The following is a 130,000-nucleotide window of genomic DNA, read 5'->3' as shown; positions in this document are numbered from 1 at the left end:
CATTCAAAACAAACCGTCTGTTAAACACAGAACATGACCAGTTTACATAACAAGCCAATAATCTGCTGGCGACCAGCTGCTGAGGAAGCTGTACAGAATATTTGTTAAAATTGATCTGGAACAGCTCATAAAACAGCTGCGAGTCGTGGTGTTGATCAGGCGACGTCCAGTTTGTTGTAACTGGAAACGAGAGGCTATGAGACGGACAACGGCGAGTGGAAACCATTAGACTGAGAAGAGCTGCGGTTTCCATCGGGTTCTGATAACAACAGATTTTATTGATCTAAAAACCTTCGTTTCAACATTTTAAAGTGACTTTGTTGTAAACAGAAGTTTGCTGTTGGTGTTAGCGACAGTCGAACCGGTTTTATCTGGTTGATCAGCAGCATCACGGGAAAACGCCTCCAAGATTTAATCAAAGAAATAAACAAATTAAAGCTTGATTTGTATCAAAAATAAAAATCCTAGAGCAGAAAAGTCACATCCGATCGAGTCACAGCAGACATCAATCTGGCTGGATGGAGGACGTTTCCACATCGCGAGAGATCCGGCGCGAACTCTTCGTCTTCTTTGACTGCTGCTTACATGAAGAACTGAGCGGCCAGGTTGGCGACGCCCAGTACGATGAGGACGCTGTGGAAGCCAGCTGACAGCCAGCTCAGCCTCCCTTGCCGTTTCAGAGAGATCATGTGGACTAAAGCCGGAAAGACGAACACCAGAGCCAGTCCGCACGTAGCCCCAGAAAATCTGCAAAGCGACACAGAAAGTGGAGATTAGTTACAGCATCACTGCTGAAACACAAACATCTTCATCCAGGTTTCCACTCAGACCAGTTTAAAAGAGCTCTGGTCCAGAGAACACGGCATGTTTCTGGATTTCAGGGTTAACTGGGTTCACAGACAGTGATTTCTGGGATCATCCTGAGTCTATGCACTGGTTTCCAGTAGAGAATCATATCTGCTTACAACGCAGAGGGTCACCAGCATCCAGCCTTGTCCTAGACATACAGAGATTCCTCAAGAATCTTCTGATACTACACACTTAGATGGTGGATCTTCAAAATCAGAGGAACATTTTCCCGAAACTTTTCGATCCAGTTTGTCTCAGATTGATGAAGCGTTGTCGATCTTTCCATCTGAGAGACTCTGCCTCTCTGACGTGCTCCTTACACTACACCTTCATGCTATCTGCTCATTTCCTCACTGCTAGCAGCTGTAGAAAAACACGCTTCACTGCACATTGTACTGTGGATAACTGTGCATGTGTCAAATAAAGCTTATCTAATCTTTTCCAGCCTTTTGTTGTTTCTGTTCCAACATTTTACAGACGTCTTGCTGCTGTCAGATTCTCAGTTTGAACATCTGATTTGTTGTTTATCTTCTACTGGGAACAAAATACGACTTCATGAGATCTGGAAACGATTTAATTCTGGTTTTACTTACATTTTACAAAGAGACCCGACTCTTTTGGAGTTGACGTTCTCATTTAAACTTAAGCAGATTGTTTTTAAAACCTTATTTAAATAAGAAGTTTGGAACATTTCAGAACTAAATGTTTCCGTATCTGCTTCAACGTGCCTCGTACACCAGTCCTGGCTATAAAGTCGTGTATGTAGCGTGTATGAATTATTTTGGTTAAAATAGCTAAATTTCAAACCAAGCCTAGAAAGACAACAACATAAAAAAGCCATGATTTGAGCACAGAGTGAGTTGAACTACTTGTTTATTTAAATGTATGATGCAAAAGTGAATGGAAAATTCGTATAGACATACCGTATGATGGATCCGATGTTGGGATAAAACCTGGCCATGAGAATACCTCCTCCAACGATGAAGATGTTCAGAACAAGAATGTGAATTAAACTGTAGAGAGACAAGAACATTGTGTTTAAATATTACCTGAGAAATATTAGAGGGTGTCAAAAGGTGACAACAGATGCACAAGCACCCCAAACCCCCCCTTTTTCCTATCCTACCCATAACCCTAACTCCAACTCCCACAAAAAAATTTATTTAAAAATTAAATTAAAAATAAAGATAATAAACATCTAGCTTGACGCTGATGTGAGGAAACAACATTTTGGGGATCCACCCACACCAGGAACCACCCATGACCATGCAGGCGCCACTACAGGGACCGCCGATCACAGCAGGCTAAGGTTCCCACCGCAGCCATAGGGCTGCAGTGCAGGACCCCCAGCCACCCAGTCAAAACGATCGCTGCAACAGCAACCCTGCAGACCAAGCAGGTAGAATCCCTGGTGTGGTGGGTCCCCATAAGGAAAACACTGGAGTTAAATAAAAAAAAAAACAGAAGATCAAATAAATATAAAAGATGCAATAAAGATTTAGTGGAAAAAGGTCTTGAGACTCTTAAAAACAAGAGTCTCTGCAGCCCTGTAGGCTCTCTGTAGGTTGTTCCAGAGTGGAGCGACGTAGTGGTGGAACGAGGCCTCACCATCAGTTTTAGTCCTAACTTCGGATCAATCAGGGGGCCGACCAGAGGACCTGGGGGTCTGCGAGTGCCGATAATCTAAACTCAGGTCAGATAAATAACAAAGGCCCAAGACCATTAAGACATTTAGAAACTAGAAAAGCACTCGTGGAGCGCAGACCTCCGCCAAGCATATTGTGATCAACACCCAACATAACTTCAAAGTGATCCAGAATCCAGGATCTCCACCAAAATGTGATCATTTGTTCCTTGTGAGACCTCCAACATATCCTGAAAATTTAATCAAAATCCATCCATAACTTTTTTGAGTAATGTTGCTAACAGACAACCAAACAAACTCTGATGAAAACACAACCTCCTTGGCGGAGGTAATTAAAAGACCAAGTAAACAAAGTCTGCAAAAATACGTAAACATAAATATTGGACCCTGGTGTCCACCCAGCGGCATGGAAACAAACAAACAGCACCTCTACTGAGAGCACACATCCCACAGATTCCAGTCATACCAGATTAATGTTGCTGTGACCAAGATTCACTCAACCAGAGTTGAAAGAAGCTGAATTTATGCATCACTACATATTCTGTCTTATCTTTGCTGTTTTGCCTCCAAAACTTTAATCCACCGACATAAAACTGCATTCAGTAAAGCGACTACGTTTCCCATGGTGCTTCGGGAGTAGTCAGGCGGACAAAATCACCATTTTCTGCCCGGCAACATCCGTTTGATTGGACGACAACAGGTGTCGGTTATTGAGCATCACAAACATTTCCTGCTTTGTCGGTGCGGATTGGTCACATTTATGTAAACATGATGACATCAGCGTGATTCTACCATATCACATGATTAGAAAGAGGTGTCGGTCATACCAATCGGCCATACCACTACATACGATGACGTGGTCGTCAGTGGCGCGCCGTCTGCTTCTTTAAAAACCAGAATCCAGGATCTCTTACGGATCTCCACCAAAATTTCATCATTTGTTCCTCGTGACACCCCCAACATATCCCGACACCCTCATTACAATCCATCCATAACTTTGTCAGTAATGTTGCTAACAGACAAACAAACTCTGACGAAAACACAACCTCCTTGGCAGAGGTAATGGTTAAAAGAACCTTAAAATCATCGGACGGACTTAAAGTCAACGCAGCGACTATAAAACTGGTGTGACGATTTCACAAGGAAGCAAAAATACATGAAACTTATGAACAGTTTTAGTTTATACTCAGGATAAACTGATCAAAAAAAAGTAACGAAACGAGCACTTTCACGTCTATCATCAGGAGTGTCCCAGGAACGGTAGTCTGCATCTCTGTGAGGTAAATACTGATGGATAGTTTAACTTCTAGGTGGTCTACGGAGGTTTTCCAGCATTTCTATCCGTCCAGGAGGTTTACAATCCTGACACAACATGTAGTGTTTATTCAGAGACTCTACATGATAAATGATCCATGTTAACCCCATTATTTATCTTCATCAATATCACTACCATGTTGTTAAGAGACCTCTATTTCCACCTGGACATGATGATGAAGACACTTCCTGTCAGACTTTCCACCAATCAGAGAGCTTAAACTGACGGTAACGTCCAATCAGGAGCAGCCAAAGATCAACAAGTGATGAGAAAAGCAGGAAAATAATGATCCTCTATGGCTGGAATAAAGCCAAGAAGACGTTTGGGATGCAGCTGAGGTGAAGGTGCTGCAGTGAGGACAGCAGGTAGATAGTAGCAGGAAGACGTGTGGAAATATGGAAACAGTGTGTGTTTGATTTAATGGCAGTAAAAATGTTTACTTTTTGCTACCTGGGGTAATGGTTTCCAAAGAGCTGTCCCATAATCTGGACGCGCACCAGGTATCCCAGCAGGGGGTAGACGGTGATCATCTGGAACAGCAAGAAGGTCCGAGCCACAAACACCAAGACGTCGCTGCTGGGGAAGTTATCCAGAAAGTTCTGGAAGGCAGAGGACAGAAGAGTGAAGCGGTAAACAACCACCTGTCATGTCAGGATTCAAGTAAAACTGATGGATTTATTGATGGATAAGATGTAAGGCAGCTGTCCAGTCATATAGAATCCAGTTTAATCCAGTTTTAGTCCAAACCAAACCAGGATTAATAACTGGTTGTTCAGATGCAGCTTTTCCAAACAGGCCATACTGGTTTGTCTTTTTCTAACTGGACTGTTATGAACTTTTACAATGCACCTCCTAACTGGAGGCCGGAGGAGTCTGGGAGGAACCAGAATTCCTGGATCACTAAGTGAAGTGATGAGCAGCATCTTCAGGAAGATGAAGCTGCGCTCTTCCTCTTCCTCTGAAGTCTGGGTTTGTTCCGGTCCGGTACAAACAGTTCAGCTTAACCTATTAAAATTCCATCTCAATGTCTTTTAATTTAATTAAATTAATAAATGAACTGAACTGTTTCTCCTGTGAACTGCATGGAAGCGGATAGAAGGAGGAAGATGATGATGATGATGATGATGATGTCGTCGGTCAGAAACTCAGAGCACCGCAGATTAAACAGATTCATGTCTTTGTTCACGACGGCAGCAAAAAGTTCCCACAGCAGCAGGACCCCCAACAGAACCAGAACCAGGTAAGAAATTCTGCAGCAGAACCAGAACCAGGCGGGAGAACCTCAAGCAGAACACGATAGAAACACCTCCAACAGAACCAGAACCAGGTAAGAAATTCTGCAGCAGAACCAGAACCAGGCGGGAGAACCTCAAGCAGAACACGATAGAAACACCTCCAACAGAACCAGAACCAGGTAAGAAATTCTGCAGCAGAACCAGAACCGTGTAGGAAAACCTCCAGCAGATCTTGGGTCATGTGACATATCTCCGCTTTCCTTCCTTCAGAACGGCTTCATGACATGCACGTTTCCATGGAGACAGTTAGTTTGTCCAGTTTCTGCCGTTGTTCTGAGAAATGCTGCTGTTCTCTGTCGGATCTTTGCTGTTTGTCGCAGACGAAACAACAGAAATGGAAGAAGAGACGCGTCTTTGCGACGGGCTGCTGCTGACAAACAGCTTTGCTAAGTTCCTCCTGCCGTTAGGAGCCTCCTCTGTCTGAAGGAAAATCTTCTGATCAGTAAAACTTTGAACGTCTCTGAGAAATGATCAGAAGCTCTTCAGGTCGTTTTCTCTCACCTCTGTCAGGATTTATCATAAAACACAGACATATCTGCAAACATGTCGTATTCTTACGGGCTCAATGCAGTCTTTGGAGAGAGGAGGTGATGGGAAGGCAGCAAAGATCAAAACCCCCACGTAGAGATACGTCAGCCCCACCAGGAGGTAGGCCACAGACAGGTCCCGCACCTGGAGAATAAACACAGAATACCAGTAAACACCAGCAGGGGGCAGCGGAGAGCCAGAATAAAGACACGTATCGTCTGGACTCACGTTGTTCTCTTGGTCTCGGTTGCTCTTCATCAGGGTGATGATGCAGTTGTGGATGAAGAAGGCCAGAGTGAGGACACCAGTCAGCTGTGGGAACAGGAGCCTGAACTCTGGAGGAGGACACGGATCACATGTCACTGGAAAACCAAAACCCAGCCCGGTTGGGCTCCAGGAACCAGAACCCTCAGCTGTCGGACCCCTCTCTGTAGAACCGGGTCCTAGTCTGGCTCCAGGAACCAGAACCCTCAGCTGTCGGACCCCTCTCTGTAGAACCGGGTCCCAGTCTGGCTCCAGGAACCAGAACCCTCAGCTGTCGGACTCCTCTCTGTAGAACCGGGTCCTAGTCTGGCTCCAGGAACCAGAACCCTCAGCTGTCGGACCCCTCTCTGTAGAACCGGGTCCCAGTCTGGCTCCAGGAACCAGAACCCTCAGCTGTCGGACCCCTCTCTGTAGAACCGGGTCCCAGTTTGGCTCCAGGAACCAGAACCCTCAGCTGTCGGACCCCTCTCTGTAGAACCGGGTCCTAGTCTGCCTCCAGGAACCAGAACCCTCAGCTGTCGGACCCCTCTCTGTAGAACCGGCTCCCAGTCTGGCTCCAGGAACCAGAACCCTCAGCTGTCGGACCCCTCTCTGTGGAACCGGGTCCCAGTCTGGCTCCAGGAACCAGAACCCTCAGCTGTCGGACCCCCCCTCTTTCTAGAACCGGCTCCCAGTCTGGCTCCAGGAACCAGAACCCTCAGCTGTCGGACCCCTCTCTGTAGAACCGGGTCCCAGTCTGGCTCCAGGAACCAGAACCCTTAGCTGTCGGACCCCTCTCTGTAGAACCGGGTCCCAGTTTGGCTCCAGGAACCAGAACCCTCAGCTGTCGGACCCCTCTCTGTAGAACCGGCTCCCAGTCTGGCTCCAGGAACCAGAACCCTCAGCTGTCGGACCCCTCTCTGTAGAACCGGGTCCCAGTCTGGCTCCAGGAACCAGAACCCTCAGCTGTCGGACCCCTCTCTGTGGAACCGGGTCCCAGTCTGGCTCCAGGAACCAGAACCCTCAGCTGTCGGACCCCCCCTCTTTCTAGAACCGGCTCCCAGTCTGGCTCCAGGAACCAGAACCCTCAGCTGTCGGACCCCTCTCTGTAGAACCGGGTCCCAGTCTGGCTCCAGGAACCAGAACCCTCAGCTGTCGGACCCCTCTCTGTAGAACCGGGTCCCAGTCTGGCTCCAGGAACCAGAACCCTCAGCTGTCGGACCCCTCTCTGTAGAACCGGGTCCCAGTCTGGCTCCAGGAACCAGAACCCTCAGCTGTCGGACCCCTCTCTGTAGAACCGGGTCCTAGTTTGGCTCCAGGAACCAGAACCCTCAGCTGTCGGACCCCTCTCTGTAGAACCGGGTCCCAGTCTGGCTCCAGGAACCAGAACCCTCAGCTGTCGGACCCCTCTCTGTAGAACCGGGTCCCAGTCTGGCTCCAGGAACCAGAACCCTCAGCTGTCGGACCCCTCTCTGTAGAACCGGGTCCCAGTCTGGCTCCAGGAACCAGAACCCTCAGCTGTCGGACCCCTCTCTGTAGAACCGGGTCCCAGTTTGGCTCCAGGAACCAGAACCCTCAGCTGTCGGACCCCTCTCTGTAGAACCGGGTCCCAGTCTGGCTCCAGGAACCAGAACCCTCAGCTGTCGGACCCCTCTCTGTAGAACCGGGTCCCAGTCTGGCTCCAGGAACCAGAACCCTCAGCTGTCGGACCCCTCTCTGTAGAACCGGGTCCTAGTTTGGCTCCAGGAACCAGAACCCTCAGCTGTCGGACTCCTCTCTGTAGAACCGGGTCCTAGTCTGGCTCCAGGAACCAGAACCCTCAGCTGTCGGACTCCTCTCTGTAGAACCGGGTCCCAGTCTGGCTCCAGGAACCAGAACCCTCAGCTGTCGGACCCCTCTCTGTAGAACCGGGTCCCAGTCTGGCTCCAGGAACCAGAACCCTCAGCTGTCGGACCCCTCTCTGTAGAACCGGGTCCCAGTCTGGCTCCAGGAACCAGAACCCTCAGCTGTCGGACCCCTCTCTGTAGAACCGGGTCCCAGTCTGGCTCCAGGAACCAGAACCCTCAGCTGTCGGACTCCTCTCTGTAGAACCGGGTCCTAGTCTGGCTCCAGGAACCAGAACCCTCAGCTGTCGGACCCGTCTCTGTAGAACCGGGTCCTAGTCTGGCTCCAGGAACCAGAACCCTCAGCTGTCGGACCCCTCTCTGTAGAACCGGCTCCCAGTCTGGCTCCAGGAACCAGAACCCTCAGCTGTCGGACCCGTCTCTGTAGAACCGGGTCCTAGTCTGGCTCCAGGAACCAGAACCCTCAGCTGTCGGACCCCTCTCTGTAGAACCGGGTCCTAGTTTGGCTCCAGGAACCAGAACCCTCAGCTGTCGGACTCCTCTCTGTACTAATGTGGATCACATGATGGATCTGTTTTAACTGCATTTTTACTATAAACTATAAAACGTGAATAAGGTGCAAATCCTGTTTCACAGCTAAATCGCTGCTTTTATGTCGTTTTATATTCCTAATCAGTCTTTCTAAGTAATAACGAGCTGCACTACTAACTTTTAAATATGAGATAAGAATGATTTATTCAAGCTAACGAGGCAGCTTTTGCTTTATATGTGGTGATAAAAGCAAACCTTTCATAAGAGTGCAACGTAAGTGCTAGAAACAGCACTTTTATGTCCATCCATTCATTTTCTGCTGCCTTTCTGGAACAGAGTCTCCCTCCGCTGACTGCTTTCCAAGATCTCCTTCACATAAACCCTCATTTCCACCACTTGACCTTCCTTTGAGTTGGATGTTCCAGCTGAATTCCCAGTAAAGCTGCTCTCATTCCCATATTTTCCTGTTTCTTTAGTCAGAAACTGGGACTGAAACGCAGCTCATGACCTCTGTGTGGCAGTGTGTCAAAGTGTCTCCAGGTCTGACGAGATGAGATGAGCAAAAAAATCTTTTAGGTTTACCTGGAACGTAGAACTGTGTAGCATCAAACCAGTGAAACTCCAGATGGAAGCCGAGCCGGACAGCTTTGAAGGTGACCAGAAAAATCAGGTAGACAACAGAAATAGTGCCTGGAAGAGACAGAGTAACATGAGGGATGAAGAGGAGGGTCGGAGGGCAACAAGCCAGATAAACAACCTCCATTTTCCACAACGTTGGGACTCTCTAAACTGTGAGTAAAACCAGAATATGATGCTCTGTAAATCTCATCGGGTCATATTTTATTCCCAGCAGAAGATAAACAACATATCAGATGATGAAACAGACGTTTTATCATCTGATGGAAAATAAGAGGTTGTTAATCTGATGCAGCAACACATCTGTAAACAGCTGGAACCGCAACAAAATGCTGGAAAAGTAAAAAACTGAAGGAGCGTTTGGCAACTAAGAAGGTTAAATGGCAACATAACGGGCATGAAAGCCGCATTTCAGAGTCTCCCAGATGGAAAGACGGACAGAACTTCACCAGTCTGAGACAAACTGGACCCAAATACTCTGGAACAATTTCAGAAAAATGCTCTTCAGACTTTGACGACCCCAACATCTACGGGGTGTAACGTCATCAAACGGTTCAGAGAATCAGGAGGAATCCTTGAGAAAAATGGGAAAAACGGGTTTTTAAGGGACACATTCACACAACTTTTTTTATTCACATCTGAGTCCGTTTGCTCGGAAAGTCCGCTTCGTTCGGGGAAATGTGAACGCGCCAAATGAATTCTGATTCGGATTAAAGAAGCAGACTCGGTTTGTAGAGACCCAGTTGGTGAAGTGGAGTTACTGGATCCTTTTATTCCTTTTAACTTTTTATCTGTTGCAGTATGTACCGTGTCGCCTTCTTGCTTTGCTTTTTTATCATTTCTTTTAGCTCCAGAATGCGGCTGATCGCGTCACTGGCGTGTTTTACCTCCATCAGCCCTGGTGTTCACAAACACAAGTCAGGTCTGAAGCTTTATGGCAGGTTGACCTGTGGCTGACCTTTACGCTTGAATATTTTTAAAGACCAGATTGTTTTTTCTGAGCTCAGAAAGAAAATTAGTAGGGATGCACCGATCCACTGTTTGGGAGTTCCGATCCGATACTGATATCTGAAATTTGAATATCTGGCAATACTGATATTTGCCGATACCAGATGTGTTAATGTGAACATTATTGTGACTATGGTTATTATTGCTGTTATAACTGTGTCAGATTTCATCAGGTTGTAATAAATGACCCATCCTTTCTGAAGTTACCTCACCAATACAAATATAACAACATTAGAGATCTAACAATTTCAACAAGTTTTATTTTGATTTGACACATTTTACATAAAAACACCGATACTGGTGGAAAACCAAATCGAAAAATTGAAAATCTGGATTTTTTACTTCACAATTTAAAAAATTTTTTTTTGTTAAAAAATCAAGTTCTTTTTCCAAATAAATAAAAATAACTCATTACAAATTTTTGTCATTTTTATTGTTTTTACTGATCTTTTTACTTGTCTTCTTGGGCATTATAGCAGCAGAATGATTGTCTGGCTACTGGGTTGTTTTGTCCTCACTGAAATCAAGAAAAATAACGATATAAAAAAAAAAGTTTTCTACATTTTTTTTGTTTTTAATTTACAAAAATAAGCAATATCAAAGAATTGTGAGAATCGCAATTTAAATCGAATTGGCACCCAAAAAATCGGAATCAAATCAATTAAAGACAAAAGCGTATCGTCACAGCCCGAAACGACACGTGTGGTTTTGAAACAAAGATCTAGTTTTTAGTGAAACAAAAAATGTCACATTTATTTATTTTAAAACACGTCCGAAGCATGTCATCAAACACATCTGAACTGGCTTGACTAGTGTGGTATCGGTACATTTTAATTAATACCCAGTACGAGTACACACACATGGTATTGAGCCGATACTGATTCTGATATCGGTATCGGTGCATCCCTAAAAATTAGATTTATTTTAGCTGTGGTTTTTTTGTTTTTTGTTTTTTTTTTGCGTTAACATCAAACTGTTGTACAGTTTTTTTTTAAAATTTATCTAGTTATCCATCCATGTTCCACCCGAGTAGACACCGAATTCAGAGGGAATATAAATATAAAAAGTGCAGAATTCACTTTAGTGTTTGTTAAAACCTCCACGTTACACTGTAGGAACATTTCATGTATTATTAATTAATATTAACGAATGTGAAAGATCAATCACATTATATTTTGTATTCACTGATGAATTTCACATAAAATGTTTTTCAAAATCCTTGAAGAACGTTTCAGTCGTTCCTCATTCTGTAAAAATGAGAAACTACGATGAATCAACGTCTTACCCCGGTGCCGACAGCTTGTTCAGACAGATCGACCAATAAGAAATCAAAGTATTGAGCGTATCTATCTACTAAACACTAGTCTGAAACAGCATCAATCCAGGTTTGTGTATTTCTGGTGGTCTCATCTTACCGAGGAAGGTGAACCTCGCGAAAAAGGAAGCTGATCGGAAGCAGAGCAGCGGCAGCAGGATGATGAGGTACAAGGGGACGGTGTTGTTTTTACTCCAGTAGCGCTCAAAAGAGTCGACGTCGGAGGCGTTACTTCCACTGCTGCTGAGGCACGATGAGGCGGTGGAGTGGTTCCCGCCAGGGTTCGTGTTCGGGTACGGACAGATAACTGAGGAACGAATGAACAAAAAATGACCACACAGCCTGATAACACAGTTGTTGTTTTCAGTACAGCTGTTCCCAAGCTGGGGCCCAGGACCCCCAGAGGCTTTTACCATTCAGAGCCATTAAGACCAGTCCACACTGAGACAAGTTAAAGCATTTATGCAGGAACATTTCGTTCACATGGAACTGGCATTTCAGGAGCCTAAAAACCCGAACTTTTTAAACCAGATACCAAAGTAAATAAAAGAGGTTTGTCAAAATCTGATAAACAATATATCAACACATTTGCCCTTATAATGCTGTTACTTGTGCATTCAGTCAATGATGGTCCATTTAGGGGCTTCAGGAGGTCTTAGCTTTAGCAGTGCAGCACCATCTCTGCCTTGGTACGTTGGGTTTCTCCTGCTACATTTCATTAATAAAACACGTCTGAGAAACACTACAGAGTAGATGATCAGTCTCTATTTTTAACTTTGGCTTCCTCACCAGGCAGGAATCAGTCAGAATTCAGCATTTATGCTGAAAGTCGGGCTAAAAGCTTAAACTAAGCAGTGTTTCAGGACGAGGAGGGACGGGGGTCCGATGCTTTTAGTATCTGCATGAAGGAGTCTTCAGGGAAAATATGTTGGAACGACTCATTTAGTACAAAGTTACAGAGGCGTCCTTAAAAACATTTTAGTGCATCGTTATTAAAAATCTAAACTTCAGAACCAGGGTGTAAAACTGGTCCTTCTCTGTGATCCAGCAGCTTCTAGAAGCTCCTCCAGCAGCAGGAAGCTGCAGTCACGGTTTCCTGGACGATGTTTTCAGTCTCTTTCATTGAATTATGCTCCACTCCACTTTCATTGTTGCTTCAGGTCATCCAGGATCAGGTCTGGACTCTAACTGGACCACACTGAGACCTGGTCCTCCTCCAGCCTGTCTGTTTCCTGCAGTCAGGTAAAGATTCAGCTGGAGACACTGGACCAGAACCAGACTGCTGGTCCAGATGGTTCCAGACCTGCTGGTGTGTTTAGGATCACCATCTTGCTGCATGAGACATTTCCAGACTTCTGTCAGACAGATGGACTCACATCTGTCTCCAGACGAGTCCATGGTCCTTCGAATGACTGCAAGGTGCCCAGATCATCATCCCTCCACCGCCGTGCTGACAGCTGCTCGGACGCGTTGAAGGACCAAACGTGTCAACTTTGTTCTGGTCCGTCCAGAGGACACTGGGACTCATTCAACAACCGTTCTTATGTAAAAAAAAGAGTTCTTAAATCTGAAATCTTTTACGAAGACCTGATGAAGACCAGATGATTTATGTCCTGAAGTGTGTAAGTTCTTCATCGCACAGCTGTATTTGTTACTTAGTCTGATCAAGTCAACCTTTATGACGTCCAGCTGTAACCAACCAAAAAATGCTGGTTTAACTGGTGGAAAGCCAGTTCCCAGGAGGTTACAACGTCCATCCTGCCAAAAACTCACACCATGATGCAGACGTCTTACCTCTGTCCGAACCGTTGGTCCCAAACTCGGAGTCGGACATGTTGACGTGATGAGCGTAGTCTGTGGGCAGAGGAAGCAGCTCAGTGATGCCAAACCACAGCTTCATGTCACACCTGCATGTCCTCGTTGACTTACTGTAGATAAACTGTCCAGTGTTGTAGAGGAAGTTGGACATGAGGACCCAGTAGACCACCATGGCTCCAATGAGGGACACCATGGAGAAGACCAAGCTGGACCACTGTCCAAACTTTCCGAAGTAGTACCTACAAACGTCAGGAAACTCCCAGTCGGACGTGTTCTCGAAGCCTGAAGCTAAACACAGAGAACATCATGTTGTATGGAAGAACAAGTCCAAACTAATGATTGATACGAGGCTGTGGGAAGAGGGACCTCAGCGCCGAGCAGGAGCACGTCTGCCGTGTATTATACGGTGTATAAAAATAGGGAGTGTGTGTGTGTCGGCATCATTTTTCCCTATTGTGTCTAATTGTGTCAGAAAAAATACAAGCAAACGATTCCTTATTGATAAAGTCACAAATAACTATGAAAATTTATTGTTCTGTTGTAATAGTTAAGTAAAGATGTGGTTAATTATCTATAAATGTTCATACATTCATAATTAAAATATTTTATTCAATTCAATATTCAATTTAAATGAATCCTTTAAAGCTCAGCCCATAAAAAACGGTAAGAAAAGTCCCATTTTTTCCATATGAGGTCTTTTTTTGCCTCTTTAACAATATATATTTTAAAAATGATCCATTTTGGAGGTTTAATTACCACTTATTAACATATAGTGTGACATTAATATGTGATATGCCAAAATATGTGCAGTCTGCTCCTCCTGGTATCTATTTGGGGCAGAAAATAAGAATCCAATTGTGTTTATTTTGACCAAAGTTTTAATCAAAATTATACAAAATGTCTCAGAAACTGTACATCTCAAGTATGTGACCATAAAAATAATAACTAATTTAAAGAGGAAGGATTTATGAAGTTTTTATCTCTTCCAACTTCTGTACTGGTATTTTGCTTTTTTTTTTTTTTTTTGTAATTCTTTCATTTCTGTCTTTTGTTTTGCTGTTTTATCTGATTTATTTTTTTATGTTTGAAATAAAGATATAATAACTTGTAATAAGATAAAAATGACAAGATAATGAGGAAGATAAATCTTCCATTTTTATTTCTTACAGAATCAACATCTATGTTTTGGAGAAGACGCTGCACATAAACTGCATCCTTACACAAAAATGATCATCTGAGGCAGAAATCGGCTTTGGACGCGGTGAAACGGGAACTTTAACGTGAGAAAACGACTCAATCCGACAGTTTACAAGCTGATATTCATGTCGGATCAGTGATTACGGTCGACCTTCTGAGAGATGCGATTGTTTCCATTCAGAAAAATCCTCATGCATCCAAAAAACGTTCTTCGTGTTTTAGTTTCATCTGTTCTTTTTTATCATGCCACACAGACATAACGTGTTTCCACGGTAACTCCTTTTAACAAGAATGATGAAGAAGATTGAAGGTAGAAAAGATAGAAAAGAAGCGGCCAACGAACGCCTCCATCATGTCCTCGCTACACGTAGCAGAAAACTCCAGGAGGTGAATACCAGCAGACGATCCGTAAAGCTTTCCAGCTTCGCGTACGTTCCTTCCAGACGAGCCTCGAGCTGGACTTCCCTACTGCTTCACGTTTATCACCAACAAGCTGCTACAAAACTGGCTTTTCTGATAAGTCTAGTCGGTTAAAGTAATGAAAATAAGTTGGTCTGATCTGGAGGAAGAGGAGAAGATGCAAAACGTACGTATTTGCTTCGGTGATTTGAGGACGATGTAACAACAGTACAGCATGAGCAGGCCGACGAAGACGAGGATGATGATGCCCAGAGTGAAACCTGCCTAAAAGGAGGAAAATAAAATCACTTCATTATCAGGTGTAAACTGCAACGAACACGCTGGGAGGAAAGGGAATCACCTGTTTGATCCCCCACGGGATGCTGAGGATGGACGTTCCCATCATTGTGTTCCAGATGGCGAAGCTGTGAGGAGAGAGAAGCAGCGTGATTCAGCGTGACGGACCGGCTCGACTGGCGCCGGGAGGAGGCGACGGGGCTTACATGGTGATTATACTGGGGTTTTTACTGGCGTGCTCACTGTCTGCGACCTTAAACGCAGTACCGAGTGGACTGTAGACGTAGATCTCCTCTGGCTGTGGGATCACATGGTTCGGAGGACTCTGGAGGGAAAACCAGCATCAGAACCAAATACGACTTCCAGCACTGCAGAAGAGTTTCCACAGATGCTCCTGAACGCAACATTTTTATCCACATTGACCTTCTGATGTGAAAGTATCGTTGTATCTTTATTTATTTTATCATTTTCAGTTCCAGTTGTTGAATGCCTGAAAAATAAACCTAAATAACACATTTATTGTATAAATAGTTTTTAACACAAAGTGGAGAACATTTTAGATAAAACTGGGACTTCTTCTATTTATTGCTAAACGAAGAGCAGGAAACTTCAGACAGAAAAACTGAGGAGTCCCACTAATCTACCGAGCGCCGCTGCAGCTAAAGGCGGCGTGACGTACCAGCTGCCTATCAGAGGAGCCCGTCAGCCGGCCGTAGTAATGCAGTCTGCTGTTGAGGATGGCCGCTTCGGCTGAGACTCGCTCCTGTGGGTCATCGTCTACGATGTTCCTGGGCTCCACGTGGAAAGGCCTGCCAAAACACAAAACCAACCAATTCCAGCAACAACCAGGATCGGATCAGAACCTTCCAGACTAGACCAGTACCAGTCACTTTCTTCTCCTCTTACAACAACAGGTTTATGTGTTTAAAGGCTGAGACCTGAATCTAATCCTTCAGGAACCTGACTGTGTAAGTGTGGACACCCATAGGCTCAAACTTCATCTTCTAGCTTTCTTCCATCCGTTAAAGCGACTGATTAACTCCAGATAAAGTCCAGCTGTCCTCTGTGGACTTCCCAGACATTCCTATGTGTCCTGCTGCAGCAGACATCCTGGTTCTACCAGATCACCATGACATGAGTCGGTCAGGAGAAACATCTCGTCAGCTTTGGATCCACCGTGGAGAAGAGTGAATCGTCAGCAGGTGGAGACAACAGGGACGTTATGAAGACCTGGACTACAGACTATGGTTGGAGACGGAAGACTGGACTGATGAAGAAAAACATTTCAGCCAGAATTATCATGAAGTCTCATAAAGTCAAGCTGGAGAAATGTTCTGTTGCATGACGAGACCGAGGCTGGACTTTCTGGACACAAGTCCAGGAAGAGAAACCAGCGTTCCCACAGTGAAGCACGGTGGTGGCAGTATCATGATGTGGGGCTTCCAACATGGTGGAGGAAGTTCTGAACAGGTCCCAGTTCCAGATTCACTGTTGGACCAAAAACTTTCAGACTGGAAACCATAGACATCATATCGGCACTGCGTTGCATCTCGCTGCCTATACAAGATGACGTCTCATCGCGCCGCCATCTTGGATGGGTCTCCCATTCACCTCCAATGGATTTATTTGCAAGGTGTAGGTCCAACCACAACAATAACTTCACTGATTTTTACCTGATTTTTCTCACGGTTTGGTTTGTTACAAAGGGCAGAGATATTGTTATGATACAGATCACTGTAAAACATTAAAAACAACGTGCTTTTATGCTAAAATACTTTTATATATATTATTTAACTAAGACATAAGGTAGCTGCAGTATAAATAAATGTATGAATGAATTTGATACTAACATGTTTGATTGATGCATTTGGATTTATCTTTCCATTTCTATCTGGTTAAATAAATTATTATTCAACCTTGTGAAATGTAATTCCACAAAATCTGCTTTCAGCATTTAGCTGGTTATTGCAACCATATGCTGAACAAAATACGGTAATAGTTGCTGCTTTCTTTTGACTACAGTCGACTCTTTCTTTTATTTACATGTATTAATTTATCAATATAGAGATATAGTTGTACAAAGTCTGAAAATAAAGTACTGTATCAAAACTTTGCAGTTCAGAAGTTATCCAGAAAAACACTTAGAGATTGTAAACTTCTGCCAAGGTCTGGATCCAAACGGTGATCCAGATCACCACCAAAAGCAGTTATTCCTTTTCACGTTTCTAACAAGTCTTGAGAATTTCATGAAAATCCATCCATAGCTTACACAAACAGATCAAGCCGGTAAAAACATAACTTCCTTGGTGGAGGTAATTATGCTACCATGTAAAACTCTCTTTGTGAAACATCAATATCATATTTTTCCATAAACACCTCATAAGATTTATCATTTGCATTTAGTACATTATTCACTGTGTTAACATTGTTTATAAACCAGTAATGTAGAAAATTGTTTTGTTTGTGTGTAATATATACGCGTTGTTCCACAGAAAACAGCAAGACTTGAAACCAGAGACCCATCCAATATGGCGGCGACGCTGGATCAGTCTGCAGCCTACAATGAGGCGTCTACGTTTAAATGATGTCTATGCGGGAAACAACTAAATCCAGATCAGCTGGAGAACAGAAGCTTCTGAACCAGAACCTACAACTTTAAAGAAGATGTGTTTGGTGACCTGGAGAGAGCTGAGACCCAGAAATGTCCTCCCAGTCTGACAGATCTGGAACCAGTTTGGAAAGACGAGTGATGGATGGAAGATGATGGAGTCTGAGTTTAGGGGTTGATACTGGACAGATACAATTATTCAGGTTATTAAAGGTCACATTAACCTCAGACTGACTAAAACCACTGGGGGGGTACACTGGGGGAGGAGCAATGCTAACGTGTAGCATAGCAACGAGACTTTTATTTGGACTCTATTTCAGTCAGAAGGAATAAAAATGGGCTTCAACAAGAAGGAGAGAAAATTCTGGAAATGATTTGTTGTGAAATCCCACAAAAAGCTGAAACTTCTTATGATGTGAACATTTTTTATATCCAGTCAAACCACAAGACTCTGATGTGGAGAAGACACAGCGTGGACAGGCTGCGACCTTCTACAACACACAAGCAGCTCATTTAAACACACACACACACGTGTGTGTGTGTGTGTGAGTGGCTGGAAGAAGGAGTGTTTGCACATTTTAATGTGCCAGAAAGATCGTTGGTCAACGTGAAATACCAAAGTGGATTAAAATTCACACAAACTGTTAATACAGCGGGGAATGATGCCAGGGTGGTGCCAAACTCCCACACACATCTTAGCGTTTCCTCTCTAAGTGGGTTCCAAGAAGCTCAAGCAGCACATTTATCAGCATGACAAACACAGTCAGCAGGAGGAGCCAGCCTGGCGGGGGAAACTGGAAAGGGTTCATGCACACGTCTTCTCTGTTGCACATGTTGACCCATGCAGAGCTCAGGCGCTTCCACACCTCCAGGTCTGAGTCACAGAAGCTGCTCTCATCATGAGCGGCGCTGTCACAGCGAAGGCATGCCGTCATTTACACGCCAATGAGACACGTCTGAGAGCGGACGAACAATATTTACAGCTCACACAAGCCTGAAAAGAACACGAGGTGACGGAGACGGAGTCGCTGCCTCCTGAAAGCAGCAGGTCGGGACATGGCTGGGGAGGGTGGAAGATGTCACCTCTTCCACCAGAACATGATCCCGCCGGGAATGTGATGTAAAAACACGCAACACTCAGACCGGATCTGCTGAGATCCCAGTTTGTGAGTGGGAATCTGTGTGTGCGATCCAGAACGTTTGAGGGACTGTGATTGGGCGGCAGGTAGAGGTGTGTTGAAAAGATCGATTCGCAATTCTGAATCCATTTTCATATTAAGTCCAAAGATCGATTTTTTTAAAGAAATTTTTACCCTTTGAACTTTAACCTTTTTGCCGCGTCATTGAATTAAAGAGGGGCAGGAAAATCGAATCAAAAAATCGAAAATCGAAAATCTGGATTTTTTGCTTCACAATTTTAAAATCGACTTTTTGTTTAAAAATCTTATATTTTTTTGTTAAAAAAATCTATTTTCTTTTTCAAATAATTAAATACAATCCATTACAATATTTTGTCTTAATTGTTTTTTATTGATCTTTTTACTTGTCTTCTTGGACATCATAGCAGCTGATTAATGGTCTGGCTACTGGGTCGTTTTTTCCAATTGAAATCAAGAAAAATGACGACCAAAAAGAAAGTTTTATACATTTTTTTTGCTTTTATTCTACAAAAATCGGCAATATCGAAGAATTGTGAGAATCGCAATTTAAATCAAATCGGCACCCAAAAAATCGGAATTGAATTGAATTGGGACAAAAGCATGTCGTCACTGCCCTACTAAAGATCAATCCATAAGTCCAAAAATCGATTTTTTTAAAGACATTTTTACCCCGGTCAATTTTAACCTTTTTGCCGCGTCATTGAATTTACGAGGGGCGGGGAAATCAAATCAACAAATGGATTATTGGGATTTTTTGATTCACAATTTTAAAATTGATTTTTTTGTTAAAAATATTTTTTTTTAATAAATAAAAAAAATCCATAATAAAATTTTTGCCTTTTTTATTGTTTTTATTAATGTTGTTGCATGTCTTCTTGGACATAATAGCAGCAGAATGATGTTTGGCAATTGTGTTGGTTTTTTTCTAATTAAAACCAACAAAAATGACGAGCAAAAAAAGTTTTGTACATTTGTTTTGTTTGTTTATTTTTAGGTTACAAGAGTCAACAATATTTAGAAATCATGAGAATTGCAATTTAAATTGAATTGGCACCCGAAGAAAATTGTACTAGAATCGAATCGGGACTAAAGCGTGTCGCCACAGCTCTAGAAAATACGCATGCATGCTTCATGTGAGGACTTTAAAACAGTGACTGAACATTGTGTCTGGCACTGGCGTTGTTAGCCAACCCCGGCTTTGAAAACAGCCGAAACGTTTAAGGCGAGATCTGGAAACATTTCAGACTCAGAAGAGACAAACAGAAAGACGAACTCGACAAAAGCAAAGCGATTTGCAAGACATGACAAACGGAGGTGAAGTTTTGCGGAAATACGACAAACCTGAGGAACCAAATGTTGAGACATCACCAAGATCCCATGTCTAAGCCGTCGACCGGGCCGCAACCGATGAAACTCAAGAAAACTTTACAACTACGAGCCAATTCTGCTTTTTCTCCGGGCTTCATTTGCAAGGACATGCACCTGTATTTTGTTGTTGAAAATGAGGGCTTCAGGCGGCTAATGAAAGTAGCAGAACCGCACGATGTATGGTGTCTCACAAACATCTCTCTGAAGAAGTCATTCCAAACATACCAGTCGGTGAAAATTAAGCTTCAGTCATTCTAGGAAGGGGAACTGCTCCTTACAGCCATCTTTAACCTCCAATACCTCATTAATTTGTTGTTGAATGTCAATATAATACTAGTATTAATACGTATATAACAACACAGTCATGTAAATTAAAATAAATAAATAAAATAATACCTGCCTAAAACCATATTAGATCAGAACAAATCAGATCCAATTGTGATAATCAATTCTAAATTTCAGAATTGAATCGATTCTTGAAATTTGACTTGATACCCAGTCATAACGGCAGCTAGGGGCTCTGTTTAAATAAGAGCTTTGTGGTTTGCAGGACGGCGAGTTTGGAGACAAAACATGAGAAACCTGACCGTATGGGAGCAGATTAATGGAAAGGTTCATGCTGTTGGTAAAACGCTGAGAAAGATTTGGTGTAAAGACACAAGAAGGTGAACGACAGAAAGATCGGAGTATAATAAAACGTCTGCTAATAAAGCAGATGGAGGTCAGCTTAAAAAAAACATGAATGAATATGACATATTTCTGGTGTCTATGATTTATTTTCACTCCTGACCAACAGGCCTGCCGTTTAGATACTCACCAGCTCGCAGCTTGGAGAACAGCAGATAGTTTTTCAAAATCAAAGCACCGACCCAAAATATTTTACACACGGGTGCAATCGCTTGCTCCTGTTACACTTAAAAACAAACAAACAAACTTGTTTGGTATCGGTTAATGACAGACTTTACAGCCTGACATCCATCAATTGGTTGAAAAGGGTTTTAGATAAAGATCTGTCTGTTTTAACTCTTCCACATGAAGAAACATCTGTAAACACACCAGAAGAGTGATGGGTTTGTGTTTTCCACCTTTTAGGCTTGACGTCCAGCGAGTCTGTGGAGCCTCGGTGTGAGTAACTTTCTCCGGTGTAGGCTGAGCTCAGGAGAGGCCGGCTGTCTTCCTCCATCATCTCGCCGATGTCCAGCTGTAGCTGCTCAACTCATCACCTGGCGGGAGGACGTGGAGGGAGGAGGGGGGCTTAATAGTTACTTTATAGAGACAAACACGTCAACATTATTACATAGATTCTAACGTTTAGTCAGAAACAGCAGCTCATTTCATTCGTCTGAGTTAAAAAGTACTTCCTTTATTTCCTCCAATCAGACTCTTCAACACAGTAAATAACCAGGTAATGTTTCATCTGCAGAGTTATTGACCTGTTTCTAATTATTCTGATTATATTGTTTATCCTGTTTTACTTTTATTTACTTCATTTTCTCCTGGAGCTGCTGAAAGATTCTTGGTTTTCACACCATGGGACAAACTAAACACATAAATAAAATTAAAAACAAAATGAAAGAAAACAAAAAAAAAACAAAAAAAAAACAAATTTAATTAAAAAATAAATAAATAAATAAAGGCAGAAAGAACAAATCAACAAACAATACAAAATTACTTTAAAAAATATTTAATAAAAATAAAAAATTAAATAGTTAATTTTAAATAAAAAATAAACAAATACATGAAATAAAAATAAATGTAATCAAAGAAAAGGGGGAAATTCAAAATATTTTAAAAAAAATCTCAGAAGAAAAATAAAAAAGAAAACAAATACATAAATGAAATTGTAAAAATAAAATAAAATACAAACTGAATAGATAAATAAATAAATGCACTAAATTTGTTCAGAAACACAAAAAAAATCACAAAAGAAAAAAAAACACTTATAAAAATGTTAAAACATGAATGAATGAGATCTTCTGAGTTTAGAGTTTTCTGCTGAGTCATCAGTTTAAAATGCGGACGTTTCAGTTTCCTTTTCCTTTCTCTCAGCAGCCGACTCATAAAATGACTCATGTTTGTCAGGAATTTTCCGTCTCCATGCTGCTTCATGTCGTGATGAACACAGATTTTATCTCCCTTCAGTCCCGACGTGACGTCCCCAGCCTGCGGCCATCACACCAACGCCTCTTATTTAACCCAAATAAAAACACGTGATGCAGAAATGATCCCACCTGAAACAACCCAGAACCGGATCGTTCTAAAGTTCAGGAAGAGGAGGATCAGCTGTGATGAAGAAGACTTCAGGATGTCTAAAAGTGCCCACCAAGCTGTCCAGAACCGTCTCCTCCTGAGACTTTTGCTCCAGGACAGCGAAGAAGATGAAGATGAAGATGAAGGACAAACTGCAGTGAAGTTTCTGTGTTAGAATCCGTTTCTGGATCCATGACCTGAAAACTTCCTAGAGCTAAAACCAGCTGAGAACAGGAACCAGAAACGGGGACCCTGCTTCAGATTTCTCTTTCCAGCCTTCATGAGCGAAGTTACTTCAACGTTACTGTCCGTCCGTCTGTCCTGCAGCGTTCAGGTTGTTCACGCCAAGGAAGAAAGACATCAGAAACATTCTCAGATTTCATCTGAGCCAGATCAACAGTTCTTCTGCTGAAAGCTGATCGGGGACGCAGAGATCAGCTGTAAAACCGCTGCACAGCAGAGCCGGTCTGGACATTCAGGACAGCGAGCGGAAAACTACTGAGACACGAGGGGACGAGAGAGGACAAGAAAAGATAAGGAAGGACGAGAGAGGACGAAGACTCGCTAAGCTGTTCAGACGACAAAACTGCTGCAGACCCGATAAGGACCCAATGCAGACCAGATCCAGACCTGATGAAGACCTGATCCAGACCTGATGAAGACCTGATAAGGAGCTGATGTGACCTGAAAAGGACCTGATGTGACCTGATAAGGACCTGATGAAGACCTGATAAGGACCTGATGAAGACCTGATAAGGACCTGATGAAGACCTGATGAGGAGCTGATGAAGACCTGATGTGACCTGATGTGACCTGATAAGGACCTGATGAAGACCTGATCCAGACCTGATGAAGACCTGATAAGGACCTGATGAAGACCTGATAAGGACCTGATGAAGACCTGATAAGGAGCTGATGAAGACCTGATAAGGACCTGATAAGGAGCTGATGAAGACCTGATGTGACCTGATGTGACCTGATGAAGACCTGATCCAGACCTGATGAAGACCTGATAAGGACCTGATGTGACCTGAAAAGGACCTGATGTGACCTGATAAGGACCTGATGTGACCTGATAAGGACCTGATGAAGACCTGATAAGGACCTGATGAAGACCTGATAAGGACCTGATGTGACCTGAAAAGGACCTGATGTGACCTGATAAGGACCTGATGTGACCTGATAAGGACCTGATCAAGACCTGATAAGGACCTGATGTGACCTGAAAAGGACCTGATGTGACCTGATAAGGACGTGATGAAGACCTGATAAGGACCTGATGAAGACCTGATAAGGAGCTGATGAAGACCCGATAAGGACCTGATGTGACCTGATAAGGACCTGATGAAGACCTGATGAGGAGCTGATGAAGACCTGATGAGGAGCTGATGAAGACCTGATGTGACCTGATGTGACCTGATAAGGACCTGATGAAGACCTGATCCAGACCTGATGACCTGATAAGGACCTGATGAAGACCTGATAAGGAGCTGATGACCTGATAAGGACCTGATGAAGACCTGATAAGGAGCTGATGAAGACCTGATAAGGACCTGATAAGGAGCTGATGAAGACCTGATGTGACCTGATGAAGACCTGATCCAGACCTGATGAAGACCTGATAAGGACCTGATGAAGACCAGATCCAGACCTGATGTGACCTGATAAGGACCTGATGAAGACCTGATAAGGACCTGATGAAGACCTGATCAAGACCTGATGAAGACCTGATAAGGACCTGATGAAGACCTGATAAGGAGCTGGTGTGACCTGATAAGGACCTGATGTGACCTGATAAGGACCTGATGAAGACCTGATAAGGACCTGATGTGACCTGATAAGGACCTGATGAAGACCCAATAAGGACCTGATGAAGACCTGATCCAGACCTGATGAAGACCAGATCCAGACCTGATGAAGACCTGATGAAGATCTGATGAAGACCTGATAAGGACCTGATGAAGACCTGATAAGGACCTGATGTGACCTGATAAGGACCTGATGAAGACCTGATAAGGACCTGATGAAGACCTGATGAAGACCTGATCCAGACCTGATGAAGACCTGATAAGGACCTGATGAAGACCTGATAAGGACCTGATGTGACCTGATAAGGACCTGATGAAGACCTGATAAGGACCTGATGAAGACCTGATAAGGAGCTGATGAAGACCTGATGTGACCTGATGTGACCTGATAAGGACCTGATGAAGACCTGATCCAGACCTGATGAAGACCTGATAAGGACCTGATGAAGACCTGATAAGGACCTGATGAAGACCTGATAAGGACCTGATAAAGAGCTGATGAAGACCTGATGTGACCTGATCCAGACCTGATGAAGACCTGATAAGGACCTGATGAAGACCTGATAAGGACCTGATGAAGACCAGATCCAGACCTGATGAAGACCTGATAAGGCCCTGATGTGACCTGATAAGGACCTGATGTGACCTGATCCAGACCTGATGTGACCTGATAAGGACCTGATGAAGAAGACCTGATAAGGACCTGATGAAGACCTGATAAGGAGCTGGTGTGACCTGATAAGGACCTGATGTGACCTGATAAGGACCTGATGAAGACCTGATAAGGAGCTGATGAAGACCTGATAAGGACCTGATGAAGACCTGATAAGGACCTGATGAAGACCTGATCCAGACCTGATGAAGACCAGATCCAGACCTGATGAAGACCTGATAAGGACCTGATGAAGACCTGATAAGGACCTGATGAAGACCAGATCCAGACCTGATGAAGACCTGATAAGGACCTGATGTGACCTGATAAGGACCTGATGTGACCTGATAAGGACCTGATGAAGACCTGATAAGGAGCTGGTGTGACCTGATAAGGACCTGATGAAGACCTGATAAGGACCTGATGAAGACCTGATGTGACCTGATGAAGACCTGATCCAGACCTGATGAAGACCTGATAAGGACCTGATGAAGACCAGATCCAGACCTGATGAAGACCTGATAAGGAGCTGGTGTGACCTGAAAAGGAGCTGGTGTGACCTGATAAGGACCTGATGTGACCTGATCCAGACCTGATGAAGACCAGATCCAGACCTGATGAAGACCTGATAAGGACCTGATGAAGACCTGATAAGGACCTGATGAAGACCAGATCCAGACCTGATGTGACCTGATAAGGACCTGATGAAGACCTGATCCAGACCTGATGAAGACCTGATCCAGACCTGATGAAGACCTGATAAGGACCTGATGTGACCTGATAAGGACCTGATGAAGACCTGATAAGGACCTGATGAAGACCTGATAAGGAGCTGATGAAGACCTGATGTGACCTGATGTGACCTGATAAGGACCTGATGAAGACCTGATCCAGACCTGATGAAGACCTGATAAGGACCTGATGAAGACCTGATAAGGACCTGATGAAGACCTGATCCAGACCTGATGAAGACCAGATCCAGACCTGATGAAGACCTGATAAGGACCTGATGAAGACCTGATAAGGACCTGATGAAGACCAGATCCAGACCTGATGAAGACCTGATAAGGACCTGATGTGACCTGATAAGGACCTGATGTGACCTGATCCAGACCTGATGTGACCTGATAAGGACCTGATGAAGACCTGATCCAGACCTGATGAAGACCTGATCCAGACCTGATGAAGACCTGATAAGGACCTGATGAAGACCTGATAAGGAGCTGGTGTGACCTGATAAGGACCTGATGAAGACCTGATAAGGACCTGATGAAGACCTGATCCAGACCTGATGAAGACCAGATCCAGACCTGATGAAGACCTGATAAGGACCTGATGAAGACCTGATAAGGACCTGATGAAGACCTGATAAGGACCTGATGAAGACCTGATAAGGTCCTGATGAAGACCTGATAAGGACCTGATGTGACCTGATAAGGACCTGATGAAGACCTGATAAGGACCTGATGTGACCTGATAAGGACCTGATGAAGACCTGATAAGGACCTGATGAAGACCTGATAAGGAGCTGATGAAGACCTGATAAGGAGCTGATGTGACCTGATAAGGAGCTGATGTGACCTGATAAGGACCTGATGAAGACCTGATAAGGACCTGATGAAGACATGATAAGGACCTGATGTGACCTGATAAGGACCTGATGAAGACCTGATAAGGACCTGATGAAGACCTGATAAGGACCTGATGAAGACCTGATAAGGAGCTGATGTGACCTGATCCAGACCTGATGAAGACCTGATAAGGAGCTGGTGTGACCTGATAAGGACCTGATGTGACCTGATAAGGACCTGATGAAGACCTGATAAGGACCTGATCCAGACCGGATGTGACCTGATAAGGACCTGATGAAGACCTGATAAGGACCTGATGTGACCTGATAAGGACCTGATGTGACCTGATAAGGACCTGATGAAGACCTGATAAGGACCTGATGAAGACCTGATAAGGACCTGATGTGACCTGATAAGGACCTGATAAGGACCTGATGAAGACCTGATAAGGACCTGATGTGACCTGATAAGGACCTGATGTGACCTGATAAGGACCTGATGAAGACCTGATCCAGACCTGATGAAGACCTGATAAGGAGCTGATGAAGACCTGATAAGGACCTGATGAAGACCAGATCCAGACCTGATGAAGACCTGATAAGGACCTGATGTGACCTGATAAGGACCTGATGTGACCTGATCCAGACCTGATGAAGACCTGATCCAGACCTGATGAAGACCTGATAAGGACCTGATGAAGACCTGATCCAGACCTGATGTGACCTGATCCAGACCTGATGTGACCTGATAAGGACCTGATGAAGACCTGAAAAGGACCTGATGAAGACCTGATAAGGACCTGATGAAGACCTGATAAGGAGCTGGTGTGACCTGATAAGGACCTGATGTGACCTGATAAGGACCTGATGTGACCTGATAAGGAGCTGATGTGACCTGATAAGGACCTGATGAAGACCTGATAAGGAGCTGGTGTGACCTGATAAGGACCTGATGTGACCTGATAAGGACCTGATGAAGACCTGATAAGGACCTGATGAAGACCTGATAAGGACCTGATGTGACCTGATAAGGACCTGATGTGACCTGATAAGGACCTGATGAAGACCTGATAAGGACCTGATGAAGACGTGATAAGGACCTGATGTGACCTGATAAGGACCTGATGTGACCTGATAAGGACCTGATGAAGACCTGATAAGGACCTGATGTGACCTGATAAGGACCTGATGAAGACCTGATAAGGACCTGATGTGGACCTGATAAGGACCTGATGAAGACCTGATAAGGACCTGATGTGACCTGATAAGGACCTGATGTGACCTGATAAGGACCTGATGAGACCTGATAAGGACCTGATGTGACCTGATAAGGACCTGATGTGACCTGATAAGGACCTGATGAAGACCTGATAAGGACCTGATGAAGACCTGATAAGGACCTGATGAAGACCTGATAAGGACCTGATGTGACCTTATAAGGACCTGATGAAGACCTGATAAGGACCTGATGAATACATGATGTGACCTGATAAGGACCTGATGTGACCTGATAAGGACCTGATGTGACCTGATAAGGACCTGATGAAGACCTGATAAGGACCTGATGAAGACCTGATAAGGACCTGATGTGACCTGATAAGGACCTGATGAAGACCTGATAAGGACCTGATGAAGACCTGATAAGGACCTGATGTGACCTGATAAGGACCTGATGAAGACCTGATAAGGACCTGATGAAGACCTGATAAGGACCTGATAAGGAGCTGATGAAGACCTGATGTGACCTGATGTGACCTGATAAGGACCTGATGAAGACCTGATCCAGACCTGAGGAAGACCTGATAAGGACCTGATGAAGACCTGATAAGGACCTGATGAAGACCTGATAAGGACCTGATAAGGAGCTGATGAAGACCTGATGTGACCTGATCCAGACCTGATGAAGACCTGATAAGGACCTGATGAAGACCTGATAAGGACGTGATGAAGACCAGATCCAGACCTGATGAAGACCTGATAAGGCCCTGATGTGACCTGATAAGGCCCTGATGTGACCTGATAAGGACCTGATGTGACCTGATAAGGACCTGATGAAGACCTGATAAGGAGCTGGTGTGACCTGATAAGGACCTGATGTGACCTGATAAGGACCTGATGAAGACCTGATAAGGAGCTGATGAAGACCTGATAAGGACCTGATGAAGACCTGATCCAGACCTGATGACCAGATCCAGACCTGATGAAGACCTGATAAGGACCTGATGAAGACCTGATAAGGACCTGATGAAGACCAGATCCAGACCTGATGAAGACCTGATAAGGACCTGATGTGACCTGATAAGGACCTGATGTGACCTGATAAGGACCTGATGAAGACCTGATAAGGAGCTGGTGTGACCTGATAAGGACCTGATGAAGACCTGATAAGGACCTGATGAAGACCTGATGTGACCTGATGAAGACCTGATCCAGACCTGATGAAGACCTGATAAGGACCTGATGAAGACCAGATCCAGACCTGATGAAGACCTGATCCAGACCTGATGAAGACCTGATAAGGACCTGATGAAGACCTGATAAGGAGCTGGTGTGACCTGATAAGGACCTGATGTGACCTGATAAGGACCTGATGAAGACCTGATAAGGACCTGATGAAGACCTGATCCAGACCTGATGAAGACCAGATCCAGACCTGATGAAGACCAGATCCAGACCTGATGAAGACCTGATAAGGACCTGATGAAGACCTGATAAGGACCTGATGAAGACCAGATCCAGACCTGATGAAGACCTGATAAGGACCTGATGTGACCTGATCCAGACCTGATGTGACCTGATAAGGACCTGATGTGACCTGATCCAGACCTGATGAAGACCTGATAAGGACCTGATGTGACCTGATAAGGACCTGATGTGACCTGATAAGGACCTGATGAAGACCTGATAAGGAGCTGATGAAGACCTGATAAGGAGCTGATGAAGACCTGATGTGACCTGATAAGGACCTGATGAAGACCTGATCCAGACCTGATGAAGACCTGATAAGGACTTGATGAAGACCTGATAAGGAGCTGATGAAGACCTGATAAGGACCTGATGAAGACCTGATAAGGACCTGATAAGGAGCTGATGAAGACCTGATGTGACCTGATGAAGACCTGATCCAGACCTGATGAAGACCTGATAAGGACCTGATGAAGACCTGATAAGGACCTGATGAAGACCAGATAAGGACCTGATGTGACCTGATAAGGACCTGATGTGACCTGATCCAGACCTGATGTGACCTGATAAGGACCTGATGAAGACCTGATAAGGACCTGATGAAGACCTGATCCAGACCTGATGAAGACCTGATCCAGACCTGATGAAGACCTGATCCAGACCTGATGAAGACCTGATAAGGAGCTGGTGTGACCTGATAAGGACCTGATGTGACCTGATAAGGACCTGATGAAGACCTGATAAGGACCTGATGTGACCTGATAAGGACCTGATGAAGACCCGATAAGGACCTGATGAAGACCTGATCCAGACCTGATGAAGACCTGATAAGGACCTGATGAAGACCTGATAAGGACCTGATGAAGACCAGATCCAGACCTGATGAAGACCTGATAAGGACCTGATGTGACCTGATAAGGACCTGATGTGACCTGATCCACACCTGATGTGACCAATAAGGACCTGATGAAGACCTGATAAGGACCTGATGAAGACCTGATCCAGACCTGATGAAGACCTGATAAGGACCTGATGTGACCTGATAAGGACCTGATGAAGACCTGATAAGGAGCTGGTGTGACCTGATAAGGACCTGATGAAGACCTGATAAGGACCTGATGAAGACCTGATAAGGACCTGATGAAGACCTGATAAGGACCTGATGTGACCTGATAAGGACCTGATGAAGACCTGATAAGGACCTGATGAAGACCTGATAAGGACCTGATGTGACCTGATAAGGACCTGATGTGACCTGATAAGGACCTGATGAAGACCTGATAAGGAGCTGATGTGACCTGATAAGGACCTGATGTGACCTGATAAGGACCTGATGAAGACCTGATAAGGACTTGATGTGACCTGATGAGGACCTGATGAAGACCTGATAAGGACCTGATGAAGACCTGATAAGGACCTGATGTGACCTGATAAGGACCTGATGAAGACCTGATCCAGACCTGATGAGGAGCTGGTGTGACCTGATAAGGACCTGATGTGACCTGATAAGGACCTGATGAAGACCTGATAAGGACCTGATCCAGACCGGATGTGACCTGATAAGGACCTGATGAAGACCTGATAAGGACCTGATAAGGACCTGATGTGACCTGATAAGGACCTGATGTGACCTGATAAGGACCTGATGTGACCTGATAAGGACCTGATGAAGACCTGATAAGGACCTGATGAAGACCTGATAAGGACCTGATGTGACCTGATCCAGACCTGATGTGACCTGATAAGGACCTGATGAAGACCTGATCCAGACCTGATGAAGACCTGATAAGGACCTGATGTGACCTGATAAGGACCTGATGTGACCTGATAAGGACCAGATGTGACCTGATAAGGACCTGATGAAGACCTGATAAGGAGCTGATGAAGACCTGATGTGACCTGATGTGACCTGATAAGGACCTGATGAAGACCTGATCCAGACCTGATGAAGACCTGATAAGGACCTGATGAAGACCTGATAAGGAGCTGATGAAGACCTGATAAGGACCTGATGAAGACCTGATAAGGACCTGATAAGGAGCTGATGAAGACCTGATGTGACCTGATGAAGACCTGATCCAGACCTGATGAAGACCTGATCCAGACCTGATGAAGACCTGATAAGGACCTGATGAAGACCTGATAAGGACCTGATGAAGACCAGATCCAGACCTGATGAAGACCTGATAAGGACCTGATGTGACCTGATAAGGACCTGATGTGACCTGATAAGGACCTGATGAAGACCTGATAAGGACCTGATGAAGACCTGATAAGGACCTGATGAAGACCTGATAAGGACCTGATGTGACCTTATAAGGACCTGATGAAGACCTGATAAGGACCTGATGAATACATGATGTGACCTGATAAGGACCTGATGTGACCTGATAAGGACCTGATGTGACCTGATAAGGACCTGATGAAGACCTGATAAGGACCTGATGAAGACCTGATAAGGACCTGATGTGACCTGATAAGGACCTGATGAAGACCTGATAAGGACCTGATGAAGACCTGATAAGGACCTGATGTGACCTGATAAGGACCTGATGAAGACCTGATAAGGACCTGATGAAGACCTGATAAGGACCTGATAAGGAGCTGATGAAGACCTGATGTGACCTGATGTGACCTGATAAGGACCTGATGAAGACCTGATCCAGACCTGATGAAGACCTGATAAGGACCTGATGAAGACCTGATAAGGACCTGATGAAGACCTGATAAGGACCTGATAAGGAGCTGATGAAGACCTGATGTGACCTGATCCAGACCTGATGAAGACCTGATAAGGACCTGATGAAGACCTGATAAGGACGTGATGAAGACCAGATCCAGACCTGATGAAGACCTGATAAGGCCCTGATGTGACCTGATAAGGCCCTGATGTGACCTGATAAGGACCTGATGTGACCTGATAAGGACCTGATGAAGACCTGATAAGGAGCTGGTGTGACCTGATAAGGACCTGATGTGACCTGATAAGGACCTGATGAAGACCTGATAAGGAGCTGATGAAGACCTGATAAGGACCTGATGAAGACCTGATCCAGACCTGATGAAGACCAGATCCAGACCTGATGAAGACCTGATAAGGACCTGATGAAGACCTGATAAGGACCTGATGAAGACCAGATCCAGACCTGATGAAGACCTGATAAGGACCTGATGTGACCTGATAAGGACCTGATGTGACCTGATAAGGACCTGATGAAGACCTGATAAGGAGCTGGTGTGACCTGATAAGGACCTGATGAAGACCTGATAAGGACCTGATGAAGACCTGATGTGACCTGATGAAGACCTGATCCAGACCTGATGAAGACCTGATAAGGACCTGATGAAGACCAGATCCAGACCTGATGAAGACCTGATCCAGACCTGATGAAGACCTGATAAGGACCTGATGAAGACCTGATAAGGAGCTGGTGTGACCTGATAAGGACCTGATGTGACCTGATAAGGACCTGATGAAGACCTGATAAGGACCTGATGAAGACCTGATCCAGACCTGATGAAGACCAGATCCAGACCTGATGAAGACCAGATCCAGACCTGATGAAGACCTGATAAGGACCTGATGAAGACCTGATAAGGACCTGATGAAGACCAGATCCAGACCTGATGAAGACCTGATAAGGACCTGATGTGACCTGATCCAGACCTGATGTGACCTGATAAGGACCTGATGTGACCTGATCCAGACCTGATGAAGACCTGATAAGGACCTGATGTGACCTGATAAGGACCTGATGTGACCTGATAAGGACCTGATGAAGACCTGATAAGGAGCTGATGAAGACCTGATAAGGAGCTGATGAAGACCTGATGTGACCTGATAAGGACCTGATGAAGACCTGATCCAGACCTGATGAAGACCTGATAAGGACCTGATGAAGACCTGATAAGGAGCTGATGAAGACCTGATAAGGACCTGATGAAGACCTGATAAGGACCTGATAAGGAGCTGATGAAGACCTGATGTGACCTGATGAAGACCTGATCCAGACCTGATGAAGACCTGATAAGGACCTGATGAAGACCTGATAAGGACCTGATGAAGACCAGATAAGGACCTGATGTGACCTGATAAGGACCTGATGTGACCTGATCCAGACCTGATGTGACCTGATAAGGACCTGATGAAGACCTGATAAGGACCTGATGAAGACCTGATCCAGACCTGATGAAGACCTGATCCAGACCTGATGAAGACCTGATAAGGAGCTGGTGTGACCTGATAAGGACCTGATGTGACCTGATAAGGACCTGATGAAGACCTGATAAGGACCTGATGTGACCTGATAAGGACCTGATGAAGACCTGATAAGGACCTGATGAAGACCTGATCCAGACCTGATGAAGACCTGATAAGGACCTGATGAAGACCAGATCCAGACCTGATGAAGACCTGATAAGGACCTGATGTGACCTGATAAGGACCTGATGTGACCTGATCCACACCTGATGTGACCTGATAAGGACCTGATGAAGACCTGATAAGGACCTGATGAAGACCTGATCCAGACCTGATGAAGACCTGATAAGGACCTGATGTGACCTGATAAGGACCTGATGAAGACCTGATAAGGAGCTGGTGTGACCTGATAAGGACCTGATGAAGACCTGATAAGGACCTGATGAAGACCTGATAAGGACCTGATGTGACCTGATAAGGACCTGATGAAGACCTGATAAGGACCTGATGAAGACCTGATAAGGACCTGATGTGACCTGATAAGGACTTGATGTGACCTGATAAGGACCTGATGAAGACCTGATAAGGAGCTGATGTGACCTGATAAGGACCTGATGTGACCTGATAAGGACCTGATGAAGACCTGATAAGGACTTGATGTGACCTGATAAGGACCTGATGAAGACCTGATAAGGACCTGATGAAGACCTGATAAGGACCTGATGAAGACCTGATAAGGACCTGATGTGACCTGATAAGGACCTGATGAAGACCTGATCCAGACCTGATGAGGAGCTGGTGTGACCTGATAAGGACCTGATGTGACCTGATAAGGACCTGATGAAGACCTGATAAGGACCTGATCCAGACCGGATGTGACCTGATAAGGACCTGATGAAGACCTGATAAGGACCTGATGTGACCTGATAAGGACCTGATGTGACCTGATAAGGACCTGATGTGACCTGATAAGGACCTGATGAAGACCTGATAAGGACCTGATGAAGACCTGATAAGGACCTGATGTGACCTGATCCAGACCTGATGTGACCTGATAAGGACCTGATGAAGACCTGATCCAGACCTGATGAAGACCTGATAAGGACCTGATGTGACCTGATAAGGACCTGATGTGACCTGATAAGGACCAGATGTGACCTGATAAGGACCTGATGAAGACCTGATAAGGACCTGATGAAGACCTGATAAGGAGCTGATGAAGACCTGATGTGACCTGATGTGACCTGATAAGGACCTGATGAAGACCTGATCCAGACCTGATGAAGACCTGATAAGGACCTGATGAAGACCTGATAAGGAGCTGATGAAGACCTGATAAGGACCTGATGAAGACCTGATAAGGACCTGATAAGGAGCTGATGAAGACCTGATGTGACCTGATGAAGACCTGATCCAGACCTGATGAAGACCTGATAAGGACCTGATGAAGACCAGATAAGGACCTGATGTGACCTGATAAGGACCTGATGTGACCTGATCCAGACCTGATGTGACCTGATAAGGACCTGATGAAGACCTGATAAGGACCTGATGAAGACCTGATCCAGACCTGATGAAGACCTGATCCAGACCTGATGAAGACCTGATAAGGAGCTGGTGTGACCTGATAAGGACCTGATGTGACCTGATAAGGACCTGATGAAGACCTGATAAGGACCTGATGTGACCTGATAAGGACCTGATGAAGACCCGATAAGGACCTGATGAAGACCTGATCCAGACCTGATGAAGACCAGATCCAGACCTGATGAAGACCTGATAAGGACCTGATGAAGACCAGATCCAGACCTGATGAAGACCTGATAAGGACCTGATGTGACCTGATAAGGACCTGATGTGACCTGATCCACACCTGATGTGACCTGATAAGGACCTGATGAAGACCTGATCCAGACCTGATGAAGACCTGATAAGGACCTGATGTGACCTGATAAGGACCTGATGTGACCTGATAAGGACCTGATGAAGACCTGATAAGGACCTGATCCAGACCTGATAAGGACCTGATGAAGACCTGATAAGGACCTGATGAAGACCTGATAAGGAGCTGATGAAGACCTGATAAGGACCTGATGAAGACCTGATAAGGACCTGATGAAGACCAGATCCAGACCTGATGAAGACCTGATAAGGACCTGATGTGACCTGATCCAGACCTGATGTGACCTGATAAGGACCTGATGAAGACCTGATCCAGACCTGATGAAGACCTGATAAGGACCTGATGAAGACCTGATAAGGACCTGATGTGACCTGATCCAGACCTGATGTGACCTGATAAGGACCTGATGAAGACCTGATAAGGACCTGATGAAGACCTGATAAGGAGCTGGTGTGACCTGATAAGGACCTGATGAAGACCTGATAAGGAGCTGATGAAGACCTGATAAGGACCTGATGTGACCTGATAAGGACCTGATGAAGACCTGATAAGGACCTGATGAAGACCTGATAAGGACCTGATGTGACCTGATAAGGACCTGATGAAGACCTGATAAGGACCTGATGTGACCTGATAAGGACCTGATGTGACCTGATAAGGACCTGATGAAGACCTGATAAGGACCTGATGAAGACCTGATAAGGACCTGATGTGACCTGATAAGGACCTGATGAAGACCTGATAAGGACCTGATGAAGACCTGATAAGGACCTGATGTGACCTGATAAGGACCTGATGAAGACCTGATCCAGACCTGATGAGGAGCTGGTGTGACCTGATAAGGACCTGATGTGACCTGATAAGGACCTGATGAAGACCTGATAAGGACCTGATCCAGACCGGATGTGACCTGATAAGGACCTGATGAAGACCTGATAAGGACCTGATAAGGACCTGATGTGACCTGATAAGGACCTGATGTGACCTGATAAGGACCTGATGAAGACCTGATAAGGACCTGATGAAGACCTGATAAGGACCTGATGTGACCTGATAAGGACCTGATGAAGACCTGATAAGGACCTGATGAAGACCTGATAAGGACCTGATGAAGACCTGATAAGGACCTGATGTGACCTGATAAGGACCTGATGAAGACCTGATAAGGACCTGATGTGACCTGATAAGGACCTGATGTGACCTGATAAGGACCTGATGAAGACCTGATAAGGACCTGATCCAGACCTGATAAGGAGCTGATGAAGACCTGATAAGGAGCTGATGAAGACCTGATAAGGACCTGATGAAGACCTGATAAGGACCTGATGAAGACCAGATCCAGACCTGATGAAGACCAGATCCAGACCTGATGAAGACCTGATAAGGACCTGATGTGACCTGATAAGGACCTGATGTGACCTGATCCAGACCTGATGTGACCTGATAAGGACCTGATGAAGACCTGATAAGGACCTGATGAAGACCTGATAAGGACCTGATGAAGACCTGATAAGGACCTGATGTGACCTGATCCAGACCTGATGTGACCTGATAAGGACCTGATGAAGACCTGATAAGGACCTGATGAAGACCTGATAAGGAGCTGGTGTGACCTGATAAGGACCTGATGAAGACCTGATAAGGAGCTGATGAAGACCTGATAAGGACCTGATGTGACCTGATAAGGACCTGAAGACCTGATAAGGACCTGATGAAGACCTGATAAGGACCTGATCCAGACCTGATGTGACCTGATAAGGACCTGATGTGACCTGATAAGGACCTGATGTGACCTGATAAGGACCTGATGAAGACCTGATAAGGACCTGATGAAGACCTGATAAGGACCTGTTGTGACCTGATAAGGACCTGATGTGACCTGATAAGGACCTGATGAAGACCTGATAAGGACCTGATGTGACCTGATAAGGACCTGATGTGACCTGATAAGGACCTGATGAAGACCTGATAAGGACCTGATGAAGACCTGATAAGGAGCTGGTGTGACCTGATAAGGACCTGATGTGACCTGATAAGGACCTGATGAAGACCTGATAAGGACCTGATGAAGACCTGATAAGGACCTGATCCAGACCTGATGTGACCTGATAAGGACCTGATGAAGACCTGATAAGGACCTGATGTGACCTGATAAGGACCTGATGTGACCTGATAAGGACCTGATGAAGACCTGATAAGGACCTGATGAAGACCTGATAAGGACCTGATGTGACCTGATAAGGACCTGATGAAGACCTGATAAGGACCTGATGTGACCTGATAAGGACCTGATGTGACCTGATAAGGACCTGATGAAGACCTGATAAGGACCTGATGTGACCTGATAAGGACCTGATGAAGACCTGATAAGGACCTGATGAAGACCTGATAAGGAGCTGGTGTGACCTGATAAGGACCTGATGTGACCTGATAAGGACCTGATCCAGACCTGATGTGACCTGATAAGGACCTGATGAAGACCTGATAAGGACCTGATGTGACCTGATAAGGACCTGATGTGACCTGATAAGGACCTGATGAAGACCTGATAAGGACCTGATGAAGACCTGATAAGGACCTGATGTGACCTGATAAGGACCTGATGAAGACCTGATAAGGACCTGATGTGACCTGATAAGGACCTGATGTGACCTGATAAGGACCTGATGAAGACCTGATAAGGACCTGATGTGACCTGATAAGGACCTGATGAAGACCTGATAAGGACCTGATGAAGACCTGATAAGGAGCTGGTGTGACCTGATAAGGACCTGATGAAGACCTGATAAGGACCTGATGAAGACCTGATAAGGACCTGATGAAGACCTGATAAGGACCTGATCCAGACCTGATGTGACCTGATAAGGACCTGATGTGACCTGATAAGGACCTGATGTGACCTGATAAGGACCTGATGAAGACCTGATAAGGACCTGATGAAGACCTGATAAGGAGCTGATGTGACCTGATAAGGACCTGATGTGACCTGATAAGGACCTGATGAAGACCTGATAAGGAGCTGATGTGACCTGATAAGGAGCTGATGTGACCTGATAAGGACCTGATGTGACCTGATAAGGACCTGATGTGACCTGATAAGGAGCTGATGTGACCTGATAAGGACCTGATGTGACCTGATAAGGACCTGATGAAGACCTGATAAGGACCTGATGAAGACCTGATAAGGACCTGATGTGACCTGATAAGGACCTGATGAAGACCTGATAAGGACCTGATGAAGACCTGATAAGGACCTGATGTGACCTGATAAGGACCTGATGTGACCTGATAAGGACCTGATGAAGACCTGATAAGGACCTGATGAAGACCTGATAAGGAGCTGATGTGACCTGATAAGGACCTGATGTGACCTGATAAGGACCTGATGTGACCTGACGCAGACATAAACAGACTGAAAGACATTCTGGTGCTGAATATGAACATTTCTACCTGCAGGCATGAAATCAGGATCATCAGACAGTTTAGAAAACAGAAACAATTCCACATAAAGAAGCTCTGACAGATGATTTATGCTCCATGATTTTAGGCTCAGACTGATGGATTATCCCACTCCTAGCTGGTACTTACCTTTTCTGACCTTCTTTAAAAACTGGGAATATTTACTAACTTATATAAAAGTACACAAACATCTTCTGTTCCGGACTGATTCATGTTTGATCAAAGAAATTAGGATATATTTTTATTTAATTAATTAAACATTCATATGATGATCAGAAAGTTTGTTTATTGTCATCTTTTGTTATTATTTACTATTGCTGCAATTAATAATGATAACTATTTGGTTATAAGAGTTAGTAGTAGTACTTTTCTTGAATACCTTTTTTAAATCTTATTTGAATATTCTCCATTTATTTTATTATATTTACTCGACTTATAATCATAATTAGCACAAGTTTTGTAGCAGTTTCTTTCAGTATTCTATTTGTATATAAAATTTCCATTTATTTCAGCTCTAAATTTAATAACCGTAACAAATTTGACCATAATTAGTACAGGTTTCTTTTACTACTATTATTCCATGAATTCATTATAATGATAATCAGTAGCAGTAATTATAGTTGTTTGTATATTTCCTTTTTTTCCCCTTAAACCCTGTTATCTGTCTTAAGGTTGCTTTTATAGATCTTCTTGCCGTACCTGTCACAAGATCTGGCAACCAACAGGTCCAACCTGGCAACACGTGACGCCCAGAGAGGGAAGATATCGATAAGCTGGAGCAGAAATCTGGAACCTTCTTATCTGCTTATCAAACCTTATTAAACCAGATTATTTCAGAGTCTGGCGCTCGTGCTGATGCTTTGCTTCATCTCGTGCAGGTTAACGTGAAAACATCCGTCTGAAAACCCCCCCAGCTGATCGATCATTGCCGTAAACGTCAACTTTACCGTCGCGACAAACTAATCAACAAGAACCTTGATGCTCGCGCACAGCGTTGATGAAAGCAGCGAGAAAACGTAAAAATTAAAAATAAAGGAGGAAACACGGTGGATGAATGAAAACAGAAGTGTTACTGACCTGAGAGAGGATTTAGAGGAAGTGAAGAAAATGCTGATTTTCTTGTTTTGCTCATGAGTCCAATCAGATCCCCTGCTGCGTTCAAGGACAGCAAGGAAATCAGACAGTCCAAAACCAATGACAACGATCACTTCAGTGAGAAATAAAGATTAATCAATTCGCATTTTATAGCACTCTCCACAGAAGGAATATGGTACAGAAAAAGGAAAGTATTCCTTGTAATTCACGAAATAAAAAAAACATAAAATGGCAAATTTATACATTTTCTATGAGTAGCTGATATTATTCACATCAACACCTACATGATTAATCTAATTTACTGGTATTGTAATTATTTTCCCTTGTATGTTTCAAAACGGAAGTCGTAAGCATAAATTCTGACGTGTGTGTGTGTGTGTGTGTGTGTGTGTGTGTGTGTGTGTGTCTTTTCCAGCATTTAGTCAAATCAAATCAAATCAAACTTTACTTGTATAGCACTTTTCGTGCTTAAAAACAATACAAAGTGTTTTACATTATAAAACAATTTACATCAATATAGATAAAAGACTAACACACATAGACATCCACTTTCACCCACCCACAACCACCCTCACCCATGACCTATTAGCCCTATGACAGTTAAAAGAAGATGAATGGCCAGGTGCATTTGTACCAGATGTGCACCAGATAAGGAAAACCATATTCTCAGGGAGCCTCTACACAAAGGGCTACCCCCAACCAAGACCACCCAGGCCATCACCATGGGGGGCGTGCAGAATGATGGTCTGGATGCTGTTTTCTGCTAAATTTACTTTGCCAAGGGAAGCTTTATAAATATAATGATCCCCTTGATATTCTGAATTTTTTATTTCTCTATTTATTTTGCGTTATTGTTTGCATTGTAGGGACAGAAGAGAGACAGAAAGAGAAAGAAAATAAAACACCTCATAGGGAAAGAGATAAAGGGGGGGGGGGGAACAAAACAAAAAAGTTCCGACTTTTGAAGTGCAGTGAACGCAGCACTACTTCTTTGCCTTCCTCTTCAGGCTGATGAACTACAGATGAGATGTCGCCCCCTGCAGGCGGAGAGTTGTCATCACTACCTCAGTCTGACAAACCTTTTAATAAAAATTCTTCCACATTTCTGTTCATCTTTCAGTGTTTGTCTTTTAAAATAGTCGAAGAAATCTAATATTTTAAGAAGAAAAAAAAAGAAAAAGCACATGTTCCCCGACTTTGAACATTTAACAGAATAAAGGGGAAAAAAACAACAATAACAAACTTCTGTAGACCTTTTGCCCTGTAAACACCTTCACTGACGCTGCAGCTGAGGATGCACATTGTCACATCTGTTTGGCAAGCGCTTTTGATTTAGAAGACGTAGAGTAGCTACTGGGTACAGTAGGTATTTTTAAAAGGCTTAAGTCTTCTGATAAGCGCAGTAATGTAGGCTGACCGTCCAGCACGCAGGCGTCGAGGCCAGGAGGCTGGGACCTGCGCAGATTTACCCTGAAAAGACACTTTTACTGGCTGTTGTATTTTCTGTGTTTTATTTTGTTTTGTTTTTTTAGATTATGTGTCGATGTGTGACCTACACGTGCAGGCTGTTGGAAAGTTATGAAAATACACAGGGTCGGAGTACAAGTGGACAAGTCCCTGGGCTCAGAGTGTTCCACGGCCCTCCTTCCCCACCGCAACATTGTGAAAATTGTGAATGAAACACTGTGAAATGACGTTTCTAACATCTTTCAGCCACTGGTACCAATAGCAACACATTAGACACTGTGGCGTAACTATCTGGCTTTTATGTACATTTTGTTTCATGTCCAAACTGCTGGTTTTTTCCCCGCTTAATGCCCATTGGATAATCTAGCCTTGGTTGGAAGGGACAAGCAAAGACGATTGTAAATTTTTCAACTTGCTGTTTTCCAATGAAATGGAGGACAATCCATACTAGATGTCCTCCCTCTAATCACACAATGACATTATTAGCAGTAGCTTGGCATCAAATACATGGAGGGCAGCTTGTAACGTATTAGCATCAATAATGAAACAGAATTATGTATTGTTCCGTACCTAATCACCTTACGATACACCCCAACTCATGCTAGATGTTGGCAGTTTCACATTTGTGACTCTCTGTGGCTTCAGTAGTGGTAACAACACACTTAAATCTGGGCTAGGTGAAGTTGGGGAGCTAGCAAGATGTGAAAGTATCTTGGCTCCTCCCTCTCTGGTTTTGCTCCTTGCGTGATCCAACACTTTTTTTCTTACCTCTGCCAAGAAGGTAATGTTTTTACCGACATTTATCTGTTTGTGTTCAAGAAAACTCAAAAAGTTATGGACGGATTTTAATTAAATGTTTACGAGTTGTTGGAAATGTAAAAAGGAAGAACTGATTTAATTTTAGTGTTGATCCGCATCACCGTTTGGATCCAGGAACTTTTTAAAGGCCTTGGCGGAGGTTTGCGCTCTCCATGCTTTTTTATTCGCAGCTTTTTCCACCAACGATTTTCTCTTTCTCGGCTGTTTAGCAGGAGGAGGCAAATAAACCGAGCCGGGTCGGGAAATCCTTCCTGCATTTTCTCAGCCATGTTTTCCTTCCGAGTTTCTTCTTCACTACTTTGTATTTTCATCCTAACACGCTTTTTATAAGCAGGGTGTGGCTATCAGGTATGTGCTGCTGGAGAGGGAGGAGGGGAGCCGGGAGAAGAAGCTTACAAAATATAAGAAATGAACAACTTCAATTTGGTCCGAACAAGTTTTTACAGATTTACAGTAAACTGAGGGGTCTAACTATATTTCTTATTGTTCATGATTACAGAATGTATAGACTACTATCAGGACGAGGAACCACTTCGCCCAGAGGAACATGTCTCTGAAAAAGACTACCTACCCCAGCTTTAAACAGCAACAGAGATCCTCTTTGTTGTTTGCATCCATTCAGCAACCCGCTAGATGGGAGTATTTTTCACAGAATGGAGCTTTAAAGACACTCTACAGAATTTTTCCATTTTCCCGTCACAAGCCTCCTATTGACGGCTAATCCTGCATCCTGCCTGACCTGTTAGCTCTCTTTAGCCAGCAGAAGACGATACGATAATTCTTGTCTCTTTCTCTTTTAATCTTCTTGCATTTCTTTGCTGAATCAGCAACGTTGCGTGTTCAGAACAGCCAGTTCCTATCATACCTTGCAGTGAAATGCCCAGTCCGTGGTGTAAACCTTGTGTCGGTTTCTCAGTAGAAATGCACATGATAGACATCACTGTGTCATCGAACAAGTCCAGGACGCGTGGAGATTTAAGGTAAAAAAGTTACATAATGCGTCTTTAAGACGGGTCATCTCGGTGCTATTTATCAGATTTTTCTGATAGAAGTGAAAGTCTGATTATCCAGAAAAACATTTAATGAAAAACAGAAAGAGAACTCGGATCAGTAGAACTGTCCAGGTTCTGTAAAAACCAGAACTGTCTGGAAATTTGCTTCTAATTAACTAAATCTGTGAGATAAAAAGTCCTGGTCCAGTTCCTGTTCCTGTTCCTCTTTCAGTTCCTGTTCCTGGTCCGGGTCTGGGTTCGGGTCCTGGTCCAGGTCCAGGTCCAGGTCCAGTTTTCTGTTCCTCTTTCTGTTCCTGGTCCAGGTCTGGGTTCGGGTTCGGGTTCGAGTCCTGGTCCTGGTCCTGGTCCAGTTCCTGTTCCTGTTCCTGTTTCTGTTCCTGGTCCTGGTTCTGTTTTTGTTCCTGTTCCTGTTCCTGTTTCTGTTTCTATTTCTATTTCTATTTCTGTTTCTGTTTCTGTTCCTGGTCCTGGTTCTGTTCCTGGTCTGGGTTCGGGTCCTGGTCCTGTTTATGTTCCTGGTCCTGGTTCTGTTTTTGTTCCTGTTCCTGTTCCTGTTTCTGTTTCTATTTCTATTTCTGTTTCTGGTCCTGGTCCTGGTTCTGTTCCTGTTCCAGAAAAAAAACTCATTTTTTGTTCCAGGTTGAAACATGAAGAACAAACATTGTGTTTGCTCTTTAAGTGGAACAAACATCCAGATTAAACTGGATTTTTCTGCATCTTTAGGAACGCTGCTGGCTGAGAAAAGCAGGACGCGAACATCATCTCTGTTTTAAATAAAGCGCCTTGCAGGCATTCATTGGGGTCCATAAAAGCACCTTTATTACATAGCACCATTTGTCATAGTTATCCTATTATACTGGCACCCAGTCAAGTACATGCATACACTCTAAACACTTTTTGTTCTCGGTTACCGTTTCCAAATGTCGCATTTTTTCAAACGTTACAAGGCAAGTAATTAATATTCATACAGTACTTTACATGTCGAATATGAACTGAATACAGTACACGTTAAAGAAAGTGCTCAAGTACAGCATTTCCATGTTTCATAAGTCATAGTTAACAGGACGATAGAACACACCAGTGTATCACACGGATCTAAATTTACAGTTTTCACACTTTCATTATTCACTTCAGTTCATTGTTAGAAGAAAACCTTTAAAACATTTATATCTCTACAGCGCCCAGTCCTGAAACTGAAGCGAAACACAACAGAACAAGCAGAAAGTCCTCTTCGGTACGCCGACACACATCACTCTACCTGCACAAGCACACGTCAACACACACATTTAGTCAGGTTCGCTTCAGACCTGACCTCTACCAACGCTTCTTTTAGTCCTGGATGGGAGTCGGATTTACTCGTTGATCTGGTCAGAACTAGTTTTCTGTGGGCTTTGGCTGATTTCTAACACTTCGGTCGCCTAACGGAGAAAAAAAAAGGGTCAAAATAAGCAAAGACTAACTTTAAAGGAGCTGGAAGGTTTGGAAACAGTTTAAGTTCAGGCTTTGGAAAACCTGCACAGACAGTTGGGTGAAGACGAGAAGCACCTGAAACAAGCCGGAAGACGTTCCGGAGCTTCGAGTCGAATCTCACCAGGCTGGTTTTATCGACTCGGACCAAACGTGTCTTCAGTTTTCTAAACAAATAAACTCTGAAGTGGAATCTGGACTTTATCTAGAAACCCAACGGCTTTGGTTGGGCCAGGTTTCTCTTCCTTTATCTGGTCTCAGCCTCAGTCTGTGCCGGTTCCTACAAGCTCCTTCCTGTTTTAGCTGCAGGAAATCCGTCACAGACATGATGGAACGGAAAAACAAAGAGCTGAGCTCATCTTGGTCTCATCAAATCCTCTGAAATCATCAGAAAGCTGTAACATGAATCAGCTGCAGCGCTCGGCACGTGCAGCCACGTCCTGGTGTCTTCCTGCAGCAGGAAAACCAAACTGACCCCACAGATGTGCAACAGCTGGGATTTATCATGCACCAACATTCATGATCGAGTTTCTTTGACTCGTGGAATTTTGATCCAGGATTGTCGCTTTGCACTCAAATCATGGATAAAAATCATATTTTCAATAAAACAGAAGTGCAGTTTTTCTTTAAAGTGCTTTTTGTGATATTTGGACTTTATAACTTTATTAACTATCACATCTGACTCATCATAAATACTCAGCCTTTATATTTATATCTTAGATTTGATTCTGGAAGTTGGCCTCTGATATTCCAGGATAAAACTCTGCATACGTTTGAAGTAAATTGTGCTTTGATCTGTCAACATGTGACATTTATCTTTTAGCATGAAACAAGTCAGCGTTTAGCACCCTCCGCCCCTCCAAGCCTGGCCTCCGTCGCCCCAGACCTCCCCTCCGAGCCTGGCCTCCTTCGCCCCAGACCTCCCCTCCGAGCCTGGCCTCCTTCGCCCCAGACCTCCCCTACGAGCCTGGCCTCCTTCGCCCCAGACCTCCCCTACGAGCCTGGCCTCCTTCGCCCCAGACCTCCCCTGCGAGCCTGGCCTCCTTCGCCCCAGACCTCCCCTCCGAGCCTGGCCTCCTTCGCCCCAGACCTCCCCTACGAGCCTGGCCTCCTTCGCCCCAGACCTCCCCTACGAGCCTGGCCTCCTTCGCCCCAGACCTCCCCTCCGAGCCTGGCCTCCTTCGCCCCAGACCTCCCCTGCGAGCCTGGCCTCCTTCGCCCCAGACCTCCCCTCCGATCCTGGCCTCCTTCGCCCCAGACCTCCCCTCCGAGCCTGGCCTCCTTCGCCCCAGACCTCCCCTCCGAGCCTGGCCTCCTTCGCCCCAGACCTCCCCTGCGAGCCTGGCCTCCTTCGCCCCAGACCTCCCCTACGAGCCTGGCCTCCTTCGCCCCAGACCTCCCCTACGAGCCTGGCCTCCTTCGCCCCAGACCTCCCCTACGAGCCTGGCCTCCTTCGCCCCAGACCTCCCCTACGAGCCTGGCCTCCTTCGCCCCAGACCTCCCCTACGAGCCTGGCCTCCTTCGCCCCAGACCTCCCCTCCGAGCCTGGCCTCCTTCGCCCCAGACCTCCCCTCCGAGCCTGGCCTCCTTCGCCCCAGACCTCCCCTACGAGCCTGGCCTCCTTCGCCCCAGACCTCCCCTCCGAGCCTGGCCTCCTTCGCCCCAGACCTCCCCTCCGAGCCTGGCCTCCTTCGCCCCAGACCTCCCCTCCGAGCCTGGCCTCCTTCGCCCCAGACCTCCCCTCCGAGCCTGGCCTCCTTCGCCCCAGACCTCCCCTCCGAGCCTGGCCTCCTTCGCCCCAGACCTCCCCTGCGAGCCTGGCCTCCTTCGCCCCAGACCTCCCCTCCGAACCTGGCCTCCTTCGCCCCAGACCTCCCCTCCGAGCCTGGCCTCCTTCGCCCCAGACCTCCCCTCCGAGCCTGGCCTCCTTCGCCCCAGACCTCCCCTCCGAGCCTGGCCTCCTTCGCCCCAGACCTCCCCTCCGTGCCTGGCCTCCTTCGCCCCAGACCTCCCCTCCGCGCCTGGCCTCCTTCGCCCCAGACCTCCCCTCCGCGCCTGGCCTCCTTCGCTCCAGACCTCCCCTCTGCGCCTGGCCTCCTTCGCTCCAGACCTCCCCTACAAGCCTGGCCTCCTTCGCCCCAGACCTCCCCTCTGCGCCTGGCCTCCTTCGCTCCAGACCTCCCCTACAAGCCTGGCCTCCTTCGCCCCAGACCTCCCCTCCGATCCTGGCCTCCTTCGCCCCAGACCTCCCCTACAAGCCTGGCCTCCTTCGCTCCAGACCTCCCCTCCGAGCCTGGCCTCCTTCGCCCCAGACCTCCCCTCCGAGCCTGGCCTCCTTCGCCCCAGACCTCCCCTGCGAGCCTGGCCTCCTTCGCCCCAGACCTCCCCTCCGAACCTGGCCTCCTTCGCCCCAGACCTCCCCTCCGAGCCTGGCCTCCTTCGCCCCAGACCTCCCCTCCGAGCCTGGCCTCCTTCGCCCCAGACCTCCCCTCCGAGCCTGGCCTCCTTCGCCCCAGACCTCCCCTCCGAGCCTGGCCTCCTTCGCCCCAGACCTCCCCTCTGCGCCTGGCCTCCTTCGCCCCAGACCTCCCCTCTGCGCCTGGCCTCCTTCGCTCCAGACCTCCCCTCTGCGCCTGGCCTCCTTCGCTCCAGACCTCCCCTACAAGCCTGGCCTCCTTCGCCCCAGACCTCCCCTCTGCGCCTGGCCTCCTTCGCTCCAGACCTCCCCTACAAGCCTGGCCTCCTTCGCCCCAGACCTCCCCTACAAGCCTGGCCTCCTTCGCCCCAGACCTCCCCTACAAGCCTGGCCTCCTTCGCTCCAGACCTCCCCTCTGCGCCTGGCCTCCTTCGCTCCAGACCTCCACAGTAAGAACTCCACAAACCTTCTGCGGTGAGTTTTACGCTGACAGCGTTATAAAATGGTTGTATCGTACCGTAAAGTGTTTTAGCCTCTTTACATTGTTTAGCGCGCCGGCTCTGCCATGTGTGGCCGACTGAGACAAAGTCTGGGGAAACTCTTCATCGTTGGAAGTAATTATAGATCCACCACATCTACCAGCAGAAGGTTTTAATGTTTCAGTGGATTACTGCATTTGACTAAGTATGAAGACATCGACGTTGAATATTCAGAGAAGCCGTTAAAAAAAAAAAAGAGTAAATATGTTTTAGAAGGATCAGAGGTCTTCAACAAGCCAGATTACAACGATGATTTTCTGTAAAAGAAGCGCGTTTTTATGTGTTTTGGATAAATTATGTAAAAAATGTACGTTTTTTTTTCTTTCTCCTCTGTTGCATTCTTGCATTTAGGTGATCTTTTATTTGTTTTTATTGTCATGTGTATAAATAAACAAGGTGACTGGCTTGTGTGGATCCAGTCTGAGCCGTCATGTGGAGTTCCTCAGGGCTCTGTTCTGGGGCCCCTTTACTTTCGTTCTTCCTTTAGCAGAGATGCTGATCATATTCAGCTCTTCTGCTCATTTTAACCTTCTCATCGTCTTTAATTTGCCGTCTGACGAGCTTTAATCAGCTGCTGCACCAGACAGAACCGTCTGTATGCCGTCATCAACTCGAATAAACAAATACATTTTTACTACATATCCAACCTCAACTCTCCTCTTCCTCACTGATCAGGGCAATGTGGAGGTTTGAACTGCCAACCTTCTGGTCCAGGACAGTCATTCATTACGTCTGATACAGTTTAGTTAACCAGACAGACTTCTGTCCCAGAGTTAACATGTCTGCTGATCTGAGGAAGATTTAGGAGTATCGTCTCTCTACCGCACCGGACCCAGAAAGTAGAGCCTGAGCTCTCCCTCATCCTCCAACGGAAACACGTCTCCGTTAGGCTACATAAACTAAAGAAAACATCACAGAGAGAAATTATCTCACATTGGAAGGAAAGGAAACAAACTGATGAAGTCCTGAACATCTATCAGATGAAGGGCCGGCCTTGTGTCATCCATCTGAATGAGGATGAGGAGGAGGAAGACCTCTGCAGATCTGCACATCGGTTCAAACTGCTCAGAAAAAACTGGACGTTCCCTCCAACATCCAGAGGTTTTAAAGCTGAATGTTGTTCGTCAGGATGAAGGTTAAACGAATGAATCCCGGCAGTGGAACGGTCTTCAGCCGCCTATCATTTCTTTAAATCTTTATATTTCATATGTTTGTCGTTTAGTTTTGACTCCTTCAGACAGAGGAGGCTGCTAACGGCAGGATGAACCGGAGTTGTGTCGACACGAAACAACTTAGCAAAGCTGTTTGTCAGCAGCAGCCCATCGCCAAGACGCGTCTCTTCTTCCATTTCTGTCGTTTCATCTGCGACAAACAGCAAAGATCCGACAGAGAACAGCTGGAAGCGCAGCATTTCTCAGCATGGCAGCAAAAACTGGACAAACTAACTGTCTCCATGGAAACGTGCCTGTCAAGAGGCCATTCTAAAGGAAGCGAAGACCAAGGTGTGTCACATGACACAAGAACTGGACTAAAGACCAGCGACTGAAGTCTGATGGAGAACTGGATCCTCTCCAGAACCCGGACCTCAACAACAGCATGGGATCATTGGGACTGAGAACGGAAATGGAAATGCAGAAACATCCAAAAAAGAACTTCCTGGAGAACCGTTCCTGAAGAACTGCTCCTTGAGAACTTTTCCTGGAGGACTATTCCAGGAGAACTGTTCCTGAAGAACTGTTCTTTGAGAACTGTTCCTGGAGGACTGTTCCAGGAGAACTGTTCTTAAAGAACTGTTCCTGTATAACCGTTCTTGGAGAACTGTTCCTGAAGAACTGTTCCTGGAGAACTGTTCCTAAAGAACTGTTCCTGTATAACTTTTCTTGGAGAACTGTTCCTGAAGAACTGTTCCTGGAGAACTGTTCCTAAAGAACTGTTCCTGTATAACCTTTCTTGGAGAACTGTTCCTGGAGAACTGTTCCTGAAGAACTGTTCCTGGAGAACTGTTCCTGAAGAACTGTTCCTGGAGAACTGTTCCTAAAGAACTGTTCCTGTATAACTTTTCTTGGAGAACTGTTCCTGGAGAACTGTTCCTAAAGAACTGTTCCTGTATAACTTTTATTGGAGAACTATTCCAGGAGAACTGTTCCTGAAGAACTGCTACTGAAGAACTTTTCCTGGAGAACTGTTCCTGAACAACTGTCCTGCACAACTTTTCTTGAAGAACTGTTCCTAAAGAACTGTTCCTGCAGACTATGTTGCTAGTTTAGATATGAATCACGGTTCCAAGGACAGTTATTAATATTCTACATATTACATTGTGGAAACTTTAATATTGGAGCACCGCCAAGAGAAATGAATTACTTTTCTCCTGGTTCTGGAGGTTTTAACTGAAGAACTGTGTTTTCCTCCACTCTTTCCAGTTTTCCTGCAAACAGGTGAAGAGATGAAGGCGGCTGAGTTGTAAATCCCGTCAGGATGTCTGTTCGTTCCTGCAGCACTACGTGTGATTCTGTCATTTAATCTTCATGAACCAATAACTTGATTAAAAGTCGTCACTAAGTTTGTGCACGTTGAGCATAGAAAAGATGTCAAACGTCCCCGCACAGCGTGGAGGACCAGGGTCAACACTACATGATGATTGTCTGAACGTTAACTGGAAGAAAATGGAGGATTATGTGCTTTTGCACAGGCTGGCTGGGATCTCTGTGGTGTGTTCAGGTGACGGTTTGTTTTGTTTTTCTCCAACAAGTGCTGGAACTAAGAGGGTCTAATGTTTGACCGCAAACACTACAAAAATAAATAAAGAAAAAAAACTTTTTAAAAAAGAAAGGAAAAAATAAAATGAAATGAAACGAAAAAGGCTAAATAATAAAATAAAATATGTTTTAGGAAAAAAATCATCATACAGAATAATAAAATAAAATAAAAATAAATTACAAAAATAAAATTAAATAAAATGAAAATATAAAAATGAAATTAAATTTAAAAAAGATCAGATAAAATAAATGAAATAATATTTCTGCCTGAAAGTTGCTGTAATTTCACAAGACAACATAAAGAGAAGCAAATAACTTCAATAAAGTTTCACTTCCTCATTGCACATTTAAAACCAATTAATGTGAAAAGAAACTTCCTCTTCGTTCAGAGGTCAATACTCGTAAAAGCTTTTTGCTGCTTCAGCAGCTTCGCTTCCAGTCTGTAAATCCTCTTTTCTCTTGTTTTTCTGGGACTGTAAATGACTGAAATCTGAGACGACGGAGTTGCACTTGAACGTCTCATTTCCACTCAGCAGGACGTGTGAAGTATCTTCTCTCCATTTGCTGTTTGTCCTCTATCTTTTCTGCATTTTGTGACTCCTCTTCCATTTTAAATAAGTATTTGTAGGCAGCAAAGTCCACATATCAATGGTTTGTCAAGTGTTGGAGGCCTCTGAGCAAAGCACCAAATCAAATATTGATAAATGAAGAGACAAACACCGCCTATGTGGATAAAACAAACTGATTGAAAGAGGAGGATTTTTCTCTTATATCTAGTTGATCTCCGTTCAGGGACCCCTGCACTGGCAGCCTTATGGGCTGCCTGATGTGAATAATAAAGTCTGGCCAGGTCATGTCTTTCTTTTCTTGATTCTAGAAATACAAAATCATTTCAACATGGCGAGGCGGTGAGCAGCAATGAGGACACTGCTACATTTTCCACAGAGCAGCATTTCCACCAGTCTGCAGCTCTGTTCAGAGATATTTCTGAATGAAGTTAAATGATGTGAGAAACTCACTCCTGCTCTGCAAGAGTCACATGACGCTGGCGGGTGACATTACTGTGATGAAAGAAACGTGCAGAACACTACATGCACACCAGAATCCCTGTCAGGACTGCCGTTTGGTACATTTTGATCCTGCAACTGGTCTTCAGAAACCAGGATCCATAGCGTGCATGTAGACACCCTCATCGCTGCTGGACTGCAGAATCAGACACAGACCTGCGTGTCATTTCTAACATTTCTGTCCCATTTTCCAGAGTCATTCCTGGAAATATTCCATTCATAGAAATATAACCTCAGCTTCGGTACTTTCTACATATCTGCTGGTCCAGTGCGGCTGAAAGCACTATTTGATGCTGCGGATGTGTATTGCACGCCCCACCAACTTTAAATATGAAGCAGCTGAAATATAGATGAAATATCATCTTTTCAATGTTGTGCAAGTATTTTTTTTAAATTCAAAATAAGCTAATTTTAAGTATTCTCTTAATTTTTATTCCCTCGAAACTGTTCAGAAATAAATTTTAGGTCTATTAGCAGAAGTCTAATATCAGCTATCAATTTTTTTCTAGTTTCTGCAGTTCACTTTTAAATTTAAAAGAGGAGTTGTGATTTTAAAAGAAAGACATGGGTTAAAAATGGACTCATGTCTCATCAACAGGCCTGCGTAAAGTGCATGATGCAGCACGGCTAAATGAAACTGACGTGGTATAAGGCTGTGAATGAATGACTTCTTGGCAGGGTAGAAGTTGGAGGTTACCAGCCCTTGGCGTTCAGTCGCTCAGTCATTGCAGAACATAGCAGGTGGGAGTCTGGCCGTGCTGCGGTCCCCCGGCCGCCTGCGCACCGGGCGGCCCGGCGCAGGCGGCGGCCCGCCGCGGGGCTCAGTCCTGCTGCTCCCCGCTGTCCTGCCGCCCGTCTGTCCGCTTCTCTTTGTGACAGGAAAAAATCCGCCGCATCTCCTCCTCGTACCTGATGAAATTCTCTCCGAACCGGGCCCAGGCCTTTAACGGAACCGTGATGGTGTTTCTGTACGGCTGGCGCACTTCGCTGATTTTCAGAAAAACGCCGAACCGGTTCGAACCCACGTCAAAGTAAAACCTTTTGTTGTCCACGCGGAAAGACGCAGCTTCGGGGAGCTCGGGGTTGTCGATGCGGGTCCTGGATCCGGTTCGGTCGTGGTCGTCCACCTCTTCGTCACCGTAGTCTTCGATGAGCTGGGACAGGGCGTCCCTGAACTCGATGAGCCCCTGCGCGGGCAGCACGATGCTCTGCTCGATGCCCTGGCCGTAGTAGCCCATCGTGCCGTGGCCTTTGCTGACAGTCTGCCGGATCCGCAGGAACCTACCTCTCTGGTTCTCCTTCAGATCCAGAAAGTACTTTCTGTTGTCCCTCTCGATGAATTCGCTCTTGAGGACGCGGTGTGTGTGGTTGTCGGAGCCCACCGAGCCGGTGGGAGACGGCGCCTCCTGCGGCTTCCTGCGGCTCTGGCCGTTGCTGCCGCCGTGCTCCTCCGCCAGCTGGGGGGCCAGACCCCCCCTCAGTCCGATACGGGCATAGTAGTCTATAAAGTCCCCCAGGCTGTAGCGGAGAGCAGGAGCCATGGACATGGACAGAGTCAGCTTGCTCTTCCTGATGTTATCATGTCGGCCTTTGCCGATCCACACCTCGGCAATTTTCAGGAAGCGGCCGCGAACACTTTGCTTCACATCCAGATAAAAACGTTTCTTCTGGATGTCGACGCGTTTAGAGGCCAATTCCTGGATGTCATTCCCCTGTTGCTGTGCTCCGGTCTGGATGTACTGCTGGAGATAGGGGTGCCTTGGTAGGGAATCGGACGCAATCTTACTTCTGCCTCTTTCCATTCCCCTGCAGCATCCATCAGCCATCATCATTTATATTCCACCTCTAGACAGCACAGGACAAAGCGATTCCTCCATTCCAGTGGCAAAGCAGGCTCATACACACAACTGGCTGCAGAGACATACAGGTTCACCTGAAAATGGCTGCTGGTTTGGACTCATAAGCTCATGGACAAAGTGTCCCGAATAACCATGAAGCTGGACTATGTAGCCATCCTTACTGCGGACTGCCTCCATGTTCCATCATCTGTTTGTGTTGCGGCTACTCGTTAACAGAGGAAACGGGAAGGCAGCAGACCTGAGCTGGGAAAATGAACCCGATGAACCCGTCCACCCCCCCTCCCCGTCCCGAGAAGCCCTCAGTTAAAGAGACACGACGGAACAGTGAATGAGACTGCAACCAAATGCAGCGAAGGATTTACAACCGACTGAAGCGGAGCTGTTGCACAAAGCCTGCCATTCACCCAGCCATCGTGTATAAAACGTTCCCCCAGCTCTTCATGCACCCCGTCATTATGTGGGTAACAGTCCACCCAGCTCTTCATTTCCTCCCAGCTCATAATTCACCCAGTCATTATATATAAAATGTTCCACTCAGCTCTTCATTCACCCCGTCATCATGTTGGTATTGAATTAATTCATTCATCCCCTGACAAATGTTTCTCTAACCTCTTCTTTCATTAATTCATTCCGCATTCATTCATGTGGGGGAATGTTTCATTCACTCATTCATGAGTCTTGGCTCTTCGGTCTTCCTTTATGCGGTGAACTCCTCCCGGGTGATCGCCTGGTGACTGTAAAGGAGCGAACCCACAGTTTGAAGCCCACTGGCTTTGTATGAGACAAGTTGGAGGAGTCCATCTCATTCTCCACCTTTTATGTCCACGTTTTTCTTTGGCTTACTGGTGACCACATATCAGGAACTGGACTAACAGAAGACAACACTCTGTTCACTCACTGTTCAAAAGCAGCTGATAAAAACTTTATTGAATAAGCAGGATACATGTCAGCTTTAACTTGGCATGATTACATTCATGTGCAGTTTATGTGAAAGCTACAGGGATACTTGGTGTGATAAACTTAGCAAAGAGACTGTAACATCCACACGGAGCAGGAGGGTCTCGGAAAAGGGCGCCTGGCCTGAAAGCTCCGTCAGTAGTTCATGCAGGCGTCAGGTTTAGTTTTCCCGTCAGAAGAGTGTATTTAGTGTAGTTTTTTCCAGGCTGGCACGCTCTGGAAGTCTCAAGTCACATTGCACAAAATACTGAAGCGCCGTGGTTAAATGCAAAAGATACGACAACATGACATGAAAAAAGGCACAAAAACATTCCCGCTAGCAGTGTCCCCCCCCCCGCTTTACAGCCTGGCAGGGGGCATGGAAAGCAGACTATTCCCATTAGTCTGACTGGTTAGCTGAATCCCAGTAAGTTAAGGCTTAACTAACAGCAGCTGTTCTGTCAGACAGCTGAACCGTTCATCACAAACTGCAGCATCCTGTAAATAAAAGGCTTAAAAACATTCAGAATCTGCATGAATGAGGAGGATGACGTCAGTTTTGGTGGATTATGTTAAGAGGTGTGAAAAAGCACACACATGCTGAAAATCAGCTTCATAATAACTTTATGCTGTAATGCATCAACCAGAGGAATGGGTTCGTCTCTACGCGCCAAAAACAAATGTAGTCATGACTGTAGGCTGTTCCCTACAAACATCTGGCAACGTCCTGCAGAGACCCCCGTGTGGGGAAGATGTAAGTCTGATGACGACGAAGCAGAAGATAAAACTAATTTGAAACGTTTCCATAAAAGACTGAAATGTTCTGCTTTGAAATGATGAAACCGTTTCACTGAAGAGTCGATCTGAAAGTTCAGATGTCAGAAATCGTCACGACCTTGAAACAAAGAACACTGGATCCACCGTCGCCGTACTGTCCGCCAGGAGAAACACTGACTGCTGGTGTGTTCTCACTGAGGCCTGTAGCCCCCCAGCTGAGGCATGTAGCTGGAGGACGGGGGTCCCGCTGCGTCGGCGGACCGGCCGTCCGGAGCTGCAGCCGGCTCGGGGTCCTCCTCACACGCACAGAAGTCCGTCTGCTCCTCGTCCAGCTGCTGGAAGTCGCCGCAGTCTGCTGCGTCCGGCTGCGTGAAGCAGGACTGTCGGGGGAAACGCTGGAAGTGATGGCCGCCGTCCTGCAGCAACATGTCCGGGTTCTCCTCCGAGTCCAGCAGCGGCTGCGTGGACTCGGACCGGGAGAAAACGCCGTGCTGAGGCTGAGAGGCGGGAGTCTGACCCTTGTAAACGCTGGAGGCCATGACGGAGGAGTACTGCACGGGGCTGGCGGTGGCGTCGGCCATGTCTGCGCCCTCGTCGCTGTCGGAGACGCTCTGGCGAGGCGAGGACATGCAGGACGAGCCGCCGATGCCGCTGCTGTGCTCCTCAGACAGATACTTGTCCTTCTTTAGAGACAAACTGGTCTTGTCCTCTTCAAAACCCTGGTTGGCAGCAGACACGTCCAGGATGCTGATACTGGGGAGGTAGTTCTCCTTCGGCGTGTCGGTCTGCGGAGGACGACAAGACGGACTGAAATGACTCAAAGAAAACCTGGAAAGCCTTCAGTCTGTCATCATCAACGAATCAGCAGCTTTCAGGGCGTAAACATCAGCTCCTCCTTTATTTACCTTCAAAGGATAATCAGGAGACCAGTTCCCAATGGTACTCTCTCCAGGATCGGGAATCTGAGGCCAGAGGTTCTCCTTGATGCTGTGAGAGGAAACACCAGAGGTTTTTCAGACATGTTGACGGTCACATGACCACATTACAGGCTCTGAGATGTTTACTGGTGTAGTTCCACAGCCCACCAGTAAACGTCCCAGTCAGCCTTCTGTAAACATTCTTTGGAGAAACACTCAATGTACAGTTGTGCTCATATGTCTTCATCCCCTTTCATTAAAGAAAAGCTGAATTTACAACAGTCACTCAGATAACTGGAGACTTAAAAAAGGAACAATAACTAAAAAAATTTGCAAAAATATAATTTAGTAATAAAAGACACAGTTTTTTTCATTTAATTGAGTTGAAGAAAGAAAAAAAAAAACCAAATTGTTCCTGGACAAATGAGAGACTTTTCTGTTGAACAGTGGGACAAAATACCTGTCAACAGGTGCAGAAGTCTGACTGAGAGGAACAGAAAACACCTGACTGGAGCGGAAATATTAAAGGATTCTTCAACTAAATATTACTTTATGACTGATGGAATATTTAATAAATGATGTTATTTGTTTGATTTTTAAAAAAAAATATTTCTATTGAACCAGAATTAGAAAATAATGTCATGATTTTCATAAAGTTTTTATTTATTATTACTTTAGTCAATTTCAGCTTATTTTACAGGCAGCTGTTTTTTTCCTTCTTTAATGAAAGATTATGAATAAATATGAGCACAACTGTAGATGTTGACAATGTTGGAAAAGTAACTTACGCTTCTCTCTTATAGAAGCAGAGCAGGACGACCAGGAGGAGCAGGAACAGAAAGCCGAGGCTCACGCCGACCACGACGCCTTCAAACGACTCTGAGGACAAAAACAGGTATTTCTACATCAGGCCCTCCCCCAACCAGAAGAACACGCCAGAAGCTCGATCCTCACGCAGCATGCATGGGAGCAGGAGGTGATCACCTCTGCTGCAGGACCAGACGGAAGTACCGATCTGCTTTACTGTCACATATTAATGAAGCGAGTGGATGGAAACATTAATAAAGTAGAAACAACTGGAACATGTAGAGTCCTACAGAACAGCTGGAGATGTTTTTAAGTCTTTAAAATGACACTTTAACTTCACCAGAAATGTTTGCTGTTCTATTTTAAATGTATTTTTTTTAACCTCGCGGCGTGCCCCCCCCCCTCTGGATGAGCTGGCTTCAACCTTGAATTTCCCCTCGGGGATGAAAAAAGTATGTTTGATTTGATTTTCAGACATTACCAGAGCCCGAGTTTTGCTATATTACTGTCTGCTTCTTTTATTTAATATAATTATCCATTAACGTTACCAAAAACTGTAAATATTGTTATGTGATCAATCGAGATAAATTACTTACAAAGCCTGTAAATACTTACTGTAATTTTTTTTTTTTATTTGTGACTACATTTGTAAATTTGTAGTTGTGATTTGCACTTCAGGGCCACCGTAGTTGGGTGACCCGTCTGAAGCAAACTGGCCCAGCTTCTGCTTCCAGAGGAACTGGGAAAGGATCCAGCAGCTGGGAGAACCAGATGCTTTGCTGCTGGTGTGAAACTGGTGATGAGACGCAGCTATCTCCACCACCTCATCAACTCTTTCATGATTATTGTTACAAACAATTTATTTCTTCTGATTTCATTGATTTTTTTTTTTTTTTTTTTTTTTACTGTATTTATTATTAAATAATTAATTTCTTTGTATTTATTTATTATTTAAGTGTAGTCTACTTTATTCCAGTCTTTTTTTTTTTTAAAGATTTAAGATCATTATGTTTTTACAAATATTTGTAAATAATTTGTCACTGGAAAGGTGGAAAATCTCCTCCATGATGGAGAAGTCACGTGACCAGGTCATGTGACTGCTGCTGAACAGATGGAAGGACGTCAGCTGTTCATCTTTTTATTTGTGAAAGTAATTTTCCTTCGAGTTCTCGCCCAGTCTTGGCGTGTTCGCTGTACTGGATGCTTGTGGCGCTCCAGTGTCAGTAGTCTGACGGCGGGTGGCGTCTTACTGACCGTAGGTCATCGTGGTGAAAGAGTGAGTCGTGCCGTTCACTGATCCCCGGACGGTCGAGGCCTGGATCCACACGTCGTACCTGGTGTTTCCCAACAGCGACTTCAGAGTGTAGGAGGTGGTGTTATTCGCCACCGTCACCGCTGCACATGAGTGAGACAGGAAGCAGAAAGTTAGCTGGCGGTTCATGTGTCGTATGGACGACGCGTCATGCCACACGTACCGCTGGTTTGATCCCCATGTTTGTAGAATATGGTGTAGTTTGTGATGAAGCCTTGTCTCATGTGCCGTGGAACCTCCTTCCACACCAGATTAACCTGGTTGTGTCCTGGATTATCTTTCAGTTCCACAGCCGGACCTTTCAATAGAACTGGAACAGAAATGTAGAATAACTGGCTGCTCCTTGGTAACGCAAACCAGTATAAACACCCAGTATAAACACCCACCAGTATAAACGCCACCAGTATAAACACCCAGTATAAACACCCACCAGTATAAACACCCACCAGTATAAACGCCACCAGTATAAACACCCACCAGTATAAACACCCACCAGTATAAACGGCACCAGTATAAACGGCACCAGTATAAACGGCACCAGTATAAACGCCCACCAGTATAAACACCCACCAGTATAAACGCCACCAGTATAAACGCCACCAGTATAAACGCCCACCAGTATAAACACCCACCAGTATAAACACCCACCAGTATAAACGGCACCAGTATAAACGCCCACCAGTATAAACGCCCACCAGTATAAACGCCCACCAGTATAAACGCCCACCAGTATAAACACCCACCAGTATAAACGCCCACCAGTATAAACACCCACCAGTATAAACGCCACCAGTATAAACGCCACCAGTATAAACGCCCACCAGTATAAACGCCCACCAGTATAAACGCCACCAGTATAAACGCCCACCAGTATAAACGCCCACTAGTATAAACGCCACCAGTATAAACACCCACCAGTATAAACACCCACCAGTATAAACGCCACCAGTATAAACACCCACCAGTATAAACGCCACCAGTATAAACGCCACCAGTATAAACGCCCACCAGTATAAACGCCCACCAGTATAAACGCCACCAGTATAAACGCCACCAGTATAAACACCCACCAGTATAAACACCCACCAGTATAAACGCCCACCAGTATAAACGCCCACCAGTATAAACGCCACCAGTATAAACGCCACCAGTATAAACGCCCACCAGTATAAACGCCCACCAGTATAAACGCCCACCAGTATAAACGCCACCAGTATAAACGCCACCAGTATAAACGCCCGCCAGTATAAACGCCCGCCAGTATAAACGCCCGCCAGTATAAACGCCCGCCAGTATAAACGCCCGCCAGTATAAACGCCAGCCAGTATAAACGCCAGCCAGTATAAACGCCCGCCAGTATAAACGCCCGCCAGTATAAACGCCCGCCAGTATAAACGCCCGCCAGTATAAACGCCCGCCAGTATAAATGCTCACCAGTATAAACGCCACCAGTATAAACACCCACCAGTATAAACGCCACCAGTATAAACGCCACCAGTATAAACGCCCACCAGTATAAACGCCCACCAGTATAAACGCCACCAGTATAAACGCCCACCAGTATAAACGCCCACCAGTATAAACACCCACCAGTATAAACACCCACCAGTATAAACACCCACCAGTATAAACGCCACCAGTATAAACACCCACCAGTATAAACGCCACCAGTATAAACGCCACCAGTATAAACGCCACCAGTATAAACGCCACCAGTATAAACGCCCACCAGTATAAACGCCCACCAGTATAAACGCCACCAGTATAAACGCCACCAGTATAAACGCCACCAGTATAAACGCCCACCAGTATAAACGCCCACCAGTATAAACGCCACCAGTATAAACGCCACCAGTATAAACGCCCACCAGTATAAACGCCCACCAGTATAAACGCCACCAGTATAAACGCCCGCCAGTATAAACGCCCGCCAGTATAAACGCCCGCCAGTATAAACGCCGCCAGTATAAACGCCCGCCAGTATAAACGCCAGCCAGTATAAACGCCAGCCAGTATAAACGCCAGCCAGTATAAACGCCCGCCAGTATAAACGCCCGCCAGTATAAACGCCCGCCAGTATAAACGCCCGCCAGTATAAACGCCCGCCAGTATAAATGCTCACCAGTACAAACGCCCACCAGTACAAACGTCCACCAGTATAAACGTCCACCAGTATAAACGCCCGCCAGTATAAACGCCCGCCAGTATAAACGCCCGCCAGTATAAACGCCCGCCAGTATAAACGCCGCCAGTATAAACGCCACCAGTATAAATGCCAGCTAAAAACCCCGGTTGTTCTACATTCTTACTTGAAGCAGGAGATTGGGTACCTGTCAATCAAGAAGACACGCCCCTAAATATGCCGAATTTCGAGACTGATTTACTCTAAACGAGCGAGTTAGAAAAAAATTCACTCCTCCCACAGTTGTCATGAAGGTAAACCTGAACTATTAAACCTAAAATGGATTTTTGTACCAGGCTGTAAACATGTTTATTCCTGCTGTAAACATGTTTATTTCTGCTGTAAACATGTTTATTCCTGCTGTAAACATGTTTATTTCTGCTGTAAACATGTTTATTTCTGCTGTAAACATGTTTATTCCTGCTGTAAACATGTTTATTCCTGCTGTAAACATGTTTATTTCTGCTGTAAACATGATTATTCCTGCTGTAAACATGTTTATTCCTGCTGTAAACATGTTTATTTCTGCTGTAAACATGTTTATTTCTGCTGTAAACATGATTATTCCTGCTGTAAACATGTTTATTCCTGCTGTAAACATGTTTATTTCTGCTGTAAACATGTTTATTCCTGCTGTAAACATGTTTATTTCTGCTGTAAACATTACTCCTGCTGTGAAGTTGGTCTTTTTAACATGGAAGTCTATGGGGATTCTATCTGTTTTGCAGCCCCCCGTGGATGAAGGGGGAACTGCAGTTTTATGCACTTCCGCATAGGCTTCACTTTTAACCGCTGAAGGCTCCGTCCATCTTTCATATATGGTCTATGGCTTGTATTTGCTTCTGTAATATAATAATAAGGTCTGGCGTATTTTTTCTTACTTTTCGCGTTTTTGCAAGCCTGATTTCCAGCAAATTGATCAGCTATTAATGAATATCTATATCTGTCTGGGAAATGGTATTTGCCATTCTGCTGGAGTGTCTTTACCATTTTAGAACTAAAAGAAAAATACTATAATAATAATAATAATAATAATAATAATAATAATAAGAAAAAATAATAAATAATAATAAAAAACATTTTATCTTTTCAAAAAATCAGACAATGGACCGTTTCACGGAGTCCTGGCTGGACAAGATATCTTACCTCCTTCTTCCAGAAAGGCTTGTAGTCGAGCTGGAGTCTGAATCCATCCGGAGCGTATGGCATACACAGAGATGTTGTAGCAAACAAAACGCTCCAGGTTTCCTGGATTTGACACAAAGACACGTTAAGTGTTGGTTTAACGTTAAAGCCAGTAAAGCCTGAAGGTAGAAAATGTCTAAATGAAGGGTGAAAGAAACATTTAACTGCTGCTGTTGCAGCTTTTTACTGCCATCAGATTCAGTCCATGAGATGATAAAAAGTCTCGGCTTCTACGTCTGACTGGCTGTTTTTGTTCCACCGGGAGGAAAAAGGTGGGTTGGTGGTAATGGTTACATTTCTCACACCCTCCAACTCATTAGGAGTCGTTTTCCAAACATCAGCGTCTCCAGTTTTTCAGAAGAAAGAAAATCACCTTTGATTGTAGTTTGTCTAGTTGAGCCATGTTCTCTCTGCCAGTTTGGCCACGTTGCGCCATCGCCTCCGCTCCCTGAATCCGAGTCCTCGATCCACTCGATCACATACTCTGATACATGTGTGTTGTTTGCCAGCTTCCACTCCAGGTACAGCTGACCCCCATGGGACCACACTTTCAGGTCCCTCACTGGGGTAGGCCCTGTAAAACACACATGATCAGATACAACATCATTAATGAGAGCGGAACTGACGTTGACAACTGCTGGCATTATCAGACAAGTCATTTGATCAGCGTAATCTGATCAGCAGAGGTAACAACAGCACATCGCTACTCGCTAATGCTAACTTTGCCATCCAGAACACTGGAAACCAGGACTCCGAGGTGCTTTCGTTCCAGATGCTCATGCATGACTGTTGTGCTGCCGTGGAACGCCAACTATGCGTGGCAGACGACACATTTCACCTGTTTGACACTTTGTTTAGCATGAAGTAGGTCTGGGCGATTAATCAGATTTTAATCTCAACTACGATCTGAGTTTCCTCTCCTGCTGTCTTCAGCTGCTAATCGAGCGTCTCTGGCGTTGCAGCGCTGTGCTGTAAACTCCTCCCACAGCCGCTTTGCTTTCATTCAGACACTGTTGCCAACTTGGAGACTTTCTCACTAAATCTGGAGACTTTTTTTATTAAAAGCGACAAATCTAGCAGCTTTTACTGGAGTTATTAGAGACTTTTCTGGTGTTTTGGCGACTGACTTGAAGACACATATTGTTCTGCAGTTACTGTAAGGAAGGAGCAGCGGGAGCCTCTCCCGTCCTAAAGCACTCCCAGGCGGCCAGTCTCAGTCGGCTCCGGCTGCAGGTCAATGTAGAATAACTGCAGTAGGTTGTGGAAGTTCACCTAAACATAGTTTATACCATTGTCAGTGACAACTGGCTGCATTATTTTCCTATACATAGTTCGGCCAGTTAAACACGGTAATATCCCTCCGTTGCGGGGCGTTACCATAGCAATGCGTTAACCAGCTGGTTCAGATCAGCCGTCTTTTAACAGGTGAATGAGAGAAACGCGCTGCAGCCTGACAGCGGTTGTTTGGTATAAAACATAAAATAGTTCCTATGTAAGCAGTAAAAGCGGATTAAACAACTCGGAAACGTGCATTAGACGTTATAATATGACGTTATGACAGCGTCGCTGTCACACGGACCGTTACAAGAAACCATTCCTGTCCACCTCGATATGACTCTTCAATGATTCTTCCTTGTATCTTAGATAAGATCACGAATGTTACCAATGTCATTTATCTCCTCTCAACCGTTGAGAACACCACGACGTGCAGCGTTGTTGAAAAATACTGGATAATTTTGTTCAATAATTGCAATCTCAATTTTAGTCAAAATAATCGGGATTATTATTTTTGTCATAATCGATCATCCCTATGTGAAATATCCCCAAACTTTGGAAATAGGTTGCGCCGCCGTCAGTTTCTTCTTCGTTGTTTAAACAAAATGACAATACTGCCCCCAGCGCTTCCTGTGGTGCTTTGAGTCGTTTGCTTGGTGTTTAAAGTTCTTACATTGTCTGAAAAGCCGCAGTTGGTAAATGGCCTTAAGTTGTCTGGAGCAGCGTTTTATTAGCGTTTTATTTATTATTATTTGTTTACAACACGTTGAGATTTTGTGTCGATGAATTTTCATTGTCGACGTTGTTGACTAATCATTGCAGCCTTAACATACAGACTTCATTAATCACAGAGGCTCTGAAGGGTCAGAGCCTCAGGGACCCTGTGTGACCTTTGGCGAACGCTCTTGGGGGTCCCGATCCCCAGGTTTGGAACCACCGGGTTACATCATAGTGCCTGAAAGTCACCGTGGAAACCTACCATTGGATTTGGGAGGGATGAACAACTTTGCCTGACGAGACGTCCCCACAGAATTCCTCGCAGTGACAACGACTTTTACAAACTGCTTGTCAGAAAGGAAAATCTCTTTAAGTTCAGTGACATGACTGGAGCGGCCGTCTCCCTCGGACCAGTTGACTGGGATACTCTCCAGTTCTGGACTTCCATTACTGTGGTATAGAAGGGATAAGTCGAATCCTGTAATCTTCCCGTTGGATTCTTCTGGATCCTGGCAGAGCAAAACAAACACAAAGTGTTACCTGTCAGCTTAAAGCACAACATCCACCTGTGAGTTAAACGTGGAGACGAAACTATGGCTGTTTTGGGTTTTTATTGTGTCTTATGCAAGTATACTGCAGAAATAACGAGGCAGAGGACCCTTAACGCCATCGCTATGTATTTACCCACAATGCAATGCTACGCCATGTACAGGAGGTGGCTTGTTTTGTAGTCCGCTTCCTGTATTTGGTCCGATTGAAATGGACCGAGACCTGCGTTTGTAGGCGGACCGAGTCCACTTCTTTGGTCCGAATCAGAATTTGTTTGGTGTGTTCACATTTCCCCAAACGAATCGACTTTCTGAGCAAACGGACTCGGATTCGGATCAAAAAGGTTGATGTGAACGTGTCCTTACACGTGAAGATAAACCGATCCAGATATCAAGTTAAACAGTTTTGTGTTAATTTAAATACTAAGTGAGACTTTACCTTAGAAATCAGCATCACTTGTCGTTTATTTCCGCCACTCTCAAAAACGGTGATCCATAAATCCGGTTTACTTGATGGTGCTTGGAGAAAGGAAAAAAAAGAACAAAGACAAGCATGTTTAATGGAAAACGTCCAGGTTCGCTGGGTTTCTACATGTACAGCAGACATTTGCTGTTTCACAGGAGATGAAGATGTTTTCAAAGGAGGTCACAAGGATTATAACTCATGCCCCCTGAAAGAAAAGTTAACCAAATGATTAGTAGTTTAAAGTCCAATGAAAACACTTTTTCACCTTTTAAAAGGATTTTTTTTCATCAAAAGGACAATTTTTTTTTTAACCTTATATCATGATTTAATTAATCACAAAGAATTACCCCTTTATATACCAGCTTTGATCATACATACAATCTGTGGCTTTTCTGTGAAATACATCATCGTGAACTGATTGGCTGGCAGCCATTGCTGCAGCAATGACCCCCACGCCTCCGGCATTTGGGAAATTTTTGGCTCATCTTTCAGAACCCCAGTAATGTTGAGTCCTGGGACTGCAGATGCTGATTTGGCTAGATGCATTGACAATGTGTTGAGTGCGCACTGGGTGCGTACTCAGAAAACACCCAGAGGGCCCATTTCGGAGAGCTTTTGATGCACGCACCCGGCCAAATCGGCTTTCCAGATAAAGCAGCCGCATAAGATGTACCGTGTTTTAGTGACTATAAGTCGCACTTAAAAGTCTTTTATTTTCTCCAAATAGACAGAGCGCCTTATAATGCGATGCACCTTATGTGTGTACAGAGTTCTAAAATCTATAAATGTTGTTGTGTGACTTTGATGAGCGCTTCACTTGACTGACTGAGAACGTTTCCGACACGCTGCTTGTATAGATAAAAGGCGGACGTAACAGAGGGCAGCATGAGAACGTTAAAGGGGGAAGTGTTGGCGTGAAAGAAGACGCTAAAGCACAGGTGTCGAACTCCAGTCCTGGAGGGCCGGTATCCTGCAGGTTTTTGTTGTCTCCATCCTCCAACACACCTGACCGAAATTCATTAATAGGTTTATAAGAAGCTGCTGGATCCATTTAGTTTGAATCATGTGTGTTGGGGCAGGGAAACAACAAAAACCTGCCAGATAGCGGCCCTCGAGGACTGGATGGTGACACCCCTGCGCTAAAGGCATGCCCTCAGTATGTATATAGTGCCAGTATGTGCATTATGCAAAACATCGGTTTGGCTAATGACGCCTTATTAAAATGGCTCCTGCGAAGAGACACGCTTACGAAGCCCAGTTCTAACTGCAAGCTATCAGCTACGCGGACAAACATGGGGATCGAGCAGCCGTAAGAGAATTCAAGATCAATGAATCCATGGTTCGTAAGTGGAGGAAGCAAGAAAACGAGGTTTGCCAAGTCAAGAACACGAAGCTGAGTTTCCACGGAAACAAGGCAAAGTGGCCCGAATTGGAAGAACGACTCAAGACGATTCAGGCTTGACGAAGGAACTCTAACCGCTGGACATTGGTATAAACAGTGAAGTTGGGAACGGCGTGGGCGCGATGGATGACAGATGGCGAACACAGTTTTACTAAGACTGGGAGGCAGCGCCAGGCGAGTTACGCCACATTTTGTGAATGGATTGCCGATGATTGGGCTAACGTGTCGCTGTTGTTCGAGCTTTCGCCAAAGCCGGCACCATTTATGAGGAGCTGCACGGCAACGAGACTGACTCTGACGATGACGAGCGGGAACCCAGCCTGTTCGATGGAGAAATAGCCCAGCTGTTCATTTCGGATACAGAAGATGAGGACTTTGATGGATTTGTGAATGAGGATTGTTTAAAAAACAACATGAAAACATTGCTAAATTCTTCAATAAAGTAACTCAGTTCTTCTTCCACTGCCTTTTTTAAAACACGCAAGCAAGCATGTTTTAAGCTAGAGTACCGGTATGTTTTCACCATTCCCACGCCCTAAAATCCAGTGTGCCTTATGTGGGTGTTAAATATTGAAACAGCACCCGTAACTGAGACTGCGGCGCGCCTTATGGTCGTGAAAATACAGTACGTAAAAAGCTTATTCGTAGCGGTGGGCTGATTTACTATTAAAAATCAATTCATTATGATTCAACACATGCTGATTAAATATATTTTATAAATGTTTTAAATCAATGACTTTTCATAATAACTAATAACAAATGCAGCTGTTAAGTGTTGCAGGAACATAAACGTTGCACATGTCACCCGGACGGCGCCAAACAGTAAACAACAGAGATAGCAGGAAGCTAGCAGCAAGCCTTGCTGTTATTCAGCAGGTCTGAAGACAACGTTTGGAAACGTTTTGGTCTTTATGGACATTAGACGAGACCTGGACAAGACTTACGGCACAATGGCTACGGTTACATGTTGTTTTTTAATTCGGAATTCATAATTCGGAATTAACGTATTTTCCACTGAGTTTACTAGAAAATAATAATTCCGAATGAAGGTTTACATGAAACACGTCCTGACTTAATTCCTCTTTAGAGCGGCGGGTTGGGAAGGGTTCTGATTGGACAGGGTGCACGTGACGTATGACGTATACTGGAAATAAAGAAAGTTGGCTCCCTGCTTCTCGTCTTTTCAGTTGCAACTTGAAAAACTACATAATAAGTACCATTTTGCCGCTATTTTTATTATATGTGCTATGTTTATTAAATTTAATAGAAATTAGCATTAGGAATTAAGTGTTTACATGGTCGTTTTTCATCAGTTTAAAGGGGAATTAACTTTTATTCGGAATTAAAACTCCCGTGTAAACGTACGGACTATGTAAGACGTTTAAAGCCAAAATAGAATCTAATAGTAAAACTACGAATACGTGACAGCAGCTCCGTTTCAGCTTGTCATTGCTAACTGCTGCTAACACATTTTTCCTGAACACTCCACAGAAACATTTACAAACAACATGAAAAATATGTTTTATGCGTCTTGGATTTATTCATGGTTTAACATAAATAAATAAATAAAACGTAAAGATAAATTTGGGTCACCTGAATAAATGGATATTGAATGGAGTATAAAGTTGTCAAATGCCAGAGTGAGATAAAAAAAATCCCAATCAGAGTGAATCATGGGGAACCTAAGACGACACACCCCTGGTGGTTTCTGAGGATGTAACTGAGTGAATATAATATTTTCTAGTAGTGTCTACGGGACAAAAACCGACATTTAACTCATAAAACGCCATAATTTCAGTGTTTTTCATTCCTTGGTCGTTGCAGGATAAAATTGTGGGTTTTATCCAGATGTTTTTACTCAAATCTATTTGATTTATCCATTTCACGCGTTTTCCCACAAAGCAACATGATAAACTAGAAGCTGAGAGATTTTCAGGATTTCTGTCAAACATCCGGATTACAGGGAACTGGGACGGATGGGAAATATGTTCTGATATGGTAAGTATGACGCCGGCACGTCCGTGACAAAACGTGTGAGTGTGCATGTAGCCTAGTTAGTAGGGCAGTGACGATATGCTTTTGTCCCGATTCGATTCCGATTTTTTGGGTGCCGATTCTATTTAAATTGAGATTCTCAAAATTCTTCAATATTGATGATTTTTGTAATTAAATACTTTTTTAAAATTTTTTTTTATAAAACTTCCTTTTGCTAGTAATTTTTCTTGATTTCAGTTAGGAAAAAACAACCCAGTAGCCAGATCATCATTCTGTTGCTATAATGCCCAAGAAGACAAGTAAAAAGATCAATAAAACCAATGAAAATGACAAAAATTTTTATCGTGGATGATTTTTATCTATTTGAAAAAATAATTGATTTTTTTTAACAAAAAAAAAAAAAAAAAATCGATTTTAAAATTGTGAAGGAAAAAATCCAGATTTCCGATTTTTCGATTAGTTTTTACCACCCCTACTAGTTAGCCTGATAACATATACACACACATATAGCCTAAGGCAGCCATAAACACTCACCACTTTCTGGAGTTCTCATGGTCAAGTTGGAACTCCAGTCGCTCCAGTAGCCGCAGCCGCTCCCCATATTTTTGCAGCGTAACTGAATGGCATAATCTGTGTACGGTTTGAGGCCCTGCAGTCTGAAGGATTCTAGAGGAGAGTCTGTGTCTCCAAGAGGAACCTGCGAAACAGAAACCACAACTCCCTGTGACCATCTCATACAGAACCATAAAACACACCTGACTGAAGGAGGGAAAACACTGAAAGGAGGGACACAAAGGGGTTTTTAGGCTGTTTATCAGGCAAACACAAGATTACCTGAAGTTTTATAAGATCGTCCAATAAAATGATCCTGTGGTCTGTTTAGAGTGAATTTGTACCGACACTCTGCTCCGAAACAATCCAAGCATTAAACTTGTTCAATACGACCAGAAATCTTCACGTTTGTGAGGAAAGCGATGATTGTGGATTATGATGTGGAACAGAAATGTAACCAATAGAGAGAGAGTGCTGACTGGAATGAGAACACGCCAGCCGACGCTCAGCAGACTATCATGTCTAAAGGAAAGGTCTGAAGGCAGGCGGCGCGTCACGCTGATATAACTGTAGGGAAACTTTAATAAGAAGCATTCAGATGCTAGAAACTGGAATTACACTGTTCACCTGGTGAGGTATTTTCCAGTTGAAGTGGGAGAACGGCATTAATAAGCATCACAATATGGCGGTCAGAGTTCACTTTAATGTTGACTTCATGCAAACATTAACGTTTTTAGATTTAATATAATATTATTCACAATGTTAGGTATTATTGTTAGCTTTATTTGACCACATCCATTTTGGCATCTATATCAGAAGATATTATTGATCTGAATAATTTTCTTTACATTGTGTGAAGTTGACTAAGAATTTAAAGTTGAACCTTTTTCCATTATTTAATAGTCAAGACATTTTCTTGCGATACCGTTATCAGTATCGGCTGAATACCAAGCGTGTGTACTCGTACTTAGTATTAATAAAAATGTACCAATACCACACTAGTCAAGCTAGCGCAGATGTGTTTGATGACATGCTTCGGACGTGTTTTAAAAGAAATAAATGCCTTGAATGTTAAAATGTGAAATTTTTTTGTCACACTAAAAGTCAGATGTTTGTTTCAGAACCACACATTTATAGTTGTATTTAGGTAAAATGTGCCAAACCAGAACAAAACTTGTTGAACTTGTTAGATCTGTAATGTTATTATATTTGTATTGGTGAGGTAACTTCAGAAAGGATGGGAAAACGTGGATCGTAGCATATCTGAAACCTCGTAGAAAATTCAGCCAGGAATGGACAAGACTGACAGGTAGAAGTGATAATGGCATTTACATCCGTAACATTTTAATTAATTCCATCTCTATATTTCAGTCTATCGGCAGAAATATATGTTGAAGAATTACAACAATATCTAACCAGCAGTCGACAGCTTGAATATTAGTGGTTGCTGTGCTTTGGCTGTTTATATAATGTAAATAAAACACACGTACACACATGTACATGTTAAAGAGTAAGAAATTGGAAGATTTGTGAAACAAGAGGTCTCAGAAATACTTACATAGTTCCATATCTGAGATCCACGTGGGCAAAATCGAATTTGATAAATCAGACTCATATATTTCGTAAGAGAATGGTTCCATGTTGTGAGAAGAGAAGAAGGAAACTCTTTCTCTGAAATGGCCTTCACATCTGATGGAGGGTTTGGCTTCACTGCAACAACACATGAAGAAGCAGTCAGCACTGATGTCATGTCAGGCTTTGACCCACTGTGATCCAACCACAACAAAGAAACATGAAGATTATTATTCATTCTTACCAAAGCAGTTCGCTTCAACAGCTTTCAGAGGCTTAGATGAAACCGTTCCCAGAGCATTTTGCGCCTCCACCCAAATGTTCAGCTGCATAAAACTGGGATAGGTCCTCAGAGACAGCTGGGCACTGGTGGCATTTGTTGATATATTAAAAGTATGACTGAGGAAAAAGATTTAAAACACACATTACAAATGTTACAGTGATGCATACATACATTTCCCTTAAATTCTCCCTAAGTATTTATTAAGCCATTTTCAATCCAATAATGTGACGTATGATTTGCTATGAACCACACACAGCAAACTGATGACGTTCCTGCTCCTGGAATTAGCCTCTGGTAGGGAACGCCAACATTCCCGCCAAATTAAAGAACTTTGCCGCAGTTACATGAAGTTTGTTATTCTGAGTTAATTATTCATGTTTTCCTTTGTGTTTATGTGGAAACAGTAAATCAGAAAGGAGGTTTACATGGAAAACACGTTTTCAAAACATTTGATGGCCATGATGAGGAAAAAAAAATAGTGATTTTATCAGCAGCTTTAATGTCACATCAATGAGACCAATCACATCCATGGTTAACATGCTGTGCGTTAGCCCCGCCCACCAGGTTTGATGGTTGATGATTCACTGCAGCATGGGTAGGGATGTCACGGTTATTTAATTTCACAGTTCATCGCAGTATAAAACGTAACAATTGATTCATCATAAATAAAAACACACACAAGGACAGACAGCAGCCCTCCCCCACGCACACACCCTAACATGACTCCCTAACTACTAGGGCTGATACGCTTTTGTCCCAATTCGAATCACTTCAGATTTTTTTTATGCCGACTCGATTTAAATTGTGATTCTCACAATTCTTCGATATTGCTGATTTTTATAGATTAAAAACAAACAAATGTATACAACTTTCTGTTTTGCTCGTCATTTTTCTTAATTTCACTTAAGAAAAACAACCCAGTAGCCAGACTGCTGCTATAATGCCTAAGAAGACAAGTAAAAAGATCAATAAAAACAATAAAAATGACAAAAAATGAATATAATGGATTATTTGTATTTATTTGTAAAAAGAAAAAAAAAATTCCCATCCCCAGTAACTACTGTCCTTTAACTGAATGAACGTATAAACAAATAAAATAAAATATAAAATTAATTAATAAACACCTGGCTTGATACAGATGTGATGAAACGATATCTTTGGGAACCATCCACATCAGAAGCCAGGAACCCCCACCCCCCCCATGTTCATAGGGGCCGCTGCCATGGCAACCATCCAGAACCTAGATTAAGGCAGGCTGGGGTCCACCCCACAGCCACAAGGCTGCAGTGTTGGACCACCTGCCACCTAAACAGGAGCAATCCCCATGGCAACAACCCCCAGACCGAACAGAGCCCCCAGCATGGAGGATCTCTATAACACTGGAGCTAAAACAAACATTAAATAACCTTTATTTGATATTTCAGAAGTTTCATTTCTGCAGCGTCCTCTAAACAAAAGGCTGGATGTGTTTGTGGATGTGGATCTGTTTGATTTGGTTCACCGCTGTCACAGGCTCAAAACCAGCTTCTATCGAAAACATAGAATTTAAAAATCTGAATTTTTATACAACATGGGTAATAAGTTTATGTGTTAATGTGAAAGAAAAGGCAAGCATGTCAATTCCACAGATTAATCTCTGTCAGTCTTGATAAAAAGACCCAGGAGGAGTTTTGTGTGACTTTATACATTTATCGTGTCATTTTATAATGCATATTGATGGTGATAATCATAGAATAACACATTTTTCTTTGACAATAACTGTACCAATAAAATCTGAAAATTCTGACATGAAATAATTTTTTTATGGTAAAAATATTACTTTTTTTTTTTTTTTTTGAAGTACAATGAAATGATCTTTATTAAAATAATTATAAATTTCATATTAAGTTAATTTATACTTTTCCTATTTTAATAAATTAATAACATTCAATTATTTAAAATTTCATTGCAGCCCTTTTCATTCAGAGTTTCTGTGTGATTTTACACATTTAGTGTCGTGAAATTAATTAAGGCAGAATAATTGTGGTTACAGGATAAAAATCGAACCCCAATATCCTGAACCTGCTTGACCTCGTATTGCTGGGAGAAAATTGATGGATGGATAGAAGAGTACTGAAATGCTGATCACTAAATACATTGATCAATGTATTGTTAAATCTCTGCACAACGCAGGCAGAATTAATAGAAATATTAATTATACATAAGAAACAAAACCGCTGTTGAACAGGAAATATTTGTAAGCTTCACTCTGATGTGATTTCATGATGCGGCCGTAAACCGAAAGCAGTATTGACGGAGCAAAGCCCTGCAGACGTGTTCTCACCTGCCATATGCAACTATCAGCGTGTATGTTGTCGGGACCTCTGTGGTTTGACGTCCCGTGACCTCCCATTTACAAGTGATGACTGGAGAGACCATGGAGTTCTTCTGAGCTGCGAAACACGACAGATTCTCCGGCTTCGCTGGACGATCTGACAGAAAGACAAGCACGCAGACATCTTATCAGAGTCGCTCTCCAACATCCAATAAACCTACACATGTAAACCTGTTTTAATTAACAACTTCTACTGTACATTCTTTTATTTCTAATAAGCCCTTTCCTTCACTGGAGTCAGATCTAAACATCCTGCTCCAAACCTGCCTGCAGTCAAATATCTGAATAAAAATCAGCATTAAATTCAGAGTTGAAGCTTTAGACTTACAGCCTGTCCTGAGAAATATCCCCTGAATGAATTTGCCTTCCAGCCCGATAAGATTGTAGGATGTTTTAGGTTGGCATGTCAACCACTCAGGTTTTTCATTTCTGACGTGGAAGGTGACGCTCAGAGTTGTTCTGTTGATCTTCCTGTAGTGTTCTTCAGGTATGATAATACTCGGCAGCCTCCAGCAGAGGTCATCCGCAGTGATTCTGTCTGTGTTGATGATCGTGCACGTGGCTGTGAAGTTAGTCCCGATCTCCAGCGTCGGACTCTGAGGCGTCATCACCAGATGGCTCAAATATCCTGAAGTTCAACACAGAGGAGGAAGAAGAAAAAAAAAGGCATTTGATCTTCAAACTTCACCAGTACATCAGCAAAGATCATTTCCATGAGTTACTATGATATACTGGTTTTTCTGGCCACAGTGTTCGGACACACTTAACAGCAGGAGGAAACATACTCTCAGGTGGAAATGTAAGGGAAGGGCGTCCGGTTGAAGCACACAGGATGAAGGATTTACTGCAAAAGGGATTCCTGCTTTGTTTAAGCACTGCTATTATGTTGTCTTGATATGACCTGTCATCTGAACAAAACACTGAGCAGCAAGAGGAAGTCTCAGCATTTTCACATCACTTTCTTTAGGGATTGTAAGAGCTTTCAAACTAGCAAGAAGGGAGCAAGAACCACATGTTAAACCTGGCCTACAATATGTCAGCAAACATGTTAAGTTCATTTATAACACACTTGTAAAAATGACTGAGTAAGGTGTACTTGGTAAAAAAAAAACAAAAAAAAAAAACAAATGCCAAAGAGCCTTTATGATCAGGATGTTTTCCCTTTTAATATCCACCACTAAAGCTCAAACACACACACAGACTCACACACACAATGTCCTTTCTGAAAAAGGCTCTTTTCCACCAGTTACAAATTAAATTAAATTTTCTAATATTTCTATCTGTGATTAATTAGCCGAACAGGCATGTCTGTCAGATGCAGAACACGTAACAACTTCATATTTCGACTAAAGGTGCAAAACAAACCATAATCAAACCATAGACTGGATATAAAAGATGGGCGGAGCCTCCGTGACGTCACCTGTAGGTTTCTGAAGAGCTGAATTGAAGCTCGGTGGGCGGTTCCTACCATCACCATCTTGGCAGAGGCATGCGTGTCGTCTCACCCAGAAAATACAAATATGGGCAAAGAGGTGGAGCTGAGAGGGGGGCTGTGAGCGTCATGGTGGATGATTGACATCAAGCGAACTCTGAGCTTTCTGTAGCTAAGAGCTAACCAAGCTAAACCAGAGATAACAGGAGCTAACCAGCTAACGGAGGTAAGCGGGCTAAAGCTAAGTCATGTTGTTAACCGTCTAAAAACGCGGTTGTTCTACGTTCTTCTTACTTAAAGCGGGAGATCAGATACCTGTCAATCAAGATGACACGCCCCTAAATATGCCAAACTTCGAGATTACTTTTAATCGGGCAAGTTAGGAAAAAAAAAAAAAAATCAAGATGGCGACGGTAGGAACCGCCCACCACGTTTCAATTCAGCTCTTCAGAAACCTACGGGTGGCGTCACGGAGGCTCCACCCATCTCTTTTTACACAGACAATTGGTAAACCTGACCTAATAAACCGAAAATGGATTTTTGTACCAGGCTGCAAACATGTTTATTTCTGCTGTGAAGTTGGTCTTTTTAACATGGGAGTCTATGAGGATTCGCTCTGTTTTGCAGCCCCTAGTGGATGAAGGGGGAAATGCTATTTTATGCACTTCCGCATAGGCTTCACTTTTAACCGCTGAAGGTTGCTGCTTGGTTCAAACATAGCTGTGATGCTGAGTGGGAGAAATGATCCTCCAGATCCACCATCCTGCAGGTTTTTGTGTTCCCCACTACAACACCTGATTCTGCACCAGCCTGTTGATGAACCAGTGATTCCAGTTTCTCATGACAACTCTCAACTGGTATTACTAATGCAATAATTACTACACCGCTTGCTTCATCACACCTCTGGTTTGGTTCAGTTGGTAAAAGTCAAACATGTTTAGGCACATTCGTCTGCAGTCACCGGCGTTGTTCCCCAGGGACCCATCCATGGACCCCTCCTCCACATAACCAGTTTACTTCCCCTTGCTTTTGTTTTTAAAAATAGGTTCATTTTCACTGCAAAGCAGACAACACCCAGCTCTACTGGCCCCCCATCAAACCTGCTTCCCTTCTTTCTGACCGCTTAGCACAAATGCCTTCAAAGCTTTCTCAAACTAAACAGTAAAAAAAGAGAGTTTCATCTGAAAAATGTCATAATTGTTCACTTAAAGTTCCTCCTTGTCCGTTAACATTATCACCGTTCTCATCCTCCCATCCATAAATAACTCTGGTATACTGTTTCAATTTAAATTTCCTCACTTCTTCATATCTTTCTGAACTCCTCCATTGTCACGTTGCATCCTGAACTCTTCAGCTAACATCTGCACCATCGACTCATTTCCTGCTTATAAATCATCTCTTAAAACCTTCTTTAGGCTGACTTATGCAACATTACTGGATATATTGTCATTTGTGTTTGAACATTTTAAATTACTTGTTAATTTAACCGTCTATGTAACTGTTTCTCCTTTTTATTTCAATTTGCAGCACAAACCACAAGACTTCTACAGCACAGGCCCCCATATCATCATCTTCCTTCTTAAGTTTTATCTTAAGTTCTACTTAAAAATTTATTATGATAAACTTCTGTCAGATTTAATCCACGTGACATTAAAGGAACAAACCAGCTGGACGTACTTTGCTGCCGCAAATGTTCATGAAAGTCAAGACTATGTGCAAAATAAGACCTATATAGGACAAGAAGAGACCAGGACAGTAACAAATGTAATGCCATAAAAAAAAAGGATAAAAAATATGCCCTGAAAGCTGCTTGTACAAATGGGTGATTAACGCCTTCTGAACATGGACAGCAGTGTGCATCTGATACCATGAACATATCAGGACGAACGTCACAGCGTTGCCATGGAGAAAGAGGAATGTTGAATACAATAATCATTCACATCACAGCCTGCCGTAACTTTCCCAATAAAACTGGGATAGGTAGTCAGAGACAGAGAATGTGTGTAAAGCAAATTACTGCCCGCTATGTCCAAAACTCCCAGGTCAGGGGGGTCGTTAACTAGGTCAGGGGTGTAACTAACCAGGTCAGGGGTGTCACTAACCAGGTCAGGGGGTCATTAACCAGGTCAAGGTGTCATGAACCAGGTCAGGGGGGTCGTTAACTAGGTCAGGGGTGTAACTAACCAGGTCAGGGGTGTCACTAACCAGGTCAAGGTGTCATGAACCAGGTCAGGGGGGGTCGTTAACTAGGTCAGGGATGTAACTAACTGGGCCAGGGGTGTCACTAACCGGGTCAGGGGTGTCATTAACCAGGTCAGGGGGGCCATTAACCAGGTCAGAGATGTCATTAAACAGGTCAGGGTGTCAATAACCAGGTCAGGGTGTCATTAATAAGGTCAAGGGGGTCATTAACCAGGTCAGGGGGTCACTAACCAGGTCAGAGATGTCATTAACCAGGTCAGGGTATCATTAACCAGGTCAGGGGGGTCATTAACCAGGTCAGGGGGTCACTAACCAGGTCAGAGATGTCATTAACCAGGTCAGGGTATTATTAACCAGGTCAGGGGGTCATTAACCAGGTCAGGGGGTCATTAACCAGGTCCGGGTATCAACCAGGTCAGAGGGGTCGTTAACCAGGAGGTCAGCAGTGTCGTTAACCAGGTCAGAGGTGTCATTAACCGGGAGGACAGTGGTGTCGTTAACCAGGAAATTAGTGGAGCTATTAACCATGTGACCAGTGTATAACTTTTGTCTCCTAATAGAACTAATCATTATGATGAGAAACGCTGCTTTTATTCATGTTAATGATCAACGAGCACATTTGGCAGGTGGATGTGGGAGTCTCAGGTGACTGGGACTTTCCTGGAAAGATAATCCTTATGGTTGAGGCAACCGATCTGGGGCGAATGGTGCAATCCACACATATGTTCAGTCTATTCCGCTGATGATTTTAGGAGGAAAACCAGAAAGAGAATAAAATTCTGTCTTAACTTCTTTGTGAATAAAAGAAATGAACCAAAAGGTTTGATTTTCCTCTGAGAAAAGGCTGTAACATTCGGACACAATGTTCCTTTTACACCACTAACAAAAGGTTTGGGATATTCATGTATTTTATCCACTTGAACAGGACGACTTAACCCTCTCTAGACTTCTGCACAACTGTTCAGTGTGAAAGTGTTTATTACACAGCATGCTGTTCTGCAAAAAGCCCCAAAGTGTCTGAACCGTAAAATGTTCCGGTTCAACGACAAGGTGTATCTGAACAGCCACCATCATCATCCTGTTTACATTAAGACATCTTCAGACCCTGGCAACACCCAAATTTATGCTTCCCTATCTAGGTAAATGTCAGTTTCAAACGTTTTCATACGTCGCTGCTCTTATACTTCCATGTGTTTCTTACGTTGGTAAAGTTGTTAAATCAGTTCCTCCACTAGGGGGTCGGTGTTAAAGTGGAACTATTATGTGCATTTCAGGCAAATTTATTTTTACTTCTGAGCCCAGAAGGGCTGGGATTGATCGAGTTATTGTCACAAATGGCTTTATTTACTTCAGACCGACCCTCTCCGTAGGCTGTCAGATCAGCCTGCGGGCAAAACGAGTGGATTGAGACTCTTCCGCATTAAGCCCCGCCTCCCGCCACTGCACTACATCGGGAGTGCGCACCGCACCTGCTTTCACCGTCATTGTAACATCTCATAAACAGAAGGATTAGGCTCATATGAACTCAATAAAAAAAAACCAAAATACAACTTTATCCCACGTTTTCCACCCGCCTGATGTACTTGTACATGCCCTTGTTAACCAGTAGAAGGTAACCAATCACCGAACCTTATCCCCCGGGACGTCACAAGGATTTCCAAGTAGAAAAAACTCTCTAAAACTCTCTAAAAAGACAAACTCCATGTTCCATGAGTAAGTCAGGATAAATAGAATAATAGTTTTGTGGATCTGCGAGGACCACCAGGCAGATGTTTGACCTGGCGTGAAACTGTTCATACCCCACGCAAACTCTTGTCATTAGAAAGTGACAGGAAAGAAAATGCCGAAATGCTCCTTTATGATCGGAAATGTGTTAAACTGTCTCAAGTACTACAGTACACTACAGTAGTACTACTTAACAGCCATTTACTACATAAGTACTACTTAACAGTCATTTACTACAGTAGTACTACTTAACAGTCATTTACTACAGTAGTACTACTTAACAGTCATTTACTACAGTAGTACTACTTAACAGTCATTTACTACAGTGGTACTACTTAACAGTCATTTACTACAGTGGTACTACTAACAGTCATTTACTACAGTAGTACTACTTAACAGTCATTTACTACAGTAGTACTACTTAACAGTCATTTACTACAGTAGTACTACTTAACAGTCATTTACTACAGTGGTACTACTAACAGTCATTTACTACAGTAGTACTACTTAACAGTCATTTACTACAGTAGTACTACTTAACAGTCATTTACTACAGTGGTACTACTTAACAGTCATTTACTACAGTGGTACTACTAACAGTCATTTACTACAGTAGTACTACTTAACAGTCATTTACTACAGTAGTACTACTTAACAGTCATTTACTACAGTGGTACTACTTAACAGTCATTTACTACAGTGGTACTACTAACAGTCATTTACTACAGTAGTACTACTTAACAGTCATTTACTACAGTAGTACTACTTAACAGTCATTTACTACAGTAGTACTACTTAACAGTCATTTACTACAGTAGTACTACTTAACAGTCATTTACTACAGTGGTACTACTAACAGTCATTTACTACAGTAGTACTACTTAACAGTCATTTACTACAGTGGTACTACTAACAGTCATTTACTACAGTAGTACTACTTAACAGTCATTTACTACAGTAGTACTACTTAACAGTCATTTACTACAGTAGTACTACTTAACAGTCATTTACTACAGTGGTACTACTAACAGTCATTTACTACAGTGGTACTACTTAACAGCCATTTACTACAGTGGTACTACTTAACAGCCATTTACTACAGTAGTACTACTTAACAGTCATTTACTACAGTGGTACTACTAACAGTCATTTACTACAGTAGTACTACTTAACAGTCATTTACTACAGTGGTACTACTTAACAGTCATTTACTACAGTGGTACTACTAACAGTCATTTACTACAGTAGTACTACTTAACAGTCATTTACTACAGTAGTACTACTTAACAGTCATTTACTACAGTAGTACTACTTAACAGTCATTTACTACAGTGGTACTACTAACAGTCATTTACTACAGTGGTACTACTTAACAGCCATTTACTACAGTAGTACTACTTAACAGCCATTTACTACAGTAGTACTACTTAACAGCCATTTACTACAGTGGTACTACTTAACAGCCATTTACTACAGTAGTACTACTTAACAGCCATTTACTACAGTAGTACTACTTAACAGCCATTTACTACAGTAGTACTACTTAACAGCCATTTACTACAGTAGTACTACTTAACAGCCATTTACTACAGTAGTACTACTTAACAGCCATTTACTACAGTAGTACTACTTAACAGCCATTTACTACAGTAGTACTACTTAACAGCCATTTACTACAGTAGTACTACTTAACAGTCATTTACTACAGTAGTACTACTCAACAGTCATTTACTACAGTAGTACTACTTAACAGTCATTTACTACAGTAGTACTATTTAACAGTCATTTACTACAGTAGTACTACTTAACAGTCATTTACTACAGTAGTACTACTTAACAGCCATTTACTACAGTAGTACTACTAACAGTCATTTACTACAGTAGTACTACTCAACAGTCATTTACTACAGTAGTACTACTTAACAGTCATTTACTACAGTAGTACTACTTAACAGTCATTTACTACAGTAGTACTACTTAACAGTCATTTACTACAGTGGTACTACTAACAGTCATTTACTACAGTAGTACTACTTAACAGCCATTTACTACAGTAGTACTACTCAACAGTCATTTACTACAGTAGTACTACTTAACAGTCATTTACTACAGTAGTACTACTAACAGTCATTTACTACAGTGGTACTACTAACAGTCATTTACTACAGTAGTACTACTTAACAGTCATTTACTACAGTAGTACTACTCAACAGTCATTTACTACAGTAGTACTACTAACAGTCATTTACTACAGTGGTACTACTAACAGTCATTTACTACAGTGGTACTACTAACAGTCATTTACTACAGTAGTACTACTTAACAGTCATTTACTACAGTGGTACTACTAACAGTCATTTACTACAGTAGTACTACTTAACAGTCATTTACTACAGTAGTACTACTTAACAGTCATTTACTACAGTAGTACTACTTAACAGTCATTTACTACAGTAGTACTACTTAACAGTCATTTACTACAGTAGTACTACTAACAGTCATTTACTACAGTAGTACTACTAACAGTCATTTACTACAGTAGTACTACTAACAGTCATTTACTACAGTAGTACTACTTAACAGTCATTTACTACAGTAGTACTACTTAACAGTCATTTACTACAGTAGTACTACTAACAGTCATTTACTACAGTAGTACTACTAACAGTCATTTACTACAGTAGTACTACTAACAGTCATTTACTACAGTAGTACTACTTAACAGTCATTTACTACAGTAGTACTACTTAACAGTCATTTACTACAGTAGTACTACTTAACAGTCATTTACTACAGTGGTACTACTAACAGTCATTTACTACAGTAGTACTACTTAACAGTCATTTACTACAGTGGTACTACTAACAGTCATTTACTACACCAGACATGAAGGTCAGACGCTGCAGACTAAGTGTACGGCTGGTCAGTATTTTGAGTTTTTGAAGATTATTTCTAGATTAAAGATAATATTACTAAGTGTTATGGACCAGGCCTGATGCTGTGAAAAACATATTTCACAGAGGAAAAGTGGAATAGTACTACACTGTTAAATTAGTCTGGTAATAAGCTAAATAGGTCTAAATGTAGAACTTTTTTTTCTCTAACCCTTTCATGCATAGTGGATCTGTAGTGGACACCTATTTACAAGCTTTTTTCTTGGATATTCATGTATGAAGATGGTATTTTTTGTAAATAAACCACTTCAGTGGATGTTATTGAGTCATCTAATACGTTTCCACTCACTGGAGAATAAAAAAAATATATGATACAACTGAACATAATGTTACTAAGCAACTTTGCCTTTGTGATAAATAGGAAAAGAAAATGATACAGCTTTATTTTATAGCAGATTTACATTATATAATTATGATTATATGTTATTCAATTACTATTTTGTAGAGTACATTAAAATAAATCATAAAAAATACTAAATATCACTAATTAACAAAGAAAAGTGTCATTGCATATTTGTAGAGGTAAAATACTGTGTTGAGAAAAATGCTGCATTGTTTTTTTTGTTTTTTTTAAATTAATTTATGCATAAAAGGGTTAATGAACTTTTAGTTTATGTATTTACTTTCAGTGTAACTTTTAATGTCCATGCAATGAGGCGTGAAGTTCATAAAAGTGTCTCCTTGGTACTTTGAATTTGGCAAATGTGGATTTGATTTTGAACTTGCTGTGTTTGTTTTTTGTCATTTCAGTGCTATAAAACTATTAATCTACAGATCAATTTATAGATCTACATATAAATATCACCCATGTTTTTGTCCCATATTTGCATGACAAACTGACAGCAAGTCATTAAGGAAGTACCAGCACTTATTTTGTTCCACTTAAAGCACAGGTAATGGTTGGTGAATGAGGCACAGTGTCAAGTGGACAGACCAAACCAAAGTGGAAATGTTTGGCCAAAATCCACAGACACACCTCAAAGCGGCTGTCAGCACGGTGGTGGAGGAATGATGATCTGGAATCCTGCATAAATTTACTAAACATAAACTACAGCTGCAAAGACAGTTTTCTCCATGTGCAGACTAACTCTACACCTTTTGTTCATGTTAAACAAATTTAAGTGTTGTTGATCTTAAGTCATATTTTGAGACTGAATTAGATTTTCAGGACCAGGTTAAGTTTAGATGTGTAAGATACTTTCTTTTCCCACATGCAGCTGTTTGCAGATGATACTGACCGTCATCAGCAGGGAAGGCAGCGACAAGGCAAGCGACCCCGACCAGCTGGAGCAGCCTGGCGGACACCATGATGGAGACTACATGGAAACAGAACCAAAGTCAATAAACAAGGATGAGACACACATTGGATTATCCAATAAGAATTATGGGCACAGGCCCAGGGGCCCATGCCCACTTGGGGCAAACACCAGCAGTTTGGACATGAAACTAAATGTACATAAAAGCCAGTTAGTTACAACACTACCAATAGTGCGTTGCTATTGGTACCATTGGCAGATAAATGTCATTTCACAGCGTGACATTCACAAGTTTCACAATGTCGCGGTGGGGAAGGGTTCCCCTGGAACACTCTGGGACCTAGGGCCCCATGCACTTTTAATCCGGCCCTGCACACAAACCTTATTATCCCAACATAACAACAACAACACTAGCGGTCTATTTACTGGTATATTTTTCTGATCTTACTTCCAGTTAGGCTCTTTATAAGACATTTACACTAAAAATAAACACAGCAATGTTAGCTTATGTTGGCTGGAAAAAGTATTATGTGAACGTGATTAGCTCATTGTTACCACGTATGCTAACCATGCTAATTCTGCCAACTACACTGCTTCCACGTGAACGTAACTTTTTTACTTACCTAAATATCTATTTAAACCATCTTCCTTGAAGCTTGAATCTTACAATAAGTCTAACTTGCTTTATTCGGCGTATATCCCGTCTGACTCAGGTCCTTGTCACTGGTTCTTAGGTAGAACCACCCACTTCCAGTCAAATAAAACTAGTGGGGAGAGAATTTTGCAAAGCTGCGGTCTTTTCGTAGATCTCACACTATCCGGATGGAGCTCAGTCGCTTTTTTGTGAGGACCTGCCAGCTGCTGATGGTTTATAGATCTGCGTCACAGCTCAGAAACTAGTGTTCTGATTGGTCAGTGAAACTGTCGTTCACCGGTATACCCACCCTTTTCCCGGTATGTCTCCGCCTCTCGCGTTTCCGTAAGACTGCTTTCACTGCAGGCTCTGAATTTGCATAAATATGCGACTCAAGACGGAGACCTCATGGTGGGTCTGACTGGAAAAACCACCAGAAAAGAGAACTGATCCTCTTAGCTCAGCACACAAATAGGAACGTGTTAAACTTAACTTTTAAACAAACCCTTTTATTTATTAGACAGACTTTTAGACAGACTGTTCTGAGCTACTGTGACAACAGAATTTCCCTTGTGGATGAATAAAGTCTGTCTAAGTCTAAGTCTATTAGAAAAAAAATCTGAACAATCCTGCTTATGTGATTATTTGTTATTTTTAACTCTGACTGGCAGTCAGTTTAAATCCGGTTCAGTGATAAAATCCTGTTCCAACTTGTGTATTTAATTGGGAATTAAATATGGTTTCATTACATATGAAAATAATCTCATTCTGTACTGACATTTTACTCATTGTCTCAGGTTTTCTTGAGTTTCTTGGAAAATTTACAGAATTTAAGCAAATCAACACATTAAGAAGATATTAGTCATTTTAGTCAGTGGAAGTACTTTAGTCCAGCAGCAATAGCAAACTGTAGTGCTGCAAAGTGACTGAAGAATGATGGAAGTATCTAAGGCCGGATCATCCTATGGATATTATGGGCACAGACCCAGGGGCCCACGCTCACTTGGGGCCCATGTGGGGCCCACATAGGGCATATACCAGCAGTTTGGACATTAAACAAAATGTACATAAAAGCCAGATAGTTTCACCATTGTGTCTAGTGTATTGCTGTTGGTACATCTGGCTGAGAGATGTGAGAAATGTTGTTTCACAGTGTATCATTCACAATTTTTACAATGTTGCGGTGGTTTATTTATATTGCACCTTTTGTCTACAAGACTATTCAAAGATACTGAAAACATCACAGATGGTGTAAAAACGCAGAAAAGACAACAAATAGCAAAAACTAAAATAAAATAAAAATTTAAATAATTTATGGTGAATAAAGTTAGCAAGGTGATTTCATGCAGGCGCACAAGAAAATAAATGTTTTAACTAGGATGTAAAAGTGTCGACATGGTGGAAGTTTGATCCCCACTGGCAGCTAAATGCTGCTTCTCCAGACCAGAGTCTGGTTTCTGGTCTGGAATCTGGTCTGGTTTCTAGTCCCGACTCTGGTCTGGATTCTGGTCTGGGCTCTGGTCTGGTTTCTGGCCAGAAATCTAGTCTGGACACAGGTCAGGTTTCTGATTGGATTCTGGTCTGGTTTCTGGTCAGGACTGTGGTCTGGTTTCTGGTCTGGACTCTGGTCTGGTTTCTAGTCTGGATTCTAGTCTGGTTTTTGGTCTGGATTGTGGTCTGGTTTCACGTCTGGACTATGGTCTGGACTCTAGTATGAATTCTGGCCTGGACTCTGGTCTGGTTTCTTGTTTGGATTCTGGTCTGGTTTCTAGTCTGGATTCTGGTCTAGATTTTGGTCTGGAGTCTGGTCTGGATTCTAGTCTGGTTTTATGGTATGGACTCCAGTCTGGACTCTAGTCTGGTTTCTGGTCTGGACTCTGGTCTGGTTTCTAGTCTGGACTCTGGTCTGTCTCAGGTCTGGTTTCTAGTCTGGAGTCTGGTCTGGATCCTGGTCTGGACTCTGGTCTGGACTCTAGTCTGGACTCTAGTCTGGTTTCTGGTCTGGACTCTGGTCTGGACTCTAGTCTGGTTTCTGGTCTGGACTCTGGTCTGGTTTCTAGTCTGGACTCTGGTCTGTCTCAGGTCTGGTTTCTAGTCTGGAGTCTGGTCTGGATCCTGGTCTGGACTCTGGACTAGTCGACCAGGGTCTTTGAATGTTGGCACTCTGCCTGGTTTCAACCTCCTCAAGTCCAGAAAAGTTTCACAAACTAAAATATTTTAGTTCGTTGAACTTAAATCCCTGAAATGAACAAAAACTTTTTTTATGCAAGTATGCAGATTTTTTTTAAAGTAAATCCAACAGATTGTATTTTACAGTGCAGTGGATCTCAAACAGGAGCCGGACTCCCTCCGTTCTTATTGCTGACATGCAGAAAAACACACAGTGTTCATGTTCACTGACAAACTCCCAAAAAATCCGTATTTATTTAATAAATGAAGGCTTTACTTAATATTTTACAATGGTCTAAAACGTGTTTAGGGATCCCCCCCCCCCGGGGGTCCAGCCACTGCTCCAAGTCGCCATGCCGACACCATCATCTCACCAACTGCCTGCATGGCTGATCTTTTTCTATCCAGACTGTTTCCAGTTTATGAACAGGATGTTAAAACACAGAAAACAGCAGATGTGATGAGTCTGCAAACCGATCTGACCAGAAGCAAAAAAAAATCTGCTGATTTTGCTTAAAGGAAGCCCACCTCGCCCATAGCAGAAACCGTCCCCGCTGCAGAGACCTGGATTATGTTACATAAACCTGGTGGTGAGTAGAAAGTCAAAAACAACAAACACCAGTGTGCATCTAAAAATGAAATGAAGTGGTAATTATTTAGCAATGGGGGAGGTATGTGGCTGTGGCCTGATGGGGGGCCCATTGGGGACATTGCAGTCTCTGGGGAATTTTGCTGGGGTGGGTACTGGCCTGTGGCGGGGGGCTGTCTGGACTGGCCGCTGGGCCGGGCCTCCTCCAGGTTGGAGGGTGGCTTTTGGGCTTGCAGTGCTCTGGGTTCCATCCCTGACACATGCATGGGGGGCTGGTTCCTGGTGGGGCTGCTGGTTTCCTGGGACTTAGGACCCTCTTGGTCCGCCCCTGACCCCAGGAGGGGGCGTGGTTGGATTTGGACGATCACTTAACACAACACACCCCTAATATGTCAAACACACCCATGCACACGGGTACAACCCAAAGCTCAGCAATCAAACGTTCACATGCCAACACACACCTACACCCCTACACACATGCACACATGCCAACACACACCTACACCCCTACACACATGCACACATGCCAACACACACCTACACCTCTGCACATATACTGGTTGCTGCTGTGTTTGTAGTTATCCGTGGTTTTTCCTCCCGATGAAGTTTGTTGTGTTTTCCTTGAAGTTTTAGACACTTCTTGCTTCTCTAAATGTGTAAAAGATGTTCAGCTTGTCTGTTGAGGAGGTGAGACAGTTTCTGTGCCTCGTTCTTCACTTTTCGTTACTCTATAATCTCACCACCCTTTCTTTTTCTTTCCTTTTTCTTTGGTCTTCTCATCTTTTTCCTCCACTGTCTCGTTCCCTCCAGTCCTTTCCAGCAGTTATAAGAAGATACAAAAAAAACCCAGTTATGACATAAATAATAAAGAATAAAATGTAAGAATCAAGATGAACCTCATATCTAAAAGGCTCCTCCTGGAAGAGAAGACAGAACATTATTTTGCTGTCAGGATGATGGACAGGACAGATGAAAACAAAAAATGGTCCTAGTGTCATGTACTGCCCCCTAGCGGTGACCTCTGGTACTGAACTTTTTGGCCACATCATGCATCTGTTGTTTGCAGGAATATAAGACATGGTGGAAGGTTTCTGTGTATGCTTGCAGCTCTGATGGTATGTTCACGCTGCTGCTGTTTGGTCCACTTGGTGTGTGAACACCAACTTCACTCTGAGAGCGGGCAAATCAGCTGTCAGTGTGTGTGCATGTAACAGTGATGCACCATATTGAGTAGCTGCAAATCACTAATAACACTAATAAAGATTTTTTTCAAATATTTGGATTTTATGCTTGAGACAGCATCAATTATGCATGCAGAAGGAGAGGGAGGCACTGAGCTATGAATGAATGGAACGATTTATTTATTTTGAAATTGTATTGTGGAGGGCAAGGGGAGTAGCAGCATGTATGTTTGGGAAACCCTGGAACGATAGTGTGTAACTCTGTTGGATAGATTGTGATGGATATCTGAGACCTTTAGGTGATCTACAGAAGTTTTCTATCCATCCAGGAGGTTTACAATCCAGACACAACATGTAGTCTTTAGTCAGAGACTCTAGATGGCAAATCCACAATGAACCATGATAACACCATTATTTATCACATCTTCATCACCATCATTACCATGTTGCTAAGAGACCTCTATTTTCACCTAGACATGATGATGAAGACACTTCCTGTCAGACTTTCCACCAATCAGAGAGCTTAAATTGACGGTAACATCAAATCGGGAGCAGCCAAAGATCAACAAGTGATGAGAAAAGCAGGAAAATAATGATCCTCTATGGCTGGAATAAAGCCAAGAAGATGTTTGGGATGCAGCTGAGGTGGAGGTGCTGCAGTGAGGACAGCAGGTAGATAGTAGCAGGAAGACGTGTGGAAACATGGAAACAGTGTGTGTGTGTGTGTGTGTGTGTGTGTGTTTCAGACATGAGAGAATGATGTGCAGACGAGAAAAGGCTTGTCACTGCCGATCTATGTGTTATTTCTACACACTCCTGGTTGCTTTTTATGCTGCTTTATCAATTCATACATTCATTTTACATGATTTTACCTCAGAATTTGACAGCTGAGGCTGAAAACCTCACGTCTGCATGGAAATGTCACATCTGCATGGAAACATCACGTGTCCATGGAAACGTCATGTCTGCATGGAAACATCACGTCTGCATGGAAACGTCACGTGTGCATGGAGACATCACGTCTGCATGGAAACATCACGTGTGCATGGAAATGTCACATCTGCATGGAAACATCACGTGTCCATGGAAACATCACGTGTCCATGGAAACGTCATGTCTGCATGGAAACGTCACGTGTGCATGGAGACATCACATCTGCATGGAAACATCACGTGTGCATGGAAACGTCACGTCTGCATGGAAACATCACGTGTCCATGGAAACGTCATGTCTGCATGGAAACGTCACGTGTGCATGGAGACATCACATCTGCATGGAAACATCACGTCTGCACGGAAACGTCACGTCTGCATGAAACGTCACGTCTGCATGGAAACATCATGTCTGCACGGAAATGTCACGTCTGCATGGAAACATGACGTCTGCATGGAAACATCATGTCTACATGAAACGTCATGTCTGCATGGAAACATGGAAATGAATTTGATTGTTTTTGGTATTTTGCTTTAGGATAAAGTTCAAACAAAAATAAACTGATCTCTGATTGGCACACCAAAAGGTAGCAAAAAATGCATCCATCTCTGACAAGGACAATAGCATCCTGGACAGCAACCACACAGACTGGCAGTGATATATCTAATGATATGATCAATTATACAAGAATACCAAATAGGCTTCTGCATAGTGTATTGATATAATAGCTGTATCATCAACGCTCTGGATGTTTCTTGAGCCTGTTTTTGCTTTTGTGGAAGAGATTAAAATAATCCCATGTTTTATAAAGAACTGTGTCTTTCATAACTCACAGTACATATATAACACGAAAGAGTGGTGTGTAACTGTGGGTGGTGTGATGAGAAATGTTAAAGTGTAAATATGTAACAGAGGACATCAACATTTTGTACAAACGAATGATTTTACTGTTCTTTCAAATTACACCATAGTAAGAACTGAACATATGGTATTTTTTATGGAATAACATGAACAGTTTTCAAACCTCCCGTTGGCCAGCCTCATGTCGACAGTTACAAAATAATGTTAGTCAAACTTTTTAAAATGTAAACAGCTTCTGTGAATTGCTAATTTATTTTTAAACAGCTTTTAAAAATCAAATCACATTTTTGTTTCCACTGGGATTGCCATGAGCAACTGTAATATGTAATATGAAACATATTTGGGAAAGAACAAAGCATCCTCTTTAAATGTAGATCATATCAAATGCTGCACATAGAAAAGGCACAGAAACGTACATCCAGTGTAACAAGGAGCTATCACATCCTTTTACCTTGTTACTTACACCACATCCATTACCCACATTGAGCTTGTGAGAATGCTGTTAAATTCACTGCGAAAATCTGGACAACTGTGGTAACCGACGGGTAGCTTTAGTACACATCCACATGTGTGGGATTGTGGTCTGCAGAGGAAATCTGTGGTTTCAATGAACTCAACTAGTATGGCCTTGTCCAAGCTGAAGATTATGGAAATCAAGTTCCCCAATGTACCTTTTCAGGTAGCGTGAAACTGTTGACTGGGCTGATGTCATGTCATGTGGAAAGTGTAAAAGCCCCGTCACCGTTTTTGCAGTTGGCTTCTTTTGTGCAATGAAATGATGCAGTTCTTCTGGTCATAGTAAACCAGCTACAGAACCTACGACAGGACGCCAGCACTTAATTACAAACATTGGGGCCTGAACAATTACTTTATGTCCAATCTGTGCCAAAACAGGGAGCAGCGTGTCCTTTGTAGGGACTTGCTTGCATTCATGTGCATCGAGTACGTCCAGCAATTCATCTGTGTCCACTGAATTAAAGTCCTCCAAGGCCTTCATGAGGACAGATCTTTCTTCTTGTGATACATACAACAAAAAGGAATCCTTGAGACCACTGGTTATCGAACCATACAATACTTCCTCCAGAAATGGTATAGCAAGCTTCATGGGGAAGTAACCAGCTTGTTTCCACCCTACTACAAACACTCGAGCCACAGCCTGCCATTCCTCACACTGAAAGTCATGCCTGATGAAAGGGACTTTCACCTCAACTCCCAGTGTGCAGCTGTCATAGAAATCCATCCAAAATTCTGTCAGGCAGTCTCGCAAAACACCACTTCCTTCCCCCTGTTCAAGCTCTCCATTTTAATGTTGACCTCAGGTGCAAGAATGTTTGGGTCCTTGAAGGCACTGATCAAGTCAGTGAGACAGTGACCTCTTCTTACAATCAGCGTTACAGGATAAGATTGTGGTTCAGCAAGTGCTTGGTCTGGAACATTGGCCTCCTCTGCAAGCCCTGGTAAGAGAGCCAGTGTTTGATGAGGTGCATCATACTCTTTTTCTGGAAGGAGTGTTTCAAGGTTCGGTTCAACCACATCTCCATCCAGTCTGCCATTCCCACTTCTAACAACAACTGCATCAGAATCGCCCACAGTTAGCAGACCATCCCATGGCAATGTATCATCTAGATCCAAATATCCACTCCTGGGAGCTCCATCATTAATTCCACAGTGGTTTGGTGATTCTGGATTTCTGTTTTCCACTAGTAGATCCTCACCAGCCTGATTCTGTTCATTGCTAGTGAGACCTACCACTGTAGACTGGCTTATTGCTCGATCACCCTCCACTCCTAAGGGCTGCTGTCCTGTTTTCTTTTTGGTGCACAGATATAGTCGCAGTATTTTTACCTTGCTTTGCTTATACAACTCGTCAACGGTATTGGACTCATCAACGTGTATCTGTGAGCTCTCAACATCAGTTAAGTAGTGTGAAAGACTTGTTTTTTTTAGGAAAGGCCTTTTGGGAAAAGAAGATTTTCCGCCATAAGTTTGATATTTGTCACTGTTTCGTCTTTGTCAACAGAGAGATGCCTTGTTCCCCCACCACTTACAGACTTCACCTGTTTGTACCTCTCATTCCCCTCATCAAAATCCATCCAGTCAACCTCAATTCGTCTCACTTTTCGTTTAGCATTTGTATTTTCAGCCCACTTAGACGATCTCTTTATGGGGGGCATCCCCTGAGCTCCAGACAGTCTTTGTCGTAGCCTTGAGAGAATGGATTCTTTCCTGGATGGTGATTTTTGAGACAGTGTTGCTTGTCTGCAGGAGGCCACAGTGGAGACTCTATCTCCAACTTTGGGTGCTGTACTTTGCCAGGTCACTGTCTGTCATTAATGGAATGACGGTTTCATCAATCTGAAAAATGCAAAAGATAATTTTTTATTGAGTAATTCATTTATTCAATTAAAACATCAATATAACGCACATGAAAATCTAAAGAAGTTAAACATATATCTGTTGGTGGTGTAAGGGTGTAGTTATTCACATAATTTGTTTTATTAATTTTGTTTTATTTTACTTTAAAATATCAGATAACATTTACAGTTGGTAATGATGCAATTTTTTTCCTATTGAAGGACCTAACCCATAAAAAAATGGTAAGGAAATTCTGTTTATTTATTTGTTTATTGAATGTGGACATCTTGATTTGTCCCTTCAACAGAAATAAAAAAAAAAAGGTAATTTACTTAGGGATATTTACCATCTATTTTGTCAAAATTCTTATAGTATAATCTAATCCGGTGTCCATTAAGCAGGCAAGAATCAGATTGTGTTAAGGTGGAATGGAGCAAAGTTTGTACCATATGTTTGGTTTAACCATATAATAAACTAAAATGATGCAAAAGGTTTCTGAAAGTGTATATATTTTGTGCTGGGTTCTTATGGGTTTAAATAACCAGTTATTTTAAATAATTCTGTAAACACAGTTCATGTAATTGTTTTAATTAAAAATGCAAAGAATATATATATATATATATATATATATATATATATATATATATTTTTTTTTTTTTTTTTTTTTTTTTTAAATTATTTTTTTTCTTTTTTTTTTAGAGTGTGCATTTGAAATTGTGCATTAATGTATCTGTTCACGCGCGCACACCCAGACAAGCAAAGACAGTATGCAGTGGCTTACATTCTCATCTTCAAGTTTCTGGATCACATCTTCAAGTTTACGCTCCATCAAAAATTCTCGCAGCCGAGCATCCATTGTTGACTTCTAAACCACAGGAAAGTTAAAGTAATAGTTAGTCACGATACCTCCCGAAAAGCGGGCGATAGCTGCACATTGTCGAGCTCTGAAGCTTTAATCTTCATGCAGCTGATTTAAACATTTTGCCCCAACAGTGTTTATATAGTTCAGTCTGAGGAACAAAACAACCTGCAAATACTGTACATAGACCATTTTACAACCGATGACATCATGTCGTAAGCTGTATACTTAAACTATGAACAGATTGTGACGAGTCCAAACGAGGTTTGCAGCATAAATTAGCATGGCAATCTAGCCAGGTTAAAAGACGAAACACAGAACATTCTGATTTTATGCCCAACATACCTTACTTTGTGGAATGCCTACACCCTGCAGATGATGAAGCTGATGCAGATGATGATGGTGCAGGGATGCAGCTGCTACTGACACACGAGTTTACGGGTCCATATTAGCATATTAGCACAAGAAAACAACGTGTAGTAACAGGATGAGGCTAAAACGTTTATAAGTCGGATCTAAGCAGAAAGGCAACCCTTTATTTAAAAAGTCACATAGTCCTAAGGAAAACAACAGCTAAATGCGGATGTTGACTACAACAGAATAGGAAAAGACACTCACCTTAAAGAAATACGTAGCTACAGTAGGTATCGGCTCCTGTGTACGTTTTGCGCGGTGGCGCGAAGGTGCGTTAAATTTATTTACCCAGCTGTCCAGGAAATTTAAAGAAAACACATTAGTTTGTATTACGTGACCACGAATCAGTCTTTTGTGTCCACGTAATACCAATTTCGTGGCCACGATTTATTTTTTTTTATTTTTTTTTTTACCATGACAGCTGAGGGACTCCGTATAAACATGTCATCAATTCAGAAAAATAATAAAATTGTTATTTTTAAGAGATTATCTATTTCATTCATAAATCAAACTGTTTTCAGTCGATCTCATGTCTGTAATCTCCAGTTGGAGCGGGATTTTGAAGGTGTTTTCCTGCTCCAGGTGTGTAAGCCAGCCTCTGCTCCAGGTATTTTCTGCCTCAGCTGGTGTTTCACCACTTCCTGATGTTAGCCTAACTGGTGGCAAGTGTGAAACAGGACTCGTCTCCACTCAGGAGGTTTGTTCTCAACTTCCTGTAAATACATGAAATAATTTTCTTTAAACAGCTTTAGAGTCCGTGGAAATGTTGGAGTTTAGTTCTTCCTGACCTCCGCTGCAGACCAGATATCAGTTTCGTTTGTCAGTGACTGCAGGGTGTAAAAAGTATAAATGACAACATTATATTTTAAGAATTTCTTTAATAGTCAGAGCTACACTGATGATGCTGGATTATTCAGAAACAGAAAACATCCAGGGTGAAATGGGAATGATGATTGTGGAACAAACCGAAGCCTTTGTAAATGTGACCAACTTTAAATCAGTGTGTCCATGTTGTTGAAAACAGGAGAACCGTTCTGGAGAGAACGTTTGGTTCATCACTGAGTGTCCATCGTCTGAACCGATTCATCCACCACGTCCAGACAGAGAGGGGTCTCGGTGCTGCTCAGGACCGCTGTGGTGCCGGGCTTGTACCTGTACTGTCCCTCTCTGGAAGAGTAGAAGAAACATGAAACAACTAACAATCCATCCATCCATCCATTCATCCATCCATCCATCTGTCCATCCATCCATCCATCCATAAATACATCCATTCATCCATCCATCCATCTGTCCATCTGTCCATCCATCCATCCACTGGTCCGTCCGTCTGTCCATCCATCCATCCATCCATCCATCCATCCATCCATAAATACATCCATAAATACATCCATTCATCCATCCATCCATCTGTCCATCCATCCATCCACTGGTCCGTCCGTCTGTCCATCCATCCATCCATCCATCCATCCATCCATCCATAAATACATCCATAAATACATCCATCCATCCATCCGTCCATCTGTCCATCCATCCATCCATAAATACATCCATTCATCCATCAATCCATCTGTCCATCTATCCATCCATCCACCCATCTATAAATAATGTTCTGTATGTATGTATGTATGTATACTACTGTGTCTTGTTCTGTATGTATGTATGTATGTATACTACTGTGTCTTGTTCTGTATGTATGTATGTATGTATACTACTGTGTCTTGTTCTGTATGTATGTATGTATGTATACTACTGTGTCTTGTTCTGTATGTATGTATGTATGTATACTACTGTGTCTTGTTCTGTATGTATGTATGTATGTATACTACTGTGTCTTGTTCTGTTTGTATGTATGTATGTATACTACTGTGTCTTGTTCTGTATGTATGTATGTATGTATACTACTGTGTCTTGTTCTGTTTGTATGTATGTATGTATACTACTGTGTCTTGTTCTGTATGTATGTATGTATGTATACTACTGTGTCTTGTTCTGTTTGTATGTATGTATGTATACTACTGTGTCTTGTTCTGTATGTATGTATGTATGTATACTACTGTGTCTTGTTCTGTTTGTATGTATGTATGTATACTACTGTGTCTTGTTCTGTATGTATGTATGTATGTATACTACTGTGTCTTGTTCTGTTTGTATGTATGTATGTATACTACTGTGTCTTGTTCTGTATGTATGTATGTATGTATACTACTGTGTCTTGTTCTGTTTGTATGTATGTATGTATACTACTGTGTCTTGTTCTGTTTGTATGTATGTATGTATACTACTGTGTCTTGTTCTGTATGTATGTATGTATGTATACTACTGTGTCTTGTTCTGTTTGTATGTATGTATGTATACTACTGTGTCTTGTTCTGTTTGTATGTATGTATGTATGTATACTACTGTGTCTTGTTCTGTTTGTAAGTATGTATGTATACTACTGTGTCTTGTTCTGTATGTATGTATGTATGTATACTACTGTGTCTTGTTCTGTTTGTATGTATGTATGTATACTACTGTGTCTTGTTCTGTATGTATGTATGTATGTATACTACTGTGTCTTGTTCTGTTTGTATGTATGTATGTATACTACTGTGTCTTGTTCTGTTTGTATGTATGTATGTATACTACTGTGTCTTGTTCTGTTTGTATGTATGTATGTATACTACTGTGTCTTGTTCTGTATGTATGTATGTATGTATACTACTGTGTCTTGTTCTGTTTGTATGTATGTATGTATACTACTGTGTCTTGTTCTGTTTGTATGTATGTATGTATACTACTGTGTCTTGTTCTGTTTGTATGTATGTATGTATACTACTGTGTCTTGTTCTGTTTGTAAGTATGTATGTATACTACTGTGTCTTGTTCTGTTTGTATGTATGTATGTATACTACTGTGTCTTGTTCTGTATGTATGTATGTATGTATACTACTGTGTCTTGTTCTGTATGTATGTATGTATGTATACTACTGTGTCTTGTTCTGTATGTATGTATGTATGTATACTACTGTGTCTTGTTCTGTATGTATGTATGTATGTATACTACTGTGTCTTGTTCTGTATGTATGTATGTATGTATGTATACTACTGTGTCTTGTTCTGTTTGTATGTATGTATGTATACTACTGTGTCTTGTTCTGTATGTATGTATGTATGTATACTACTGTGTCTTGTTCTGTTTGTATGTATGTATGTATACTACTGTGTCTTGTTCTGTTTGTATGTATGTATGTATACTACTGTGTCTTGTTCTGTTTGTATGTATGTATGTATACTACTGTGTCTTGTTCTGTATGTAAGTATGTATGTATACTACTGTGTCTTGTTCTGTTTGTATGTATGTATGTATACTACTGTGTCTTGTTCTGTATGTATGTATGTATGTATACTACTGTGTCTTGTTCTGTATGTAAGTATGTATGTATACTACTGTGTCTTGTTCTGTATGTAAGTATGTATGTATACTACTGTGTCTTGTTCTGTATGTATGTATGTATACTACTGTGTCTTGTTCTGTTTGTATGTATGTATGTATACTACTGTGTCTTGTTCTGTATGTATGTATGTATACTACTGTGTCTTGTTCTGTTTGTATGTATGTATGTATACTACTGTGTCTTGTTCTGTATGTAAGTATGTATGTATACTACTGTGTCTTGTTCTGTATGTAAGTATGTATGTATACTACTGTGTCTTGTTCTGTTTGTATGTATGTATGTATACTACTGTGTCTTGTTCTGTATGTATGTATGTATGTATACTACTGTGTCTTGTTCTGTTTGTATGTATGTATGTATACTACTGTGTCTTGTTCTGTTTGTATGTATGTATGTATACTACTGTGTCTTGTTCTGTATGTATGTATGTATGTATACTACTGTGTCTTGTTCTGTTTGTATGTATGTATGTATACTACTGTGTCTTGTTCTGTTTGTATGTATGTATGTATACTACTGTGTCTTGTTCTGTATGTATGTAGTATGTATGTATGTATACTACTGTGTCTTGTTCTGTTTGTATGTATGTATGTATACTACTGTGTCTTGTTCTGTTTGTATGTATGTATGTATACTACTGTGTCTTGTTCTGTATGTATGTATGTATGTATGTATACTACTGTGTCTTGTTCTGTATGTATGTATGTATGTATACTACTGTGTCTTGTTCTGTATGTATGTATGTATGTATACTACTGTGTCTTGTTCTGTATGTATGTATGTATGTATACTACTGTGTCTTGTTCTGTTTGTTTGTATGTATGTATACGACTGTGTCTTGTTCTGTTTGTATGTATGTATGTATACTACTGTGTCTTGTTCTGTATGTATGTATGTATGTATACTACTGTGTCTTGTTCTGTATGTATGTATGTATGTATACTACTGTGTCTTGTTCTGTATGTATGTATGTATGTATACTACTGTGTCTTGTTCTGTTTGTATGTATGTATGTATACTACTGTGTCTTGTTCTGTTTGTATGTATGTATGTATACTACTGTGTCTTGTTCTGTATGTATGTATGTATGTATACTACTGTGTCTTGTTCTGTATGTATGTATGTATGTATACTACTGTGTCTTGTTCTGTTTTGTATGTATGTATGTATACTACTGTGTCTTGTTCTGTTTGTATGTATGTATGTATACTACTGTGTCTTGTTCTGTTTGGTATGTATGTATGTATACTACTGTGTCTTGTTCTGTTTGTATGTATGTATGTATACTACTGTGTCTTGTTCTGTATGTATGTATGTATGTATACTACTGTGTCTTGTTCTGTATGTATGTATGTATGTATACTACTGTGTCTTGTTCTGTATGTATGTATGTATGTATACTACTGTGTCTTGTTCTGTATGTATGTATGTATGTATACTACTGTGTCTTGTTCTGTTTGTTATGTATGTATGTATACTACTGTGTCTTGTTCTGTATGTATGTATGTATGTATACTACTGTGTCTTGTTCTGTTTGTATGTATGTATGTATGTATACTACTGTGTCTTGTTCTGTTTGTAAGTATGTATGTATACTACTGTGTCTTGTTCTGTTTGTATGTATGTATGTATACTACTGTGTCTTGTTCTGTTTGTATGTATGTATGTATACTACTGTGTCTTGTTCTGTATGTATGTATGTATGTATGTATACTACTGTGTCTTGTTCTGTTTGTAAGTATGTATGTATACTACTGTGTCTTGTCTGTTTGTAAGTATGTATGTATACTACTGGTGTCTTGTTCTGTATGTATGTATGTATGTATACTACTGTGTCTTGTTCTGTATGTATGTATGTATGTATACTACTGTGTCTTGTTCTGTTTGTATGTATGTATGTATACTACTGTGTCTTGTTCTGTTTGTTATGTATGTATGTATACTACTGTGTCTTGTTCTGTATGTATGTATGTATTGTATACTACTGTGTCTTGTTCTGTATGTATGTATGTATGTTACTACTGTGTCTTGTTCTGTTTGTATGTATGTATGTATACTACTGTTGTTTGTTCTGTATGTATGTTATGTATGTATACTACTGTGTCTTGTTCTGTATGTATGTATGTATGTATACTACTGTGTCTTGTTCTGTTTGTATGTATGTATGTATACTACTGTGTCTTGTTCTGTTTGTATGTAATGTATGTATACTACTGTGTCTTGTTCTGTTTGTATGTATGTATGTATACTACTGTGTCTTGTTCTGTTTGTATGTATGTATGTATACTACTGTGTCTTGTTCTGTTTTGTATGTCTGTATGTATGTATGTATACTACTGTGTCTTGTTCTGTATGTATGTATGTACTACTGTGTCTTGTTCTGTTGTATGTATGTATGTATACTACTGTGTCTTGTTCTGTTTGTTTGTATGTATGTATACTACTGTGTCTTGTTCTGTATGTATGTATGTATGTATACTACTGTGTCTTGTTCTGTTTGTATGTATGTATGTATACTACTGTGTCTTGTTCTGTTTGTATGTATGTATGTATACTACTGTGTCTTGTTCTGTTTGTATGTATGTATGTATACTACTGTGTCTTGTTCTGTTTGTATGTATGTATGGTATACTACTGTGTCTTGTTCTGTTTGTATGTATGTATGTATACTACTGTGTCTTGTTCTGTTTGTTTGTATGTATGTATACTACTGGTCTTGTTCTGTATGTATGTATGTATGTATACTACTGTGTCTTGTTCTGTATGGTATGTATGTATGTATACTACTGTGTCTTGTTCTGTTTGTATGTATGTATGTATACTACTGTGTCTTGTTCTGTTGATGTATGTATGTAAGTATACTACTGTGTCTTGTTCTGTTTGTATGTATGTATGTATACTACTGTGTCTTGTTCTGTTTTGTATGTATGTATGTATACTACTGTGTCTTGTTCTGTTTTGTATGTATGTATACTACTGTGTCTTGTTCTGTTTGTTGTATGTATGTATACTACTGTGTCTTGTTCTGTTGATATGTATGTATGTATACTACTGTGTCTTGTTCTGTTTTGTATGTATGTATGTATACTACTGTGTCTTGTTCTGTATGTATGTATGTATGTATACTACTGTGTCTTGTTCTGTATGTATGTATGTATGTATACGACTTGGTCTTATTCTGTTTGTAAGTATGTATGTATACTACTGTGTCTTGTTCTGTTTGTATGTATGTATGTATGTATACTACTGTGTCTTGTTCTGTATGTATGTATGTATGTATACTACTGTGTCTTGTTCTGTATGTATGTATGTATGTATTACTACTGTGTCTTGTTCTGTTTGTATGTATGTATGTATACTACTGTGTCTTGTTCTGTTTGTATGTATGTATGTATACTACTGTGTCTTGTTCTGTTTGTATGTATGTATGTATACTACTGTGTCTTGTTCTGTTTGTATGTATGTATGTATGCTACTGTGTCTTGTTCTGTTTGTATGTATGTATGTATACTACTGTGGTCTTGTTCTGTTTGTATGTATGTATGTATACTACTGTGTCTTGTTCTGTTTGTTTGTATGTATGTATGTATACTACTGTGTCTTTGTTCTGTTTTGTATGTATGTATGTATACTACTGTGTCTTGTTCTGTATGTATGTATGTATGTATACTACTGTGTCTTGTTCTGTTTGTATGTATGTATGTATACTACTGTGTCTTGTTCTGTTTGTATGTATGTATGTTTACTACTGTGTCTTGTTCTGTATGTATGTATGTATGTATACTACTGTGTCTTGTTCTGTATGTATGTATGTATGTATACTACTGTGTCTTGTTCTGTATGTATGTATGTATGTATACTACTGTGTCTTGTTCTGTTTGTATGTATGTATGTATACTACTGTGTCTTGTTCTGTTGTATTATGTATGTATGTATACTACTGTGTCTTGTTCTGTATGTATGTATGTATGTATGTATACTACTGTGTCTTGTTCTGTTTGTTTGTATGTATGTATACTACTGTGCCTTGTTCTGTATGTATGTATGTATGTATACTACTGTGTCTTGTTCTGTTTGTATGTATGTATGTATGTATGACTACTGTGTCTTGTTCTGTTTGTTTGTATGTATGTATACTACTGTGTCTTGTTCTGTTTGTATGTATGTATGTATACTACTGTGTCTTGTTCTGTTTGTTTGTATGTATGTATACTACTGTGTCTTGTTCTGTTTGTATGTATGTATGATACTACTGTGTCTTGTTCTGTTTGTATGTATGTATGTATACTACTGTGTCTTGTTCTGTTTGTATGTATGTATGTATACTACTGTGTCTTGTTCTGTTTGTATGTATGTATGTATACTACTGTGTCTTGTTCTGTTTGTATGTATGTATGTATACTACTGTGTCTTGTTCTGTTTGTATGTATGTATGTATGTATACTACTGTGTCTTGTTCTGTTTGTATGTATGTATGTATACTACTGTGTCTTGTTCTGTTTGTATGTATGTATGTATACTACTGTGTCTTGTTCTGTTTGTATGTATGTATGTATACTACTGTGTCTTGTTCTGTTTGTATGTATGTATGTATACTACTGTGTCTTGTTCTGTATGTATGTATGTTATGTATGTATACTACTGTGTCTTGTTCTGTATGTATGTATGTATGTATACTACTGTGTCTTGTTCTGTATGTATGTATGTATGTATACTACTGTGTCTTGTTCTGTATGTATGTATGTATGTATACTACTGTGTCTTGTTCTGTTTGTATGTATGTATGTATACTACTGTGTCTTGTTCTGTTTGTATGTATGTATGTATACTACTGTGTCTTGTTCTGTTTGTATGTATGTATGTATGTATACTACTGTGTCTTGTTCTGTTTGTAAGTATGTATGTATACTACTGTGTCTTGTTCTGTTAGTATGTATGTATGTATGTATACTACTGTGTCTCGTTCTGTTTGTATGTATGTATGTATACTACTGTGTCTTGTTCTGTTTGTATGTATGTATGTATACTACTGTGTCTTGTTCTGTTTGTATGTATGTATGTATACTACTGTGTCTTGTTCTGTTTTGTATGTATGTATGTATACTACTGTGTCTTGTTCTTTTGTGTATGTATGTATGTATACTACTGTGTCTTGTTCTGTTTGTAAGTATGTATGTATACTACTGTGTCTTGTTCTGTTGTATGTATGTATGTATGTATACTACTGTGTCTCGTTCTGTATGTATGTATGTATGTATGTATGTATACTACTGTGTCTCGTTCTGTTTGTATGTATGTATGGTATACTACTGTGTCTTGTTCTGTTTGTATGTATGTATGTATACTACTGTGTCTTGTTCTGTATGTATGTATGTATGTATACTACCTGTGTCTTGTCTGTATGTATGTATGTATGTATACTACTGTGTCTTGTTCTGTATGTTTGTATGTATGTATACTACTGTGTCTTGTTCTGTTTGTATGTATGTATGTATACTACTGTGTCTTGTTCTGTTTGTATGTATGTATGTATACTACTGTGTCTTGTTCTGTTTGTATGTATGTATGTATACTACTGTGTCTTGTTCTGTTTGTATGTATGTATGTATACTACTGTGTCTTGTTCTTTTTGTATGTATGTATGTATACTACTGTGTCTTGTTCTGTTTGTATGTATGTATGTATACTACTGTGTCTTGTTCTGTTTGTTTGTATGTATGTATGTATACTACTGTGTCTTGTTCTGTTTGTATGTATGTATGTATACTACTGTGTCTTGTTCTGTTTGTATGTATGTATGTATACTACTGTGTCTTGTTCTGTATGTATGTATGTATACTACTGTGTCTTGTTCTGTTTGTATGTATGTATGTATACTACTGTGTCTTGTTCTGTTTGTATGTATGTATGTATACTACTGTGTCTTGTTCTTTTTGTATGTATGTATGTATACTACTGTGTCTTGTTCTGTTTGTATGTATGTATGTATACTACTGTGTCTTGTTCTGTATGTATGTATGTATGTATACTACTGTGTCTTGTTCTGTTTGTATGTATGTATGTATACTACTGTGTCTTGTTCTGTATGTATGTATGTATACTACTGTGTCTTGTTCTGTTTGTATGTATGTATGTATACTACTGTGTCTTGTTCTGTATGTAAGTATGTATGTATACTACTGTGTCTTGTTCTGTATGTATGTATGTATACTACTGTGTCTTGTTCTGTATGTATGTATGTATACTACTGTGTCTTGTTCTGTTTGTATGTATGTATGTATACTACTGTGTCTTGTTCTGTATGTAAGTATGTATGTATACTACTGTGTCTTGTTCTGTATGTATGTATGTATACTACTGTGTCTTGTTCTGTTTGTATGTATGTATGTATACTACTGTGTCTTGTTCTGTATGTAAGTATGTATGTATACTACTGTGTCTTGTTCTGTATGTAAGTATGTATGTATACTACTGTGTCTTGTTCTGTTTGTATGTATGTATGTATACTACTGTGTCTTGTTCTGTATGTATGTATGTATGTATGTATGTATACTACTGTGTCTTGTTCTGTATGTAAGTATGTATGTATACTACTGTGTCTTGTTCTGTATGTATGTATGTATGTATACTACTGTGTCTTGTTCTGTATGTATGTATGTATGTATACTACTGTGTCTTGTTCTGTATGTAAGTATGTATGTATACTACTGTGTCTTGTTCTGTATGTATGTATGTATACTACTGTGTCTTGTTCTGTATGTATGTATGTATACTACTGTGTCTTGTTCTGTTTGTATGTATGTATGTATACTACTGTGTCTTGTTCTGTATGTAAGTATGTATGTATACTACTGTGTCTTGTTCTGTTTGTATGTATGTATGTATACTACTGTGTCTTGTTCTGTTTGTATGTATGTATGTATACTACTGTGTCTTGTTCTGTTTGTATGTATGTATGTATACTACTGTGTCTTGTTCTGTATGTAAGTATGTATGTATACTACTGTGTCTTGTTCTGTATGTATGTATGTATGTATACTACTGTGTCTTGTTCTGTTTGTATGTATGTATGTATACTACTGTGTCTTGTTCTGTTTGTATGTATGTATGTATACTACTGTGTCTTGTTCTGTTTGTATGTATGTATGTATACTACTGTGTCTTGTTCTGTATGTATGTATGTATGTATACTACTGTGTCTTGTTCTGTATGTATGTATGTATGTATACTACTGTGTCTTGTTCTGTTTGTATGTATGTATGTATACTACTGTGTCTTGTTCTGTATGTATGTATGTATGTATGTATACTACTGTGTCTTGTTCTGTTTGTATGTATGTATGTATACTACTGTGTCTTGTTCTGTATGTATGTATGTATGTATACTACTGTGTCTTGTTCTGTATGTATGTATGTATGTATACTACTGTGTCTTGTTCTGTATGTAAGTATGTATGTATACTACTGTGTCTTGTTCTGTATGTATGTATGTATACTACTGTGTCTTGTTCTGTATGTATGTATGTATACTACTGTGTCTTGTTCTGTTTGTATGTATGTATGTATACTACTGTGTCTTGTTCTGTATGTAAGTATGTATGTATACTACTGTGTCTTGTTCTGTTTGTATGTATGTATGTATACTACTGTGTCTTGTTCTGTTTGTATGTATGTATGTATACTACTGTGTCTTGTTCTGTATGTAAGTATGTATGTATACTACTGTGTCTTGTTCTGTATGTATGTATGTATGTATACTACTGTGTCTTGTTCTGTTTGTATGTATGTATGTATACTACTGTGTCTTGTTCTGTTTGTATGTATGTATGTATACTACTGTGTCTTGTTCTGTATGTAAGTATGTATGTATACTACTGTGTCTTGTTCTGTTTGTATGTATGTATGTATACTACTGTGTCTTGTTCTGTATGTATGTATGTATGTATACTACTGTGTCTTGTTCTGTATGTAAGTATGTATGTATACTACTGTGTCTTGTTCTGTATGTATGTATGTATGTATACTACTGTGTCTTGTTCTGTTTGTATGTATGTATGTATACTACTGTGTCTTGTTCTGTTTGTATGTATGTATGTATACTACTGTGTCTTGTTCTGTATGTATGTATGTATGTATACTACTGTGTCTTGTTCTGTATGTATGTATGTATGTATACTACTGTGTCTTGTTCTGTTTGTATGTATGTATGTATACTACTGTGTCTTGTTCTGTTTGTATGTATGTGTGTATACTACTGTGTCTTGTTCTGTTTGTATGTATGTATGTATACTACTGTGTCTTTTTCTGTTTGTATGTATGTATGTATACTACTGTGTCGTGTTCTGTATGTATGTATGATGTATGTATGTATGTATGTATACTACTGTGTCTTGTTCTGTTTGTAAGTATGTATGTATACTACTGTGTCTTGTTCTGTTTGTATGTATGTATGTATACTACTGTGTCTTGTTCTGTATGTATGTATGTATGTATACTACTGTGTCTTGTTCTGTATGTATGTATGTATGTATACTACTGTGTCTTGTTCTGTATGTATGTATGTATGTATACTACTGTGTCTTGTTCTGTATGTATGTATGTATGTATACTACTGTGTCTTGTTCTGTTTGTATGTATGTATGTATACTTACTGTGTCTTGTTCTGTATGTATGTATGTATGTATACTACTGTGTCTTGTTCTGTTTGTATGTATGTATGTATACTACTGTGTCTTGTTCTGTTTGTATGTATGTATGTATACTACTGTGTCTTGTTCTGTATGTATGTATGTATGTATACTACTGTGTCTTGTTCTGTATGTATGTATGTATGTATACTACTGTGTCTTGTTCTGTATGTAAGTATGTATGTATACTACTGTGTCTTGTTCTGTATGTATGTATGTATACTACTGTGTCTTGTTCTGTATGTATGTATGTATACTACTGTGTCTTGTTCTGTTTGTATGTATGTATGTATACTACTGTGTCTTGTTCTGTATGTAAGTATGTATGTATACTACTGTGTCTTGTTCTGTTTGTATGTATGTATGTATACTACTGTGTCTTGTTCTGTTTGTATGTATGTATGTATACTACTGTGTCTTGTTCTGTATGTAAGTATGTATGTATACTACTGTGTCTTGTTCTGTTTGTATGTATGTATGTATACTACTGTGTCTTGTTCTGTTTGTATGTATGTATGTATACTACTGTGTCTTGTTCTGTATGTAAGTATGTATGTATACTACTGTGTCTTGTTCTGTATGTAAGTATGTATGTATACTACTGTGTCTTGTTCTGTATGTATGTATGTATGTATACTACTGTGTCTTGTTCTGTTTGTATGTATGTATGTATACTACTGTGTCTTGTTCTGTTTGTATGTATGTATGTATACTACTGTGTCTTGTTCTGTTTGTATGTATGTATGTATACTACTGTGTCTTGTTCTGTATGTATGTATGTATGTATACTACTGTGTCTTGTTCTGTTTGTATGTATGTATGTATACTACTGTGTCTTGTTCTGTATGTATGTATGTATGTATGTATACTACTGTGTCTTGTTCTGTATGTATGTATGTATGTATACTACTGTGTCTTGTTCTGTTTGTATGTATGTATGTATACTACTGTGTCTTGTTCTGTTTGTATGTATGTATGTATACTACTGTGTCTTGTTCTGTATGTAAGTATGTATGTATACTACTGTGTCTTGTTCTGTTTGTATGTATGTATGTATACTACTGTGTCTTGTTCTGTATGTATGTATGTATGTATACTACTGTGTCTTGTTCTGTATGTAAGTATGTATGTATACTACTGTGTCTTGTTCTGTATGTATGTATGTATGTATACTACTGTGTCTTGTTCTGTTTGTATGTATGTATGTATACTACTGTGTCTTGTTCTGTTTGTATGTATGTATGTATACTACTGTGTCTTGTTCTGTATGTATGTATGTATGTATACTACTGTGTCTTGTTCTGTATGTATGTATGTATGTATACTACTGTGTCTTGTTCTGTTTGTATGTATGTATGTATACTACTGTGTCTTGTTCTGTTTGTATGTATGTGTGTATACTACTGTGTCTTGTTCTGTTTGTATGTATGTATGTATACTACTGTGTCTTTTTCTGTTTGTATGTATGTATGTATACTACTGTGTCGTGTTCTGTATGTATGTATGTATGTATGTATGTATGTATGTATACTACTGTGTCTTGTTCTGTTTGTAAGTATGTATGTATACTACTGTGTCTTGTTCTGTTTGTATGTATGTATGTATACTACTGTGTCTTGTTCTGTATGTATGTATGTATGTATACTACTGTGTCTTGTTCTGTATGTATGTATGTATGTATACTACTGTGTCTTGTTCTGTATGTATGTATGTATGTATACTACTGTGTCTTGTTCTGTATGTATGTATGTATGTATACTACTGTGTCTTGTTCTGTATGTATGTATGTATGTATACTACTGTGTCTTGTTCTGTTTGTATGTATGTATGTATACTACTGTGTCTTGTTCTGTTTGTATGTATGTATGTATACTACTGTGTCTTGTTCTGTATGTATGTATGTATGTATACTACTGTGTCTTGTTCTGTTTGTAAGTATGTATGTATACTACTGTGTCTTGTTCTGTTTGTATGTATGTATGTATACTACTGTGTCTTGTTCTGTATGTAAGTATGTATGTATACTACTGTGTCTTGTTCTGTATGTATGTATGTATGTATACTACTGTGTCTTGTTCTGTTTGTATGTATGTATGTATACTACTGTGTCTTGTTCTGTATGTATGTATGTATGTATACTACTGTGTCTTGTTCTGTATGTATGTATGTATGTATACTACTGTGTCTTGTTCTGTTTGTATGTATGTATGTATACTACTGTGTCTTGTTCTGTTTGTATGTATGTATGTATACTACTGTGTCTTGTTCTGTATGTAAGTATGTATGTATACTACTGTGTCTTGTTCTGTATGTAAGTATGTATGTATACTACTGTGTCTTGTTCTGTTTGTATGTATGTATGTATACTACTGTGTCTTGTTCTGTATGTATGTATGTATGTATACTACTGTGTCTTGTTCTGTTTGTATGTATGTATGTATACTACTGTGTCTTGTTCTGTTTGTATGTATGTATGTATACTACTGTGTCTTGTTCTGTATGTAAGTATGTATGTATACTACTGTGTCTTGTTCTGTTTGTATGTATGTGTGTATACTACTGTGTCTTGTTCTGTTTGTATGTATGTATGTATACTACTGTGTCTTGTTCTGTTTGTATGTATGTATGTATACTACTGTGTCTTGTTCTGTTTGTATGTATGTATGTATGTATACTACTGTGTCTTGTTCTGTTTGTATGTATGTATGTATACTACTGTGTCTTGTTCTGTTTGTATGTATGTATGTATACTACTGTGTCTTGTTCTGTATGTAAGTATGTATGTATACTACTGTGTCTTGTTCTGTTTGTATGTATGTATGTATACTACTGTGTCTTGTTCTGTTTGTATGTATGTATGTATACTACTGTGTCTTGTTCTGTTTGTATGTATGTATGTATGTATACTACTGTGTCTTGTTCTGTTTGTATGTATGTATGTATACTACTGTGTCTTGTTCTGTTTGTATGTATGTATGTATACTACTGTGTCTTGTTCTGTTTGTATGTATGTATGTATACTACTGTGTCTTGTTCTGTTTGTATGTATGTATGTATACTACTGTGTCTTGTTCTGTTTGTATGTATGTATGTATACTACTGTGTCTTGTTCTGTATGTATGTATGTATGTATACTACTGTGTCTTGTTCTGTATGTATGTATGTATGTATACTACTGTGTCTTGTTCTGTATGTATGTATGTATGTATACTACTGTGTCTTGTTCTGTATGTATGTATGTATGTATACTACTGTGTCTTGTTCTGTTTGTATGTATGTATGTATACTACTGTGTCTTGTTCTGTTTGTATGTATGTATGTATACTACTGTGTCTTGTTCTGTTTGTATGTATGTATGTATACTACTGTGTCTTGTTCTGTTTGTATGTATGTATGTATACTACTGTGTCTTGTTCTGTTTGTATGTATGTATGTATACTACTGTGTCTTGTTCTGTTTGTATGTATGTATGTATACTACTGTGTCTTGTTCTGTATGTATGTATGTATGTATACTACTGTGTCTTGTTCTGTTTGTATGTATGTATGTATACTACTGTGTCTTGTTCTGTATGTATGTATGTATGTATACTACTGTGTCTTGTTCTGTTTGTATGTATGTATGTATACTACTGTGTCTTGTTCTGTATGTATGTATGTATGTATACTACTGTGTCTTGTTCTGTTTGTATGTATGTATGTATACTACTGGGTTTCTGTTATCTGTAGTTAGTTCATTTTGTTAGCTTCATGTCTTTTTGTTAGCTTCATGTTTTTGCTTCATGTGTTCATCCTTAGTCTCTTGTGTTTGCTTCTTTATGCCTTAGTATAACCTTCCAGTTTTTAGTTTAGTTAAGTAAAGCATCTTGATTTTGCATCCCATGCTCCTGTCTCATCATTTTGGGTCCACACCACCACCTCTGCGTGACATACCCTTGACATTACGAGCGGTTAGCGTGCAACATGTCTCCCAATTGGAAGGATGCAGCGCACACCTAGGTGCTTTACTGCCCACTAGAGGCCTGGCATGTGCATTGCATCGTTTCTGGTCCTATTTGCAATTTTACCATTTTAACATTTTACCAATGTCCCTGCATGACAATAGTTGTCATTCCGCTGTAGTGTAAAATGCATTTTTTGCGTGGAAACGTGGTGTAAACAGGCCCTAATGTGGCTCTGTTTCCTTGTGATATGTGCTGACAGATGAAGATTTTCAAGTCCACAAAGCACATGTAGACTGGTTGGACCTTCTAGGATCCTGCTAGGATGTAGACCTGGTCCAGGATCAGGATGTTTTCATCCTCAGAATATTGGTCAGAACATTTTTACGTGTAAAATTGTAGACATGAGAGTATATTTTCTTCTCCTTGGCCGTACATTTGTCAGGGTTGATTATTTAATCTTCTCACCTTTTCCCCTTCGTTGCGGGCTTGTCGTAACCTCTCAAGAACTCTACTCCAGCTTCGGTGATGACACACAAATCCACGTTGCTGCCTGAACCCAGGTCACAGAAAATCCCTGCAGCGATGGCGTCTCTTACCAGCTGCTTCGCTTCCTCCAACTTCAAACAGAAAAAAAAGATGTGAAGTCTTCAGCTCGTCTCAGCAGACCAGTGGTGTCAACAGTTGGTCCTTAAGGTCGACGTCCTACAGGTTTTCCATTTATACCTGCTCCAATACACCTGGCTTCCATTAAATGGATCCAACAGCCCAGGAAGTTCTCCACAATGACTGGATCATTTGTATCAGATGTGTTGGAGCAGTAACACATGTAAAGCCTGGATGATTGTGGCCCTCGGGGACCGCAGCTGGACATCCCTGAACTAGCCTAACCTTTGCATGGCTGAAATGAAGGACCAAGGTAAAACATTTTAACTACGATGCTGTTGGACCTCTGTAACACAGATGAAATTGCTGAATAAATGTCTAATATTGAACATTTAAAGACACACAACAGACTTTTTGTCATTTTCTCGTCAGCCGCTCCCTATCGACAGCTAATCCAGCCTCCATCTTGCATCCTTTAGCTCTCTCCAGCTAGCAGAAGACCATCTTACCACGACTCGTTTAGTCCCTTTCTCTCTTTTAATCTTTTTGTGTTTCTTTGCTGAATCAGCGACGTTGCGTGTTCAAAACAGCCAGCATGTTTTCTAGCTTGAAGCGAAACTCTGCTGGAATGTCACGTCGTGTCACGGATGTAAAAGTTGTAAGGTGTTGGTTTCTCAGCCTCAGGATGCTGCTGGGTAGCAGCAACTTCAGAAATGCTCATGATAGATGTCACTGTGTCATTGAACACATCTGTGACGTATATTTTAAGAAACTTACGTAATGCGCCTTTAACATAAAAACAATAAAGATTATCTTTGTTTTTAACAGGCAGATGGTGGTTCTTACCTCCATGTTTGGTTTGAATCTGTCCTCAAATACAGAAACAGCAGCTGCAGCTCCAGAACCTAAAACCAAAATTTAGTTATTAATCAATGATTTCCAGTCAATGCATTTTCAATGTCTTTGTATCAGCTGAAGACAGAAGTACTGACGCTGGTGTCAGTATAAGAGTGGCATCCAAACACCTGCAGAACTTCATATGCCTTCTGGAAGCTGCACAAACTTCTAAATACACTCAATTATAGACGTAGTTCTTATGCCAACTTGTCTGAGTGGACAGAAATGTCCCTGAGCTGTTGACCATTAGGACAACACTAATTCCCTGATGATTCTGCTGTTGTCGTGTTTTCTAAGTATACAGCTACAGTTACGGTTTTCAAACACCATCTTCTTCCTGAAACACAATGTGGTTTGATTCTACACATCTGGGTGATCAGTAATCAGAATGGTTGTAGGGGATTATTATGTCTCTTATCTGTAAGTTCACACAAAGAAAAAGGGCAGAAAAAAGGTTTCTTTGCATTTTTCTGATGGTTTTGAACAATCAGAATAAATGTTTTTTTAGTAAATGATTACGATATAAGTTAATAACGGTGTGGCCATGTACAACAACATGACAACAGTGAAATGGCCAAAACATGAAACAGCAGTTTCAAAAAACTTTGTTTGGGTTTGGCGTTCCCAAACTGACTGGTAGAGATGGATCAGGCAGGTTTATTTACACTTTTTTAACAGAAATTCATCGTGACTGCAAATGTACCTCTACCAAATGGTTAGTTACCTCTAACAAACCTTAAAGGGTTCATTTTAATACAGGCAACAAATGACCAGAAATGCTGGGAATATCCTGCTGGGTCTCAGTTTCTGTTCCAAACTCAGATCAGAACCCCCCAGAACCACAAAGTGTCTGCATGACATACAGAAGCTATTCAGGTGTTTCTACACTCTACTGCCCCCACCCTCATAGATCCTGGTTTAAAAGATGCTCTGCAGGTTTCCAGTATATTTGAGGTCAGGAGATAACTGGTCCCACTGTGAGTTTTTCTACGTTTGTCACCATGCAGGAACACCAGCAGCCAAAGATGCTGCTGGTGTTCCTGCATGATGGGATGGAGTGTTGTCTTTACTGCAGAAGGAACGCTTCTTCCTTTATACCGAGAAACTGGACTCAGAGACCAGTCCAGTCTCTGATAAACCAGACGCTAGTTAGTCTAGAACAATCTAGACTAACTAGTCCTCCATCCATCTGAACCCTCTAGACCTCCAACCATCTAGACTAACTAATCCTCCATCCATCTGAACCATCTCGTCCTACATCCATCTGGACTAACTAGTCCTCCATCCATCTAGACTAACTAGTCCTCTATCCATCTGAACCATCTAGACCTCCATCCATCTAGACTAACTAGTCCTCCATCCATCTAGACTAACTAGTCCTCTATCCATCTGAACCATCTAGACCTCCATCCATCTAGACTAACTAATCCCCCATCCATCTGAACCATCTAGTCCTCCATCCATCTAGACCACAGGTGTCAAACTCCGGTCCTCAAGGGCCGGTATCCTGCAGGTTTTTGTTGTCTCCATGCTCCAACACACCTGACCAAAATTCCTAAATAGGTTGACAAGAAGCTGCTGGGTCCATTTGATTTTAATCAGCTGTGTTGGTAGAAAGAAACAACCAAAAACCTGCCGGATACCGGCCCTCGAGGACTGGAGTTTGACACCCCTGATCTAGACTAACTAGTCCTCCATCCATCTGAATCATCTAGTCCTCCATCTATCTAGACTAACTAGTCCTCCATCCATCTAACCATCTAGTCCTCCATCCATCTAGACTTGCTAGTCCTCCATCCGTCTGAATCATCTCGTCCGTCATCCATCTGGACTAACTAGTCCTCCATCCATCTGAACCATCTAGACCTCCATCCATCTGAACCATATAGACCTCCATCCATCTGGACTATCTAGACCTCCATCCATCTGAACCATCTAGACCTCCATCCATCTGGACTATCTAGACCTCCATCCATCTGAACCATCTAGACCTCCATCCATCTGGACTATCTAGACCTCCATCCATCTGAACCATCTAGACCTCCATCCATCTGGACTATCTAGACCTCCATCCATCTTGATCATCAAGTCCTCCATCCATCTGGACTACCAAGTCTTCCATTCATCTGGACCATGCTGACCTCCAGCCATCTGGACCATTTAGTCCTCCTTCCATCTGGACTATCCAGTCCTCCATCTAGTCCTCTATCTAACCTTCAAGATAACAGATCCGTCTCCTGACCAGACTGCAAGAAACTGGAACAACCTCTGTCTGGAGTTTCCCCTCAGAAAAATCGTTTTGCTAGAACTGTGTTTAGGTCAGCACCTCGTGTCCACCAAACACTGATTTAAAGCTTCTGATCTGGATCTGTACTTCAGACCAACAACAACGGATCTTCGCTTCATTTTGTTAAACGAATCACATGACTTCTACACACCAACCATAAAGCATCCTGCCAGCTAACTAAACGTTTGCACTAACCAGTCACTCTCCACGAGGAAAGGGTGACAACAGATTTATTTACGCAATAAAAAAGAAACAACTAACAATGAAACATGATTTTGAGATCATTCTGATGAGGAATAATTACACACATACCCATGGTGAGAAACGGTAGTTTGTCGTAGGATCCATGAGGAAAAACGCTGTACAGGTGAGCGCCAGTCACGTCCACTCCACCAACTATCACTGATGCCCCCATGTGACCCTGATACCTAAAAATAATTTTTATACAGAGACATCCTCACATCAGGATCCATCACATTCATTTATCACATCGCATCACATTCTGCTTTTTCACACCAGTCTTATTTAACAGAAAAACCCAAGAGCGTAAAGACTGCAAAAAACTCTTTAAATTCATATTATTTCAAATTTTCCACAAAGGAAGCAGGTATACATCAAAATGTCTCCTAATAAATACATCTTCATTAAGACATCCACATAAACCTGGACATTCACCAAAACAGAAAGACAACACCAAAAAGGAAAAATAAATAAATAAAAACAAAGACAAGACTTTGTTTCATCCCAGTGGTACAAATCAGGTATCCGTAGCTTAGGAGTAACATACTGCTTTTACTTACAAACGCTGATGATGCTGCATTCGATTTATACTCAGAAGTTGAATTTTCTAGTCAGAAATACAACGTGAATGCATCCGAAGTTGAAAATCTGCATTGAGCAGACCCACCTACCTGAGTTTACTTAGTAAAGATGGCTGCCCAACAAAACAATGTTGAATGAAACCAAGAGCAGAGATACATTTACGTCTAAATGTACTTGTTTAACTGCACATAAATGAGAGTTAAAGATTGGGCTTTGTAACTTCTGTCCAGATATTAAGTTTACAAAATGTGTGTATTACCCTAATAAAAGTGTTAAATGTTGTCTCTCTGCTAACATTAAGAACTGTTGCTAATATTGGTTTTCCAAGTTTTCAGACTTTGTCAACGTGAACGCTCCCAACATGGTTTTGCCGTTATTCCCAGTTCCAACTTCTGACCAGTTCCAACTTCGGAGTCCAATCAAATGCAGTGTTAACCATAAACAGAGACGGGAAACCAGGAAGCCGCTTTATCTTCCACAAAAAACCAGCTGCTACTCTATGGTGACCCCGAGAGGACATACTTCCTCCTGAAAAACCTTAAAATAACAACAACCAGGATGGTTTGTTACAACGATATACTGAGTAATAATTAATATCAGATGCAGATTAATAAGATATTAGCGCTGACTCAGCTCCTTCTGAAGTATTACAGCCGTTCAGCCTGAAAGAGGATAAATTAACCTTGTCATGATCAGGTAAATACACCCGTTCATCTCACCTGTACAGCATCTGTTTCAGCTGCCTGGTTACCATGGCAACAAGTGGCGGTCGGCCAGTGTTGAGCATGTGGAGCTCCACGTTGGACGCCATAATCTGCGTGGTCATCTCTGCATCTGCAGCCACACCGGCTCCACAGCAGCTGGAAGACACGGAGGTGGGGGTTTAGGAGAACCAAGCAAGTAGCTCCCCCAGATTCACAGGAGCCTGAATTTATTTCTTTTTTATATGGTTCCAGCAATAAAGGCTAAAAACAGAGCCAGTGATACAGGACAGTCCTGCTGAAGTCCAACACAAAACAACGTTAATGAAGAATCCATTAAATACTGCTGTTTAGCTCAACTACCAATGGAGCTCCTGGTTGAAACACCAGTTCCCCCTTTGTCCATGAGGAGTCGCCAATCCAGATTCACTGTTCCCAGCCTCCACTGAATGTGTCACAGACCTGTCACACCCCAACAGCGCTAAGGCCTGAGGGGGTAGAGAATCCCCTCCAATCTGCCAGACGTCGTGTGCTGGACAAATTACCAGGAAGGGTCACCAGCAAGTTCCTCGGATTCTTCATGTAATGTACAGTACCAAAAAAAACATCCAGTCAAAGGAAGAGGAACAGCTAGAGCGGGTGGATTTAAAAAGCATGACTTATCATTAAAACTTAGGAAATTCAGAGCCATCCATCCCCTGACGTCACTGAGACAACTGCAGAGAGGCTTAACAAACACTTCTGAGCCTTCTGATGGCAGAGGACACGGATTATCATCTGGACTTTATTCCCAGTTGCCCAGTGGAAATCCATGGGACATATGATGGTTTGTCTTTCTGCCATTGTTGCTTTTTCTGTCCATTTAAATGACAACAAACAACTTTGTTCTCTGCTTTTCTAATAACACTGCTGAAGCTACTGTACCACCAAACAGAGACGCTGGAAGTTAGGGAGAAAAGCTAGAAGCTCAACCTCCACTGATGCAAAACCGGTTCTGACACATGTCTTCTTCCTTTTTCTCAGATTCTGAAACGTTTATCTTTTTCTACCATCTGCCAGTTCATCCCTTACCTATCCATCATTTTAAAGATATTTACTGGCCTTAAACGGCTTGAACATAGATAAATGGAATAACATTCATAAAGCTCCTTTTCAGCAAATCACATTAAAGCTCTAGTAGGTAATGTTGCTCAGAGACATTTATTTTAGCCTTGGTGAAGCGGTTCCTCGTCCTGATCGTAGTCTATACATTCTGTAATCATGAACAATAAAGAATATAGTTAGACCCCTCAGTTTACTGTAAATCTGTAAAAACTCTGACCAATCTAAACGTTCCGAGCCAAATGAAGTTGTTCATTTCTTATATTTCGTAGCTTCTTCTCCCGGCTCCCCTCCTCCCCCTCCAGCAGCGCATACCTGATAGCCACACCCTGCATATAAACAGCGTGTTAGGATGAAAATAGAAGTAGTGAAGAAGAAACTTGGAGGGCAAACATGGCAGAGAAAATGCAGGAAGGATTTCCCGACACGGCTCGGTTTATTTACCTCCTCCTGCTAAACAGCCGAGAAAGAAAAAATTATTGGTGGAAAAAGTGAGAGGGTCTTGGCAACAGACTGGAAAATGAGGCGGGGCTGGATGTCCAACTCATACATGCCCCCTCAGCATTTTGATTGGTGGCCATTGCTAACCCTAACCTTAACCCCTAACCCCCATTGCCCATCTAACCCCGCCCATCTGACATCCAACCATGTCCATTTGACATCCAACCACGCCCATTTGACATCCAACTCCGCCCAATATTCAGCCCCACCCCATTTTCCAGGCTGCAAGACAGGGCACCACTTTCACATCTTGCTAGCTCCCCAACATTACCTACCCCAGCTTTAACTCCACCTCTATGAGTAAAAAATTCTTTCGTTCCAAGATAAATACAGATTTTATTCATTGTTTAAGAAATTTATGTGTTATTGTAAATAATTATACCCTGCGATGGACAGGCGTCCAGGTTGTGGCCTGCCTCTCACCCAATGATTGCTAGAATAGACGTCAGCTTCCCAGCAACCCTTATTCAGACTCAGCAGTTTGTAAAATGAATGAATGAATGTAAATAATTGTGATTATATTTGTATACTGCAGCTCCAGTTACAACATTTAGCCAGAGGAAAACTCTCATAATGACTCACACAGAGATACTTATAAAATGTAAAGACAGACAATAAAAACCCGTGAAGAAGAGATTTTCCAACACATTCAGCATCATCCAGCAGTGAAACCAATTGATTAATGATACTCACTAGATCTTTGGAGCGATATAATGAATCTTCATGCAGTTTTTGTCTGCCACCACCATGTCATCAGTAGCTCTGGTATCTGCTCCAAGGATCACACCATCCTGAGACCAAGACAAGGACAAACACTTCCAAACACTGCTTCCTGGTTCTAAACACCCGCGCCAACCAGGAAGTTTGTCTCTTTTTTCCCTACAAATATTAAATTACTGATACTTAAAGAACATTTTAGACATAGTATGTGATAGAAGTAGAGGATACTGCCTTGTGAAAGCAACGACAGCTGGAAGGGTTTCTCTATGGCTTCTGCAGTGTATCTTACTTTGTACACCACCCCAGCGATGGTGGTTCCTGTCTTCCTGGCAGTTGGAGCTTTGTAGCCGACCTCTGACAGGCTGGACTCGAAAACTGTGTTCCTGAACAAGACAAATGAGAAGCAGACAAACAGACTCACATTAGCGCTGAGTCACTATTCAGCCATGAACTGATGAGATGCAGCTGCTTTACCTGCGGCTGTTTTCGAAGCAGAAACCTCCAGGCTGCTGCTGACTGGGGTTCAGAGAGTGCAGCATTTTGAAGCTGATTCACAGAATTAGACAGAAAGGTGAAGAGTATCTCTCTGTCCTGCTGCGTGTCAGGCCGAGTGCTTCTCTGCAGTTTTTATTTTTACTTTCACTTCATCTTAAGCCAATCCTTCCTGCTCACCACTGCAAAAGATTCTCATGCTGACCGAACATTTAGCCTCAGGTTGAGGAGAGGAGCGGGAATCTGAGGGATTCTGAGGGTTTTCAGAACAGAGAAAAGGCTCCAGTTTCCTCTCTGTTAGATGTTTTCACGAGACAGCGATGAAGTTTTTGAATCGCAAATTAAATTAAAACCATTTCTTGCAGTGTGTGAAACATGAACTGTTAAAGGTGAAGCTTTTTTAATGGAGGCCTAAAAGTTCATTCAGATCTAAATAAACTTGTTCAAAACCCTCCAATCATGAATGGGAACTTCCCTGAATGATATAAAGTAAGTAGTCGGAAAGTTGAGTGAAGTACTCCCAAGAATACTTGATACTACAAATTAGTAATGTATTTCTAGAAATGAATAAAGTAACTCTAAGAATAAGTAAGGTTGTCCTGGGACTGATGTCAAAGAGGACTGTGGAGATGCCGACCCAAGAAGAAGGCAGGATGGAGAGTCGGTGCTGAGAATCTTGTTTTAGTAAATAGACCAAGAAAAAACAACTACAACACAATGAACCACCAACTCTAAACTGCTACTGTGGGGTATAAATACACAGAGAGCACAACAAGACAAGGTGAAATGGATGAACAAAATGAACCCAGGCGAACTTATAAACTGAGACAAGGCTAAACAGGAAAAACTATAAAATAAAAGAGGAAAACAGAACCGAAAACAATGCACAATATCACCACACAATGACAAAGGCATGGTAGTATCCAGAATGTTGTTCCTGTTCTGGATGGTAGTATCTAGAATGTTGTTCCTGTTCTGGATGGTAGTATCTAGAATGTTGTTCCTGTTCTGGATGGTAGTTTCCAGAATGTTGTTCCTGTTCTGGATGGTTGTCATGATTTGGGTTTTTCTGTGCTTTGTTTTTGGGCTTCCTGTTTTATTTTGTAGTTTTTCCTGTCTTGGTTCTTGGTTAGCTTCTTAGATTTCCTGTTCATTGCTTTGGTTCACCTGGGTTCATTTAGTTCATTTGTTTCACCTGTTTCTCATTCGGTTTTTCCTGTGTATTTATACCACTCATGTTCACTCATTGTTTGCTGGATCATTTTGTACCTTAGTTTAGTTTGTCTGTTCTGAGTTCCCTGGGTTCCTCTGAGGAAAATAAATCTGAGTTCTGCATACCGGCTTCCCTCATCTCTGCAATTGGGTCCACACCACATCTCCACTGCTTTCGTGACAGATGGTAGCGTCCAGAATTTTGTTCCGCTTCGTGTTGGTAATATGCAGAATATTGTTCCTGTTCTGGATGGTAGTATCCAGAATGTTGCCAGAGTCTACATCCATCTTTGATATCTTGGAAAACCTGTTGGAAACTTCTGGATTTTCTCACCATTTATTGTGGAGTTTTACGCAATTGTGAAAATAGTTCTATCTCGCAACAATGAAGAATTCTTTAAAACATTCCTGGATCACAATGTTGATCTGGATCACTCCCAATATTTAATGGAGTCTAAGTCAGACTAAGACCAATTGTCAAAAACACATCATGAAAATTCGTCCAGTAGTTTTTGTGTAAAGCTGCTGACAAACAGTTAAACGCTGGCAAAAACATAACCTCATAACAAAGGCAGAGTTATAGGAGACACATCAGTAGAGGGTTTTGGAGTTGGAATTAAACTTTTCACCACAAAACAGCAAAAGTAAGACATGATATGTGACTGTGGCTTTCAGAGGGTTTTGTACCAGAGATGAGACAGACGTCTTAAGGGGTCAGTTCCCGTCGGAGCACCGACAAGCCTTAAGAACTGCATACTGACCCACAAAATCATCCATTATAACTTACATTAGGCTAATGTTTGGGTCAAAAGTTACACAATATAACAAGGAGAAAAGATGAAGGGATGACACGTGACTGAGGGATGTCATGTGACTTAGGGATGTCATACGACACAAGAACTGGACTGAAGATCAGTGGCAACCGATCTGATAGAGAGATGGAGTCTACCCAGAACCTGGAACCTTGAAGCATTGTGGGATCACCTGGAAAGAAAATAAAATGCAAAAACATCTAAAGAAGAGTTTTGAAAAATCCTTGAAGGATCCTGGAGAACTATTTCTGAAAAAAATGACAAAGTTTCCTTATGAGGATTTAAACTGTGATGAAGAATGAAAGATGTTCAGGCTTAGCTTATCCATTCAGGTGTGGTCCAATAAACTCCTCTCAGTTTCTCTGTTTCTCTTTTGTTTTTCTGCTGTTTGCAGCTCAGCTTGAACCGGTTCATGGGGGAACTTATATCTGCATCACAGCTGGAGTAAGACTGTCTTCATTGTTTTCAGTGGTTTCATTGAGTTTCAGCTCCACTTTAAACCATAAAACAGTCAGACAGCTTCAGAAACAACATTTTCCCACCTTACTGGATAAATCATTTATATCATTCATAAATTTCAGATTGTAACTGTAAATATGTGAATATGCTGAGCAATTATGATATTCTAATTAATTCATTATCATAACCACTTGTTCCTGGAGTCTTTCCCAGCCATTACCAGGCAATAGGCAGGTAGACGTTGGACAGGCTTCTGATCCATAGCAGAAGGATGCTCATAACCAGTAGATCATGAAGAGCATCAGATTTAACAGAGTTGCAAGGATAACTCTTATAACTGAATAGAACTGTTTTTGTAAGCAATCTAAATTTGATTTGTCTCTCCATTTTGTGAAGTGATTTTTTTTTTTTTGTAAATGATAAGGCAATATAATCTGCACAAGATTATATGAGGTTTAAGTTGAAGCTTTAATGGTTCCAAATGACGTCTGGAAAGAGTTAAATCTACCAGAACTTTGAAAGAGATGTGAAAGGATACCAAACCATGAACTGGGTTCATTTTTAATAAAGATCTGCAGTCATTTTAATTTATACATATATATATATATATTAAATTAAATTCTTACTGGTTTAAGAAAAATATAAATTAAATTAAATTAAATTAAATTGCAACTGGCTCAAGAAAAATATAAACAAAATGAAATTCTTTTTGATTTAAGGAAAAAAATTAAATATTACATATATATATATATATATATATATATATATATATATGTAATATTTAATTTTTTTCCTTAAATCAAAAAGAATTTCATTTTGTTTATATTTTTCTTGAGCCAGTTGCAATTTAATTTAATTTAATTTAATTTATATTTTTCTTAAACCAGTAAGAATTTAATTTAATTTAATTTAAAGGAAAGATTTAATATGATTTCCCTGTCAATAATAAGTTAGACATATATCCTTAGGCAAGACGCTGAACCCCAACCTGCTCCCCATGTACCTATCGTGGTATGAGTGTGTGTAAGTCTTTGGATAAAAGCGTCTACTAAATGCCTGTAGAATAGAATAAAATAGAATAGAATAGAATAAATTTAAATATGTAGCAGGCGGCCAAAGTAGCATTTTCTGTTTGTTTATCTTTCAAGGCTTAATAATGGAAACAAGCAGTTCTCTACGACGCATGCGCGAGGTCAACCTGCGCATGCGTGTCTCTCAGCGGACAGGCATACACACATCGGTCACTTCCTGATGGCAGAGGAGCAGAAGGCGGTGGTTTTGCGAGTTTCTACTGGTTTTATGTCGCTAATATAAAGTTTAAATGCGGTTATAGACTGCGGTTCTTTTAGCTCATTTTATATGCGGAAGATCTGGAGGTTCTGAGACAGTCGAGATGTTTGCAGCTAACGTGGAGGCAAAGAGGGTTGAGATCCCCTCCAGTGTTCTGGATGATCTCTGCAGGTCAGGATGATGTTTATTAGACTTTACCTACTACTACATGTTAAGGTTGATGTTATGACTTATTCATTTAATAAATTTGCTCCAGGTTTTGTTGGTTGGAGACCAGAGATAGCTCACTCCATGTTTGTTGTGGTTCTGACTGCAGCTGCATTTGGACTTTTCTCCCTCCAGACCTCATGAAATGTTGAGTCAGACAATGTGAAAATAGTGTGTTTGTTTATTTATTAAGTAGCTTTGTCTGCATGACATGGTGGTGTGTTTTAGATGTTTTATACTGGAGGATGTGGACCTCTGGCTGCTTATTTCTGACTGTTTGTGCATCTTAGTCTAAAGTTTCTATTTATTTTTCCATGGAGCGACAGTACCTCCCCATACTGGTTCCCTGATGTGTACTGCTGGATGTTTCATCAGAACTGTACAACCTGCACATGTTATTACATGTGTTAGTGGCAAAGCTACAACAACAGATGTGACACTGTTTACGGTGTAAATGAAAACACAATGCGGCGATTTCTAAATCTCATCAGGTCACATTTTATTTCCAGTAGAACTTAAACATGCCAGATGTTGAGGTGTTTTACCAGTTGATGGAACATATGAGCTAACTGTGAGTCAGATGGCAGCAACACATCTGTAAAACGTCTGAGGGATGGAAGCAGATGTTGCTCCAAAACTTTTGATTTTTTTACCCATTTAGTCCAGTTCAGGGTCTAAAGATATTATACTCTAAGAAGTGGAAAAATTAGAGAAACATTTTTCTGAAATGGTTACACGAGTTTTAGATCCAGTTTGTCTCAGATTGGTGAATCTCTGTCTGTTTTTCTTTCCGAGAGACTTTGCCTCTCTAAAATGCTCCTTTTATACCCAGTCGTGTTACTGACCTGCTGTCATTTAATCGAATTGTCAATTGCTCCTCCAAATGTTACTTTTCCAACCTTTTGTTCTCACGTTTTACAGACAGGTAAAGTTGCTTTGTCCCATGAAATGATAAAATATCTCAGTTTCAGCTTCTAATTGGTTGTTTTTTTTTATTTGTGAATAAAATATAAGTTGATGAGAAAAAGTATCAGTACAGATACTAAGATGAAATAAACATGAATCTGTTTAGAGAAGGATGAATCAGTCGTGGTTCGCAGGTTTGCCTTTACAGAAAGTACCAACACAAAACTCTGTAAATTAAACAGAAAACTGCACCAAACGCGGAGAATAACAGCAGATGTTTCATCTGTTACTGGTCTTTTCGTCTCCAGCCGGTTCATCCTCCACATTCCCAGCGAGGAGAGGGACAACGCTATCCGAGTCTGCTTCCAGATTGAGCTGGCCCACTGGTTCTACCTGGACTTCTGCATGCAGAACACTCCAGGAGCTCCTCACTGTGGGATAAGAGACTTCGCCAAAGCAGATATCCTTTCGCTCAACAGATCAGTTTAACTCAATAATTCCCTCCTGTTTTTAACAAACCTGCAGAAAACCTGCTTCTGGTTTTCGTCCATGTCTCTACAAATTCCAGCAGGTGTTTTATTTGTTCTTTAACTCTTCACACTCTTCCAGCATTGTCCGTTTCTGCTGCCTCATGGAGAGGATGTGCAGAAGGTCCTGGAGCAGTGGAAGGAGTATAAGATGGGCGTTCCTACTTACGGAGCAATCATTCTGGATGAGTCTCAAGAGAATGTGAGTCGCTGGTGCATTTTCAGTCACTAAACGTTTACAGGCATGAAAAATGACATTTTCATTAGTTAATAATGGTAATAATTATTTCATTCATGCCAACAGGGAAATTCAGCTCTGCATTAACACATCTCTAGTTGTACTGGAAAGCAGTGGGATGCCATGTTTCAGTGCCCAGGGAACAGTAGTGGGGCGGTTGTGGGCCTTGCTCAAGGGTCCATCGTGGTTCACCTCCATCTGCACCCGTTAAAGTTTAACTCGTTGGCTGCCGAACACATCCTTCGACATCTATTGTGCTTTTGTGGATTTTTTGTATATGGAGAGGCAATTTGGCCGAGAACACGTCAGAACCATAGACCGTTTATGAAAGATGGACGGAGCCTCTTGCGAATGAAAGTGAAGCCGATGTGAAAGTGCATAAAACTGCAGTTCCTCCTTCATCCACTAGGGGCTGCAAAACAGAGCAAATCCCCATAGACTCCCATGTTAAAAAGACCAACTTTACAGCAGAAATAAACATGTTTACATTCTGGTTCAAAAATCCATTTTAGGTTTATAGGTCAGGTTTACCTTCATGACAACTGTAGGGGCAGTGAATTTTTTTCTAACTCGCCCGTTTAAAAGTAATTTAATCTTGAAGTTCGGCATATTTAGGGGCGTGTCCTTTTGATTGACAGGTACCAGATCTCCCACTTCAGGTCAGAAGAACGTAGAACAACCGTGGTTTTTAGCCGGTTAACAACATGACTTAGCTTTAGCCCGCTTACCTCCGTTAGCTGGTTAGCTCCTGTTATCTCCGGTTTAGCTCAGTTAGCTCTTAGCTACAGGCAGCTTGGAGTTCGCTCGATGTCAATCATCCACCATGATGCTCACAGCCCCCCTCTCAGCTCCACCTCTTTGCCCATATTTGTATTTTCCGGGCGAGACGACGCGCATGCCTCTGCTAAGATGGTGATGGTAGGAACCGCCCACCGAGCTTCCATTCAGCTCTTCAGAAACCTATGGGTGACGTTGTGGAGGCTCCGCCCATCTTTTCATTTACAGTCTATGGTCAGAACGCCTACAAAATTCGCCCCCCGGGCACGCACCCAGCATGCTCCCAACATGTTATGAGTGCGCACCCTGAAGACACCCTGATGCACGCACCCAGTCCCGACAGATGAGCTCAAATGCTCCAAAACCCACAAGACTCTGCAGAAACAAAGCCTGGCAACCAATGAGTTCATAAACTAGATTACCTGGTCCTCCTCCTGCCTGTCTGTTTCCTACAGTCAGGTAAAGATTAAGCTGGAGAAACTGGACCAGAACCAGAATGCTGGTTCAGATGGTTCCAGACCTTTGGGATCACCATCCTGCTGCATAAAACATTTCCAGACTTAATCTGGACTGATGGACTATCCTGGCGTGAACACGAACTAAACCAGGGTGCCAGATTCAGCTGGGTCTTTCTGGGCATCCTGAATGAACTGATTTTTAAAAAACATAATAATTAACCTCTAAAACTCCACCAGATCTGCGGTGTTCCTGAATGCTATCTCTTATGTCATCAGCAGTGTCTCAGGAACGGTAGTGTGTAACTCTGTGGCGTAAATGGAGATGAAGGTTTTCCAGGCCTTTTCATCCCGTCCAGGAGGTTTACAATCCAGTGGATTCATTTACGTGCAATCTTCCATGCAGCTACTGTAACTAGTGCATGTTTTCCTTGTAGGTTCTTCTTGTTCAGGGCTACCTTGCAAAATCCGGCTGGGGCTTCCCGAAGGGCAAGGTGAATGAGGATGAAGCTCCTTATGACTGTGCAGTTCGTGAAGTGAGTTCCTCTGCCGTCTCGTGTTTAATGCTAAAGCGGTGAAAGTGATGTGTGAACAGCAGAGAATACGGACGGTCTTGTTCTCCAGGTGTTGGAAGAGACGGGCTTTGACATAAAGAATCGCATCTGCAAAGACATGTTCATCGAGCAGAAGATCACCGACCAGCTGGTGCGGCTCTATATCATCCCAGGAGTGTCCAAGGATACCAAGTTCAACCCCAAAACCAGGAAGGAGATCCGGGTAGGGATCCTCTTTACACGCATGGTCTCTTAGATTCTGCCGATGATGATGATGATGATGATGTTTCTGACGATTTGTTGTTGTTTCTGTAGAATATTGAATGGTTTCCTATCGAGAAACTGCCCTGTCACAGGAACGACATGACCCCAAAATCTAAACTTGGACTCGCCCCGAATAAATTCTTCATGGCCATCCCATTCATAAGGTGTGTGTGTGTGTGTGTGTGTGTGTGTGTGTGTGTGTGTGTGTGTGTGTGTGTGTGTGTGTGTGTGTAAGACCTGCATTTCCTCACTAGCTAGCTTATATCTGTGTCCACACTCACATATTTTCTCTTATGAAGGATTAAAAGTAAATCAACATGTGCATCAGGTGATTTATTTTTATATATTTAACCCTTAAAACTCCAGCAGATCTCCCTGAGGTCTTCCTCTTCTACCATCATCAGTGTCTCCGGAACGGCTGTGTATCTCTGTGGCGTAAATTATGATGGATATCTGACCCTTCCAGACATTTCTATCCCATCTAGGAGATTTACATGTAGTTGTTATTCGGAGACTCTACATGGTAAATCCACCATTATTTATCACATCTTCATCACCATCACTACCATGTTGCTAAGAGACCTCTATTTTCACCTGGACATGATGATGAAGACACTTCCTGTCACACTTTCCACCAATCAGAGAGCTTAAACTGACGGTAACGTCCAATCAGGAGCAGCCAAAGATCAACAAGTGATGAGAAAAGCAGGAAAATAATGATCCTCTATGGCTGGAATAAAGCCAAGAAGACGTTTGGGATGCAGCCGAGGTGGAGGTGCTGCAGTGAGGATAGCAGGTAGATAGTAGCAGGAAGACGTGTGGAAACATGGAAACAGTGTGTGTGTGTGTGTGTTTCAGACGTGAGAAACTGCTGATCTGTGTGCGTTATTTCTACACACTTCTGGTTGCTCTTAATGCTGCTTTATCTATTCATACATTGATTTTACATAATTTTAGCCTCAGAATCTGACAGCAGAGGCTGAAACATCACGTTTCCATGGAGACATCATGTCTTCAGGCTGACTGGGATGAAAAGTTTTAGCTTTCTACAGCATTGTTAAAATAATTTTTTTAAAAAGCCTCGTTTTAAAGGTTACTTTTCTACACCAAAGCTTTTTTTTTAACCTGAACATTTGTGTGAGTTTAAAGGTAAAAAAAAATTTTGTGGAAAATATGAATATTTCTTCAGTTTTAGTGTTAATTTTTTTCTGTTTGATATTTGTGTTTATTTGTGAACACATTAGTGAAAACTTGACGTTCACAGATCATATTAACGTGGTTAACTGCGTCACCTGATAAACAGCTGCATCTCTACGTTTTTATTCAGAGGCGTTTTCCAAACTTTCTGCTCATCTCTCAGACCTCTCCGAGACTGGATCAGCAGAATGAAAGGCGAGCCGCCCGACAGCGACGAGGACTTGGCGAACAGCAGGAGCACCCCGTCCAAACCTGTAGACAACGTTCGGTAAGAACGGCTGAGAGACTGTCTGACCCGTCAGATAGACGGGCTGAATAAAGTTACGTCTGTAAACGGAGGAGGAGGAAAAACATCTGGAAGCAGAAGCTGTTTGTTGTTGCACCGTTTCACTTTGCTGGACGTTTTTGTCCCTTTAGTTATTGGAATCAACAGTTAGACCAGACTGAGCTCGGTCTGGTCCCCAGTAGGTCGGACCAGTAAAAGAACAGCAGAGTATTCTATACCCCAGGTTGTAGTATGAAGATGTACAAGTACATCATTAAGGCAATATTAACTCAGGTACAGGTAAACGGTGGAAGACTTATTTATCTGTGCTTCATCTTCTCTTTTCTTCCTCCATTCTTTTGTTCTTCCTGTCTGGTTATTAATAAATGATGCAGCAACAAAGATATTAAAAATGAAGAATAATATTTCAGCATAAAGAGGAGGCAGATTATAATCCTGCTGTGAGAAAAGGAGGCAAAGTAGAGCTACAAAACTTTCATGACAACAGATGAGATGGTGAGAAGACGCCACAAATAAAAGCCTGATGGCATTTCATGCTGTCCTCCTGAAGGTCCTCGTTGTCACGGAAACAATAAAGTTATCTTGGTGGATAAATAGGAGGGGGTACTCCTCCTGGTTCCTCGTACTGCTGAGAGTCTCCACTGTGTGTCTTTCCAGGTCTAAATCCCGGTACGTTACAGGTACGGATGTGTTTCCTGCAGAGAGCTGGACCAAACACAAGCAGCAGAAAACTCCAGGATACCTGGGCCAGTGCGACCTGAACCAGGTGAGAGGATGGGCGGCAGCTGGTGCACAGCATGCTGACTAACGGGAAGGTTCTGGAGGGGGTTGCTACAAACCCGATGTGGTCTACCTTTCATCGTTCTCCTCTTGGTCCGGTTGGACTCAGAAATTGACTTTTATTTCCTGCCGTGGCTTTATGGAGCGGGAGATGAGGGCGAAATGAGAGGCTGCATTCAGAGATGGATGGATGGATGCATGAATTGGTGGGTTGGTGGATGAATGGATGGTTGAGTTGGTGGGTTGATGGATGAATTGGTGGGTTGATGGATAAATGGACGGATGAATTGGTAGGTGGATGGATGGATGGGTGAATTGGTGGGTTGATGGATGAATGGATGGATGAATTGGTAGGTGGATGGATGAATAGGTGGGTTGATGGATGAATGGATGGATGAATTGGTGGAAGAATTGATGGATGGATGGATGGATGAATTGGTGGGTTGATGGATGAATGGATGGATGAATTGGTGGGTTGATGGATGAATGGATGGATGAATTGGTAGGTGGATGGATGAATAGGTGGGTTGGTGGATGGATGGTTGGATGGATGAATTGGTGGAAGAATTGGTGGAAGAATTGGTGGATGAATTGGTGGGTGGATGGATGAATTGGTGGTTAATGGATGGATGAATTGGTAGGTGGATGGATGGATGAATTGGTGGGTGGATGGATGGATGGATGAATTGGTGGGTGGATGGATGAATTGGTGGTTGATGGATGAATGGATGGATGAATTGGTAGGTGGATGGATGGATGAATTGGTGGGTGGATGGATGAATTGGTTGTTGATGGATGAATGGATGGATGAATTGGTAGGTGGATGGATGGATGAATTGGTGGGTTGATGGATGAATGGATGGATGAATTGGTGGGTTGATGGATGAATGGATGGATGAATTGGTGGGTTGGTGTACAGATGGAACAAAATAATAAAGTAAATAATCAGATCAAATATAATAAATTAGTCAGTAAATGAACATTCAGAATGGTGGGATAGAAACGGACGAAAGTCTCGATGTCTTCTCATGTTCTTCTGACTCAAATGAACGAGAAAATCTCGTATGAAGGAGAAAACCATGAAGGAGGAAAGTCTAAGCTGTAATTCACACGTTGCAGTGGTGAGTTCAGGTGACACCACATTAATGGAAAACACAGTGTTCCCTCAGTTTGCATCTAACAAACGGCATAAACACACTTCTGAGTCTTTCTGGTCAATTCTTAGTATCCATCCATCCATCCATCCATCCATCCTGGTTACACCATGTGTTGCTTTAGTAACTGGTGTTGCTGGATGTTTGTGTGGAACCGCAGTAATGAGGAACCAGATGAATGTGTGTCCGTCCCCTGGTCTTTTCTGTGCAGAGAGCGAACCTGAAAGGCGTCGGGAAGAAAAGCCAGGACTCTCCCTGTGTGAAGAAAGGAAGCAGTGACAAGCAGGTGAGAAGGAAGGAACTGTGACGGGTGTTCCTGACCCTCCTAACCTTCCTCCGGTTAGGATTCCCCCCGCGCAGCCCGTCTTTTCACCTGACTGCACGTGCAGAAGCAGATCTGTGAACTGAAGCCGGTCCATTCTTCATGTGTTTCAGCAGAAAGACGATAAACGACATCAGCCCAGAAGACTCTACGAGATCTTTGAGACAGGTTGGTACTGACTCCGTTCAGGAACATTCAAGAGGTTCGGGGTTGTTTAGCTGAGTGTTGATGTCCGTCTGCCAAGAACAGGTTTGGACACACTGACCTGGTCTGTCTTTGCTTTGACTTTGTTTTGGCGTCAAAAACATGAAAACAACAAAAATGTCAGAATTCAGCTCCATTAAAGTAGCAAACTTCAGACGTTGCATGATCAGTCAAATCAGCTCCTACTGTGTCCAGTCCATAGACTGGATATAAAAGATGGGCGGCGCCTCGGTAACGTCACGCGCAGGTTTCTGAAGAGCTGAATTGAAGCTCGGTGGGCGGTTCCTGCCATCGCCATCTTGGCAGGAGCATGCGTGTTGTCTTGCCCGGAAAATACAAATATAGGCAAAGAGGTGGAGCTAAGAGGGGGGGCTGTGAGCGTCATGGTGGATGATTGACATCGAGCGAACTCCGAGCTTTCTGTAGCTAAGAGCTAACTGAGCTAATCTGCAGATAACAGGAGCTAACCAGCTAACGGAGGTAAACAGGCTAATGCTAAGTCATGTTGTTAACCGGCTAAAAACCGCGGTTGTTCTACGTTCTTCTGACTTGAAGCAGATCGGGTACCTGTCAATCAAAAGGACACGCCCCTAAATATGCCGAACTTCGAGATTAAATTACTTTTAAACGGACGAGTTAGAAAAAAATTCACTCCCCCCACAGTTGTCATTTTGGATTTTTTGTACCAGGCTGTAAACATGTTTATTTCTGCTGTAAACGTGTTTATTTCTGCTGTAAACGTGTTTATTTCTGCTGTAAATGTGTTTATTTCTGCTGTAAACGTGTTTATTTCTGCTGTAAACGTGTTTATTTCTGCTGTAAATGTGTTTATTTCTGCTGTAAACATGTTTATTTCTGCTGTAAACGTGTTTATTTCTGCTGTAAACATGTTTATTTCTACTGTAAACATGTTTATTTCTACTGTGAAGTTGGTCTTTTTAACATGGGAGTCTATGGGGATTTGCTCCGTTTTGCAGCCCCTAGTGGATGAAGGGGGAACTGCAGTTTTATGCACTTCTGCATAGGCTTCACTTTTAACTGCCGGAGGCTCCGTCCATCTTTCATATACAGTCTGTGGTCCAGTCACATGATCTGACAGGACCAGAGTGCGAACCAGCTCTGAGGAAACTGGGTGGAAGTCCCACTTCCACCAGGATGATGACTTTTATCGTTGTGATGAAGAAACGCTGAGATTCCGAGATAATAAACATCATTCAGATGGTTCTGGATGAATTTAACATGTTAATGTGAAGTAATGACGGTGATTACTCAGTTTCCACCGCGTATACAACACTGCCCCCGTGGTGTCGGTGGTATCGCTCTGTTTTCGGTGTCACCAGATTACGTACGCCAACAATGCAGGGGATGGGCGATGTTTGTCGTCTGCGTTGGGCGTAAACGGGCCTTTAGAGCTGGGATTGATGGTTTCAGACCAGAGTAAACTGGTCCTGTTGTTTGTCTTTCCGCAGATCTGGGTCCGAGCTGTTCCAGCTACCAGTCACCAGCGGAAGACAAAGACTTCGACCTCCTGCTTTCCTCCCAGACTTTCCTGAACTTCAAATTTGACAGAGACGACATCATGAAGTGTTTTGACTACTGATCCTCGTCAGTGTGAACCTGAAGAGCCTCCTCATCCTCGGTCCAGGACACGGTGCCAACATGCTCGACCCATGTGAAGGCGGTGGAAAGTTTCATGTATGTTGCTAGGCAACCGTCTTCGGTCCGCCGGAGAGACACCGCAGAAAAGCAGGAAACACTCGGTCTTGTAAAGTTTCCCAAACCGGATGGATTTTAGATCCGTGTCTGGGGTCAGAAAAACGAGCGTTGCGGTTTGGAGTGAGAAGATGTCTGGTTTCCATGGAGACGTTCTGGTTGTGGAAAAGTCACCTTCCTCTTTACTCCGTGAATCCATCTCACTTCCACTCGTCTGAGCGAGTATGTTTCAGTCATAACAGCAAAACTTTTAACTATTTTGTAGATTTTATCAGAATTTCTGCTTCTTTTTTTTTTTTTTTTTTTTTTTTTTTTTTTTTACTGAAACTGTAGAAAAAAATTTAACAATCTCATTGATCATGAAAATAAAAGGAGAAAACGAGAGAATTGTCACCCGGCTTCTGTTCGTCGTGCTTTAACAGGAAAACATTGACAGGTTTAAATAAATGAAATCTTCCTGGAAGGATCCGGAAGCCCAACAGGAAGCAGTTTTCACGCTGTGGTTTC

General features: G+C 41.9%; 5 protein-coding genes across 6 annotated transcripts in view; 1 reads left to right on the top strand and 4 right to left on the bottom strand.

The window, feature by feature from the left end:
* Positions 1 to 39,725, bottom strand: part of slc38a9 (solute carrier family 38 member 9) — a 39,834-nt gene extending 109 nt beyond the window's left edge. The window contains exons 1-15 of one of the 2 annotated variants that reach the window (XM_079256929.1): positions 39,662 to 39,725; positions 21,142 to 21,279; positions 15,600 to 15,729; positions 15,127 to 15,245; positions 14,985 to 15,048; positions 14,815 to 14,908; positions 13,139 to 13,315; positions 13,004 to 13,063; positions 11,310 to 11,516; positions 8,833 to 8,940; positions 5,861 to 5,967; positions 5,663 to 5,776; positions 4,260 to 4,408; positions 1,773 to 1,862; positions 1 to 747 (exon numbers count right to left, since the gene is read on the bottom strand). The exon at positions 1 to 747 is cut by the window's left edge and continues 109 nt beyond it. In XM_079256929.1, the coding sequence (XP_079113055.1) occupies positions 582 to 747; positions 1,773 to 1,862; positions 4,260 to 4,408; positions 5,663 to 5,776; positions 5,861 to 5,967; positions 8,833 to 8,940; positions 11,310 to 11,516; positions 13,004 to 13,063; positions 13,139 to 13,315; positions 14,815 to 14,908; positions 14,985 to 15,048; positions 15,127 to 15,245; positions 15,600 to 15,729; positions 21,142 to 21,242 (1,686 nt within the window). In that variant the 5' untranslated portion in view covers positions 21,243 to 21,279; positions 39,662 to 39,725 and the 3' untranslated portion in view covers positions 1 to 581. Of the gene's footprint in view, positions 748 to 1,772; positions 1,863 to 4,259; positions 4,409 to 5,662; positions 5,777 to 5,860; positions 5,968 to 8,832; positions 8,941 to 11,309; positions 11,517 to 13,003; positions 13,064 to 13,138; positions 13,316 to 14,814; positions 14,909 to 14,984; positions 15,049 to 15,126; positions 15,246 to 15,599; positions 15,730 to 21,141; positions 21,280 to 39,283; positions 39,417 to 39,661 lie in introns of those variants that run through there. The other variant, XM_079256930.1, reaches the window with a different exon arrangement.
* Positions 39,726 to 52,044: 12,319 nt separating this feature from the next.
* On the bottom strand, positions 52,045 to 53,055 carry purg (purine-rich element binding protein G; the record flags this gene model as incomplete). Its single annotated transcript, XM_079256543.1, has 1 exon — positions 52,045 to 53,055. The coding sequence occupies one exon, from the start codon at positions 53,053 to 53,055 to the stop codon at positions 52,045 to 52,047; it is 1,011 nt and encodes a 336-aa protein (XP_079112669.1).
* A 967-nt stretch (positions 53,056 to 54,022) lies between these two features.
* On the bottom strand, positions 54,023 to 82,710 carry il6st (interleukin 6 cytokine family signal transduce). The gene is made up of 16 exons (XM_079256538.1): positions 82,575 to 82,710; positions 81,934 to 82,011; positions 72,711 to 73,010; positions 72,332 to 72,479; positions 69,970 to 70,124; positions 69,712 to 69,863; positions 68,136 to 68,298; positions 64,178 to 64,257; positions 63,453 to 63,699; positions 61,572 to 61,772; positions 61,160 to 61,261; positions 57,995 to 58,141; positions 57,774 to 57,914; positions 56,501 to 56,591; positions 55,701 to 55,782; positions 54,023 to 55,580 (listed from the first exon to the last, which is right to left on the bottom strand). Exons 2-16 carry the CDS (start codon positions 82,001 to 82,003, stop codon positions 54,987 to 54,989), a joined length of 2,673 nt encoding a protein of 890 aa, XP_079112664.1. The 5' UTR covers positions 82,004 to 82,011; positions 82,575 to 82,710; the 3' UTR covers positions 54,023 to 54,986.
* A 10,291-nt stretch (positions 82,711 to 93,001) lies between these two features.
* Positions 93,002 to 116,255, bottom strand: psmb10 (proteasome 20S subunit beta 10; the record flags this gene model as incomplete). The annotated part of the gene is made up of 8 exons (XM_079256544.1): positions 116,119 to 116,255; positions 115,934 to 116,027; positions 115,618 to 115,715; positions 113,341 to 113,481; positions 112,112 to 112,227; positions 109,462 to 109,520; positions 108,478 to 108,629; positions 93,002 to 93,113 (listed from the first exon to the last, which is right to left on the bottom strand). Exons 1-8 carry the CDS (start codon positions 116,181 to 116,183, stop codon positions 93,002 to 93,004), a joined length of 837 nt encoding a protein of 278 aa, XP_079112670.1. The 5' UTR covers positions 116,184 to 116,255.
* Positions 116,256 to 119,880: 3,625 nt separating this feature from the next.
* On the top strand, positions 119,881 to 129,730 carry dcp2 (decapping mRNA 2). The gene is made up of 11 exons (XM_079256545.1): positions 119,881 to 120,080; positions 121,331 to 121,505; positions 121,632 to 121,751; positions 123,457 to 123,555; positions 123,644 to 123,796; positions 123,889 to 124,001; positions 125,198 to 125,302; positions 125,978 to 126,086; positions 127,466 to 127,540; positions 127,690 to 127,744; positions 129,250 to 129,730. The coding sequence occupies exons 1-11, from the start codon at positions 120,013 to 120,015 to the stop codon at positions 129,378 to 129,380; spliced, it is 1,203 nt and encodes a 400-aa protein (XP_079112671.1). The 5' UTR covers positions 119,881 to 120,012; the 3' UTR covers positions 129,381 to 129,730.
* The last annotated feature ends 270 nt before the right edge of the window (positions 129,731 to 130,000 follow it).

Source organism: Telmatherina bonti, assembly GCF_933228915.1.
Source record: "Telmatherina bonti genome assembly, chromosome: 17".
NCBI lineage: Eukaryota > Metazoa > Chordata > Actinopteri > Atheriniformes > Telmatherinidae > Telmatherina > Telmatherina bonti.
The sequence above is the reverse complement of the archived record's forward strand: the minus strand, read 5'-3'. Positions and strand labels throughout refer to the sequence as shown.

Excerpts from the sequence above, each read along its gene's own strand:
- il6st (XM_079256538.1), bottom strand. The coding sequence starts at position 82,003 with ATGGTGTCCGCCAGGCTGCTCCAGCTGGTCGGGGTCGCTTGCCTTGTC. Across the intron at positions 69,864-69,969 it reads TGTTGAAGCGAACTGCTTTG|TGAAGCCAAACCCTCCATCA; the intron begins GTAAGAATGAAT and ends GTGTTGTTGCAG. Across the intron at positions 68,299-69,711 it reads GATCTCAGATATGGAACTAT|GTTCCTCTTGGAGACACAGA; the intron begins GTAAGTATTTCT and ends TCTGTTTCGCAG.
- dcp2 (XM_079256545.1), top strand. The coding sequence starts at position 120,013 with ATGTTTGCAGCTAACGTGGAGGCAAAGAGGGTTGAGATCCCCTCCAGT. Across the intron at positions 124,002-125,197 it reads ATGGCCATCCCATTCATAAG|ACCTCTCCGAGACTGGATCA; the intron begins GTGTGTGTGTGT and ends CTCATCTCTCAG. Across the intron at positions 127,541-127,689 it reads AAGGAAGCAGTGACAAGCAG|CAGAAAGACGATAAACGACA; the intron begins GTGAGAAGGAAG and ends CATGTGTTTCAG.